The sequence below is a fragment of the Dysidea avara genome, chromosome 2, assembly GCF_963678975.1.
Source record: "Dysidea avara chromosome 2, odDysAvar1.4, whole genome shotgun sequence".
NCBI lineage: Eukaryota > Metazoa > Porifera > Demospongiae > Dictyoceratida > Dysideidae > Dysidea > Dysidea avara.
Genome location: NC_089273.1, coordinates 42,251,282 through 42,395,460, shown reverse-complemented (window position 1 = coordinate 42,395,460; position 144,179 = coordinate 42,251,282). Strand labels below are relative to the sequence as shown.

The window sequence follows — 144,179 nt, the reverse complement described above, 5'->3', positions numbered from 1 at the left end:
CGTAAAAGCTGAGCTCAAGTTGAAGATACAACACCAAGACTTCATAGTGAGAGTATCCAGCTTCCAATATAGCCTGTTCAAAATCACTGTGTTAAGCTCAGTCCAGTTTACCAATGATCAAACTAATACCTCTTCTGGCAATAGGGAACTGTTCATCGGTGCATGCTTATTAGCACTACTTTATTCTGTGAACAAGCTTAATGTGTTACTTGACTCAGTGATTTTCCTGGATGTATTCCAGTTAGATACTCTCTCTCCCCGTTAGCACTGGACGCCATGTTTGAATTTCATCTGTAGTATTGGTAGTGAACGTGGTTACACGCTACCTTGTCCATAGGATTCGATGAGCTCCTACTTGTATTATGAACTCTTGATGACAATCAATGTAGTGAAATGAGTCAATATGTTGGAGTGAAGTATCTAGTGTATCAGTCTGCGACCTGGCCATTTTATTTAAACAGTTAAACTACATGACAGAGGTCAGATATCTGTGCTATGTTAGTGGACAATGAATCAATAGAAACTGCTTTGGTAATCTCAAAAGAGCTACTTCAACTTTGTAATGAGATCAAAGACTTGATGCTTAGCAAAAAGTCTTGCCAAAAATTATAACAATCACAACACTGTTTTATAACTATTGTTCATTACGATTACTGATTTCCTTATATACATGTACATTCTACAACTGATTGTGGGTTTTGGTTATTCCCTAAATCAGTACGATAAACATAGCACACTTTACCTCTATATAGATTACTCTAAAACTACGAGAAGATCAAGTCATTTAAGACAAGAATACAAGTTACAACAACTGGTCAAAAATCTCACAGAACATTGTCAAGACCAATGGTTGTGATACAAAATTTCTGTCCAAGCTAAAAACAACAAAGCCTAACCTTCCACATATCACACAGTTCGTTACTAATGCTGTCTTGCAGATGGGATGAAGAGTGGCAAGCACAAAGGTCTGAATATGAAACAACACAGCATCTTGGAGACAATGACAAACACTGTCTATGCTTTAATTTTGTACACGTTGAGAATTAAACACATTATATAATGGCTTTGTGGCTACTACAAGTAGCCTGAATTATTGTACACGTTCATAAACTGATAACCCTTACATCTGTGCCTGTTAGGTTCCACTGTATACGCACATATTGTCAAGGAAAGTAGTTCTCATAGATTTCGCAGTTGCTTAGCTGTCTGCAAAATTTTCTTCCTCAAAAATTAACCACGGTAACATATCCTGAGTGAAAAATGAGGTAGCCTGAATTATTGTGCGTATTCATAAACTAATAGTCTCCACACCTGTACCTGTTAGATACTACGCATTGTAGCCTTACTGGTTCCAGTCTAGAAAAATGACAAGACGAACGTAAAAGCTGATCTTGAGTTGATGAACAATGCTCAATGCAGTGAGATGGTCCCATACATTGGAGCGGAACTCATCCAGTATGTCAGTCTATGACCTAATCCTGTTTTACTTAAACAGTTAAACTACAGGGGTCCTCTATCTGTTGCTATATTAGTGGACAATGAATCAATAGAAACTGCTAAGGTCAATCCATAATGACAGAGCCATCTTGATCTGAATCAACTTGGTAATGAGATCAAAGACTTGATGCTTACAGCAAAAAGTCTTGATGCTTACAGCAAAAAGTCTTGCCAAAAATTATATACAAAGAATGCACATTTCTGGAAAGCAACAATTCTACTTTATCGCTTCTGTTATTCTTATATACATGTACATTCTAAAACTGATTGTGGGTTTTGGTTATCCACCTAAATTAGTACAACAACCTGTAGCACCCATATTCAATTCCATTCCACCTAATTCCATAGTACAACAATTCCGTAGCAATAATTCCGTAGCACAAGTCTTGGCACCAAATACACCTGAATTGTGGTTACTAAAATTTTTACCATTAACCTATCATCACAGCCATTTCTTGGCCGCTATCTTGGATTTCACATCTTATTTTTCACCTTGGCTTTTCTGGGGGCTGCACTCCTTTTTACAGTTGGGCTGTTTTGGATTAGATCATTTTATTTGGACATTACGTACTACTCCGATCCAACTTGTTTCAGTGCTTTTTATTGCAGTATTATACATTGTCCCTAATCTAATTTAAAATTCCAATTTTTTTATTATACCTACTTGTACTATTCACCTGGATAAGCAATAAATTTGTTAGTGTGTCCATTCCATTAAATTTGTAAAGTCATCATAATTTTACATGTGTTGTGACTTTAGTTCACTTTGCATTTTAAAGTTACATAACACTTTGTAGCTAACATTGTGTAAACAATAATAACCCTGTAAACAAAATTCTTGTTCAACGATGAGAAAAACAATACGTAAGTTACCAAGTAATCATTCAAAATTTTGAATGACTACTGATACCTTTTCAGAAGTTCAAAAACTAGTCTAGCATCATAAAAAGTTTACAGTGAACATTAAGTCCTAGTGACATGGAGATACTGACCTTGACACAAAAATTTGAGGTGCGTAAGTAATTTTCAAGTATTAATAGAATTTTCATAGTTTTGTTGTTGTGGATCACTCGTTGTTCACTCAGGCTATCTTGTTATTTAGTATAGGGCCAGTCTTAATTTTAGGGGATGAGAGTAAAGCAATTGTAAAATCCGCAAAAAAAAAAAAATTATGTCTCTAAAATATATATGGTAAATTACGATCTCTAAAATTAAGTAGTGAAGAGACCAATCTTTCAGAGTTCAGGGAGACCTTAACGGATAGTTGTATACTGCAGTTTGAAAAGTACAAGGTCAAGGTTTACAATAAGCACATGCATTTAAAAGAGCAACAAGTCATACAAAACTAGCTTGCAGGTAGCCCATTATCATGACAACTTTTAACACTGAACAAATTCCCTTGACAACATATTAAACAAGTACACAAAAAAATTTGAAAAATTCATATAGATTATAGCACATCGATAAAAAGTACTGAAATAAGCTGGAGTAGTGCATGATATTAAATCACAGTAAAACATCAATACAGCCAAACATAAACCATTTTAAAGCAAATTTTCTTGTCTTAAGGCTTTCATCCAAAAATTGTACCCACAATCAAAAGTTAAAATAGATCTGCAAGTAGGTATATGCACACTATGACACTTAGCAAGGATCAAGTAATGAAACAATGGAGGTAATCTACATGTATAGCTTGACACCTTTGATGAGAATCAAAGGCTTGATGCTTACAGCAAAAGTCTTTCCAAAAAATTATAACTATAGATTTTGTGATGAAGACCTGAGATTTGCTGTTTAAAGATAACTGAGTTCCTTCCTTAACAGAGGAGGTTGGACACGCACACATGAGAACATACATTTTGTATTGAAAGTTTAACCAATCGTTCACCAAAGTTCTCACTAATACCATTCAAGAGTGCACTTCAAGTTTAGTCTATTCAGCCGATCTACCCCATTCAACCCCACTACTCCAGGCACGTAAATTGCTCTTGAAATCTATGGGGATCACGTGTGTAACCGTTTGCTGGGTGGAATCGATGTGTAATGCTATAGGGATGCCTTATGTACATATATTTTAGCATAATAATAGTCGAAGAAAGCAACGTACATGCAAAAAAGCCTCTCAGGATATACCGAAAAAGAATAGCGGACGCCACTAGCTTGGCCTCACAGAGAATTGAACAGTGAATTAGAAACTCGCACACTCGCCTTGCAATAAGAATTTGCTTTTCATCTTAAGAAACACAAGGTAACATGGTGTGGATATTGCTAAACATTTCTTCTATCACTTACTCCTCGTCACATATTAGAAATATGCAATTAACAGTAATAAATTTCAGAAGCGCTTATATCGTGTCCAACCTCCTCTGCTTCCTTATATACATGTACTTACATTCTACAACAGATTGTGGGTTTTGATTATGGCTCTAAAAATCAGCACAATAAACCTAGTTATTTTCTTGCGTAGATTACTCTTTAAATTGTCATCCTTCAAGACAAGAGTAGAGCTTATAATAGGTTACAAGAAGTGATCGATCAAAATCCAACAGAAACATTAACCCAATAACCGGGACTCTAAACTTAAACAACAAATATACATACAAACTTTCATACATGGTTGTAAATGGCTGTTATCTAATGCATTAGTCTGTGACTAAACTCCCTTATGGAAGGTGCAGCTATAAAAATTAGCTTGTTATTTGCTTAGAAAGTAATGAATAGGTTACAATAATTCAGCCAAACTATTTTATAATCAATTCTCTATGATTTAAAGAATGGAACATTTCCATCTAAGAATGACACAATCAAAAGTTGAAACCAGATATCACTCAGTAGGGAACATAAAAGCAATGACACAAGGGAGGTAGTTTATACCTTTAGCTATACCAATTAAGAGTTGATAATGGTGTAGGGAGAGTGTCGAACTAGGCTATACCTTGTGAAAAATGAGCCCGTAAAGTCCTATGGCATCGTTCAAACGACTCGGTGATTTGTGTTGATTGGTGACTAATTATAAGTGTAGTGGACATGCGCATACACGTTGAGAGACTGAAGCTACAGAGTGAATGAACAGCGTACCTAAGAAAGTGCACAATGTGCTGAGGAACTTAGTACAAAGAGAAAGACACAACCAACTAACCTGGAAAGCTATAGATATCAACTTCACGCTTGACATCTTAATACAAGATTTCATCATGGTCACCATTCTCAAAACTGATACTGAAAGTGACGCATATAGATGGGGTTTTAGCCATAGGGATTCAATGTGGACCACCCGACCAAACTAAGGTGTTAAATCTGGGAAATCAACAGCAGTCAGATCTACGAGAGGACACAAAGATTTGCAGGCTACTTTACGGGTTCATTTTTCATTGGGTATAGAGAAGTTCGATACTCTCTCTACACCACTATAAACTCTTGGCTATAGTAGTAGACACTTAATCAAACTTTACCCATATTCGGCTTGTAAATAGCCATGCCACAATGGTACACACAAGTTGTTCACAGTCATCTTCGATGAGAATTAACTTCGTAACGATATCAAAGACTTGATACTTACAGCAAAAAGTCTTGCCAAAAATTATAGGAGAACACCAACATTAGTGACGTAGCAGATATTGGTCAACATCACAGAGTTCTTTATATACATGTACATTCTACAACTGATTGTGGGTTTTAGTTATGAAGTCAGTACAGTTAAAATAAAATAACACACAAAAAAAAGTCATACAAAAACATATAACAGCTAGCCCATACATTAGGATACCTTTAATGTTGAAAAATATGCTCATTCGACAACATATTCTCAAAAGATTGTTATATAGCAAAATTTTATAGATAGCAAAGACAACAATAGTTTGATTTACTCTGAAATATAACACATTTGTAATGATAGATACCACACCTCTACCTGTCAGGTACTACAGCTTAGTAGACTGACATGATATTATAACATAAAACCTTAGCCCAAGTTGATGATGTGACGTTCTCTATAGTAAGAAGGTTTGCCATAGTGGAGTGGAATTATTTTGTACTGTTGTTCTACAACTAATATTTCTTGTGGAAGGGGCCATCAATAAGTAGTTTGTCACTGAATAGTAAATCGTTTCAAACTTAATTCTTGATCTATGCAGCCAATTTAAAGGAAATTTTCTTGACTAGGTTATCCAAAAATGGTACCCACAATCAAAAGTTACAAATAGATCTGTAAGTAGGTACACACTTACAAGCTATACATAGTAGGGATCATAGAAATAAAGACTCGATACTTACAGCAAAACATTTTTCCAAAAATTATGACAGTCATCTTGAAGAGCTTCTGAGATTTGTTGTTAAAGATTACTGAGTTTCTTATATACATGTACATTCTACAACTGATTGTGGGTTTTGGTTACAAACATAATACAGCACAATAAACACACTGTTTTTATACGACATACAGTACAATAGTATTGTATATTAGGGTCTTATATACAATACTATCACCTTAAAAATACCTTCATAGCACCTTGGCAGTATTGGCTAGGTATAACCACGCCTTAAGTGCAACCTAAACACTTCCAAAAGGTTCTACATTAAAAAAAAAAAAACATTTTGTGGAATTTTGACTGACTGACTGACTGACTGACTGACTGACTGACCAACTTATGCTGTTCAGACAAGCGTAACTCGATAACAACTAAGGATGTGGGCTTGATTTTTACACAGTTTGACATCACCACAGTGCACGCATCATGGCCTTACGTTTGTCCTCCTTTGTGTCCCATTTCTTTTTGCTGACAGCCCAAGGTGTCAATTTGCGGTAGCACAATGGCTTCCATATGTTTGCAAACGGCAATCTTTGTCCATACTTATCATAACACTGCACCAAAAATCAGTTGAATAATCAGTAATAGCTGATAATAGGTAACAAAGCAAAATAATTATCCAATTTTACAATCAGTAAAGACAGTAATAAACGTGTGACAGTAAAGAAAATGATGAACACAACAGTCAGTGGTGAAACATTTATTTGTTGTAACTGTTTAGGCTTGTTTGTTATGATTACAAGCCTATGGCAGGCTGTGTTATTTATCTGCAGCCTATACAATTAGTTGATTGTCCTTTGCAAAGTGTCTGGAATCCCACAAAAAAAAAACACAAGCTGGCTAAGCAGTTTTTATACAACTTGGCTTTCTTTTCCATGAATGAGGTCAGTGGCAAAGCTGTAGCAGGCCGATGCAGTTAATTACAATATTATTACAAATGAAATGTGCACACAAACTTTAGGTGATCTTCTACTCCTCCTCCCCTATGCTGAAGAATCAAATAATATCAGTTATACTATCAGCATATCAGTTAGAGGAATGAGCAAATAGTTGGTATCGATAAATGTGAAAATATGCATATTGGTGCAACACTAATTTTCCTGGATTACAGAGGCACTTCTCAAACTGTTCTTCATTAAGGGTGCTCGCTGATATTTGAAGCCATTTAAGTGCCAGCCCAGAAACCACATGCGGCTATTGTATCATAATTGGCATTACTACGCATACTTGTAGTATCCGTGTTAAGCGGACATGTTTTGCGCCAGAGAACACGAGGAAGAATAGCATGTTTTTTCGCTTTAGAATCGTCACTGAAGTGTTAGCAAATGATTGTCTGATGGATCAACAGTTATGAATTAATCTAAAAGTAAGTGTTATTTAAGGCAACAAGTGTGAACGCACTTTTCGCTTGTAGGGAACATGCGTTCGTGCCTTGTTTTCTCGAGTGATAGGGTATGCTGGTAGTTGGTATTGTAATTGTAAGTTGCTTATGTAGGGGACAATGTTACCAGCTGGAATCACAAGGCGTTACAAGCTGCTGATGATGGCGTGCCTAGCGTAACCTATCCAAGAGCGACTTGGAGACTCCAGGCGGAGCAAGAAGCTGTTCCTGTGTGTGAAGAAGAGAAAACAGAGTTTTTTTGTGTTTAGAACAGTGTTTATGACATGTTATTTTGAAAAGTTGGTGATTGCGGTCAATAGGAATTTGTGTGGTTATTGTATCAATAATGTTGGGCGCACGCAATCTTTGCACATGTTTACTAAAAATAAAACTAGTTTTTGAGTGATAGCCTTGAAGGCTTCAAATTTTGTAGGGAGATTCGCTGATAAATTCTCCAGAGGTCTATGTTTAGATTTTGTCCGTAGCGTTATGGCTTCATGAGTTACGGCACCGAGAACATGAGGTTTTGAATGGTGTAGCACACTTTTAGTACTAACTTAAGTTCTATGTACGCTGTGTACTAATACTAAACATAGAGTTGTGAGTTATAAGCTGAAGTTTGTTCAACGTGGTTTCCAGTGCGCTACTGTGAAAAATGGAGGACTAGTTTCGATTTAAGCGCTTCATAAAGAACTACGCATAGTTATAAAATGGTATAGGCTAGAAGAATTCTGTTTGGTTTGTTTTGAAGAGAAAGAGAAGCACTTCCAACGTAAGTAGCGTATGGATTCATTTTATACATTATGTGAGTATTAGCAACAATACAAAAATTGCATGTTGTATGGCTTCAAATAGCCGCGAGCACCCTTAATTTTATAGTGCTGTGTAATGGGCTGAACATAGTTGAAAGCAAAGCACAACAGCCACTCACTTCAAGTCAGAAATTGATAATTGGGGAGGCTAAACACAACTGAAAACAAAGGGTAATGACCACTTCACTTCCCAGTCAGTAACTGATAGTTGGGGTGCGCTTTCAGTGTTCAGACAAAAACATTAACTCCACTTTCAGTGTTCAGACAAAAACATTAACTCCACTTTCAGTGTTCAGACAAAAACATTAACTCAGGTACCATTCTTTCTTATGATGAAGTATGCAAGGGTTCACCAGTTTATAATGTTACCAAAAAAAAAAAAAACAAGTATACGTATAATAATTATAAGGAAAAATTAGGAATTGAAAGCGTGATTAGGGTTAGTCACCACTGCATCTTTCATCTTCAACCAACTTTTCGAACACCAGAGAGTTTAATTTTCGTCTATCACTTTAGGTCACTTAACCTCGCCAACAACAGAATCCATGCTGTTATTCGCAACTTAGTATTCCAGATATGCAAAAATAGAGTGAATTCCTTCCTTCCTTCCTCATGTTCTCCTGTTACCTGCTAAAATTTGGTTCACGAGGGTGTTGCATATAAATAGAAAGCACTGAAACTACTCGGATCATGTGATATCATCTGCTGATTTACAATGAAAATACGTATGGTGCTACCAAGGTGTGCACTACTTGTCTCTTGTTCATAATAGCAATAGCCAGTGGACACCGCTGTCCTAGGGAAATTTGAGTGGGCACCACCCAGGCCCATCCTTGGCTAGCTATGCCCTCGTGTCATAGTGTGCATCTACTGAGTGTATAGCTACATTTTAATCCCAAAATCAGTTATGGGTATAGACTGAGATTTGCCTTGTCACCGGAAGTAAGAAAATCTTTATTTTGTGTTAATACAGTGTAAGATGCATGAGATATGGGTGCTGATTTATGATGTGGTAGAAATAAAGTTTACCGTCAGCATTCCATTGTTGGAATGACCTACTTTTTTTGTCTGCACGGATGAAAACACTATTCCGTAATCAATTTGCCAATTCGTGGTGAACAGACTGAACCAAAACCCATTTTCGTAGCTTGTTTCAGTCATGAGTTATGATTGATTAAATAAGTGTCTGCAATATATTTGCCATATTGCTACTGTGTAAATCAAATTTATTGCTATTACAACTGTATAGCGCTATACCTCCAAAATATTCATCACAAAAGGTTACATTCACCCCTTTATGACTAAAAATAAAAGAAAAGTAATAAGTATTACACAAAAATGACCAGCTTTGTTCAGAGGGTCATATATATAACCACGCATGCACGCACACACACACACACACACACACACACACACACACACACACACACACAAGCACACACACAAGCACGCACGCACACACACACAAGCACACACACAAGCACACGCACGCACACACACACACACACACACACACACACACACACACACACACACACACACACACACACACACACACACACACACACACACACACACACACACACACACACACCTTGTTGCTCCGACAATCTCTGGTCATGAAACTTATATACAATGTCATACACCTTCTGCCTTTTATCATGTAACTGCTTCACAAAATCCCTCCGTCTTCTTTTGGATTCCTCAGACTACGTACTAATAAAAGATAATCCTCTTTGTAACTATCAATGTCTCTCCTCCTGCAGGCAATGTGAAGACATCACAGACTTGAACATCTTCTCCATCATCAGTCATCTGAATAGCATAGTACTACGTAGAAAGAAAGACAACAATAGTTCGAGGTACCCTGAAACATCACACATTTGTAATGATAGATACCACCTACCTGTCAGGTACTACAACCTAACATGATATTAATGTGATACCTCAGCCAAAGTTGATGACGTGACATTGTCTATGCTGAGAAGGTTTGCCGTAGTGGAGTGGAATTATTTTCTGTGTTGTTGTTCTACAACTAATATTTCTTGTGGAAGGTGCCATCGATAATTATCTAGTTTGTCACTGAATATAGTACGTTCATGTTGAGCTGAATCCTCAAAAACATTTAATAACTCATGGATGCAATTACACACGATCTTAAAATTTGGCTCATTTGTAGTACTGCTTGACCCACTAAAAATATTTTAAAATCTTTTTGTTCAAATGTTTGACATAATATTTCCAGCCAATCAAAATTTTCACAACACATTTCCTATGGGGAAGCCATATAAGTACAGTGTCCATTACAGCCCTTTCCCGAGCTTGTAATGAAGCCAAACCGTACGTGTCTGTTGTTGACACCTTTGCTGTTACCAATAGGGTCATTCCATGTCAAATCAACAAGGAATTTAGGGTCCCCTCTCGGATTTTGATGAAACTTGGTACGTTTGTAGTACCTGTGGTGCTTATCACTCATGCAAATTTTTAGCTCCATACATTCCATAGTTTCTGATTTATAACCACAAATATTTTGAATATTTCATGAAAATTTGGTCCATCTCTAGTTACAAAATCAACTGCAACTTTGTACTGTGTAAATATTTTTACACACAATTTTCACCGATGGAAGACTGTTGATTGACCTTTCCAGTGATCCCTAAATTATGGGATATTTAATTAATTAAGGTCCAATAGTACTTCATTGAAAACTTTAAACCTTTATATTTTGAAAAATGCTGCTTGAAATTTTTTGAATTCTTTTGTGAATAATGATTGGGTCATAGTCTATGTTTGATAAAATTTTTGTGGTGGGACCACAATGGGCTCAAGAGGTATAATGAATTATGTTGTGGTATGTGATGGAATTTGCAGTCTATTATTGCTGTATTGGAGTCTACACCTCCAATAACCACTCACAACAAGGCCATGCCAAGTTTATCTTACAGAGTGAAGGTGTCTAGGTACATTGCAACCTGTATTAATGACCACCTGTATTGGAAGACCATCCATAAGCTGCAGCTAATTTATACTTTAATTGGATCTTAGAGTATAGCACCAAAGCATCAATTTTTTCTAGTAAATCCAAAAATGGTCCTTATTAGACAGGTTGACTATAAATGAGATCATCATGCGTCCATAAACACATTAATGTTGTACCATCTCTTCAGTTATACCTTATTTATTTTATTAAGTAAAATCTCGCCGTTATGCACTTACATACATATCCCCACTCTACACTATTCAAGTTACGTACATGGCTGCATAGGTACAACAGACCTCCTCAAAAAGGATATCTGGGCACCTTGATAGCCTCATGATCTTACTTTATAATTGTACGTACATTTTGGACCCAAGATAAGTCTGTGGTTTCTCAAAAATGAACACTTCATCAATGGTCCAGGGAATAGAAGAGTTACACTATATACGGTAGATGCATTACTTGTACCAAGAGTTTTCATATTATTAACACTTGTTTGCACCTCAATGTGTGATTTGTAGTACTGTAATTACTAAAATTAATGGTTTTTAAAAGTATTTTGCGTTCACGTTTTGAAGATCTTTACAGGTAAATGTTAAATATGTGGTCATCACATTTAGTTCCTACGTGAGTATGTGTATGAATTTATGACTTGATCTTCAAAGTGGTCATGAATGTAAAGTAATTTAGTAGTTAATTTCACACATTGAGGTGTGTAGTGCATGTATACAGTAAAACCCCTCCATCCCTAGGACCATAATCAAGTGCTCATATTACAGAAGCCACAGAAGTATCTTGGTCTAAATGTACGTGCACTGCTAGAGTGGGAGTACAGTGTATAAACAGGTGTCCTGGTTATCAAGGTGTCCAGGTATCCCTTCTGAGGAGTTCTGTTGTTTGTACCTATGCAGCCACATACGGAACTTAATGTGGCTAAGTCCACTACAGTGGGATTCAACTTAATTAAGAAGGTACTTGTGAAGAGATGGTACAACATTTACATGATGCTTATGGACACATGGTGGTCAGATCTGTAATGTATAGTCAACCTGTCTAATAAGGACCATTTTTGGATTTGCTAGAAAGGGTTGATGCTTTGGTTCTATACATTAAAGAAGTATAACTTAACTGCAGCACATAGATGGCCTTTCAATACAGGTGGTCATTAATACAGGTTGCAATGTACCTAGACACCTTCACTCTGTAAAATAAACTTGGTATGGCCTTGTTGTGAGTGGTTATTGGAGGTGTAGACTCCCAATACAGCAATAATAGACTGAAAATTCCACCGCATACCACAACATAATTCATTATATTTCTTGAGCCCATTGTGGTCCCACCACAAAAATGTTATCAAACATAGACTATGAGCCAATCATTATTCACAAAAGAATTTGAAAAATTTCAAGCAGCATTTTTCAAAATATAAAGGATTAAAGTTTTCAATGAAGTACTACTGAACCTTAATTATGTAGATATCCCATAATTTAGGGATCACTGGAAAGGTCAATCAACAGTCTTCCATCAGTGAAAATTGTGTGTAAAAATATTTACACAGTGCAAAGTTGCAGTCAATTTTATAACTAGAGATGGACCAAATTTTCATGAAATATTCAAAATATTTGTGGCCATAAATCAGAAACTATGGAATGTATGGAGCTAAAAATTTGCATGAGTGATAAGCACCACAGGTACTACAAACATACCAAGTTTCATCAAAATCCGAGAGGTGACCCTAAATTCCTTGTTGATTTGACATGGAATGACCCAATAATCATTTGGTTGGCTGAAATGTTAACTCTGCTGAGAAAAAATCCACTTTTAATTTTTAGCTGTTTTTCAGGATTCAGCTCAACGTGAACATACTATAGTAAATTGTTAAAAATAATTCAAATTAATTCTTCACCGATACAGCCAATCATAAACCATTTTCTTGACTTACAGTATGGAAGGTTTCCATCAAATATAACCCACAATTAAAAGTTGAAAAATGGGAGTCTATAAGTAGCAAGAGTTTATAATGGTGTAGGGAGAGTATCGAACTACGCTATACGCTGTGAAAAATGAGCCTGTAAAGTGCTATGGCATCGTTCAAACAACTCGGTGATTTGTGCTGATTGGTGACTAATTATAAGTGCAGTGGGTGCATGCATACACGTTGAAAGAATGAAGCTACAGAGTGAAAGAATGGTGTACTCAAAAAAAGTATGGCACAATGTGCTGAGGAACTCAGTACAAAGAGAAAGACACAGCCAACTAACTTGGAAAGCCATAGATATCAACTTCGCGCGAGACGTTTTAATGCAAGATTTCATCATGGTCGCCATTCATGAAACCAATAATGAAAGTGACACTGGGGTTTTAGCCATAGGGATTCAATGCGGACCACCCGACCAAACTAAGAAGGTGTTAAATCTGGGAAATCAACAGTGGTAAGATTTACGAGAGGGCACAAAGATATGCGGGCTACTTTACGGGCTCATTTTTCATTGGGTATAGCGAAGTTCGATACTCTCCCTACATCAATATAAACTTTTGTAAGTAGGTACATACTTACTACATACACACTATGACACTTAGTAGAGATCAAGTAATGAAACAATGGAGGTCATATCTACACCTATAGCTAGACATCTTTGATGAGAATCAACTTTGTAATGAGATCAAAGACTTGATGCTTACAGCAAAAAGTCTTGCTAAAAATTATGAGTAAGAAGAGGTAAAAGCAGTTATTGAGAGCTGTTGTTTAAAGATTACTGAGTTCCTTATATACATGTACACTCTACAACTGATTGTGGGTTTTAGTTATAACAATACCTCTTTAATGAAGCACAATAACTGTATTGCTTTTATCATACAGTGCTCATGAAGGTTTAGGCTTTTCTGTCCAAAAATATCATCCTAAAACCAACCTCACAATACCTTCATGGTGCCTTGGCAGTATTGGTTACAAGCCCAAAAATGCCTTAAGTACAAACTGAAATACTTCCTAAAAGCTACTACGAAATTTTAAATGTATATATACTTAGTGAGATTTTGACTGATTGACTGACGGACTGACTGACTGACTGACTGACTGACTGACTGACTGACTGACTGACTGACTGACTGACTGACTGACTGACTGACTGACTGACTGACTGACTGACTGACTGACTGACTGACTGACTGACTGACTGACTGACTGACCAACTAATACATTCAGACAAGCATAACTTGAAGCACACTGGCTTGATTTATTCATGGTTTGATGTCGCTTCAGCCTGACAGGTACCTTTTGGCATACTGCAGTACGTACAATGCACACATCATGGACTTATGTTTGTCTCCTTTGCATTCCAATTTTTTTCCTGACAGCCCAAGGTGTCAATTTGCAGTAGAACAATGGCTTCCCTATGTTTGCAATTGATTTATTGCAGAGGTACTTCTTGTACTGTTCTCCATTTGCAGCACTGTGCAACGGGCTGAACATAGCTGAAAGCAAAGCATAAATGGTCACTTCACTTTCCAGTCAGTAATTGACGGTTGGGGCTAGCATTCAGACGAAAATGTTAATTCAGGCACCATTCTTTCTTATGATGAACTATGTGTGGACTCACCAGTTTACAATGCTCCAAAAAAGTAAACAAGGAAAATTAAGAATTTGCATTCAATCAGGGATCTTAGAATATCACAGTAGTGAAACAAGGGAGGTTGCTTACACCTACAGATATACTAGCGGACATTTATTCCCCAATTCTGTTTATACCCATGAGGGATTAAATACTCAGTAGATTTACACTATGACACAAAGGGCGTAGCTAGAAAATTTAAATATGTGAATTGGCCTTGCAACATTTATGGTGGATCATGAAATGATGCTTGCACTCTAGTGTGTGAAGCACACTTGCATGTGTAGTGTGCTCCAGCTAGAGAGGCTGGGGTATTCCCAATGGAAATGTTTTGAAAATTACGTGTGACAATTTTGAATCTTGAAGCAATACAGTTGTACGTAGTAATTGATGATAGCACCGAGGGCAGCACCTACATACATAGCATAATATATAGATAAGTTCACGCATTTCTATTAGCACAAGGCGGCGTTATTATTGATACGCAGTAGGCCGCATGGTCGGCAAGCTTGAAGTTGGCCTAGTGCAGAATTGTTATTAGTTGCTGAGCGTATAGGTGTAAGAACCGACATGGAAAGCGTAAAGGGCTTGGTTTCTTTAGGGTTCCTTCTAACAAATGGAAAGGGGACGGAAATGGGTAGTGGCGATGAAGAGGAAGGCGTGGCAGCCGAATGAGCATTTGCATATTTGTGGCGACCATTTTATATCAGGTACGTTTGCTCTGTTAAGAGTAGATATGTTTTGAATGGACAATGGACATGAACCTTATTTCAGTTATCAATAAGTAACAGGGTTGTTAGACTCGTGTGCATTGTATTAGGGTAGCTAGTGATTGTTTTATTAGAGTATTTCGAACATATCATTATTGCATGCATTTACATGTGCAGTGGTGCCCATTAGGTATGGAATTCAATGGTAGAGTTGTATAAATGAGTTGACCTTGGTATGAGCTTTTTGGCAGGTCATTAGAATATCAGCTGTACTATAATTCTATTTACCGATTTTAGCCTGGTAGAATATCTAGGTAAGCATGTTTTATTAGAAATTTTGTACCTTTTAGGTATGCCAGTGGACAACCCTCTTCATACTGACTATGTTCCAAGTATCTTTTCTCACAAACCTGTCCCCTTAATAGCACTGAAACAAATCAAGACCGTTTAGAAAGAGCAATGAAGAGAAGGCAATTGAAAGTTGACAAATAAGCTGCTAAAAATAATAATACGTCTAGACAATGAAAGCTGGAAAACTAGCTAAGTAGAAAGAGAGTGCTGCTGAACCATTAGTAATGTCTAGCACATGTACTAGTAGTACTGAAACACAGTGTGATTTAGATGAAGATGAACATAACACAGACAAACTAGAAACACAAGCATCCATTCATGCTCAGACTGAAGACAACACAACTGAAAGCTCCATTCAAACACCACCTAAAATTCATTTTGCAGATAAAGCAACTCAAACTGATTTACCACCATTTGGTACGTGTGATATTAAAGGAAACAACAACAAAACAAAGTTTACACAGGATTACCATCTTGGGAAATTTTAATACCTGTGTTTTCTCTTTTATACACCTTCATACTAAGACAAAATGGCAACACAAACTCAATCTCAAAGATGAATTTCTATTGGTAATGATGAGACTCCGGTTAGGCTTGTTATTTGAAGATCTGGCATACCGTTTTAATATTGCAAAGTCAACAGCTAGTTCAATATTCACTGATTGGATTAATGTCATGGCTGTCCATCAGAAGTTTCTAATCAAGTGGCTTCCTCGGGAGATAATACAATCCAACATGCCACAGCTATTTAAAGAAACTTACCCTAATGCTTGTTGTATAATCGACTGTTCTGTGATATTCATTGAAAGACCACCTTCATTTCAGGAACGAGCTCAAACTTACTCCAACTATAAAAAACACAACACAGTTAAATTTCTAATTGCTGTAACTCCTGCTGGAACGATTTCGTATGTGTCAGCTGTGTGGGGAGGACGTGTTTCAGACAAGTTCTTAACACAGCAGAGTGGATTTTTGAAACTTATAGATCCAGGTGACACCATACTTGCTGACAGAGGATTTGATATAGGTGATGAAGTTGGACTGCATGGAGCTAGGCTGATAACGCCAGTATTCACTAAAGGCAAAATGCAATTGTCACAGCAGGAGGTGGAAGTATCACAGAGAATAGTAAGAGTTTGCATTCATGTCAAACGAGTTAGAGGGGAAATGAAAAATAAGTACACGATACTTCAAGGCACTATATCTGTGAATTGTTTAAAACACAAAGCAGATATAGAATTAGCCAATGTAGATAAAATATTAATAACATGTGCAGCTCTCACCAATTTGCCGCCATCTGTTGTACCAACATAAAGTCACTGTACAGTTGTTATGTATCATACGTATACAATATTATTCATTAGTAGCAACACTTTTACATTGTTCACTACAATACCAGTTACCACGCGGTTTATGTGTTAATTGGACACACTTAAAATGAAACCACGCTCCATTGGGGCATGTACTATTGTCACAGGCAATCATTTTACCAAATTCATTGCATTTACACCAGCAGTACACAGAACTAATTTCATCTGAAGTAGAAGTTTTCCGCTCAGAAGCTGCTGAAGCTGTAAAATCCCCTTTCAACAGGAGTGGTAGGAGTACATCTCTGAAAAAAGATTCAAGTGATAGCTTTATCCTATCAAAAACATCTAGATCCACTTGACCCGTTCAATGTGCACACCAACAGGAGTCCAGCAAACAAAATTACAGTAATTTCTATTAGTAATATTCATTAGTCCTTGCATTTGTAGGTAATAATCATGAGTATGCGAGAGTTGCATTTTCCCCTCACCATCTATATATTCATTTGGATCTAGGAGCCTATGTGTATAAGGACAATTTATTTCTACCAAACCATCTCCACAACATTTGCATGACACCAATCCATCTGGTGAGGCTCCAAGATGTGGAAATGCTGGGTTGATGAATAGCCCAGCACGTTCAAACGTAAACTCATCATGGAGGGCCTATATCTTATGAACATAAGCTCCGCATGCAACTGGTTCATTTGTTATTCCCCAGTGTAATGCAGGTACTTTCATGGAATTGAACTGGCTGTGTGACAAAATTTCTCTCACTAGTGTCTGAGGTGGACACTTTATGTTTGCTCTGCTAACAGGACCAAACTTGGAAGCTGTTACACGACCAATACGATGCTTGTGCCATAAGAGACATTCAGACTGCAACTTTGTTAACTCCTCAAGGTGCTGAACTTCATGCTCATTAACAGTTAATCCTTGAAATATTCTGACACATTCCAGGCTTAAGTTTTCTTCATTAAGTTCCTTGTATTTCTTATCTTGCAAAGCAGCCACAGTGGAGGTAGTTTTCTTACTATACGTATGGTAGCATCAACTGTAGTGTGTTCCCTAGCTTCTACTGCAGTCAAAATTCCCAAATCGGGTAAAATTTCTTTCAGTTTCCCAAAAAAATGTCTTCACCATTCTGTGAGATAGTCTCGAGTTCCTTAGGTTGTCTTGAAGTAGCTGAAGTAATGGTGCCTTTTCATCAGATCGTTTTCGCTTGGGTCCATATGCCATTTCTTGGCCGCCACCTTGGATTTCACATCTTTTTTCACCATAGCCTTTCTGAGGGCCACACTTTTTTTTACAGTTTGACTGTTTTGGATTAGATTATCTAGCTTGTCACTGAATAGTAAATTGTTAAAAATAATTCAAATTAATTCTTCACCGATACAGCAGATCATAAACCATTTTTCTTGACTTACAGTATGGAAGGTTTTCATCAAAATGTAACCCACAATTAAAGGTTGGAGTCTATAAGTAGGTATGTAACACTTTCACACCTCAGATCAAAGGAGCCGCCCGGGCTACAACTAAGCACTGATTATATAGACGCAGATGCCGAAATCGATTGTGGGGATCGAATAATACTCACGTGAATAGGATGTACAACTTGGATTTTGCCATGAAAACCACACAGACGGAGAGTGTTTAGTTATCCTCAGCATCCTACGAGTTGAAAAACATTGAGATAAGGTGAAAACTAGTGCTATAGCTTATTCATTCGATTGTTTCCACACATTTTTGAATACAGACACACCCCCATCACGAAGCTACCACTCTGCACGGAGTAACCACTCTAAAAGTAAGCTTACCTGTCTGGGCCTTCAGTGAACTATGTAGTATTCCCATAAACGATTCAATCACTGATTAAAACATTAAACTCGCTTAACCGAAATTCTTGTAGGATATGTCCGGTTATCATAACCAAACGTAACCAGAACGTACTAGCTACTGACCCACAATCAAAAACTTTAGGTATATACATCCAGTGGTTGCACACATATTGCCACAATGGTACACATAGAATTTGTTCACAGTCACGAGAATTTACTTTGTAACAATATCAAAGACTTGATGCTTACAGCAAAAAGTCTTGCCAAAAATTATAGGTGCACTCACGTTTGTGCAATGGATGAATATATCTGTCAAAATCATGGAGTTCATTATATACATGTACATTCTATAACTGATTGTGGGTTTTGGTTATGATAATAATACAGTACAATAAACGTATTGCTTTTATATGTCATACAGTACAATGGTATTGCATAAACTTAAATCACCACATTGTATTTTGCGTGGGAGGATCAAAGCGATGTCGTGTATTGTATTGTCCATACAGTACTAATCAACTGCATAATTGTACTGTATGAGTCATACAGTACAGTTATGCTGCTAATTGGGCAAATACGATAGCGGACAAAAAAAGTTCCCGTTCCGTTGGCGTTCTGTTTCCGTTGTGTGCAACAGAATGCCAAGAAAACGCTTACAAAACAGAATAAAAATGCTAGCATCAGTCTTACCGTTTTCGAAATGTTTGTGAAATTTGCAAACAGTCGTACAAGCCATTGCCAAGTTATTTGAGATGATGAATAACACCAAGAGTTAATAATAGAGAGGAGAGTATTGAACTGCCGTATTGTCCATCAAAAATGATCCCGTGAAGTCCCTCCGTGTTTGTCAGTAAATTGTCGTGTATTGTCGTAAACTATCAAGGTGTCGATGAGAGGAATTCAACACATTTGTTGTGTCGGCCGCATCGCAGTGGAATGGACACCCCAAGACGCTTTTGTTTCAAGGACAGTTCCTTCTGATGTTTGCATCGATCGCGATGGCTGTGGTGCCTCAGTCAGCAGAGATGCGAGTGACGTCGAGCAGAGTGATGAATCGTGTGAGCAGTTGGAGACAAGGTTCGAGAGCGTCACCGGGGTGCAGAATGAAGAGAGGAACGAAGCATCGGTTGTTGTTTCTTCGTTGGTCTCCGTTAAGTTCAAGAGGCTTTTTTACAGAACATCTGTGATAACCTGAGTGGGCTTTTTCCAGAATTGTTGCTGTCAATGGCGCATGGTACGGTAGATAGCAGTCCAAGACGTGTTCCATTTTTGTTGATTACGCAGAGAACTTTGCATTATCATCCTCCTTACGGTATGGTGTCCCGCATACAATTAACCGTGCGGTATAAGACATACACTGTTTGTGTGACGATGAGAATATGGAGAAAGGAAGTGTTTGAAAGTATTGAAGACCTAGCTGACATTTGCAAGATGATTGGAAACGTTACAAATTTCAAGTTTTGCCCTGGAATTGAAGTGAATCACTACATGAGCGAATACCACCATTTTATTCGGTATCATATCAAGAGTGTTCGAAAGACTGAATTTCCTTTCCTTCGGGTTGATTCCAAGATATGCCAGTTGTTCTTTGAGGTAGCACATAATGCAACTGCAGCAGAGAAAGAGGTCAGTGAATTGAAATGTTATCCCTGCAAATGCCTAGTTAACAATTTAGAACACCAGAAAAGGCAAACTGCTAAAGAAACTCCAACAAGGAAGACAAAACGTCAGCGACCATCATCGAGAGCTAAATTGTCTTATATGAGTCATACCAGCCAGGCTAAGCGCAATAGGTTGGCTCAATATGAGAGAACAAACAGCAAAAGGAAACTGGCAGCATATGAAGATTGTGAAGTTGCATTAAATGATGACCAAAATGACGAGATGTATGATGTTGTGAGGAGCATAGGTGAGGATGAACTGGAAAAATTGTACTTGGAGGGGGAAAAGCATGGTGTTGGCAAGATAATGAAGGACATTTGGCTTTCAGACACTCAGCAAAGGAAAGGAGAATTTTTTGATGATCAGGCTAAGACTAGTAAGTTATTAATTTGTTAGCTCTGCAGTTATGTATTGTTTCATTGTAGCTTTTGGTGGACGTGGTAATCGTTGGAGCTCAATCACAATAAGAATGGGTATGTTCAATGCCTTCATGGCTTCAATGATGTTTAAATATTTTTTAACTTGCAGCTTTAGCAATCTGTACTCGTAGCCCTGCTGCTTATGAAGCTTTGAAAAATTTTAAAATTCTTAAACTTCCTTCAAAGGCCACTCTGCAATCTTACAAAGGAGCATTTATCCATGAGTCATACGTCAGTGCTGCGTGTATAGCAGATCAAGTGTCTCGCTATCTAGGATTTAAGGAAAAATCTAAACAGCTTGGGAACCAAGAGCCTCAAGGAGATGGAGCTTTAATATTTGACGAAGTCAAAGTTGCCTGCCAGCTCATGTGGAATTCACGGAGTCATCAATTAATGGGCTTGGCCATGACATCCAAGAATCTTGCATCACTACACGATGTGTATTCCATATTACAACCCTCCGAGTCCAGCAAGCAAACGTCTTATATCCTACAGTTCCTGTGGAGGGATCTTACCAGCGAGTTTGATATTGTCGGCCCCTACTTTACTTCCTCATCAAGTGTAGAAGCAAAGTTTGTGTTGGCGTTCGTCCTTGAAACAATTAAATTGTTCCAGTCACATGGTCTCAAGACTAGTTTGCTGGTGTGTGATGGTGGCTCTTCCAACATAGCGACCATTAAAGCCAGCCATGGTCATCATGGTGTCTATTCATTAAACAGTGATCAAGCAGATGACAAGTACCGAGTAGACCCATGGATGCTCAACCCTTTCAACCCACCCCACAAAATTTTCTGGCTCATTTGTCCATCCCACCAGGTATATATAATAATGCTGTAAGCACTTTCAATGGTTACATTGTACTGTCGTTACAGCTGAAGAACATGATCAATGCTTTGTTCTCTTCAAAACCAACTGGGTCAAAGCTTTTTCAGCGTCCTGGTAATAGTGTATTTGGATGGCAAACCATTGACCAACTGTATGAAAGAGAGCTGGCCAGAGTGAGCAGTAATCAGACAAGAATGGTGCCACGGCTTCGAGAGGCTCACTGCCTCCGAGATGCTTGGTCTAAGTTAAATGTCCACCCTGCTAAAATCATGCAAGTAAGGAATTTTACCATATATAATCTCAGTGTTGTTAGCAGTATAATTGCTTTTATTAAATTATTACATTTGTTATTACTACAACAAGAACAAGTGCTGGGAGAACTAGTTCACTTTGTCAACCAGGACCCTCCACCACACAATGTCGAGACAACCTGTGAAACTCTAGCATTCTTGGAAGCCTGAAATCTATTGTTTGAACAGGGATTTTTGAGCCATGATCGTATAAGGAGTACTGATTCTGATTTTATCAAGAATATCAACAAAGTATTTGAATATTTTTCTAAGTGGCTAGATTCTATTTTAGACAAACGTATGTACAACAGTAAATTGGGTGTGTATTAGAAGTAGCAATTTATACTGATCTACCATGTTGTGATAACTAAGTATTTAATGTGTGTGTGTGTTCCATTTACAGATCCAGCATATTCCCACACTTCTAGTACACAAAAATCCTTTTTGTCATGGTAAAGTAAGCTTTCAATTGTTAGAATATAGCTGCACTATAATTTATTTTATAGCTTGGGACCTCTTGCGGATAGATGTCTATGGCTTCAGAGGATTAACTGAATGGTTTTTTAAGACCTACCCAACTTATTTTATAGCCCCTCTGCGACTTTCAGGATCATCTGTGGAGAGCCCGTTTAGTCAGTACAAGCATAGCTCTGGGGGGAAGCTAGATGCGGTGAATTATTTTACATCCCGGGCAGCTCATCTGGTTAAGCAGTCAGTCACTACCCATTACAGTGGAAAGCAGTATCAAGATGAACCATTGAACATCATTGAATTCCATTACAAAAAAAAAAACATACAACAAACATGTAAATTCAAGCAATCACAAATAATTTTTATGTACACTAAACTACAATATCAACTGTTAACTTTGTCCTAATTTAGTTTCCATTTTAGCATGATGTGCTAGAAGTACTGGACGCAAGTTGACATCTACTGTAGAGGCTAAACCTTTCTTGGTAGCCATCTGTTGCTTCGCTGATGATACAATTTCTTGTATCACTGTATTAGATATTTTGCGGACAAATGTCTGGCAAACATTATTCACAGCATCTTCACTGAATGTATCCATGTCGGGCAACAACCCAGCTAAAATCTGCTTGAAATGAATCGGGAGATCAGCATTCTTCTTCACTTCTTCATGGGCAACCTTTAAAACAACAGTGCAAGTCAGAGTATATATGATGGTAACCATCGTACCTTGACTATATCCTGTTCCAATGAGTTTGTGCTCATGACTGCTCTGATTGCATCATTAATAGTCTGTATGAATGTCACAAAACCTGAATCTGGAAAGTACATAAAGTCTTGAAAACTTTCAACCCGTCCTAATAATAGTCCGTACACAGTTGATGACAGTGTCATCATCACTTTGCTGCTATCAGAAAATGGTACAGAGCTAGAATCACAAAAATCAAGCCAACGCATTCTGATTTCTGCTACTGACTGTTGGGCACATTCATCCAAGTTAATGACTGTCAACGAATATGTTCTGTCCAGGAGAAATGCAGCACAGCGTTGGTGCCACTGTAACTGAAACTGTAAAAAGGGGTCCACTTCCTGCTTGCACTGTATGTACAATTCTCCAAAACGAGCACGGTGATGCAGTAAAATATCATTCAAGAGTATTTCATCATCACACAAAGTATTAGCAAAACTTTGTAAGTGATCTGCCAAGCACTGTTCGCTTAGCTTTGTCCGAACAATTTCACTCAGCACTAATGTATCCACTTTATTTATATGATCTACTAAAGTTTGCATTTCCTTCTTGTTGAAAGTCTTACGAGTCCGCTTTTTTGCTGGTTTATCAAGGTGTTCATTGTGTTCAGGCTGACGCTCAGGTGCTTGTGATGAGGAAACATTCGTTTTCAAGCTTGAACAATTTGCTGACGACGATACATCAGCTGTTTTCCCACTTCTGCGTGTCCGTTTCTTTGTCGGTTCACAATCTTTAGGTGATGTTGACGAGGGAGTTTGCTGCTTCCGAGGCTGTTTCGCATTTGTACTACTGCGAGTAGCTTTTGTTTGCCCTGTGAGTGGCAACTTTTCCACAGATTTGCTTGGCTCCACTTTTCTTATTTTTCTACCCGCTGTAGTAGCGTGTTCAGATTTCCTTGCACCTCACGTTGTGCCTTCTTTAGATGCCATGCTTCAAGTATTGATCACATGGATTATAATTAGTCAGGCGGATGGCGCGTGCTAGACCCACATGGAGTTGACACATTCCACAAGAAGCCACAGGACTTCACAGGATCATTTTTGATGGACAATACGGTAGTTCGATACTCTCCTCTCTATTATTAACTCTTGATAATACTGTGCACCATTGGCCAGCAAAATCATTGCTATGATGCTCCAAGAGTCTGGGATGGAAACTAGTTGGCAGTTTAACATTCGTGTCAGCTTAAACAAGCCAATATAACACTAAGTGGAATAACAGAACTATGATATCCCTTACAGAAGGTTAGTACAATTATTAAACAATTAGTTTTATTGTTTTTTAATCATAGGTTTGTTGCTATGAAGCCATCATGTGCCAGAAAGCAAAGCCAGCCAGGATGCTGTTATCTCTATTAATGTGTCTCCTTTTCTAAAAGTTATATTTTTAATGTATGATACATTTCTATATACTATAACTCACTTTTGTTGATGGCACACTGTTAATAAAGTAACAAAATTTCCTTCTGTTCAGATAAATAGGTAGTGAGCATTAATTAGGGAGAAAGTATAATAGTGCACGTGTTAGTGTTTTAGGCAAAGTTCGCTAGAATATGTACTTGTTGCTATACACAAATATGATTTAATAAACAATAAAACAGTTGGTTATAAGTCTTCTTCAGCATTTGTCGCAGTCAGCTACTTTCCGTGAGCCTAACAGTAAGCAGTAGTGTTCTACGTAGAGAAAGACATGCAGTACAAATACATCAGTGTGTTAGCATTAGTTAGTATTCGCTTACTTATTAGCAACTCTTCATGCACTCCATTTCCTCCGCAAATTAAATACGCATTTCAGTAATAATTAAACGCTAGCAAAACGGAACGTTATGAAACGGAAACGCCTCACCAAAAACATAAACGGAATGGGAACTTTTTTTTTGTCTGCTACTGTACAGTACAGTTACATGCTTAATTGAGCAAATACAGTACAGTTATGTAGAGAATTTATTTAAGGAATGTTACATAAACAACACACTGTAAATCGCTAAAACCAGCAAAACTAATCCTACGAGTTCGTTCTACAGCTAGGAAAAGATTGTATAAACACTTATTGATCATCTGATCACGAAGCTTTTTAAACATGACTCCACTAAGACAGCATGACTGATCATGTGCATGACATTGCAAACCGCTAAAACTAGCCAAACTAATCTTATTAGTTTGTTCTACAACTAGAAATAGATTAGTTAAACACTTACTGATATCCTGATCACCGAAAATTGCAGTGGTTTGAGTACTATAGAAAGTCGCTTCGAGCCAGACGACTAGAAAGTACAATATAGCAGTTAAAGCACCATCTAGTGGCAAATACAGCACTTGGCTTTGCCTCATGCTGTATTAGCCTCTCAACACACACCCTCAGGCTGTATTTCTATACACACACGCGGCAGTGCTTTAACTATAATTTAAAACCAGCCTCACAATACCTTCATAGCAGTTGGCAGTTTGGCTAGGTATAACCAAGCTTTAAGTACAATCTAAAATGTTTCCAAAAAGTTGCTACAGTTTTTATTTTAAAAATTATTCAGTGGATTTTGACTGACTGACTGATCGACCAACTTATGCTGTTTACACAAGTGTAACTTGATAATGACTAAGGATGTGGGCTTGATTTTTTTTTCAATTTGACGCCACCACAGTGCAAACATCATGGCCTTACGTGAGTGGGCACCACCCAGGCCCACCCTTGGCTATGCCACTGATTCAGTCTATACCCATGACTGATTTTGGGATTAAAAAGTAGTTATACACTCAGTAGACGCACATTATGACATGAGGAGAATAGCTAGAAATTGTAAATACATGAACCAGACATTGCAATCTTTATGATGGACCATGAAATGTATGCACTGAAACAAAGTTCAAATCAATAAAACCTGCACAACATCAGATTTGCCTTGTCACTGGGAGTAAGAAAACTTTTGTTTCGTGTTTTTACAGTGTAAGATGCATGAGATATGGGTGCTTATTTGTGATGCAATAAGAATAAAGTTTACCCCATTGTTGGAATGGCCTACTTCTTTGTCTGTACAGAGACTTACAGGGAAATCACTATTCCTTGGTCAATTTGCCAGTTCACGGTGAACAGACTGAGCCAAACCCCATCTTTGTAGCTTGTTTCAGTCATGAATTATGATTGATTAAACAAGTGCCTGTAAGTTATTTGCAATATTGCTACTGTATAAATTGAATTTATTGCTATTCCAACTGTCTAGCACTATAGGTACCTCCAAGACTATTCATCACAAAATGTTGAAATTTTGGCTGTTAATTCACCCCTTTGTTACTAAAGATAATAGAAAAGTAATAAAGTTGGATTCAAGGAATGCACAAAAATGACGCAGTTTTTGCTCAGAAGGTCACATATAACCACGCACGCATGCGCACACTCCACACACACACACACACACACGCACACACCTACACGCACGCACATCAGGAAAACATTTCTGATAAGAGTCAACATTCGTAATGAGATCAAAGACTTGATGCTTACAGCAAAAAGTCTTGCCAAAAATTATGACTAATTTCGATTGAGATGTAGTGTTGGGCGATATATCGATATTATATGTGTCGTTTAAGTTTTTTGCTGATATGGAAAAGTACTGATATATTTTTTTCAGAATTCGGTATTTTCAATACGATACATCACGTGATCTAAAAATGTATATTCTAACATATTTAATAGTTAATTGTAGCTTTCCATTACCTTCAGCAATTTTCAAATCACTCTTGCGCATGTGGGCATGGGAAATCCCCATTGTGCATAGCCATAGCTACCCACTATCAAATTATGTAAGAAAACTAGCAATTTACATGCACAAGTAAATTAATGTTACAATATTGTATAGAAAAGTATCAATTTTAGTCAATATCATATTGATATAGTACCGTTCTGAAAATCCTTATATCGCATATCACTATTGAGATGTTAAGCTTGCCGTTTAAGATTACTAAGTTCTTTATATAAATGTATATTTTCCAACTGACTGTGGGTTTTGGTTATGACAAAACAACTAGACCATACATCCAGATAACATTAATGTAAATAAATATTCAGTAACATATTTTAAATATTGATGATGGTATACTGTAAGCGTATTAAATTTCATGAGTAAAATTTTTGTGGTTTGCCAAAAAGACATACAGGTTTGCAAGTGTATTAAATTTCGTGGGTATAATTTTCGTGGTTTAATCTCGACGAGCCAGTTAATTTTTTCAAGGATTCACGGGGAGTAAAATTCGTGCTTTAAGGTAGCATTTAAGGTTTACAACTTAACAGCTTTGGCTAGCTACTCCATTTACGCTGGCGTACTTATCTGGGACTAAGCAAACCATTTTGTGGAGTGACTCACTACGAATCTGGCCTGCTGGAATCAGAGGAAACGGACAAGGCCATCAGTACATAGCTATTCACGTGGTGAACAGGTGTACGTGTTGTTGTCAGCAAATCTATGGTAGCACATAAGGAAAGTGAATTGGTGGCAACGGTTAATAGGTCTACTCGAGCTGAGACGTGAGTTTCAAAATTAATTTTCGTGGATTAATTTTCGTGGATCAGCTGAAAACCACAAAATCCACGAAAATTTCTACACTTATGGTATTTACAATACCATACCACAGCAAGAAAGACAATAAATAGTTTGAGGTACACTGAAATATTACATACCTCTACCTGTCAAATACTACAGCCTAGTAGGCTTGACATGATATTAGCACAAAACCTAAGCCCAACTTGATATTTGCTATAGTGCTGAAGTGGAATTGTTTTGAATGTAGTTAATCTGCGACAATTTTTTATCCTCTGGAAGGTCCCAACAATAAATAGCTTGTAATTTGTTTAGTTAATAATAAATTGTTTAAATAATTCAATTGAATTTTTCATTGATACAGCCAATCACGACCATTTTAATGTGGTGCTGAACTGATTAGTGGCAGTCACACAAAGTTAACTGGACAGCATGTTGATGTAATGTGCAAACAAACACACAAATCCATAGACCATAGCCATACACAACAAGGCACCTTGCTGTTCAGATAATCTCTGGTCATTCACAATGTCATACATCTTCTGCCGTTTATCTTAATAAAATTCCTCTATCTTCTTTTGGATTCCTCCTCTGTCATGGACTACAAATAAAAGACAATCCTCTTTATAACAATCAATGTCTCTCCTCCTTCAGGCACAGCACAGACTTGAACATCTTCTCCATCATCAGTTGACCGTTTCCATAAATCCTATAGGAATAGAAACAATCACAAAATACATGTTGATGTTAAGCTAATTCAAATGAAAAATCATCAACTCAATAAAATAATGGCATCGTGTACCTGGCTACCTGCACAGAAAGGCAATTTCTCTAAAAAGGCAAATTTAAAGTTTCCCTATTAAGGCAATTTATAATAGCATATGTAGAAAGAAGACAACATTATTTTGAGGTACCCTGAAACATTATACATTTGTAATGATAAGATATAGTGAGGTTTGCCGTAGTGGAGTGGAATCGTTTTGTGTGTTGTTCCTCTACAACTAATATGTCTTGTGGAAGGTGCCATCAATAATTATCTAGCTTGTCACTGAATAGTAAATTGTTAAAAATAATTCAAATTAATTCTTCAGCGATACAGCCAATCATAAACCATTTTTCTTGACTTACACATGGAAGGTTTTCATCAAAGTGTAACCCACAATTAAAGGTTAAAAAATGGGGGCTTATAAGTAGGTATACACTTACTACATATACACTATGACACTTATAGGGATCAAGCAATGAAACAATGGAGGTCATATCTACATCTTTAGATAGACATCTTTGATGAGAATAAACTTTGTAATGAGATCAAAGACTTGATGCTTATAGCAAAAAGTCTTGCTAAAAGTTATGAGTAATAACAGGTAAGAGAAGTTCATTGACGACTGTTGTTTAAAGATTACCGAGTTCGTTATATACATGTACATTCTACAACTGATTGTGGGTTTTGGTTATGATAACAATACCTCTCTAATGCAGCACAATAAATGTACTGCTTTTGTCATACAGTGCATATTAGTGATCATGAAGATCTGGACTTTTCTGTCTAAAAATATCATCCTAAAACCAACCTCACAATACCTTCATGGTGCCTTGGCAGTATTGGTTAGGTATAACCAAGCACAAAAATGCCTTAAGTACAAACTGAAATACTTTCAAAAGTTACTACGAAATTTTAAATGTATATATACTTAGTGGAATTTTGACCGACTGACCGACTGACTGAACTAATGCATTCAGACAAGTGTAACTTGAAGAACACTGGCTTGATTTATTCATGGTTTGATGTCGCTTCAGCCTGACAGGTGCCTTTTGGCATACTGCAGTACGTACAATGCACGCATCATGGACTTATGTTTGTCTCCTTTGCATTCCAATTTTTTTCCTGACAGCCCAAGGTGTCAATTTGCAGTAGAACAATGTCTTCCCTATGTTTGATTGCAGAGGCACTTCTTCTACTGTTCTCCGCGTGTAATTTATTTGCCATATTGCTACTGTATAAATCAAAAATTTATCACTATTCAAACTGTCTAGCACTATAGGTACCTCCAAGACTATTCATCACAAAAGGTTGAAACTTTGGCTGTTAATTCACCCCTTTGTTACTAAAGATAATAGAAAGTGGGATTCAAAGAATGCACAAAAATGACCAGTTTTTGCTCAGAGGATCACATATAACCACGCATGCATGCACACACTCACACACACACAGCAGTGGCGTAACTAAACCTGGGCCTACCCGGGCCAAGGCCCGGGTGTCAGCAATCAAGTCACGCCCACGGAATTAGCAATAGAGTAGTAGAAAAGGGCTACTTTACTGAATAATCGATCGAGACCTTGACATTTTTGGCTGCAAAACAGTTATATTACCTTTCGTTATTGTGAAATCACTTCAAACTGCCAGGTTATCGGTATAAGCGCCTCTAGAAATAATTATCGCTTCGACAATTCCTCTACCTTAATAACTTTACTTGTGAATACGACTTCAACTTATTGCACTGGGCCCTAGTGTCAGTACAAGTCTAGTTATGCCACTGACACACACACACACACACACACACACACACACACACACACACACACACACACACACACACACACACACACACACACACACAACACACCTACACACACGCACATCAGGAAAACATCTCTGATAAAAATCAACATTTGTAATGAAATCAAAGATTTGATGCTTACAGCAAAAAGTCTTGCCAAAAATTATGACTAATTTCAATTGAGATGTAGTGTTGGGCGATATATCAATATTATACTGTGTCATTTGGTTTTTTTTTGCTGATATCAAAAAGTATTGCTATATTTTTTCTAGTGTTTTTCTAGTATACTAGAACTAGAACTAAAAGCAGTTTCAGTCTTTTAGTTCTAGGAACTAGAACTAAACTACAATTCCATTACAATCTATTTAAAAAAACTGGAACTATACTAGAAAAGTGTTGTTTTTAAGTTTTTTTAACAAGAACTAAACTAAAACTTTTAGTACTGCAATTACTACTACAACTGTTATTTGAGATTTAGCTGGAGCCTGATTGGTGAACTGACTATCTGGCACATCAAGTTAAAGCCTGACTTTGAAATACATATTAACATGATTAAGAACAAAAGCAACTTTCCATTACTATCTCGAGTGGCTTGTGACATTGTAGCAACCACTGCCCTGTAGTGGTGTGCGATATCAGGATTTTAATTTCGATATGTTATCGATACGATATTGGGGTAAATATCGAAATTTCAATACGATTTTCGATAATTTTTAATTGTGTGGGTGATATAATTGCGTGGGCGGCCGATATTTATAAATGTGCTTGAAATACAATTTACACACAAACTATTGCATAAAACTAATAATAAGCCTAGAAAACTGGTAGACAAGTTTTTAAAGTGGCTAGATAGTACAGAACCAACCTTCATTTCTAGCGTGATTGTGCAATCACACACTAAATGCTGTAGATTTATCGAAATATTCTTCGATATTTCGATAATTATCGCAAAATATTACCTTTTCGATAAATATCGAAATCTGCTAAAGCAGTATCGAAAATCGATACGATAACGATATCGACAAAATTATCGTGAAATCGATATTTTTTCGATATATTGCACATCACTACTGCCCTGCATGGTGGAAAGAATAATTTCTTCTGGTGGAGAGATGACAAGGGAGAAACAAAACTGGGCAACAGTTGAAAACTTGGAAAGAGAGATCTTCTTACGTAGAAACAAGTAGTGTATTGTTTAGGTAGGATGTTGTTTTCTTATATTTCTCAAAGTGGTATAGGATGATAATTCTATTATACCTAGTTAGCGATCATTTATTCGTAAAAACAATGAATAAGTATGACTAAGTATATATTCTTAGCATCAGTACCGTACTATAACTAATACTTACTAACTTTCAGTACTATAATACTAACTAAAATTGTTTCAGCCATGGATACTAGAACTAATACTAACTTAAAATATTTCTGGCTACTGAAATAGAACTAGAACTGTACTAGATAAATATACTTGTACTAGAAAAACACAATTTGTTTCAGAATTCGATATTTCGATACGATACATCACATGATCTGAATTAATTTTAAAATGTGTATTTTAGCATATTTAATAGTTAATTGTAGCTTTCCATTACCTTCAGCAATTTTCAAACCACATACTCTTGTGTATGTGGCCGGGGTAAATCCCCATTGTGCATAGCCATAGCTACCCACTATCAAGTTATGTAAGAAAACTAGCAATTTACACGAGTAAATTAATGTTACAATATCGTATAGAAAAGTATCGTCAAGATCGTATCGATATTGTACCATTCTGAAAATACTGATATTGCACATCACTATTGAGATATTGAGCTTTTGAGCTTGCCATTAAGCTTACTAAGTTCTTTATATAAATGTACATTTTACAATCGATTGTGGGTTTTGGTTATGACAAAACAGCTAGACCATACGTACATCTGGATAACATTAATGTAAATAAATATTCAGTACCATACTTTAAATAGTGATGATAATATATTTACAATACCACAGCAAAAAAGACAATAAATAGTTTGAGGTACACTGAAATATTACACATTTGTAATGATAGATACCACACCTCTACTTGTCAAGTACTACAGCCTAGTAGGCTCGACATGATATTAGCACAAAACCTAAGCCCGACTTGATATTTGCTACAGTGCTGAAGTGGAATTGTTTTGAATGTAGTTAATCTGCGACCATTTTTTTCCTCTGGAAGGTCCCATCAATAAGTAGCTTGTAATTTGTTCAGTTAATAATAAATTGCTTAAATAATTCAATTGAATTTTTCATCGATACAGCCAATTACGACCATTTTAATGTGGTACTGAACTGATTAGTGGCAGCCACACAAAGTTAACTGGACAGCATGTTTATGTAATGTGCAAACAAACACAGAAATCCATAGACCATAGCCATACACACACCACACACATGCAAATCCCACATGCACACACCTTGTTGCTCAGATAATCTCTGGTCATGAAGCTTATTCACAATGTCGTACATCTTCTGTCGTTTATCATGTAACTGCTTCACAAAATTCCTCCATCTTCTTTTGGATTCCTCCTCTGTCATGGACTACAAATAAAAGACAATCCTCTTTATAACAATCAATGTCTCTCCTCCTTCTGGCAACGTGGAGACATCACAGACTTGAACATCTTCTCCATCATCAGTTGACTGTTTCCATAAATCCTATAGGAATAGAAACAATCACAAAATACACGTTGATGTTAAGCTAATTCATTGACAAATGAAAAATCAGCTCAATAAGCTAATGGCATTGTGTACTTGGACACCTGCACAGAAAGTCAACCTTTCTAAAAGAGCCAATTTTAAGTTCCCCTATTGAGGCAATTTATAATAGCATACGTAGAAAGAAAGATAACAATAGTTTGAGGTACCCTGAAACATCACACATTTGTAATGATAGATACCACACCTCTACCTGTCAGGTACTACAGCGTAGTAGATTTGACATGACACTAACACATAAAACCTCAGCCCAAGTTGATGATGTGACGTTCTCTATAGTGAGGTTAGCCGTAGTGGAGTAGAATTGTTTTGTGTGTTGTTCCTCTACACCTAATAGTTCTTGTGGAAGGTGCCATCAGTAATTATCTAGCTTGTCACCGAATAGTAAATTGTTAAAAATAATTCAAATTAATTTTTCACCGATACAGCCAATCATAAACCATTTTTTCTTGACTTACACATGGAAGGTTTTATCAAAATGTAACCCACAATTAAAGGTTAAAAAATGGGGTTTTATAAGTAGGTATACACTTACTACATATACACTATGACACTTATAGGGATCAAGCAATGAAACAATGGAGGTCATATCTACATCTTTAGCTAGACATCTTTGATGAGAATAAACTTTGTAATGAGATCAAAGACTTGATGCTTACAGCAAAAAGTCTTGCTAAAAATCATGAGTAAGAAGAGGTAAAAGAACAATTGACAGCTGTTGTTTAAAGTCCTGTACATTCTACAACTGATTGTGGGTTTTGGTTATGATAACAATCCCTCTCTAATGCAGCACAATAAATGTACTGCTTTTATCATATTAGTGTTCACGAAGGTTTAGGCTTTTCTGTCCAAAAATATCATCCTAAAACCAACTTCACAATACCTTCATGGTGCCTTGGCAGTATTGGTTAGGTATAACCAAGCCCAAAAGTGCCTTAAGTACAAACTGAAATACTTCCAAAAAGTTACTATGAAATTTTAAATGTATATATACTTAGTGGAATTTTGACTGACTAACTGACTGACTAACTGACTGATTGACCAACTAATACATTCAGACAAGCATAACTTGAAGAACACTGGCTTGATTTATTTACGGTTTGGTGTCGCTTCAGCCTGATAGGTGCCTTTGGGTGTACTGTAGTACATACAATGCACGAATAATAGACTTACGTTTGTTCTCATATGCATTCCAATTTTTTTTCCTGATAGCCCAAGGTGTCAATTTGCAGTGAAACAATGGATTCCCTATGTTTGCAATCAACTTATTGCAGAGACACGTCTTCTACTGTTCTCCATTTGTAGCACTGAGTAACGGGCTGAACATAGCTGAAAGCAAAGCATAATGGCCACTTTACTTTCCAATCAGTAATCGACAGTTATGGCAAGCATTCAGACGAAAACGTTAACTCATGCACCAATCTTTCTTATGATGAGGTATGTGCGAGCTCACCAGTTTACAATGTTACAAAAAAAGTAAACAAAGAAAAATGAAGAATTTAAACTTCAATTAGGGATCTTAGAACATCACAGTAGTGAAACAAGAGAGGTTGCTTACACCTACAGATATACTAGTGGACATTCATTCTCTATAACCATGACTGAATTAAGGATTATATATTCACACTGGGAGTAGCTAGAAATTTTAAATGTGTGAATCAGACTTGCAACATTTATGATGGATCATGAAATGATGCATGCACTCTAGTGTGTGTCCAGTTAGAGAGGCCAGGGTATTCCTACTGGAAATGTTTTGAATATTAGGTGTTACAGTTGTACGTAGTAACTGATGATAGCACCGATGACAGCACCTACATACATAGCGTAATACAAAATGGCATACCATGGCAGTATAATCACACTATATAGCTAGCATCATAAGTTCTCTACTATCCATGATAACATGCAGATCATGTCAAACTAAGAGGCCTTGTGGTATACTCCCTAGGACACCATGTGAGGTTGAACAAACATGATTATAAATATTAAAATGTGCTTGACTGCTATAATATATTAAAGTGACTGCTCTATTACAGTTTCTTGCACACACTGGCACTAGTATCAACAAAGCAACTTGACAATTGTTGTGAAGCAAAATACCACGGTTATTGCAGATACCACAATATTGAACCATATACATACTATAGATCAATGAGTAAATGGCATAAGTGATCATACAGAGCACGTACCATAATATGTGACCATCTCAGCGAAAACCCGTCTAGTTTGCACAACTTCCAAATTTCTTTTTTATTTTCTCAACATTATCAAGGAATGGTTCACCAAAGTTTCAGTGAGTAGTTTTGGAATTACAGTGCTAGATAGTAGGAAGAGAAAGGAAATTGATTTGTACAGTGACTATACTAAGAACAAACGACAGGCGCTTACATTTACAGCCATAACTTCCATTTGGATTAGTCTACAGAGTTGGAATTTGGCTTACAATGCTCACCATGGATTGACAGACCAACTAAGGTTTAGTTTTTTTCCCAGAAGTTACTTGCACATAGGTGTATGAAGGCGGTTTTATTGAAGATATGGCAACAATTTTGTTTACGTCTACCACATATCATAAACAAATGCACGTGACACGCAAACCATTAGGGTTACAGAACTCCCCATGAGTAGGCGAATAAGATGGTGTATAGTTTTAATTGATTTGAGTCTTCTTTCTCTGAGTAATGGCTCAATTAAAACGTGGGTAAAATTTTCTTTGTAACGTACAATTTCACCATTTAAAATTTTTTTGTTTTATTCAAAACACATGCTTGTGTGAACTAGACGGATTTTTGCTGAGACAGTCACATATTACCATTACAGTAACACACCATATTTGTACCATATGTACTAATCTTACTTTCTGTACTATCACCTATAGATTGTACTTTGCGTGGGAGGATCAGATCAAAGAAATGCCACGTATTGTATTGTCCATACAGTACTAATCAACTGCATAACTGTACTGTATGAATCATACAGAACAGTTATACAGCAAATTAGGCAAATACAGTATAGTTATGTGCTTAATTGGGCAAATACAGTACAATTATGTGGATAAAATGTTTAAGGAATGTTGTGTAAACAACACATTGTAAATCGCTAAAACCAGCCATACTAATCCTACGAGTTCGTTCCATGGCTAGAAATAGACTGTATAAACACTTACCGATCGTCTGATCACGAAGCTTTTTAAACACGACTCCACAAAGACAGTGTGATTGATCATGTGTGTGACATTGCAAATCGCTTAAACTAGCCAAACTAATCCTGTTAGTTCATTCTACGACTAGAAATAAACACTTACTGATATCCTGATCACCAAAAATTGCAGCAGTTTGAGTACTAGAGAAAATCACTCCAAGCTAGACGAAGTACAATATAACAGTTAAAGCACCGCCCATGCTTGTGTGTATGAAAAATACAGCACTCGGGGGGTGTCTCAAGGCAAATACAGCACTCAGCTTTGCCTCGTGCTGTATTAGCCTCTCCACACACCCTATCGTACTGTATTTTCTATACACATGTTCGGCAGTGCTTTAACTATAACTTAAGAATGAAACTTGCATAGTCTAGTAAATAAAGTGGAATTATGATCAACTATCATCACTGAATGAAGACACAACAACTTACAGACAGAGTACACTGCAAAACGTATTTGTTTAGAAATGCACAACATGTTGTCTATAATCAAGGTTCACAATGGGTATAATATCAAAAAGTCTAGGACATGCCTTTAGATAAAAAGATTAACAATGTTTATGTTTTCTAGTAAAAGCCTGTTACTGAGTTTTCACAATATTTCCTCCCTCACTAAACAATGACTCTAATGGAACTCATACACAAATATTTGTGGGCCAAGTATTGCAAGGCTGAAAACTTGTTTCTCATGTTCCAACCACCGTATAATGGATCAGTGTCAATGTGTATTGGTGGATACTCCTCATATCTCCTTATTTTCTTCTACACTTTCTTTTCACAAGACAAGTCTTCTTCACCAATTGGCTCCACACAATGTTGTAAAATTGTGCTAAGTCCTTTAAGTTTCTTCTTCTTCACTGCTGGTTCTACTAGTTCTGTAGATTCTGTTTCTACGGCTAGATCTATTGGAGGAGGTCGTAGTGGCGACAAACTTTCCAACTTTGAAACTGCTTTTACTTTTATCTGGTGAAGTACTTCTTCTCTGTCTGAAACAAACTTGCAAGGAAATCTTGGATCAAGAAAACTGCATTTATCTAATAAAGTTCCTGCAAGTCTGCTGTAACAATCTGAGAGATCCTTACAATTTCCCTTCATCTGTTTCATGATTGGTCTACCACTGGGCTTCACATCCACAATTGTCTTCAAAATGTGATCAAGGAGAGGATGAACTGCTGAAATTGTGACATGTTTTTCTCCTGCTAATGCATCTGTAAATTTTGATAAAGGCTCTAAAACCTTTAGCATGTCTTCAAGATTTGCAAATTCATTCTCACTGGGCATCTTGTTCCAGTGCTTCCTATCTTCAGCAAGCACTGCACATATGGCCTGATGCTGTTCAACATCATTTGATATGTGGATCCTCACCTTGTACTCACATCTGCTATCAACTTGTGCTGGATAAGGCTAGGTCTTCTTGTTTCTGACATAAATCAAGGCTTTTCTTCCAACTGTGACTAAAAACTTCAATCAGGGAATGACACTTCTTCACAGCCTGTTGCACACGATCAATATTAACTGCTTTCGTCACAGCCAAATTAAGGCCAAAGCAACTGAGCCATTCACACTGAAGCATTGCAAATGCTGCCACAAAATTTGAGCCATTATCAGTGTTAGTAGCAACAACACAGCTTATCCTAAGGCTCCAGTTTCCCAGTACATCTTGAGATGCTTCAACAATATTTTTACCAGTATGATCCTGAAATATAGTCACAGGATCTAAGCAAAGAAATTGAAGGTGCCAGTTGGAATCAATAAAATTAACTGTGAAACTCAGAAATGGACTATTAGAATTGCAGTAGTTACTGTAAAATGACTGACGTATGCTAACTTTGGTACAACAATCTTTTCCTTACCTCCACTGTATAATTGAGGAAACTGATGTTCTACAAAGTATTTTCGTCCTGATAGCGCATTAAGCTTAGACACCAACGCTCTAAATCCTGGTTTTGGATTTCTCAACAGCAGTAAAACTCCCAGTATGTTAATACAGTTGTGCAGAATATATAATTTACTTTACACAATCAACCCACTCAGAGAGCACAGTTGATAATGTGTGCGACATCGTAAATCATTAAAACTAGCCATCACAATGAGAACTGTTAAATTTTAACTCATGTGTATGCAGACAGACAGACATATACACAACCACAGAACCATCTGTTATACAACTTCTCTAACACCTCTTACAAAACGGTATGCATAAAATCCTTTGATCTTTAGGGGATAATGAGGTCTTTAGCAGTTCTGTAAAATGGTTAGATGGAAAATAAAATACTAGAAGTATCGATACCACCAATGTTACAATTCAAAATGAGTATCAATACTCAATACCAAAAGAGTCGATACTGGCACAGGTAGCTCACATGATCAACTAACAATGCCAAGCATTAAATTGCTATCTAAAGATGTTTCAAATAGCAGTCACTTACCATTTACAATGACATCTTCTTAGTTATACTTATAGCAAAAAATGTATACAAAGATATATTCATTTCAGTAGCTTTTAAGCAACATTGGTATTGTATCAATTCTTTACAAGAAGTATTGAATATTGGATCGAATCAAAAATCTTAACATTGCCCATCCTTAATATACTTCAGTCATATACTACCCAGCTATAACCATAGATAATAGAGTACACAAAACGCAACAACGTGATGACACAAAATACATAAATTTCTATTGAAATTCTGTATATTACATCACGAACATACTTGTCGTGCTTGCTGCGCTTGTATCAAAAACAGAATTTTGTAACCAACGATTGTGAAACTTCACTACAATGAACTCAAGTAAATAATTAAGGGAACTAGGATGGTACCAACCCTCAAGGAAGTTATACGCAAAACAAAATGAGATTGAAAGTGAAAGTGAAAAAAAAAAAACAGCTGGAAAAGTACTTTAAACTCCACAACATTCTTTACAAATATAGTTTCTACTTTTAAATGTGATATGCCTTTTCCTTACCATTTAACAGAGAGAACCAGAACGAATATCAGAGCAAAACAGGAACAGTTGTTCAAAAAAATCCAGCAAATTATCTTCCATTTTTGTTGAAAGTTTAAACCCACTAGCAGTGCTACGCAAGGGCAAAATTCTGTGTTGATGAAATGCCTAGCTTACCACAAGACTCAAAGTGGAACCGGCTATACAACAAGTGGCATGGATAAGGCATGAAGGTACTATGAGCAAAGGTACTATGACGTGTAACAGTCACAGTTAATGCGATACGCTCACTTTGTGACAAAATCTACGGTTTGAATTCTCTTGCCAAAATCTCTCACAAAGGCCTAAACAATTGCTATGGTCTGTTGGATTACCTTTTACGCAGCTTAGAACACTAATTTCCATAGTTGAGCTCCAAGTCACACATAATGGAAATCAAACTGGAAATTGCCTGCGTTTCATATCCCTTTTAAGTACTCGATTATCGATACTATAACCATCCTACAGTTACTACTCCAGGAAGACCTCTTTGATGTGAATCAACTTTGTAATGAGACCAAAGACTTGATACAGAAAAAAGTCTTGCTAAAAATTATGACAAACTACATGCGAATGAAAATATGAAAGGTGATAGCTCACAGTGTTGCCAGATGATTTGCTCCAAATGTTCATGTGAAAAAATAAATTTGTTCATAAAAAGTTCATAAATCCATAGTCACTTTCCGAAAACTAGCCTACACATTATAAATAGGTGGATCTCTGCGTTAGTAGGGCACTGAAGAGCAAAAAAAAAAAAAAAAAAAGGTTACCACCTAAAATTGCCAAAAGTTCATAAAAAGTTCACAGATTACTCCAGGTTCATAAAAAAGTTCATAGATTATTTCAGGTTCACAAACAAGAAAAAAAGTTGATAAATCTATGAACTTTATTCACAGCATGGCAACACTGATAGCTTAAGATTACTGAGTTCCTTATATACATGCATGTTCTACAACTGATTGTGGGTTTTGGTTATGATAATAATAATAATACCTCTCTTATGCAGTACAATAAACATACTGCTTTTACTGTGATTAACTTGTTGGACTGGGACCAAAAAGACCTCTTGCATGTGAGCTACACTGTAGGATACGGTTTGCCTGAAATCGATGCTCCATGAGTAACTGCAGTGAATTCAAGAGCCTGTGAAGGTTATGCTGGGTAAAGTGTATACCCCAATTAATGCATCATGTTAGCAAGCATAATCCTGCTATTGTCTCAGGCTCTTGAGTTACTGGAAATAATCCCTTCCAATTATCTTAGCATTTTTGGGATAGCCCACCCATATAAGATGGGAAGTCCCATCAGTTTAGTAATTCTAACCCCAAAATGTACAGAGCAGTGGACAATACCCATAACCAACCCATATAAGCAGATAATATTTTACGATTATTATGTGCATTTTTAAAATGTAGTGAACAGAGGATACAAAATTCTAGGGCTAAAACGAATATATAGAATATTCGAATTCTTATTCGATTCAAATTCGTTCAAAACAATTATTGTAACTCAAAACATCGAAATTACAGTATAGATGGTGGACACTAGTGATGAGGAATCTTTGTCAGTCTCTATAACTGCAGATGCACTAGAGATGCACCAATAAGTACTGACAATCGGATCAGTGATCAGATCAGATCAGTTGCCAATATGCCTTCCATATTAATAAAGGGCACAAACACTCTGTGAACCACAATTAGTTGCCAATATGCCTTCCATATTAATAAAGGGCACAAACACTCTGTGAACCACAATTAGTTTGCATGGCAAATATGAGTACCAGCTATGAAAAGCCTTTTGCTTAATACAAACAGTAGAAAGCCTCTATATACTATTCCAGAAAACGCTAAGTTACGAGAAGCCATAAGACTACAAATGTACAGTAAGTATACTGCTATTAGTGTTAAAATATTCTTACCCAGAACAGTAGTAGCTGCTATACTTCAAGAACAAAAACTGCACCACAGGAAAACTAAACTGATCATCTGTGTATAACAGCCATCTTGGTAACTAATCAAAACACGGAGTAATCCAGACATGGGAGCATGCACTAAAATATTTGTGGTGCCTAATTGTCTTGGTTGTGTAATAGAGGCCATACCACTGTAGGTATTTGTGAAATATAGCAAAGTTACATCACGTCTGTTTTCTCAATGCTACAAATCATCAAGACACGCGGTAGTGTGTCATGTAGCCCAAGAAGCCGGCACACCACACCGTGGGTATATTGACAGGAAGAAAGAAAACATCATTTTCACACTTTTGTATCTCGGTGATCCCTTTTCCGATTGGAACCAAATTTGCTACAGAGTTGCCCACCAGCCAGGGGAGTCTATATTCTAAAGTTGAAGGAAATCGCTCCAGCCATTTCCGAGATATGAGCTGCCAAAGTTTCGATTTTTTTTCTTCATTTTCTTCTTCGTGTTTTCGCACACTTGCAAAAATTGCTATAAAATGCAAATGCGTACTCCGATCGCCTTGAAATTTGGCACACAGAAAGGGAATCCAAAGGCAAATCCTACTATCAAATTTGGTACAAATCTAATGAATGGTTCAAGATTTATGACCGATTATTCGCGTAAAACAAGATCGATTTGTTGTCACGCCTACAGGGTAAACCGCTTCATGGAATGAGTTGAAAATTGCTATGTAGATGGAGTAACTATCGTAGGAGTGCCTTTTGGTGGTTTGAAAGGAATCGAGATAAAGACCATGGAGATATGACACAAAACCCCACCTGTGTCACAATTACGCGATCAATTTTTATGAATAAAAAAAGTATTAGTTTTTACGCCTACTAGGCAAACTGCTTAGAGCAATGAGCTGAAAATCGGTGTATAGCTGGAATACTCTTCATAGAAAGTCCTTGCAGTAGTACAGAAGAATCGGATTACAAACCACTGAGTTATGATTCAAAAGCCAACTCCATATAGCAAATGCCATATCGAGATACTCTAATAGAACAGTCACCCTAATAGAGCATTCAGCTGATTTATTTACTCGATTATAGAATTCTATTACATTGCGAGTTATTCTGTAGGGAGTTCAGCTGTAAACAGTTAATCTTATAGATAGTTCAGCAAGAAGCAAGTCACCCTATAGAGAGTTCAGCTACAAATATATCGCTGTAGTGATTCAGAACATTGCAAGTCACACTGAAGAGAGTTCAGCTATCATGTGCTACAAATTAAAACTATTAAAGATTTACAAATCTGATATCGATGTTGTTCTCAATGACAAACACATTCAGAAGTTATTAAATCACACGCAATACCAATTATATATTTACAATCAGCAAACTTAAAGGAATTTTAAGTTTGATTAGGAATCATAGAATAAAAAGTAGGGAGGCCACCTACACCTGCAGATGAGGGATTAAATGTCCACTAGTATATCTGCTGGTGTAGGCAACTTGCCTTGTTTCCCTACTTTTTTATGATCCCTAATCGAACTTTACATTGGGTCGCTGTATTTGGCGGATCACGGATCGATGGATAACGTGATGAACATACTCCACTGCTCATTGGAGATGTTTATAAACATTGTGTCAGTATATAATCTATGATTAAATATATACTTGATATATAATAATTATTTTACAAAACGCTGCACACATCACTTCATCGCTAAAATGCCCACACACTGTTTCTGGATTTTGCTAGCTAAGTGATCACTGTAACACTTGAAGGTAAAGCTGCTGATATCACATTATTACATGTGTAGATTAGGTCTATTACCTTTGATCAAACTGAAGTATTAAAGGTGCGGCCTAATCCAGCCAGTATTTTTTCTTTGTCATTTAGTCGGGAAGGTGAGACTAATTACAGCCAGCCCATGCCGCAGCTGTAATCTTACAATCATTCTATACATTAAGTTCTTTTCTCATGGGAAGAGAGTGTGCCCTGGCCATCAGACCGCTGAATTGACCTGCTTTCCTGTTCAGAATCTTCGCTTCAACAAAGATCGTCAATAGCTAATCAGCTTGCCAAGTTAACTTACTCACAATTCAATAAAATCCATAGTCTACTCAAACACCTGCCTATCCATGGCTAATGATGTACACGTGCAGTGCCAGATAGTGGACTATATAGACGTACTATATACGTATGACTGTAAACGGCCGTAGTTAAATCTGTAAATCTGGAACAGTGCGTGGGCATTTTAGCGATGAAGTGAAGTGTGCAGCGTTTTGTTATCATTAGTAAAATAATTATACCAAGTATACTACAACACTGACACAATACTTATAAACTTCTCCAATGAGCAGTGGAATGTATTCATCACATGATCCATCGATCTGTAATCCGTCGATCCGTGATCCGCCAAATATCTTAAATTCCAAATTTTCCTTATATTTGTTTGTTTACTTTTTGCAACATTATGACTGGTGAGCCCATGCATATATATAGCATCAAAAGAAATGAGAGTGCCACAGTTAATGGTTTCATCTGAATGTGCACACCAGCTATCAAATAATGACTCGAAAGTGAAGTGGCGATTATGCTTTGTTTTCAGTTATATTCAGGACAATTAACGTGCCCCACATATCAATTACTGAATTGGAAGTGGCCATTACACTATGTTCAGCCCATTTCACAGTGTTACAAATGAAGAACAGTAGGAGAAGCACATCTGCAGCTACCATGGAAAATACGAGTTTACAAACATATGGAAGCCATCGCGCTATATAGCTACTGTGAATTGACACCCTTGGTTGTCAACAAAAGAAATGGGACATAAAGGAGAACAAAGGTAAGTCCTTGAAGGATGCATCTTACATACTGCAGTGTACCAAAAGGTGCAGCGCAGGACGAAGTGACATCAAACAGTGAAAAAATTAAGCCTGTATCCTTAGCTATTATCGGATTATGCTTGTCTGAAGGCATTCAGTTGATCAGTAGAAACTTCCACTAGATTTTTTTTTTTAATTGTAGCAACTTTTTGGAACATTTCAGGTCGTATTGTGTGTGTGTTTAGGGTGATATTTTTGGTCAAAAAAGCCCAAACCTTCACGATCCCTACTATACAGTACTACTTTACTGTATGATAAGTGCATTACTTAAATTTGCATGTGCTAATTTCCACAGGTGAATTGAATGGAATGTATCATATGATCATGATGTGTTGACAATTTTTAAGATTGTTGAATTTGGCTTGTGTAACAGTAAAAACTTTAATGAACTAACACTATACAGTGTCTTGTGAATATCCAACCTCATTCACCAGAAGACTTGTTGATATGACCAATTCATGGCAGCTGGCGCAGAACCAACAAATTACTCTGCTGTATAAAAGAAGGTAATTTTGCTTGTGCTAAATTAAAATCATTGTTGATACACTCAGTTATTAGCAAAATTAAATATGTTAGCCTTAAATTTGAATTCTAAAGTAGACACTAAAAATGAGACAATCAAAGCTCTTATGTTTGTAGTAAATTGAGGATGGGTGTCACAGGGGATTTACTGTTGAGCAGCTACTCTAGTATGAGATTACTAATTTTGCATTCTTTCTGGTTGACAAGGATGGTAACTTGAAGAAGAATGATAAATCTCAGCATAGCACTGGACTGTTAAAGTTATGCCCACAAAAGGACCAGAAACCTCCCCACTAACCAATGCCATGGTTATTTACTTTATGGCCTTAGTGAGAAAGCTTTCCTTAAGGAAGCTGGATCCACTTGTTGAGACATTTCGTGATTTTGCTGATGCACATGACGCCTATGGTTACCAAAGCTGGGCACATCTCGGATGAAATTTAAACTATGTTTATAGAGAGGACAGTATCAAGGATGCAGAAAAGAGTCAGAAGAAGAAAGGCCACAGAAATGATAAATGATATAGTTCTTGATAAGATATTTCCATATCAAAAATTCCAGTAGTATACTGGTCATCTTCTGTTAGCTAAACTGCCTTCCAGGCATTCTACGTATGTTGATTGGCTGATATCACCAAGGCAGTAAGCCTTTATACCTCGGTATATCACTATACGTATGGATGTTGTCAACTGAGTGTACTTTTGTATTTCTTTGGCTGAACTGCACTCACAAGGAAGCTGATGCAGGAATTTTTAAGTCACCAGTCTGGGCTTACTTCCATGTTCCATCACGTTGTTATCAGGTGGTAGAGATGTCTTTGTGTGTTTGCTATATCACATCACAGTTAATTGGAGATGTCTTGGTCTCCAAGAGCTCTAGCTGATTCGCATTTCAGGAACAACACTACCACTTCACAATATCTGCAGAGAGCTGGGAGATGAGCTGACATGGTGCCTTCCTATGCTCCATGCACTGACTGGGTTAGACACCACCAGAATATCAAACAAGCATGCAGCACTCAAAGCCATCCCAACCCAGAAAATTATTCTCTGGTTGTGAATTTTCACTATCCACCACTCAATAACAATTGCATTCAACCCGAAGATATTTTGAGTGGTCAAGCCATCCATGGACTGCAACAGAGGTCATAGTCATGCACACTATACCTTTTCTTGATCTGATGTGATGTTTAAGTCAGAGATTATCTCTTTCATGTGATACTCAACTGCATATGCTAAGCATGTCAAGCTAGGAAGTCAGGGGGCATGCTCCCTCAAGGAAAATTTTGAAAAGAAAATGGCATGTGGAGGCTATTTTTTTGATTGTAATTGCTAATGCATGATATGCATGATATGCATGATCAATTAGCTCAATGCAATACCATGCAGTTGACTCATTGGAACTTTTGAAAAGAAATGTAAAGACAATTAACATAAATGTAAATGATTTAGACCAAGCAGTATAATGAGAAGTGGCTATAATCCGTACTGAATGCTCTATTACAGTATATTACAATGACTGCTCTATTAAAGTATCTGGATCTTTTTACAATTCAAGTATAGCTGAGAAGTGGTCAGCACCGTGTCACTATGGGCCCTCAGTGCTTAGTACTACAGCTATAGATTCTATTATGTGTGGTACAGTAATGCTGTCTAGTAATGTTTGAGTAGAAAATCCGGGGTGCCATAACTCAGGTATGCTCAGCCTGTTGTTGAGCATTTTTTACTGAGGCAGCTGCCTCGGTTGCCTCAATGGTAGCTATGCCACTGGTTGCATGCCACATTTGTTTAATGCCACTTTTATTTAAAATGCATTCAACTCATGAACATAAAAAGATACAATCAATACTAACCAGCTGCTAATAACATACATAGTTATGAAACAAATTTTTAGTAGGGAAAAAGCCTAGTGGTTCACTAGATAAAAAACCCTCCGTGTACATGTATACTAATATAACTATTTTTAAGTGCAGTTATGATATAAGTCTGTGCAAGCTTAAAACAGCTTGTGTCTCAGTCACATTCGGCCAAGAACTTGGAATGATTTTATAACTATCATCACTGGCACCAACCCATTGTACTATATCATAGTAGTAATTCCAAATGAACCACTGCCAGTAGACTGGATCATCACTGCAGTAATCTATATGCCATCTTTTATAGCGTGCATTAACGGTTCGATAGTCACTGTACTGATGTAACTTCCAGTTGGTATCACTATTCTTGAATGAAATCGAAGAGCGTACAACTTCTGAGCAAGTACTGAAGTATAATTGATTTGTGATACTGTCCACATATGTTCCTAAACATTGATAACGGTGTAGTTTAATGGAATGATCATGAGAACTATCAGCATTTGTCATCTCGCATTGTTCCTGACAGAAGGGACACATTTCTGTACACCCAATTAGTTGACTGTATAGTATATCCTCTGGTGAGTTGCTGCGACTGCTCATTGTGGACAAAATCCTAGATGCATTGGAGAAAGTATTCTGGAGTTTTCCCTTTATTTTTGTAATTCCAGTGATTACATCCTCTGTAAATTCAGACACATTGCATTCATCAACCATTACATTAAGTTTGCTTTGATCAAGACGGACTTTGCCATCCACCTTTTTATTAAATTCAGCCAACCAAGTTTTAGTGTAGTGGATATCGCCACGATCCCTGAGAGACTTTACACCTTTATCTATTCCTTCTAACAATTTTGACAATGTATCTTGAGCAAGTGTTTGTATTCTGTATTTATAGTCATCAAGGTAATACCTTATCCAGTCACGAAAGCAACCATGCATATCAGTCAAATATGTTTTATACTTTGAGAAACTCCTCTCTGTGACCAGCTTTTCCAAAATAGCTATTTTAAATTCTCTTTTACTATTTAAACAACTATAACCTTTTTTTTTTTTAATTTGTAGTACAATCTTACCCTCAAGGTCACGTTTCACTGCTTCTTCAACTGAACTCCTAAGAAGATCACATAAGGTATTTGCTGCTGCCTTCTCAGCACTCACCTTGTTGCACAGATCTTTGAAATTCTTTAAGAAAGTGCTCTTTAATCCGTTTAATCTTGCTATAGGATCATTGTCATCCTTCACTTTCTTTGTTGTTTGTTTAAACACATGACAGGCACTAGTACATGCCACCAGAGCCAAGTCCACTTTATATTCTGGCGTGAAAACAAATCTGCTTTTCTTCTCTGGTGCACTCAATTCATCAACTGCTTTGAACAGGTTCTTTAACATTTCATATATATAGGATGAACTAAATGGCTTAGTGTCTTTTTTAACTGAGCTCAAGTACTGAGATATTCTATTAAGGTAACCCTCAGTTAATTGTGTTGCTAAACGGACATCATCATTGTCAAGGGATTTGATCCCCCACCATTTTGTTGAGCTGAGATGAGTTGTTTTTTGAATATCAAGTTTCAGAGAACGGCTCCTCTGTTTTAGAGGCGTATATGATAGCTTTCTAATCACCAAATGATCACTGGCTTTCAATGTTTCCCTTAATATTTTACCCAGTGATGTTTCTATGTCATAGTCTGATGGGTAATTTACTTTTTGTTCTTGCTCGGCAAAACCTTCCATCCATTTTTCCCATTCGATTTCAAACGTTTCTTTGATTTCTATATCACTAAGCTTTTTTCCTTCATTCTTATTTACAACTTCTCTAATATGGCCCCTGACTTCTGCTATTTTAGTTTTCTCCATTTTTTCAATCTCAACATGGTTTAGTTTATTTTTCAGCAATTCCATGTAGCATGACTCTGCTTCTTTTTCACTTTCAGCTTCAAGCTTCCTCAGGTTATCCTCAGTCTCCTGTTTCCATGTTGACAAAGTCCCTGAGTGCTCACTAGAGTTGAAAAATTTTGTCATCTCCTCTGCTAGTTCTGAATATATCTTTGCAATCTTTTCCTTTGCTTCATTATAGCAAGCCTTTGCAATTCCCTCAATGTGGCTATCTTTGGACTCACAATCCCAAGAAGAAATTTTATTTTCGGTAGCATGTTTCCACTGTAACATTTCATGCTGCATTTTCCAAGACCACTTGCCGAACTGAGTGTCAAGTTCACTGTAAGCACTGACCTCAAGAGTGTTCTTGAAACTGAAGAGAAAGTTTTCTTCAAGAACGGCCAGCCACAAGTTTTTAATACGAAGTTTGAAAGTCTCTAAAGAACACCGACATGTTTGCTTTCTTTTTGTCAACTCGATCAATGCCACCTTCAGCTTGTGAGCACTTTCACTGTAGCCTAGATTAACTGGTGCCATTGGGGGGTCTCCCTTCCACAAACCAGGGAAATAAAACACGTCTGTTAAGTCACTAAAATCGATGACATCACTAAATTTGCTATACTGTCCTACACAGTTTTCTACTAGTCCTGCAGCTTGTGTCATCTCATCCAGCTTTGCTTGGAATTTCTGCCTTCCTAGCAACCCTTTACTGGCTGCAAGAGCATCTGGAACATTTTGGTGTACAAACTGACAACTAGGGTTCATTTCAACTTTTCTCATTCGGATAAATGCATGGAGTGCTGTTTGCAGTATATCATCCAGATCTCCTGGTGCTTCACCAAATATGTTAATGATGGTGGCATCAGCAACACCAATAACAAATGTGGCCAGTTCATTATCATGTTTTAATCCATGTAGTTGTAATTCAGGAGCACGTAAACCTTCTGTATCAACAATCAAAACATAATCACAATCAATTTCTTCTCTAAGAGAATCATCAAGAGGAAGAAGTTGGATGTATGCACCTCTAGTGCATCGACCGGCACTGACATTAAAGTGAAGACCAAACATAGTGTTGAGTAGAGTTGACTTTCCTGTGCTCTGAATACCCAAAACAGAAAGAACAAACACTTTTCCACCATGTTTCTCTCTTGCATTCTTTCCACACACCATCTTCAACTTCTCAATCACAGCTAGTACCCATGTGACTGGCACGTGTGAGGCATCTCCATCCATCAATTCCAAGGCATGACCTTCACTCATGATCTCTGCCATGACTTGAGGAAGGTGTTTAGCTTCATCTCTTAATCTGTCTGGTATGTCACCTGTGCTGGGATCAATCCTAGCTTCATAAATTTGTCCCATTTCTCGGAAAAGATGCTCCAGGCCAAACGAGGCATGTATGAGTTCTTGATTTTGTTCCTTTAGCTGTTTAGTTAACTCTTGCGCTTTGGGGGTGTCACTCTTTTCCTTCAGACTTAGTAGTTGTTCCCTGGTATATTGATACTTAGCATGTAGTTTAGGCAAAACTTTCTTTGAATGATCATCAAGAAGTAACTTTAACCACTGAAAAAAAAAAAATTCTTACGTTTATGTCTTTTTCCATCAAAGCTTTCATAAAGTAATCCATCAGTGGTGTTAGGGTTGTTGAGAGTTTAATCTGAGATTTTCGAATAGTCATTTTTTCTTTATCTTTTTGTAAATTATATTCTGTGATGGTTGTGTCTTTTCTCTTGGTTTGACGATATCTTTCTTTGTCATGCATAGCCCATTGGTGCCACAGTTCTGGTCCTTGTAATGGTAACAATTTCTGTTTTACTGCACTATAATGGACTGAGTGAACTTGTTTCATTACCAAATCAGCCAGCCTTTTCCCAGCCTTAGAATATTTATTGTCTTCATCAACTGTAATGTTTGCTTCATAAGCAAAATGACAACAAGCAGAGAGAGGTTTGAAATTTTCTATGTAAACACTTTCAAGCTTTTCTACCACTTTTTGTTGGATTTTTGTTCCAATAGTTGCCATGTTCTTATTTTTCAGTTGTATTTTAGAACATTTATCTTCTGGAATTACTTTATGGAGCAGTTCAAGCCTTTTCTTTCGGCCTTCTTTACTCTCTTTCTTTCCCTTACCTTCATCAAGTAGGAGAACAATACCTCCTGGAGCTACTGAAAATTTTTGCAGTATTTTAATATTATCTCCATCTATGTTTCCTTCAGCAATCAACACAACAGAGAGAACACTGATCTTCCGTAGAAACTCCACTTGCTTCAGATATAGTTGGGCATCACCACGGAGGTTAAGAAAGATGATTGCGTCAGAGTAAAAGTCTGTTTCTTTTCCCGTTGGATAATAACAACACAGCTCTACTTGACCATCAACAAAATTTCTTTCACAAGTGCCTCCTTCGCAATCCCAATTGAAAAAACACTCTTGGCCACCAATAACATTGTTGAGAATTTTTGATTTTGATAATTGCAACTCTCCTAGTCTCAGGAAAGAAATGATGGGACCTTTATAGTCAACTATTCGGCACTCTTTACCACCATGTTTGTGACTTTTCCATCCTCTGAAGAGTGAACGTAATGCCCAGAGAAGAAATGTCAGTGACCCATCAACTGGGTTTGGTAGGAGCAGAGGAACAGCTAGTTGACATAGTGATAACTTTGTCATCACATCTTGACGGAGAATATCGTCACAACAATGTATAACAGCTAACAAACAATCAACAGGATGAATCCTACCATCATCATCATCATCAGAATCACTGTCTGCATCACTGCTGTGCTCTCTCTGGCTAGTGGTGCTCTGGTACAAACAAGATCTACATCTGATATCAGACATCATTATCTTTTGTAGGATGAGATAGGGTAATACAGGTAGCTGGTCAGTGGTCTTAGTGACATTTAGTGTTTTATGGCTAATTGTCATGGCATCTCTTAGTGATAACCGTTGAGGAAATTTGTCCATCAAGTTCATGTCCTTTAGAAAATCCAAAAACTTTTCTTCTTCATTCTTGCTGTTAGGACAAGTGTCGCCTTCACTATCATTGTTTATTGTTTCTGCCATATTACCTGCATAGTATACAGTGTAGTCATTCAACGATTTTAACTAGTAGAGGGTTAGGAGACATGCTAGGAGAACTTACATACATACGTGGCTTATCCTCACTGACTTCAATAGTATATGAACAGCAATGTAAGCAGGCAAAGTACGTGCTTTTCAATTCCGTTGAAAATGACTGTTTTGCCAGAGTTGCTTGCACTTATATAGCTACTATGTACAGCTGTTGTACACGTGATAATTGCTCCACTGGGAAACCAGATGTCATAACTTGACAATAATTTTAATAACTTTAAGACAGTAGCAACATACAACAACTGAACAAGTACAATTATACAACCATAAAACCACAGGTACAGAACAATGGATAATTAAACAGTACAAAACACACATGAGAAAATAAGTACAAGGGTAATTAATTACAAAACCAAAAGAGGAAAAACAGGTTACACAAAAACACATGAATATATTTAACTAAGTACAAAAACATGTGAATAAGATTAAGAAAGTCTGTACAAACAATGCATCTAATCACTAAGTAATAGTTAGAGACCTACCATGACGATCTTCGTGATTTTAAAAACCCGAGGCAAAGCCGAGGTTTTTTAAGCCCACAATTTTAAATGAATGCCTGGTAGATTTTTACATAAATTGTCTTGGATTTTTTTTACTAAAGAATAATGTGCATGTTGGTCCTTGTATATAGTAAAGCACATTATAATAGAAATGGTCACATCACAACCATTCAACAAATCAAACATTATAACTTGTAGTCATCTGTAAGTCTTGGTTAGGTTTTCTGAGAAATGTTGATATAATTTCAGTCCACCACACAAAAGATTTCTAACAATTCATACTAACAGGTGTTCAATAACCACATCGAGATGTGACACATCATTAAGCAGTTTAACAGCTGCATAGTTTGAAAATCTTTAATAGCTGTAAACAGGTGGATAGCAACCATAGTAACAACAACAACAATAGCAGATAAACAATACGATGAGACCTATGTATTGCTATCTACAAATTTACGTACTAATGTATATATTTTGTCTTTGTGTTGTACATGGAGAATAACACATGTGTATCTATATATAAGTACATGGAAGGAATGCACACACTCTTGTATCATAGTGTTTATGTACTGTATATTTTTAGCTACCTAAAGGTTAAAAAATGATTTGGCAAGGATCAATTTATATTTTTCTACTGTAATCTGACTGGAATGAGAGCATATCAGTAATGGCTTCTCACCTACTGAGCATCTGACTGTACGTTCTCCCTTCTTTGGATCTTTTTTCTTATTAAAGAGTAATGTGCGTGCACATTGGTCCTTGTATATAGTATAGCATATTATAAAAGAAATGGTCACATATCAACCATTCAGCAAATCAAGCATTATCATCTGTAGTCTTGATTAGGTTTTCAAAGAAATGTCAGGTATATATGTAATATATAAACCATGGCTACGAGGTGTATTGCACTTATATACACCCCAACTCCGAAGTCAGAGGAAGTTTACTGTTGATTAACGCCGAGGCGAAAGCCATGGTTCATATGATATATACCATGTTTCTAAATTAATCCGCACTACATTACTTACTAACAACCCATATGCACGCAAACCAACTTAAAGTATATACTTACACTTAATTCGCCATAGTTTGGCATGGTAGACACGCTGGAAACGTCCCTCTCGCAATTCAGCTCTCACAATGAAGAATGAAATTGATTGTGGGACTTAGTAAACATATCTCTGTATATCGCCAGGATTTGTCCGTTCATATCAACAAATGTAGGAGCAACGTTACTTGCTGCCACCCATCATCGAAGTCGCTAGGTATGGGTATAAAATGAGTCCAGTGGTTGAACTCGTACTGGCTGGGGTGATTGATCGTCTAGCGTGACGAAGGCTATTAGCCTGAGTCATCTGGGTGATTAGTCATGCTAGCGTGGGCGTCATTCGCCCACCTACGTCGGGCTATCAGCCCATAATCGTGACACAGTAATGTGTCACGTGACATCCCAGGTGTGTATATATATACTTACCTGGGTGAGTAAATATATACTCACCTCAGGTAGGTATATATATACTCACCTGAGGGTTGGGGTGTATATGCCCTATATGCAACCAGTGGCGCCTTTGAAGTTTCACGTGATCATGGTATATATGTAGTAGTTGTAACATGGGCATGAGTGATTTGCCTGAAATATACACACAAGCACGAGGGCGCATGGGCACGAGTGCTTTGCCTGAAATATACACACGAGCACGAGGGCGCAGCCCGAGTGCGAGTGTGTATATTTCAGGCAAATCACAAGTGCCCATGTTACAACTAATATATTCCACTTGGGTGAATCACCTGCAAGTGTACATGGAAACTGCAGGAATGCTTTGCGAGTGTATTTATATGGGACCATGTGACTTTCGATTGTGGGTAACGTCGTAAGAGCAACGACAAGGCGCTGCTGAGAGGCCGAACGTAAGTGTATCGTCACGAGCATGCAGATCGCTTCGATTGTGGGTACGCAATTAAACACAGGAAGCCCAAATACGAGCTGAACAGCTCATAATGAAGCTTAAGTGCACTATAAAGTACTTACTATGCTAGCCATGAATAAACTAAAGCAGTGAATACGTTTACAGCGCTATAATGGCCTAGCCAATTAAGCACCACGCCCAGTCACTACACGTGTGTGACATCGCGCCAGGTGTCAAAACAGCTATGTAAAGACGACTCAACTATACTAAAGTACTTACTTTACTAGCCATGAATAAACTAAAGTAGTGAATACTATTAACACTAATGGCCAAATCAATTAAGTACTACACCCAGTGTCTGAGGGACATCGCCACGTGACTATTGAATGTAACATGTTCAATATAAACTAACCTGTGACCTTCTTCATTCAGTAAAACAATGAACTATCTTCTTCCCCAAGTCCATGATCTATGCCTTGGTTCACTTTACAAAAACTAAAACCCACTATCGATCCTGTGAAGTGTCGCTATATTAAAGGAGAGGAGATCACACAGTTTCATCAAAGAAATCAAATAATTTCTGAGAATGCTTGGAATGCATTAATGAGAATAGGAGGCAGTATATACAAGTTATATCACTCCTAGGAGGGATATAACTTGTATATACTACCTCCTTTTCTTGTTACTGCATTCCTTAGCAGTGCTATTATACCACTTATACACCTTCTCTTCCCTTTGAAATGAGGTGTGAAAGTGGTATATATATATGTAGTAGTTGTAACACGGGCACGAGTGATTTGCCTGAAATATACACACGAGCACGAGGGTGCAGCCCGAGTGCGAGTGTGTATATTTCAGGCAAATCACAAGTGCCCATGTTACAACTAATATATTCCACTTGGGTGAATCACCTGCAAGTGTACATGGAAATTGCAGGAATGCTTTGCGAGTGTATTTATAAGGGACCATGTGACTTTCGATTGTGGGTAACGTCGTAAGAACAATGACAAGGCGCTGCTGAGAGGCCGAACATAAGTGTATCGTCACGAGCATGCAGATCGCTTTGATTGTGGGTACGCAATTAAACACAGGAAGCCCAAATACAAGCTGAACAGCTCATAATGAAGCTTAAGGTTACGGGATACCCACTACTTACCGAATATAACAATAACACGATGGAAAATATTTTTTACGTAATTTGTGCGCAAATCTATATTTAGAGACACCACGTTGGCACTGTTTCAGTTCGAGGGTTCTGAAGAAGTTGATATTGTACAAGTAATAGTAATAAATAAAGTGATAACAAATAGATATTCTACGTGAATTAGTATGATTACAAGATTATATACTATTATGAATTAGTTTGCAGTGGAATACCGGCACACAAAGCCAACTTTATCCCAATCTACGGCTACGCAACGAATCTACGCCGGCAACACGGGAGTCGACCAACAGTTAAGAAGGGATACCCTCGACCATGCCCATCCAGTTGTCTTCGTCGTCTATCCATTCCTTGGGCTCCCGTATTGGCTGGCAAGAAAGGGTCAGTTCAGGCAGAATGGCACAGAAGTAAAATCGCTTCAACTTCGGAATAACTTTGGAGCAGAACCCTTCGTCGTACTGGATCCTCTCACAGTGGCTGTCCTTGGCTCGAATGAAAATGTCACACCATTTCCTGCCCGTACAAAACATGGCGAACTGGACCTGGAAGTGATACTCGTGGCTGCGTTTCAGTGATAACGAGCCATCGGCCTTCTCCAAACAGTTACAACGTTTGCAGTCTAACGCTTCTTGCAAGAGCAAATCCTTATAACTATAGGGATTTTTAAACTCAACCAAGCCTTCTGGTGGTGAGGCGGATGGATCCTTGACCCATGCGTCTGGTGTTGCAGCTAGCCATGAGTGAGTAGCTGATATGACTAAACCACAATTGCGGTTGATTGTAGCCCCAGCAGATCCACTTTGTTTCAGCCATTCCAAGTACTTGATAGAGCTGACTCTTTCCTGTGCTAAACCATACCGGGTGGCTGTGTTCCCCTTGAAGTTGCTGTAAAGCAGTCGCTGGACAAGTGGAGCAGAAGCAGTAGTTGATCTGCGTTGGTCAATATTCTTAACGTTTGAAGAGGTGATGCGTAGCCTCCTTTCAGCTTTCCAAATTGCCCTTGCAGTGTCATCATCTCCCTGTTGTGAGGTAAGCAGTTCAACTCTCTTCATGGCATTGGTGTCAATGAGTATCTTGCTTCTGTAGAATGCCAATGACAGTTCCTGCAATTGGGAGCATGGGAGGTGGCTGGGAACATCATCCACTTCAGTTTCACCATCATGTCTAGATGGTAAAGGATGGTATAAAAGGATTTGTGTAATATTTATGAAAAGTATAGAGAAAATGGATACTACAGGGTGGACATATTTTTGAAGGACAACTTCTATGCTATAAAGTGGGTGGTGTGTACAGTGTGTAAGCTTCTACACAATTTACAGCATGTCAGTTGGCAAATTTCATTATGATTCTAATGCTATTCTGTATAATTTTAGTCACTATGCAGCAGAACCTCTATTTAATGGACACTTTGGGACCAACTGAAATTTTACTGCTATAAGGAGGTTGTTCTCTGTCCTCTTGATAAATTAAACATACAGTGCCCTCTACAGGGAGTATCCTTTAAGAGTGATTCTGCTGTAATGCAACCAAAATTGCTTGCTGGTATGAAACTTAGGTAAAATGTGTGTTCCCTTTAACTGGTATGCATATTCTGCAATAACTAAACTTTTGTATTACCTGGAGTATGCTCTTCGTGAGCTTATACTGTTATCAACAGATGCTGTACAGTATTTTGCCCGTTTCCTCCTTTCTTTAGACTCATCAGTAGCCTTCCGCTTCCTATCCTTCTCACAGCATTGTACAGCATTCTGTCCAGAAGCCACGAAGACATCAGGTGGAGCGCCAATAGCCTTCTCCCATGCCAGTGGTCCCCAAGATGGTCCCAAGTTGCAGCGTAGTCCAGCTCCAGCACAACGGCCTTGCCAGGAGCCGCTCTGGACTCTATTGATTTGCTTCCCACCGTCAAACTTCGACCTGATATGCATCCAGCTTTCTGCCAGGTTGGTCGTAAAATTACCTGTAGTGTGTGCATACTGAATATTAATTCTCACAACTCATTTTAGCTTACCAATTAGCTGTGGAGCCTTGCTCACCAGTCTACTAACAGCTTGCTGGATATCGCATATCATTCCCATGTCAATGTTTTGCAGATCTTCTTCTGGGATGTCTCTCACTTCGTCCAGACACTCATCACTTGTGGCATATATCCAGTGCTGTGCCTGTTCAGTCATCAGATCATCAAGGTCATCTGGACATTCATCAGGTGGATGGAGGCCAGAAGATGATGCTGAAGCTGACAATGTGGTAGGAAGCAAATCAAGTTGTGGAGTATTAGTACTGCTGTCTGATGGTGCTGGGCTAGTGGATGTAGTGGGCATATTAATAACTGGAGTAGGGGTTGATATTGTGGGCGTGTTAACAGCTACAATCAGGGGTGATACTGATGCAGCGGAAGTTGATGGTGAGTTGTTGGTGTTTGTGTTCTTATGCTTTTGTGCTGTTTTACAGAAATCTATGCTGCAGTTGGTGTGGCACCCAAAGCAGTGGAGAGGTCCATTCATGAGGTCTTGTTGCAGCTTGATAATGGCAGTTGTCCTGTCTGGCTCTTTGCTCCTCATCACGATTGCACAACGAGCTGCTCTGGTGAGTCATTTCCGCATTGCCTCCGTTAACTTTCCTCCTCTACCTTTGTAACTAGGATTGTTGGAAACTAAATTCTCCAGTTGTGTGCGAAAGCACTTGACTGAGTGATTTGCACATTCCACTTTCTCAATGGCGAAACCCCAGGGAACTGCAGAAACCAGAGTTGACCAAACAGAGCTGTCACCATCACCTATGAACTTGCTGTACTTCACCCCATGTTGCTGTATACACTTCTGAAAGCCTTCAGCAATGATGCTTGATTCCATGGCAGATGAAGAGCCATCCCAATTCTTGTAACAAGAATGTAGTGGAGGATCATCGGTATGACTACATATTGAGCAGTATTTGTTCCGGACACCCATGAACAATATCTTCTGTGTCTCTAATCCAATGATGACTCCCACCCCACTTTTCGCATTGTAAGAATGTTTATGGGCACGTTTACTCCACCCCCCATCTAAGATGACTGTGATGGCTGGGTCACCCAGACAAGTGCGATTCTTGGAAATTGCTATCTGCCGCTCTTCCTGGCCTGCCTGTCTCATAGAATCTTCAAGAAGAGTTGACCACCACTCTCCGATGCGTTTCTCAGCAGCAATAAAGGATCGCTTTGTCATGGTTGGGACTCCAAGAGTTACCATAGACTCCTGTAATGGGGCATGACCACCACCCGTTGACATCTGGCCCCATACTGCAGCTAAATTACTCTCCCAGTACTGACCACCAGTTGGTCCACTGACTCTAACAGATGTGGAGAAGGAGAACTCGGTATGGCAACCAGCACAACGGGTGGTAAGAATTGATGCTAGTCCTTGTCTGCGTTCTTCCCTTACAGATATTATGTGGTCCTGTGGAGACTTCTGTCCACAGAGTGAGCAAGTTGCTACATGGTGAGCTACAATCTGTAAATGTTCCTGTAGCTGTTGTAGTTTAATTATTCTACTATCATTAACTGTCTCTGCTGTGCTGTTGTTAACTGTTGTGTTATCTTCTTTTCTAGCAGATACTCTCCTCTTACGATATATGCCACGGGAAATGTGTCTGTCAAGTTTGTTCCTTTTGTTAGCCGTTGTTCACACTACAACTGTAATTTAGATTTTTCATTTTAAAAATGTACGTATGTATAATAATAATAATAATATTACCTTCAAACACACTACAAGATGTAGACAAACTTTCGCGTAACGAAAATTGCAACACCGACACGTGTAGAGGCAGCTGGCTACGTTATTAGTATAGTATCTATGCTTAGATATACCATAGATACACCACGAAACTCTTGTACGCATGCGTGTTATCAGTCCTAATTTACATTAAGGTGGCTTGTGTGCTCGCGAACCAAAATTCTAGACATTTGCCACTCTCTGCTTAGTAAAGTAGACACCAACGGGTTAACAGATAAATTTAGCAGTGCAACACGGAGAGTTTTGTTTCGAAAAGGATACATGGACCCGGTTGTGGGGCAAAATTTTCAACAATTGTCGATTGAAAACATCGTAGTGATCATAAATTTTGCCGTCAGTTTGTATTCCTTAACGCGACTACTTCCTTACTTTCTGGAGACCTAAATACTATGAAATACAATGATATTATGTAAAAAGTACGTTTAAAATAAGTGCATAAGATACAATATTTGGCGCGCCGATTGTCGCACTTTCAAGGTTAATAGTGCAGTGTCTTCTAGAGTATCCTCCTTCACCGTCGTTCCTGTAAAAGACAATTATATATGTGATATGTTGACACTATAATTTATATTCAACATGCGTAAATGGACGATTTTTTTGGCTTCAACCGTAGTAGTAGTATCCGGTATCCCGTAACCTTAAGTGCACTATAAAGTACTTACTATACTAGCCATGAATAAACTAAAGCAGTGAATATGTTTACAGCGCTATAATGGCCTAGCCAATTAAGCGCCACGCCCAGTCACTACGCGTGTGTGACATCGTGCCAGGTGTCAAAACAGCAATGTAAAGACGATTCAACTACACTAAAGTACTTACTTTACTAGCCATGAATAAACTAAAGTAGTGAATACTATTAACACTAATGGCCAAATCAATTAAGCGCTACACCCAGTGTCTGAGGGACATCGCCACGTGACTATTGAATGTAACATGTTTAATATAAACTAACCTGTGACCTTCTTCATTCAGTAAAACAATGAACTATATCTTCTTCCCCAAGTCCATGATCTATGCCTTGGTTCACTTTACAAAAACTAAAACCCACCATCGATCCTGTGAAGTGTCGCTATATTAAAGGAGAGGAGATCACACAGTTTCATCAAAGAAATCAAATGATTTCTGAGAATGCTTGGAATGCATTAATGAGAATAGGAGGTAGTATATACAAGTTATATATTCCTGAGCACTGCTAGCAGTGCTATTATACCACTTATACACCTTCTCTTCCCTTTGAAATGAGGTGTGAAAGTGGTATATATATATATATTAATACATCAATATCGTGTCCTGTACAAAAACTTCAATAGCAGCTTGTGGTATATTATTGATATACTACAGCAAACTAGCCAATAGAATCAGTATATCGCTTGTACATTTGATATACGCATCTGATTGGTTAAAATTTTTTGATAGTGTTTAATTGTTTTAGCAGTTAGGCATGTCCGACTTGACAACTAGTGGTACCTGTTACCTAGCAACAACAATGTTGCCTAGCAACCGTTGCTAGGCAACCACAACTAATTCTAAAAATATTTTTGACACCATAGTAACGGTTGCTAAGCAACTACCAAAATGCATATAACTAGGTCAGATTTAAAATTTGTTGCCTAGCAACAGTTGCTATGGATTGTTGGACCAATTTTCAAAAGAAGATTGTAGGCTGCAACACATGTGCATACTCCTTCAGCATGCTAATCACAAAGAATTACTTATCAATACCAATAATGGTATAAAAATATGAGAAATTGCTGTTACTGCTTCCAAGTAGGAGACGAGATGTCGTATTAACATATTATACTACAGATATCATGGTATACCAAAAGATATACATATTTAGGTAAGGGTGCTATAGTGCGAGGCTTCGCCTCGCACTATAACATCTTTTCTAAGTTTGTATATCTTTTGGTATATATTTCGAATACCATGATATCTGTAGTATAACATATACATATATATATATATATACCTATATGGCTATAGTTTACATCACACAAAAGATTTCTAAGAAGTCATATAAACAGGTGTTCAATATCCACACTGAGATATGACACATCATTAAGCAGTTTAAAAGTTGCATAGTTTGAAAGTCTTTAGTACATAGCTATAAACAGATGGATAGTAACCATAGCAATGACAACAACAATAGCAGATAAACAATATGATGAGACCTATGTATTACTATCTACAAATTTACATACTAATGTATACATTTGGTCTTTGTGTTGTACATGGAGAATAATTTATAGTTGTAAAATGGGCATGAGTGATTTGCCTGATATGTATGCTTAAAGCCTGAGGGCTGCAGGCATATGTACATATCAGGCAAATTACGAGTGCCCGTGTTACAGCTAACATGTAACACTTCTGGTCAGGCTGATGCCCTGATGCCAATACGAGTGTAACCACTGGATTCGTTTTATATGCATGCCTGAAAGATTCGATTATGATTAGGAAGCAAGTAACATTGTAGCTACGATTGTTATCATAAACGATGAATCCTACAAATATCACGGAAGTCGAGTAGGACAAATTTCAGGGAATTTACAAGTGTTTTAATGCTTTCACATTGTTTAAAGACTAATCACAACATATACTAAAGACCTAAAGGGGTAAGCTTCGTTGTACAGTGGTTAACTCGTGTCGTCCTTAATGTGGGCATGTCCACATTCAAAAATGTGCCAAAACGTTTGTGAATGCACTGTAAGACTAGTTCTCACCTTAAAAGTAACATTTCCCATCTTGTATAACAGCAAGGATACTGAAACACCTTCATTTGAGTGCTTCTTGTGATTTGTGGTAATCATCACGTGAGCATTAATTTATTCTCACAATCGGTTTCGGTCTGAGCTTGTATAAACAAATAGAGAGTGATACCACTACCTCATCCACATCAAGACCATGCTTGCTTTGATGAAAGTGGCTTGCTCTTGTAGAAGTGCAACCACTTTCCCGGGATACGCCGGTGTACATTTAGATGTCCCCCTGTAAAGAGGTATCTAATCCAAAACAGCCAAGCTTTAAAAAGAGTGCAGCCCCCAAAAAGGCCAGGATGAAAAAGATGTGAAATCAAAGGTGGCGGCCAAGAAATGGCTGCGATGGTAGGTCAATGGCAAAAATTTTAATAATGACAGATCAGGTGAATTTGCTCAGTACCAAATTCACTTGAATTGTCGTTATTAAAATCCTTGCCATTAGCCTACCACCACAGCCACTTCTTGGCTGCCACCTTTGATTTCATCTTTTTTCACCCTTGCCTTTTTGGGGGCCGCACTCTTTTTTTACAGCTTGGCTGTTTTGGATTAGATTAGAATATGCATCATGCAGTAGCTACACCTGTAGTTCTATTTGATTTACACTTTACAGAATATACAATAATTTAATTGGCATAATTATAATCAGTATCAGCTCTTTTAGGACAGATTCATCAGATATCGATGCAACTGAAAAATCCTTATTGGTACACCTCTAGTAGCTACATCATCAGACACTTCTACTTCATTTCAAAAGCCTCCTACTGAAATTTTAATATATCAAATTTAAAGATCTTTTACAATTAAATACAAATAATAAGAAATAACACATATACACTGTATTTCAGTATTACACTAAATATAGAATATTTCGATTATTCATTCTTAACTGAAAACAGTCATTCTCTTTCATTTAGAATATTCGTTTTAGCCCTAAAAATAACCATGTTCACATCACATGGAAAGTTACAACAGAACAGTGCTGGATACCATATTATGCACTTCAACAGAGTGGTTGAGAGACCTGAGCTAGCTTGAGTGGATATAGCTTGATGCAGAGCAGATAAGATGAGCTCTCCATCTTCCCAGGGTCTGGATGGTGGAATCTTGTATGCCTGCCATAGCTGCTGTGGTTGCTGCCCCCCTCCTGAAGCTGTGGCCTGTAAACTGGTAAGCTGGCAGGTTTGCTGCTGACAGGGCAGCTCTTACTTCTTACAAACTTGAGTTTGGCTAGGGGAGCACCCTATTCCTATTTAAACAGGAGGCCTGGACTGTTGCCCCACAAAGTAAGAGAGCTTCTACGGGACGTAAATCATTATCTGTCCTCCCAATGACTACTATAATTCTCCTTTATGCTCTTGATCTGTTTTCGAGTGCTTGATGTGTAGAGAAATTGAGCTTGGATGGGAGGAGTGATCTGCTCAGAGATCCTCCAATGACAGGTGTGACCCTGTGTTATATGTCATTTTCAGAAGGGGCCGTATCTTGCCTGACCTGCAAAATAAGAAAAAGTTGGTGGTTGAGGCTGCCCACAGCATAACTGATTTGTAAGACTTTCCACATTGAAACCATACTACCTTCATTTTTCTAAGAATGATTGGGGTTATTGGAAGCTGGCCTTGCCCTGTTTGCCAGTATTCCTTTGAGGGTTTGACATAAACTAGGCATATGACTAAAGCCAGGATGCCCAAAGCCCATTGCTACCTGTAGCAGGCGGACCCCTGACAAATAGGTTTTAATGGTGTTAGTAGCATAGAGTACTTTCTGTCACTGGAAGGGGGTGATGACAAAGTCCTTGCAGAATTGGGAGTAAGGCGGTCTGCTGCTTTGTAAGTCTTCTGTGTTGAAGCAATCAAAGCTGAAATAAAGTAGCCTTATCCAGGCTATGAATGTCCAGGTGATGTTTAGAGATGTGATTGTTAGCAATGACTGGGGGACTATTGCTGGAGTGAGGGTTTTTTTTGTGAGACCTGTGAGAAGAAAAGATGAAGGTTATGACGTGATAAAGCATCTGCCAGTATGTTGTCATGCCCCTCAATGTGAGAGGCATAGAAAGAAAAGTTGTGGCATGAAGCAAAGAAAACCAGTAGTCTAACCAAGTGCATTAAATGACTGCCTGAACAGAATGTGGCAGTGATCATCTGTACAGCTAAGTTGTCGGAACTGAACTATCTTGTGAGACCACTGCTTCGCTGCTGCAACTATTATGGGAAACATTGGGCTGCTACAGTTTGCAGCAAAAGTAGTGTGCCAAGGATGTTGCTTTTCAAGACACCTCTATTCTATGCAGAGAGCATTGGCTCAAAACCCAACCACCATGTCCAACTAATTCATCCAGCCATGGCAGATTAAAGGCTGGTAAAATGCGTAAGTAAGTATGATGTAATGATGGTTACAGCTAAGTATATCACCACACACACATCCTGTAGTATGACAATTACGGAAGACAATATATTCAATTACGAGAATTTGATCTACAATATCTCAGCCAATGACAAACCAATTTTATAGCAGCGAATTCACTATGATCAACCTGCAGCCATTTAAAAAAAAATGAAAACACTGACAAAGCATTGTCCAGTAAACTGGCATGTCTTTTAAAACAAACTCCCATAGTACAAAACTGTCTATGCTGTCTAATAAAACTACAAGTACCACAGTTAAAATTTGTTTTAAAATGGTCCTATCCCAGAGCTTACGCTATAACTGTGCCTTAAAAGTACAAAGGAAGTATCTCTTCGCCTTTTGTCTTCACATAACAATGGATAAAAGACCATAACTTGACCATATTGTAATTTGTCCTATAAATTTAATGCCATGGTGCTCCGTACATGATCACGATTCAGTTGTTATATAGATGTCACGTGATATTTTAAATGGCCGACAATGGTATGAAGGTGAAAGGAAATGGAATAATTTAACACTCTGTAGCAGGTGAGCTCCTCATCGCATGTTTAAACTTTATATACAGTCAGTTAGCTTGCAATTAATAAAATCTGTAAGGGATAAACACTTCATGAAATATGCCTGTTTGAATGCACATATGTAAATTAGCAAAGTTTTGTGCATTGTTAGGTTTAAGGGTTAAAAAATAGAAGGTTTCCACTTAAAATGTAACCCACAATCAAAACTTCAAAAAAAAAATCTACCAAGTAGCTATACACTCAGTAGATGCACACTAAGACAGTCACACTCAGTAGGAATCATAAAAGCAATGAAGGAGGTTGATTACACCTTCAGCACAGTCAATCAACACTTTACTCGTATTCAGCTTGTAGCTATAGTCACCACATCACGATGGGGCATACTAGAGCTGTGCAATACTATCGATACTACCCGGTATCATGATACCAAGTGGCAATACTCTACTCCAAGATTTGGTATCGTAGGTATTAATTTTGCAATATAACTAGATGGTTGGTAATTTTGGGTCACATTTTCAATTAATTTGAGTGAAACTTTTTCATAGGATCCTATTAATATGACACATAGTTTGCATCTTCGTATACTAAATTATGAAAAAGCCAAATTTAATGCACACATTAGCTTGGTTATCTTGTGTAGGTCATATCATGTGTAGTATTGATACCTAAAGTACAGTGCCTGAAATTACAGTCAGACGTCAGACAATTTCTGACCATTTTTAGCATTAAATGTTATATGTTAATCTGACATACAGTAATGTCAGCACCAGCTAAACTGTATCAAAATATGTGTGTGTGTGTCTGTACAGTTGGTTATGTAGCCATAGATTATAGAGGGGGGGGATAGAAAACTTGGGTGCACTCCTCACCTACAGTTCCATTTACATTTTTGTAAACTCTCTTATAAATATTTGTAGAGAAAAGTTGTTTACTGCAGGGTGTATGGTAGCACAAAGGGACTTCTTATCTCAAAGCAGAGCCATCTAATCATTGTTATCGAGGAGTAAGCCAGTGCCACAAATTCGTACATCAAAGGACATAAATCGTTTTGAAGTTGAACACGTTTTGCAACTTTCAGTCATAATGACCAGAGGACTTTATCATCAATGCTTTAATACGTTTAGGGGTGTATAGCATTCATCAGTGAAGGATTAGATCTATCAAGAATTATCCAATTCCACTCCTGTCGATTGTAAGGTGCACCACAAGTTTGTGGGCTGCTGTAGGTGAGGAGTGCGCACAGGAATAAAACTCAACCAGGCAGTGAATAGTTGATGGAGTGCCTAGATTCACGAGTAAACATTACCAGAGAGTACTATAAACCATTCTGTGGTACTAGTTTGTGATAAAGAATCGCGTAAGGCTGATTGTCACAATAAATTTTAATAAATCACGTGATAGTTTTCTATCCCCTCTCTCAATAACCTATGATGTAGCTAGTTTTCAATATCCAATGCTTTGTAGCTTTTGTATACAACAGTTATCATTAACACTTTGCATTTCATAAAATGACAGTACTCTAAATGTCTGACAATTTTTGAATTTGTTCTGACATTTTGTCATGACATTGTAAAGTCGTAATTTAAGACTCTGAGAGCACATTGTGATGGTATCATGATACGGAAACTTAAGGTGGCATCGCACAGCTCTCTCTAACACACATACAAGTTGTCCACAGTTTGGTGAGACATCTTTGATGAGAATCTGAAATCAGACTTGATGCTTGCAGCAAAAAGTCTTCCAAAAAATGTTTAACATATGTTGTAGTATTAGCTAACAATTACATGGTCAAGTTACCAAGTTTGTTATATACATGTACATTTTACAACTGATTGTGGGTTTTGGTTATGAAGCCAGTACAGTTATATAATAACAATACAAAACTGCCTAACAGCTACCTAATACACCAGGAGCAAAAAAAATTCCCTTTCAACGACATACTGTATTCTCAACAGATTATCATACAGCAGGATTAGTGATGATGAATCAAACAGTACGGAAGTCTGCTTAAGTAAGGAACCCCAATATTGAGTGGCGCCTGCAAAAAAAGCCTTTTTTAAATTGCTTAAACCCGATTTTTGGCCTGCCAGCTTCACCACCGTCACAAAGCTAGACGCTAAACGACGCTTTTTGGGGTTTCGATGAGTGCTTGCTCTCTGCGCCTTGCGTTTCTTTTTATCTTCAATCTGCTTGCAGTCTTCTTCTTCATGCTAGGAACCATATCAAGGCGTTAATTTTTCGTATCAAGACTTACATGCCACAAATTTATTTAAAACACTCGCGCTGCCGGATACATTACCGGTAGACTGTTGGTAGACACTGTACCTGCACAATAGGACAAAGTACTTTTACAAACCAGCTGGTCCAATAACAATCAAGGGACACGCCTCTTGATGCTCTAGCTGTACTGATAGTGATTGAACATTACATACATGTTTTTTTATTGGTAGCACGGTGATAAATACTGTATTTTATGACCATGCCCCTTAAGTACTGCTTATACTGTACGTTGGCTGAAGCCCACTCAAGGTACTCTAATATAGCAGTCACCCTAAATACAACAGCCATGTTCCATATTTTAATGAAACAGTCACGTGTGCATAATTATCATAGCTGTAACCATAATAACAAACCAGTACATTAAAAATTATAAATTCAAAAATAAAGTAGGGATCCAAGCAATAAAAAGTAGTGAAACAAGAGATGAACAATGGTATTACAATGTAGCCTTGTACTTTGGTATTGAACAAAATAATTGTCATGACATGCCAAAGTAGGGATTTTCCCACTGAGTTATGCTGTAATACCATCATTAATCTCTTGTTTCACTACATTTTAATGCATAGATCCCTACTTCATTAATAAATTCATAATTTTTTCATTATAGCGTAGTGCCATTACAGACATGCACCATGTGATAAACTAACAAACTTTTTATTATTATTATTATTACGCGAGGAATGTTGCAATGCTTTTATACATAACTGTAATACCATAGCACTATTTCCCATGCACACAACCAAATACATAGGAGGCACACATGTGTATGCAAATACATAAACACACTACACGCTACAGTTCACACACGCACGCATGCACGCACACACACAAACACACACACAAGCACACAGACGCATGCACACACTACACACGCACACACTACACACGCACACACTACACACACACACAGACACACACACACGCGCACTACAAATGCATGCACAAACACACACACACGCGCACGCACGCACGCACGCACGCACGCACACACACCTTGTTGTTCAGACAATCTCTGGTCATGAAGCTTATTTTCCATATCATACACCTTCCGTTGTTTATTTGCTTCACAAAATCCCTCCATCATCTTTTATATTCCTCTCCTTTCACACACCACCAATAAACGACAATTCTCTTTGTAATGATCAGTGTCTATCCTCCAGTAGTGAAGCAGGTAACATCGGAGACTTGAAAATCTTCTCCATCATCGGTTGCTTGGAAATTGACTGTTTCCTATAGGAATAGAAACAGTCACAAAATACACGTTAATGTTAAGCTACTTTTAAATAAAATTACTGTCCAGTAAGCAAAATAGCGTTGGTTTGCTCTGTAATACAGTGGAGCCTGTCTTAGCGGCCACCTGTATAGAAAGGTAACCTTTCTAAATAGGACGACTTTTAAGTTCCCTCATCAATGCATTCAAACACTAATCCAACTCTAAAAGCAAAACTAGCACTTCTCTGTGTTTCAAAATTATTGCCACGTGTTTAATTTTGATTGTGGATTTACTTACATGAGCCTGATAGAGAATTTAACGGCGAATCCAATGGAAGTTGTTACAAGGTAATAGGAACAACTACCATCACGTTATCAACCATTTTTTATGTAAAGTGTTTCCTTACTGAAAAGTTATTTTCAGGACTAGTTTTGGCCTCACCATTTAGCAGTTACAGTGCTTTGTGCAAGGCATGCGTATTTACTAAGTTAAAATCCAGTTTTCTGGATGATGCAGGTTTAAGGGTTAAAGATGAATGTTTAAATTTTAGAACCTTTGTCCCAGCCTACGGCAGGTATAGACAGGTTCCATACATACAGTATATTGCGAATTAACAGTATTTCAAGTATTTTGTAATTGAACAATTATTCTGTAGTATATCAATTACTAATTAATCACACAAATTCATGTTGCGGTAAATAACCAAAATATAAGTAAGCAAGCAATATTGTTAAAATTCCCATAGAGTCCCTTTGAAAAGATTTTTCCTTATGCTTAACCAAAATTTGAAGAAAAAAAAACTACTCAGTGAACACCAGAAAGTATAATATTGAACTTTGCGGGAGAAGATCAAAGTGTTAAAGTGAGTGCAATTACTACTGTTTTACTGTATGTCCACTGAAAAGTTATGTGTTCAAAACACAAAGTGTAATTTTCGACCCAACACAAAAAAATATGCGCACACACACACACACACACAGTGAGATAAGTACAGTGGCCCCTCCATTATCCGAACTCACTTGAATGGGTCTGTGTGCATTCAATAATTGAGCCCATTTGTTTACATACAGAGCCCTGTTCAACTATTCTAATAGAACACACACCTTAGACAAAATACTGTCTATACATTGATAATGGAGGGATCATTGTGATTTGGGATTTCTCAACAGGGGTGAAACCAGGTGGGTGGAAGATAGTACAGCTGGGTAAATTTATATTTTATGCAATCAACCCACTCAGAGAGGTGTGTGTGACATTGTAAATCATTAAAACTAGCCCTCACAATGACAACCGCTTAGCTTTAGCAGATGCATATGAAGAAGTACATTTAGACACGACCACAAAACCACTTGTTTTTCCCACACAAGCCATCACTTGGCCAAGGGATTCTTGAGTAACTGATTAGAAGCTTTGAAGTGTTCAAGCAAGATTAAACAGTCTTCAGAACGGCAGCAAGGCTTGGATAATAATGAAGGCCTAAGCCAACAATATGGTCTGGCTACGTACATCCTACAGATGTTGTTTACCTAACAATAAAATTTTACTGCTGCTATTAATTAACCATCACCATATGTTTTCGTATATTATGTTTGATCACCTTTATAATTTGTCATAGAGTTGTCATGTTTGTGTCCATGTTTTAGGCTTTTCTGTCCAAAAATATCATCCTAAAACCAGACTCACGATACCTTCATGGCACCTTGGAAGTATTGGTTAGGTATAATCAAGCCCAAAAGTGTCTTAAGTGCAAACTAAAATACTTCCAAAAAGTTGCTACAAAATTTTAAATACATATTTAGTGGAATTTGACTGACTGACTGACTGACCAACCGATGCATTCAGACAAGCATACATTGATAATGACTAAGAATTATGAGCTTGATTTATTTACTGTTTGATGTCGCTTCAGCCTGACACGTACCTTATGGCGTACTGCAGTACGTATAATGCATGCATCATGAAATTACGTTTGTCCTCCCTTGCATTCCAATTGTTTGCTGACAGCCCAAGGTATCAATTCGCAGTAGCACAATGGCTTCCTTATGTTTGTAATCGACTTATTGCAGAGGCGCTTCTTCTACTGTTCTCCATTTGTAGCACTGAGTAACGGGCTGAACATAGCTGAAAGCAAAGCATAATGGCCACTTTACTTTCCAATCAGTAATCAACAGTTACGGCAAGCATTCAGACGAAAATGTTAACTCAGGCACCATTCATTCTTATGATGAGGTATGTGCGAGTTCACCAGTTTACAATGTTACAAAAATTAAACAAGAAAAAATTAAGAATTTTAAGTTCAATTAGGGATCTTAGGACATCACAGTAGTGAAACAAGGGAGGTTGCTTACACCTACAGATATACTAGTGGACATTTATTCTCTATACCCATGACTGAATCAAGGATTATATACTCACACTATGACACCAGGGGGAGTAGCTTGAAATTTTAAAATGTGAATCAAACTTGCAATGTTCATGATGGACCATGAAATGATGCATGCACTCTAGTGTGTGTCCAGTTAGATAGGCCAGGGTATTCCCACAGAATTATTTTTGAAAATTACGTGTGACAATTTTGAATCTTGAAGCAATACTGTTGTGACAGCAGCACCGAGGACAGACATAGCATATTATATACAAAATGGCACACCATGGCAGTGCAATCACACTACATAGCTAGCATCATAGGCTCTCTATTATCTATGACATGTAAAACTAAGGGGGCCGGGTGGTAGGCTCCTCCAGGGAACTTTTTGAATGTTAGCTAAACCATGTGAGGTTGAACAAACATCATCAAAATTATTAAAATGTGCTTGACCGCTAATAAATCAGGGTGAGTGTTCTATTAAAGTGACTGCTCTATTAGAGTATCTTGAACTTGCTAGACCAGTTTCTGTAAACCTCAGAAACCCTGCCAGAGCTGTTCCTAGATGGACTCTTACTATTGTACAAAATAAGTTGAACTACACAACACATAAATTGCTATAAGCTTTGTTAATGCGAGCTATCAATGCATTAAAAAGGTCTAATTTTACTCTTAGTTTCTCAGTTCAATTTCCAAGTATCAAAGCAACTGTCTCACCTGCCTACATTGTAACTACGCCCCTAGGCACATAGTAGGGATCATAAAAGCAATGACACAATGGAGGTTGTTCACACCTTTAGCTATACTAGAAGACGTTTAGTCAATAATTTAGTAATATCCAGCATGCTAATAGTGTAGCTACAGCCATCCAACAATGGTTCACATACAAGTTATCCACAATTATCTCTGAAGAGAATCAACTTTGTAATGAGATCAAAGACTTGATGCTTATAGCAAAAAGTCTTCCCAAAAATTATTTATATCAGATCCACCTCATCATCTGTTTAAAACATTGGTCAAGATTACTGAGTTCCTTATATACCAGTACATCTTACAACTGATTGTGGGTTTTGGTTAACAAGTCAATACAACTAAAATAACAAAGAAAAAAACTCATACAAAACCATCTAGCAGCTAGACCATACATCAAGATAATCTTAAAATTTTAAAAATATTCCACTTCGACAACATATTCTCAACAGATTGTTATACAGCCGATAGTAAATTTAAAAACAAGCTGATGTTGTCTGCTTCTAAACACCAGGCGCCATGCAGCAAACAAACCTAACTGGAATTAATTAACAGTAATTTATATTGGGTTTTGTTTTGTTGCTACATACACAATTGAAGTTGCATTTCATAATTGATGAAATATTTTGTAATTCTGTAATTACGTTGCTAAGCACTGCTAAGGAGGCATACCTCAAACAAAACACTTTAGCCCACTAATAATGCACAGAAGTATCTTCTTAACTGTTTTATAGTTCGCCTATAACATTTTCTTGCGCAAATTCTCCAGGCAAAGCCCCAAAACTGCTCTTCATTTTCATTTGCGTATGTACAGATACGCCCCTTTTCAACTTGAAGGAATTCGTTATACCTGGTAGCCTAGGAGGCCAGCTGTGTTGTTTTTCAGCTGTTTGACATCAGTAGAGCCCTTTGGGTAAGGCCTTCATCGCGTCATTATAAACTCGTTTCACCCGTATTTCGAACCGGCACGTATTAACCATCTTAAACCAATGCCCAGAAGTTTAATACAGGCTCTATATGGCCTTTATTTATCACATAACGGTTGTTTTTAGCAAACAAACTTTTGCTCACATGGGTGTGGAAAGACAAACAAATATACAAACAAACATACAAACACACACTTTTTGGAAAATAATTTCAGTAAACCAGGTGTGCGCCTGGTTAATAATAGCGCAGCAAGAAAGACAACAATAGTTTGATGTACCATGAAATATTCATACATTTGTAATGAGAGATACCACACCTCTACCTGTCAGGTACTACAGCCTAGTAGACTTCACATGACATTAACATAAAAGATCAGTCCAACTAGATGTTCCTTATAGTGTTGAGTGTCGTTGGTCTAATTTTTTCGTGTGGAAGGTGCCATCAATACATAGTGTAGATAGTAATTTGTTCAGTTAATAATAAATTGTTAAAATAATTTAATGTTTCATCAATATGAACTGATTAGTGGCAGCCATACAAAGTTAGTTGGACAGCATTTTTGTGCAATGTGGGAACAAGCACAAAAATCCATAGACCACACACACACGCACACACACTACACACACACGTACACACTCACTCACTCACTCACACACACACACACACACACACACACACACACACACACACACACACTACACAAACGACACACAAACACACACACGCACACTACACACACACTCACTCACACACACTACACAAACGACACACACACACGCGCACACATGACACACACACGTGCACACACACTACACTACACTACACACACACTACACTACATGCAGACACGCACACATACATGCACACAAACGCACACGCACTCACCACACACACACTACACACACACGCACAGACACGACACACACCTTGTTGTTCAGACAATCTCTGGCCATGAAGCATATTCACCAAATCACACACTTTCCATTGTTTATCATGTATCTGCTTTGCAAAATCCTCTTTAGATCCCTCTTTCGCAGACCACCAATAAACTACAATCCACTTTGTAATGATCAATCTCTATCCTCCGGCAGTGAAGCAGGCAACATTACAGATTTGAACATCTTTTCCACCATCGATCATTTGGCAATCGACTGTTTCCATAAATCCTATAGGAATAAAAACAGTCACAAAATACATGTTAATGTTAAGCTACTTCAAATGAATATCTGCTTAGTTAGCTAATGGCATTGGTTTGCTCTGTAATACAGTGGAGCCTAGTCACCTGTGCAACCTCTCTAAAAGGCCAATTTTAAGTTCTCCTATCAAGGAATTTAACAACTCTAAAAGCAAAACTAGCAACGTACGTATTAAGACCAAGCCCAAATTAGGGGAAATGTGCTTTTTATATATCTAAGTTTAAACAAGTGATGTAGTGCTACTTCTAAAAACCAGCTGTCATGTAGCTAGCTAACTCATTTAGAATTAACCAACTGCGTATTACTATTTTAATCAATAATAATTTATCCAACTATCTTAACCAAAGGGAAGGTATATAACAAAGAGTCACCACGCCCCGTATTTCAGACACACACACACACACACACACACACACACACACACACACACACACACACACACACACACACACACACACACACACACACACACACACACACACACACACACACACACAAACTTACATGAACAAATACAGTAAACCAGACACGTGCCCAGTTTAAAAACAAATATTTCAAATACATAGCTTGTTTCTAACATTTAATTGATAAGCATGAACGTACTGCATAGAACTACACTGAGATACATAGCATATAAAAGTTTAATTCAAAGGATTTTCTGAAATCATGATTAGTAAGTTTATATCTGTAGTAACCATGGTTATGAATGTTTGGTGGGGAAATAACATTATTTTGTTGAATGTCTATTTTAAAGATGAATGTTTAAATTTTAGAACCTTTGTCTCAACTATGACAGCAGGACTAGACAGGTTCTATACAAACATTATAACAGTATTTCAAGTATTTTGTAATTGAACAATTATTCTGTAGTTTATCAATTACTAATTAATTCATGCTACGGTAAATAACCAAAATGTAAGCAAGCAAGCAATTGTCAAAATTCCCATAGAGTCCCTTTGAAAAATTTTTTTCCTTATGCTTAATCACATAATTTGAAAAAAAAACCTACTCAGTGAACACAAGATAGTATAATATTGAAGTTTGTCTGGGAGAAGATCAAAGTGTTAAAGCGAGCATGGGTAGATAAAAAATGCAATTACTATTGTCGATTTCATGCCCAACTGAAAAGTTACATATCACAAAGTATAATTTTTGACCCAATACAAAAAAATATTCACACAATAAGATAAGCACAGTGGCACCTTGCATGGCTCTGTATGCGTTCAATAATTGAGCCCATTACACAATCCTGCTCAATTACTCTAATAGAACATAAGACCTTGGAGAAAATACTGTCGATGGCTGGATAATTGAGGAATCACGGTAATCACTGTAATATGGGGTTTCTCAACAGGGGTGAAATAACATACTGAAATAACATACTAATAATTATCTCCCATGCACCAGGTGTTTGTAAGATACAGTACAGTTGGGAAAATTTATATTTTACACAAAAAACCCACTCAGAGAGCACGGTTGATCATGTGTGTGACAGTATAAATCATTACAACTAACCGTCACAATGACAACTGTCAAGCTTTAACTCGTGTGTATGCAGACAGATGTACATAGACACAACCACAGAGCCATCTGTTATACAACTTCTCAAACTCCCCATGGAAGCCATCTAATCACTTGGCCAAGGGACTCTGAGATGCTTTAATTAAGGCAAGATCGAACAGCCCTCAGAAGGGCAGCAAGGCCTGGACTGACCCAACAATGTGGTCGCTATGTACATCCTACACGTGTTGTTTACCTAACAATAAATTTACTGCTGCTATTAATTTCAACCATCACTCTAGTTTTTTTTTCATGTAATTTGTTTGATAATCTTTGTAATTACACAATATACGGTTGTAGTCTGGAGTCGGTTGCTTCTTTCGCTAATACTAAGGGTCTGGTGAAATACAGAGTGCACATAATTGCTGGTTATAGCAGATGATTACCCTTTAATTGGAAAAAAGTATTGCATTGCCAAGGTGATTTGCGTGTGAACGTCATTGGCATGAATTAATTAGCTACCGCCAAATTTGTGAGTTAGAAATGATTTAGGTATTTCACTAGACCCATACTAGGGCCGGGCACCAAAGTAATATAGTTAGTCGTATTATCTGTCTTACCTCAATTGCTCCAACAATCTGTACAGTTGCCAGGGGCAACTAGGATGTTGGGTAGGATGTTGGGTAGCAAGTTGCTGGCATCCTTGAACCATTGGTACAGTGTCTCCTGGCAACAACATCAAAAACAGGTTAAGTCTATCACAACACACACGTAGTTTATGATTTATTTAGTGTAGTTTCTATACACCACTGAAGATCAACCTTCAAAATAAGTGGTGTCCTATAATGCTGTGCTAAAACAATTATTCAGATATTTAAATATTTAAGACTTAAAAGAATAATCGCTCATTAAGCTGTTGTCTTGTTTACAACTACTCAAACAGTAAAAATTTGTGCGTACACATGCACTTGCAATCATATAACAATAAACATTTTAATAACTAAAAGAAAGCATTGTGGGACAAGCCTGGTCTAGAAGACTTGCTAGACACACATGCACATATGGTAGGATCAGTGGTTAACTCTTGAATTGGGTGCTATTCACTATATAAACTTTAAAAGCTGGAGTGTGCTGAGCCCTTGGACAGTGACAAACAGTGGTATTTGTGCTAGTGTTTTGTATGGGACACAGTGCCAACAGTAGTTACCCAATTTTTAGTATCCTGCATACAACAATCACTGTGGTTAGTTCAGTGGCAGTTTTGATCAAATAATAACACCTAGCTACTTCTCTACTGGTGATAGAGAAGTGTTGATTGGTGTTGATAAACTGAGCGTTTAGCTGAATGCATTCCAGTTAGATACTTACTCCATTATGCAACTACTAATAAATTCTGTTTCCCACCCACCGCCCACATCTGATTACTGTCTGCTGTAAATAGTTCGTATTCTTCTATTGTTTTCCAGTTATTCTTGTATTCTGTACAGGCTCATCTTGTAACAGTGTCAGGCTCACGTATCAGTAGTGCTATCAAGTCACCACAAATTTGTTTGTTATTTTTGCAACTTAAAAGGAAGGTACAAGCTTAAGCATGCTTTTATACAGCTTTTTATGGTTGTACCAGACAACAATGGCTTGAAAAGTTTCCAATCTTATAATGGAAATGGAACGCCCACCCGCACGCAAATTTGCCTGAGTCCAGGACGGGAAACACAGAATTTATTTGGAGCAGCCTTGTGTGGCTTTCCCTTGTACTATTAGTTGAAATGTGGTTTTCCGTTCTTCGTTAATCATTGCAGCATGTCTAGCTGTCACTCACTCTCTATGCCTAGGCAATTATATATATATATATATTGCCATTATGCAGCTATCAATGTTAAGCCCCACTCCCTCCAGCACGGGCAATGTCGGGGATTTGAAGTTGAAAATGTACCCAAGGGTGGGGAATTTGAATGAAGCACTAAGAAGCTCCGCACATTTATCCAACCCCAAGGTGTGCAACAAGAAAGAATTTGTGATAAGAAAAAAACTTGACAAAGAGCTTTGGTTTTATCACGTGTCACAAGTCAGAGCAATTTATCCCCAGGTTGGGCAATTTGGCTTTCTTTCAGGTCAAATCCCCACCCTCCCTGTAGTATTGAGGGGAGTGGGGCTTAACATTGCTGATTTTGTGCTGAACCTTGTTTGTGGGCCCTCTATTCTCCATATTGATCCACGTGTTCTTCAGGAAATTTCCGTGCGTACCTGATCTGGCTTTATACAAACAAAAATTGTAGCAACTTCACGAAAGTGTTTCGGGTCGACCTGAAGGAACTTATGGCCTTGATTTTACCCAAACAATACTGTCACGGGCAATACTGGGGCTCGTTCAAGCTTGCCTTTGGCAAAGACACATCTCAAGCACGTTAAACAAACATCACGGATACCTGTGGGGAAGTCGTACGCCATTGATGGTAGCTGCATCCCTGTGTCCACCGAGAACTCCCTTAACAAGTTCGCGTCTTCTTCGGTCAAGAGAACTTTTCGAGACTTTTCTTGCATTACAACATAATCTCAGAGCCGGCGCCTCTAATCTTGCGGTCTACTAATTAAGCACCACCCTGCGCTACCATCGTAGATTAGCAGGGAACCAAGGGCGCAAGACAAGCGAATTCCACGAGGAGGGCTATGATATTCTGGCAAGCAACCCTGCAGTGTACGACGACTGGTACGTACGTCCATATTATATGTGTGCAGTAGATTCGTGTCTGCGCTCGCTGTGGTTATGATCTGGTGGGATTGAGGTTACACCATCGATGTGTTTCCCCACCCCATCGGTGGAACTTTACAGAGAAATTGACACGAAAAGTAACTCAATCATGGGGCATTTGACAAGCACCCAAGAGTCAAGTTGTAAATAGCTGTATGTATACAATGTCAAATCCCTGTGTTGCACCTGGTGTTTGTGGTGGGAATTGGACATGCAAGATTTGCCCTCCTATGGGGCATTTGACATTTGGATGTCAAATCACTATCATAGCTCCATGTACGCCTGAGGGATAGGGGGCTAAACATTGATAGGTGTATCAGCCAGGGTCTGGTCACCCTAGCGGGTAGTTGGAAAAAGCGGATATGGGCACACACGTACACTTCAAAACACACTTTTACGTCTACACAACAGTACCTAACGTCTTTCTGTATAGTAGTCTTCCCCAGACACGGTCTTCGCATAGAGCTTATCCATTTATAAGCACATGTGTGGAGGATTGGTTAGTACACTACAAGTATTATAGACAATGTACTGCTGTATTAGTTCTCTAGAAATCTAATATAGTTGTAGATATCCACTGTCGTAGGCCAGATCCAGGAGTTCTCAGCTTTCAGTATAAGGCACAGGCGCTTATACCTACTAAGGTCCTGGCCTGCGAGGCTAAGTTGGGGCGTGCCAGCTGAATCTCTGTGAGTGTGCATTAGATTTCTATAGCATGTGTACAACAATATATGGTGTATGGTACTCTGTAGCGTGCTAGCCTATCCTCTGCACATATGCTTATAAATAGATAAGCGTTACTCGAAGTTGATCTCTGTGTCTGAAAGCAAAGACTACAGCATAGAATAACATTAGATATGAAAAATAACTGTTGTATAAATGTAAAAGTGTATTTTAAAAACGTCCGTGTCTGACCATATCCGCCTTTTCCTACTACCTCACTCTAGCATTACAGGCGGAATGTAAGTAAACAGTAACGGCAGCAAGAATTAGGCTTCCACCGATACAGAAAAATACCTACCGATCCGATCGATACCTAGTAGTAAATTTTCACCAATACAGATACCAATAATTGCCACACAATTTACATACCTCTCAAGTTAGCTTATGTGACTATACTCTATTAGAATATTTTATTGTGCAGTGACTGTTCTATTAGAGTATTTCGATCAAACATAGTAAGTAAGTAACAGTTACTCAATGTTTAACAAAGCAATTCCTGCACCTTTTGTGCTAGAATAATGCTCAACACTATTTCCAGCCTGTTATACCTCACGTTTTGCTAGTATAGCATTTACGATGATAGTTACGATGATGACGATTGGTGTGAGTGGCTATTAATCGGTATTGGAATACCTAAATAACCGATACCAATTGATACCAAAAGCCCAATATCGGCTCCGATACGATACCGATCCGATTATCGGTGGAGCACTAGCAAGAATATCACATCAGACAACCATATGTGACCCGCTGAACACTTTAAAAACCAGCTGTTTTCGCACATCCCTCAAATTCCATTTTAGTACTTCTCTGTTAGCTATAAAAACAAAGGAGTAGATAGCCAACGTTTCAGCTTTTTGTGATGAATAGTCTTGGAGTTATAGCGCTAGACATTTGGAACAGCAATAAAATCAATTTATACTGCAACACTACGGCAAACAAAATACAGACACTTATTTAATTGATCATAACTCATGATTATGAAGATGGGGTTTAGCTCAATCTGTACACCATGACCTGGTACATCGACCAAGGTTTAGTGTTTTCCATGTATGTCTAACATGTGGACAAAGAAGAAGGCCATTTCAACGATTAAATGACGACGATAAACTTTATTCCCACATTGTAAATAAGTGCCCATTATTGACGTCTATGTGCTGTATGAACACAAAACAATTGAAGGGGTTAGCGGAAAAAAGGGGCATGTGCCAGTTTAAAGTTTCCATTTTCTAAAAATTAGAATTGTCTGAGCCATGTGAATAATCTTGTTACTAAGTAAACAACAGAATTTAAGTATCAGATTAGTTTTTAGCAAATACCACAATAATTCAATTATGTCCCTAACGTCTGTTTAATGCCCACTATGTGGTCACCTAAATTTTCAAATGGCACTTGTCCCCTTTTGCCACTGACCCCTTCAAATATTTTCTTACTCCCAATAAACAGTGTGGAAATATTGATTTTATTGATTTGAGCCTTGTTTCAGTACATGTTAAAGTGATTAGACGTGCATAAAAATTTATGTAGCACACTTATTTTTATTTCAATACATTTTATAGAGAAACAGAATTTTTTTTTTTTTTTGCGATAACAGCCTGTTTTCACTCAGCGGGTCATACACAAGGTTAACAAACAATTGCTAACATAACCAAACCCTATTTCCATGTTGATTAGACAGCGTTACATATAGCTACAGTAGGTCAGCTCTAACTAGAGTACAATACTCTAAACAACACCATATTGGTGACTACAAGCAGCCTCAATCATCTCACATCTTCACAATACTTCATGACAAACTTTTATACACATTACATAATTCTATAGTATCTACGATAACTCCTAAACAGACTTCACAATAATTTAGTAATTACCAGTAACACAATCTGAATGTTTTGATGCTAGAGTGTAACGTGTTTTATGCATCGCAAGAACTTGGAAAACGCCAATACATTGTATCATAGTTTTCCAAGTTCTTGCAATATGTGCTAATATTGTTTCAGTATGCTAAATGTACATAACCACACTTGTGATGTTCTGTGGCTGTTTAGCTGTATGTATTGGCATGCTAAAGTCCGGTGAGTCAGTAGTCAGCACTGAAACCTGCTGTTGAGCAACTGTACACGCACATGCTTGTACAGTGGGAAATTGGAAACAGTGGAAATGGAAAAACTGGAAACGGAAAGCAGAAATGGTCAAATCGTCATATAAATGTACCCTAGAGTAAAACCCTTGTGTAGTGGCCACCTCTTAAAGATCACCTTCTTATAAAGACCACCTTCTTATAAAGACCACCTCCATACAAAGACCACTTTGTAATTAGTCATGAAATACATGTTTGAAGCTTATCAAATATTACCATGTACAGAGGTAGTCTTTATAAAAGGTGGCCTTACTTATCTTTAGAACCTAATTACAATGTAGTCTTTGTATAGAAGTGGTCTTTGTACAGAGGTGGTCTTAATAATGACACTAAGTGAGGTTCTACCCTAGGACCGTAAGAGCCTAGCTGTTTTGATAAAGTCATGGAATAGATGCTTGAAATCTTAACAATGTGAGGGGTAGTCTTTGTAAAGAGGTGTTGTACAGAGCATGATGCTTTGCATTGCAAGAACTTGGAAAACTGCACTATACAGTTGAGACAAGTGGCTGGCACTTCATACAAACCTTAAAACCTCACAGTTTACTTTGGGGTTGGCATGTGTCCACCACTAAACCATCAATACATAACTTGATTAAATACTAAATATTAATACCTTATGTCTGGCCTCTCCCACATCAATATACTGTATCATGAAAACATCACTACTAACTGATTGGCTATATCATCACCTTGTCACTGTATGTCCCTTAGTCCAAAACCTAAAAGGTACTATACCAGTAGCATGCCTTTAGCTACTTGCAGCAATGTGAGGTAATACTCAAACAAGGCTATACCGGCTGCCAGATTAACCCTCTGGTCCACTTTTAATCAAGCAACAAAAGTACCTAAACTCCAGTCTGTTAATGTTGCTTAATGTACAATAGCTTATCTATGCCATTGTGACTCATATATTGGCTAAGTTTATTACATATTTTCATCAAGGTCTTCTTCGGCACCTGCATGTGTGTTTATCCTTATTGCACCTTTCATTAGCCAGAAACTATTGATACATCTGCTAGGCACTTCTTTATTCAATCTAAATTGTGTTTTCTTTGAGTTCTGTCTATTGGTTTCTTTTTTTGCTTTTATGATATCCTGTTACTTTGTATTTTGAACTATCATGAATGTTACCTCCATGTTTGATCATGTTAATCAAACTTGATCAACATGTTTGATCAAACTCATTACAATGTTTGATCAAACTCATTCACCTTTTTGTAACTTATTTTGTTATTGCTGTCATCATTTAGGATTTCTTTATTATTACTCCAGATAGAGTCACAATTACATTACAAAAAGATTCATGGACACATATCAAGATACTATTACTTGGTTAAACGCCGCGGTGCTTATTACCTTAGTTAGCAAAATTGATGTGGCGACTAATCGAATTTGAATGCCACTCAATCCTTGAAAATGATGTTGAAGCTATTATTTTCAAAACGATTGTGGCACTAGTGTTGTTTTAGTTCTAAGGAACTAGAACTAAATCTAGTTTTAGTACAGCAATTTAATTCTAGTTCTAGTACACTAGAACTAAACTAAAATTGTGGTCTATTTTAGTTCTAAAACTAAAACTAAACTAAAATTCTTTCAAGTTATGGTTCAAAAACTAGAACTAAACCAAAACCTTTAAAACTTTTAGTTCAAGAACTAGAGCTAACTAAAAGGTTTCTCAAGCAATCCTACATAAAAGGGTGTTGTACACTATAACCACTTAACACTTTTCTTTGAAGATGGTGATGCCTGAAAATGCCTGCAAATGCCTGCAAATGCTACCATAAACATTGTCAGAGGAGGTTGGACATGCACACATGAGTGCATACATTTTGTATTGAAAGTTTAACCAAGCGTCCACGAAAGTTTTCACAAATACCATTCGAGAGTGCACTTCAAGTTTAGTCTATTCAGCCGGTCAACCCCATTCAACCTCACTACTCCAGGCACGTAAATTTCTCTTGAAATCTACAGGATCATGTGTGTAAGCATTCGCTGGGTGGAATCCATGTGTAGTACTATAGGAACGCCTTATGTACGTGTATTTAAACACAATGATTGTCGAAGAAAGCAATGTGCATGCTAACAAAGCCTCTCAGAGTATTGAAAAAGAAGAGCGGACGCCACTAGTTTGGCCTTACAGAGAATTGAAAAGAGAATTAGAAACTCACACACCCGCCTTGCAATAAGAATTTGCTGTTCATCTTAAGAAGCACAAGGTAACATGATGTGGATATTGCTAAACATTTCTTAATTCTATCACTTACTCCTTGTCATATATAAGAATTATGCAATTAACAGAAATAAATTTCAGAAGTGCTTGTATCGTGTCCAACCTCCTCTGAAACATTGCTTAATTCTGCCTATTTAGGTTATTTAAGCTCAGTTCTCATTTGTGCACAATGGTAAGTGGAAATAGTGCTGAACATCAAAACACCAAATCTAAAGTTTCTGTAAGTTTAGGGGGTGCTACCAAGGTTAGTATATGTGAAGATATCTAACACTAAAACTAACACTAACTAAAATGAAACTAATACTAACTAAATTACAGAAATATGGGGTACCAGAACTAATACTAACTAAAACTTTAGTGGAATTGGGATACTAGAACTAATACTAACTAAAACTATAGTAGAATTGGAGTACTAGAACTAAAACTAACTAAAACTATGACAGAATTGGAGTACTAGAACTAGAACTAAACTAAAATGAATCTGCTGTACTAAAACAACACTATGTGGCACTACGTGGCTACTATTGAAAATATGGTATGCAGTTTTGCCTGTATATGAGTATTATAGATGGTAGTTTAGTAATATGCAATTAATACATGATAAACCCAATCCCACAATGTATTGTAATTAGTGACAGTATATAAGAAGTGATAGTCTGTAATGTAAGGTGAAATTCTTTGTATTTTTTAAGGAGGTCAGAATGCTTTTGAACAATTTTTGGAAGGTCATATAATTGATATGACTTGAAATCTAAATACGTAGCTTATAGTTGAGGGGTGGGGAATCTCACAGACTGCTAATCCACAAAGTTCACGGAATATTTCCACTAAAATACGACAATTAATTTTCAGTGATATTGAGTTTCTTACAGTTAGATATGCTGTGTGGTGCATAGTCTAACTGGAAGGTTGTTTGTAGTCTTCTACCATGTGGGCACCCGTCATGAGATATGGAAGCATTAATAAGAAAAATACTTTTATGCATTGAAAATAAATGAAGAAAAGTTGTTAAATTTAAATTGCTACAAATGTGATAAATAAATTGGTTACTATCCTATAATGAGTCTTAGTGAACTACATACACACGTACAACCAACCCTAAATGATAAGCCAGTTTCTACATACTTCACTGAGTACAAACTATGCAGACATTTACTAACAAATTTGATATCATTTTTGTAGTTCTTCCTGTGGTGATTCCAGCAAGCACTGTATGAGCCAATCAAAGGGTTAGCTAAACTACGTATATACCTCATGTGACCGGGCCTGCAAAAATTTGTCTAGTTTTTCAAACTTTCATGACTCATAACTTTATAAGCCATTATGCTATGACCATGCAATTTGGAGCCCTAATTCATAATTTACTTGCCATTGTAATACAAATTACAGAATGCAAATATTCTAATCCACTACTGAGGTATGACTAGTTGTATGAATACCTGTAGTGTGTACCAACATGCCCTATTTTCGCAGGCCCGATCACATATACAGTAATACAATAGTGCGTTATAGTATATAAGGTTTGGTTCGAGATTATCCCAGCGTGACCTCGAACCTATCTTGAAGTTACAGCTATATACCAGGTGTCCAGTTACAGTAGTGTAAGGGCTTTAAATAGTTTTGTAATGTCTAGAATATGCTAAAGCATTGATGCAGAAAATTAGCACCTTGGTTTCAAAGACACCAGCTTCATTGAAGATAAACAGAAAGACAAGGTGTGGATATCGAAACTCCAAAAGGCACATGCTAGTACTGATTTTTTTTTTTTTTTTTATGGCATAAAAATATGGTAGTCATATGATGTGCCATTCAACCTCTAGCCCTTCAACTGTGGTCAGGAAGGCAGGTGTGTAGGTAGGCAGGCAGACAGACAGACAGACAGACAAACAGACCAAAATTTGGATTTCAGCATTTTTAAGAATTCAATATTTGTGCTTCTATGATACTAGTGTTTTAATGGTATATTTGGCATTAGCTTTCCTTCATAAGAAGCTTTTTGTTGCATAAGATGTTTCTATAACTAATTTTTAAGGACAGCATTATGGGGTGATCCCTACTAAACAGTACTATGACATATGTAATTCAGGTCAATGACCTTCCAAAATTATTGACTACCCTATATTTTACAGTCTGTGATGACATGATCTCTTCAAAATCATCCACCATTTTCTTACTCAAGCCAATCACTTACTACTAGGGCTGAAACAAATATATATGGCAAATGCTCAGGTACTCGTTAAATATCTCAAGTACTCATTAGCAGCTTGTGTGTGTGTGGTGTGTGTGTGTGTGTTGTTAACAAGAAGAGACACTGTAAATGCTGCACAGATTGAAGTTGTGGAAGCTTGCACACTCAGGAATATTTGCACGGACGCTGTAGTACAGTATGTGTATCGTTGTTGCTATATAAAATAGCTACTCTACAGCAAAGCTTACTCCTCTAGATGTTTAGTAAACTTGTAAACAGTCTTTAAACACCACAGAAGTTTTAAAACAGTTGTAAAAAAATCCTTAATTGATCTTTTCCATGCTACCCAAAGGATTTGTCCCAACCCTAATCTCAACACCACAGAACACTCCCACATGGCTCCATACATATCAAGCTGAGAAAAGCAGACTGAGGACAAAGTTATTAGAAGTGCAGTAGAGTAATAACCATAGATCCTAGTTACTAGATTCATATTATTGCTATAGCACTTTAATATATACATTTGTATACACTTCAAAGTCTTCACGATGATTTAGTTACGTCCTATCGTACATGTTGAATACCTCATCACCGGACACTTTACAATTTAAAATTTTGGCCCAAGTTTGTTTTCTTTTATTAGAGGAATCCATGGAGATACCGCCCTTGGTGTTAGTGTGTAGTACTTGATAACTAAAACCCACAATCACCTTTTCCATAGTATTGTATAAAAGAATCAAGCAACTCTACAAACGTACACGTTCATGAAATTCTCTATTTTCAATCTTGAAAAATTTTTGGACAGACTCTTTGCAAAAAGCAAGGAATCTGAAATAAATGAATTTGTTTACTTTGGTAAAAAGTCACTTAAATCATAGTGGAACTTTGTCTACATCATTGATTGGCATGCAGAGAATGCTTTGATGTTGAAAAAATGTGGAGTTTTTAAAGCCTAAAGGACTGTATGTCTTACTGTATACTCAGTTCTATATACGTATGTTATAGTTAAAGCACCACCACGCGTCTACGTAAAATACAGTACGAGGGGGTGTGTCGAGAGGCTAATACAGCACGAGGTGAAGCCGAATGCTGTATTTACCTCGAGACACCCCCAAGTGCTCTATTTTACATACACGCAAGCATAGGCGGTGCTTAAACTGTTATATTGTACTTTCTGGTCATCTGGCTCGGAGGGATCTCTAGTACTCAAATCGCTGCAATTTTCAGGAATCAGGATATCAGTAAGTGTTTTTATAATCTATTTCTAGTCATAGAACAAACTAATAGGATTAGTTTGGCTAGTTTTAGCGATATACAATGTCTCACACGTGATCAATTGTGCTGTCTTAGTAGCCGTGTTTAAATATATTCTTGATCAGGCGACCAGTAAGTGTTTATGCAATCTATTTCTAGCCGTAAAATGAAGTGGTAGGATTATTTTGGCTGGTTTTAGCGGTCTACAGGTGTCACACACGTGTCACACACATGGGGTTGTTTTCATAACATTCCTTAAATATATTCTCCGCAAAACTGTACTGTATTTGCCCAATTAGCTGCATGACTGTTCTGTATGACTCATCAGTACAGTTATGCAGCTAATTAGTACTGTATGGACAATATGATATGCAGCATCGCTTTGATCCTCCCATGCAAAGTACAATAGGTGACCGAATTTTGGAAAACCACCCATATGTGGACATTTTACACCTAAAGTGTTTAATAATCAAATCGCAAACTTTATAGTGCAAATCTACTTGTTGATGGTTTTAAGCCAATAAAATTACAAGAAAATTCTTGAAATATTTCAAAACTGTGCCCTGCTGTTATTAGCAACCCACTAGACATGTTCACATGTACCTATATGGGTGATTTTCCAAAATTCAGTCACAAATATGATATTTGAGCACTGAGATATAGTGTATCCAGATAAAAATTCGATGCGTACAGTCTTCATGCTTGTAATATTTTCCAGCTGTTAACTGCATGTCGTTACCGCACACAGGTATATTACATGTTAAATGATTACTGAACAAAACTTCAACTCTTGTAAGTGAGAGAACAATTTCAAAGAAATACATGTGGTAGCTTAATTGTGTGTTATCTATTTAAATAATTGTCTACTTTTACTGTACTTCATTTCAACATGCTAACACATTTATTTCAGTTATGAAATAATCTTTCTTTTGTAATTACATATGTATTGCCGTATGTATAAAATAGTTAGACATCGAAACACAGGGTTCTATGGAATTTAGAAATCTGCAAGGCCCTGTTTTGTGGCGCCCAAGCAAAGCGAGGGCACTACTTTAGGGCCTAAGGGTTTCAAGAATTCATGTTTGATGTTTAACTTATTTTGACCAAAGCTCGTTTGTAATGGCAGTTACTATCCAATTAAATGCATCCCCATGCGTTGTCAATGTTACAGGAGCATAATTGCTGTGTTTTGTATAGTCCCAGAGGTAGGGATCTATTGAGACATAAACAAGATATGTAAACAAGGGTGGAGGAGACACCATTATTTAGAGGGAAGGGCTGGGGGTGTAGCCAGGGGATGACATGCAGGGGCAGATCTTGACTTTCTAACTGGGGGATTCCACTCTGGAATTGCAACCACAAAAAAAGGTAACTACCTGCTGAAAATAGCTGCCCTCCACCAACTACTTATTTATAACTACATACATAGCTTGCTACATTGGTCCTCTGAAGAATACTGTGACTGCTCTATTAGAGTATCTCAAATTATTGGGCTCTCAATGAAAGTTATAGATAATCTTATCCCCTCCATAATCTTTTTGACAGCCCCCTTCTCCCCTCCTGTCTGGAAGTAGCCAAGTATTTTACCACTTTGGTCTAAGTATTACTATACACATATTGTATTTCGTTGATTAATTGCCACACCTTCAGTAATAGCTGCACTTGAATGATGCCACGATCAATTTTGAAAATAATGGCATAAACATCTCTCAAGTACATGTACGTATAAGGAATCAAGTGGTGACCAAGTTCGAAATTTTTTAACTATCAAGTTAATAAGCACCACAGCATTTAACCAAGTCAACACGGTACTGATTTCTAGCACTGATGTTGTGATTATTTTTATTGCTTACTCTACTTATATCCCACACGTGTTGCCTACTGCTCATCAGCTAACATATTACAAGAACATAAAAATTTAATTTGAAACTGACTTAAATTCTGTTGTATTTTTTTGAAAATATTATTCACAAATGTGAGCGGGAAAATTTCCAAGTTTTAGTACACACAAAAACTTCAGAACTTCTTCCAGTTTTAGTTCGGGTACATACAGTAACTGCCCAAGAGTGACAATTGGCAGTCACCTTTGCAGAAAGATGTATTTTATGACCAAAACTCTTTGCAAAATGTGAAGTGTGGGTTGTCTCCTTTTTATCTGACCACTTCAGTTAGAAGAAACGATTTGATACATAGGTACGAATAAGTTTACAAGTTATCGGATTGCTATTCAGTATTTCTTTAAAATGATACCTAGGTACTGGCCCTTTATAGTATTCCATTTTATTTGTTTAAATCACAAGCATTTTGGTTATCAAAACATGGTGATCTTATAAGATATGTATATTTATGTATATGCCTGGAAAATTAAATTTTCTGATATACATGATGATCTAAGCTAATGTCTAACAGTTCTTTGTGTATTGCAGCATGAGACTGCAAAATAGACAGCATTGATCAAAATTATAAATTGGTGCTCACTAACTACCCATACTGTCAAGAGACTAGTTATTTTGATGCCTCGACATCTTAATTCTTTGTCTACTACCTGATATGATAATTTTATATTTGGTATTTTGGTATTACGTTTCAAGGCACCATATATAGTAATATGTCTTTTTAGTATGTACTTCAGTATGCCTAAATATAGAAGTTGTACCACACCAATTGAGCATGATCCTGGAAGCACTAAACTGTCTAAGTGTATATTATTAGAAATTGAGCAGTCCAAAATTGACACCCACAATCAATTGTTTTACAGCATGGTATATAATGGCAACATCTACAGTCAATAGTTTGGATGGTGAGGTTATTAATAAGGAAGATTAAAAATTTTTGGACAGACTTTTTGCAAATAGCAAGGAGTCTGAAATAGGTAAACTGCTATTTTCTACCAGCTATCTAAAATTTTTTTAAAGAGAAGTAGGGATTGGTATAATATACATGTAAGGACACAAGCTCAAAATTGTTAGCTACAGCTGAAATGAGAAATGATCCAGCAGTAGGCTCCAGCCTATTATACCCAAAATTTTACCTATTATGCTTTTTGAACATTGCTTAAAAATTAAGCCTATTATGCTCATAATTATGCTAGATTATGCTCTAGAACTGACTGTTTTATTAGAGTATATCAGCCTTTCCTGACTGCTGTATTAGAGTAAATAACTGCTCTATTAGAATATCTCGATCTTAAGTGTGAATAACCAAAAAAGAAACGGTTTAATAAGCTATATTACATGTTTTAAATATGAAATGGACTAATAATACTATTGGCAGTGAATGTTTGCTTTCTTTCAGGCACGCGTATTGCACATTTTAATTAAATTTTCAAATTACGTCCCAGCATTATGCTTGATGCTTTTAGTCACCTATTATGCTTTGAATAATACTGGCATAATCAGCTGGTGCCTATCCAGCAGTAAAAAGTAAGGAAACAAGATTAGACAACTACTTGCTAAAATGAGACAAACTTTAATCCCTACTTTTGGCTAATTTGATGCTAGCCAAAAGTAAGGATTAAAGTGTGTCTCATTTTAGCATGTAGTTGTCTAATCTTATTTCCTTACCTTTTACTGCTGGATCATTTCTCATTTCAGCTGTAGCTAGCATTTTTGAGCTCGTTTCCTTACTTTTTGTAGCATGTATATGATACCAATCCCTACTTCCTTTTAAACTGTTAATTTTTTTAAATAGCTAATTTGTTTACTTTTTTTGTCTAGCTAGCTAGTTAGCTATATTATACTGTTTTTCTTTTCCACACAGTATGAATATGTGACCGGATCTGCAAAAATCTGACACAATGGTGCATTTTTCAAATTCCTATTTATTAAATGTTTATAATCTGTTCAGCCAAGTGCACCTTCTGGCAAAGTTTCAGCCTCATAAACCAATAACTTTCAGAGCTACAGTCCTACAAAGTAGCAACAACAGAAAAATCGATTTGTACAGCAAGTATAGGGAAAATAAATTATAGGCACTTTTAAAAACAGTTGTAACTTACGAACTGATTGATGTACTGGGCTGCAATTTTCACCATCGTGTTCGCCATGGATAGGGGAATCATTTACTGGGTAAGTTTGTTCTTTTATCATTTTTCTTCACTGCATACAAAGGCAAAAATCGCAAAGCAAAATCGATCGCATACGATCGCATACGATCGCTTCGACGTGACATTAACAAATGTTCATAACTTGCATATCCTTGGGTCTACTGCAACGAAACAAAGATTTCCAACTCCTCTTGAGTAGGCGAGTAAGATGATATCCAGGTTTGTATTGTTAGTCCCTTCCTTCACTAAGGAGGCGTTCAAAAATTTTATGAATTTTTTCAATAATATGCAATTATTTCACCCATTGATTTCAATGCTTTATACTGAAAATTTAGGCTTGCGCTATTGTGTCGGGTTTTCGCAAATCTGGTCACATATCACTTGAAGCAGCTATCTTTTGCCTTTGTATGCAATAAGCACCTCGTCTTGCCTTTTAAAGCTATTACAGCAACTGTTAAAGGTTTCAGCTGCATCTCTAATGGCCTAAATGTTAATTATTTTACAGTAAAACATCGCTAGAGAGTCCACCAGTAAGAGTGGAACCCTCGCTTTTAGAAGTCTGGATTCTGAGGTGGATCCGCCCCTCAAAGACATTATTAGCTAACTGCCTCGCAAAAAAGCTAAACTGGTAATTGAGACTATATAAAATGACTACCCAACATTAATAAATGCTAGAGACAACTCCTTGGGTACTACTTACACACATCTACTTACACTTCATTAAAATCATGTGTTTGGGTTGTGGCGTGCACCGCAACTATTAAGCGCTACAATTATTAATTATCTTCAAGAAGATCAAAGAAGCGAATGAATGATGAAAGCAAACAGCATGGTGCAGTGGACAGAACGTAATCGGAACAACAGATTTGTGAATCTGCTGTCATTACCTTAGCTGTCTGAAATTTCTGGAGCTGTGCACCTAACGCAATTGGGTCTTACAGCAGGCAGGTAGGCAGGCAGATGAAATTCTTCGAAATTTTTAAACTCACTGAACATTGAAATACTCGACTTTTCGCTTCAAGGTACAGCATCATTACAGCAGTACTAATGTATTCCAGGTGGTTTTTTTGGATGAAACGTATTGCAAGGCTGTTTTTAAAGTGTGAAAATCCATGAAATCATATGATTTCTTACCAACCCCCACCATACAGTAGTATAGTACCATGGCATTGTAGATAATATATCCCCCTGGATTGGAAACTGCGCCGCGCACCCATAGACTTTGTACAAGAACCAATCTCCTTAGGCTGGTTTCGTGCCTCACAAATTTAATCCTATTACAGCTGAACCATAGCATTAATGACTTTATTTTGTAATGAAAATGACTTGTAGTATTGTTATGATAATTGTTTTGGTCAGTTTGACCATTTCATGTCACTTTTGGTTAGAAGTCTTACAATGGCGGATTACATGCTTCGGGGGAAGCACTTTCTTGGCTAAACTAAGTGTTGTAGGTAGAAAAAGAAAGTATTACAAGGTTAACTATGTTATAAAAAATGGCCTCGGCTAAATAATACACCTTCCCATAACTTCTTTGCAGGTTTTTGAGTTGGTTTTTTGGGCTAAATGGTAAGCACATTCTCTCTGTGATTCTAAACAGTATTGCTACACAATTTATACTACGAAGTCATCAAATAATGCTCTGTGGACAGCATGGTCTGGGTGCAAATGGCATAGTGTACAGGATTTCGGTGTTTTCTTTTAATGTGTCCAAACCATCACATCTCGTGTTCAGTTTCACTTCTACCATTCCCACAATAAAGAGACAATTTGCCTTGAAACTCGCTGTTGGCTTCCAAAACATCTCGAGAAAGAACCCTTTACCAATGGTGAGTCTTGTTTTGCCCAGAGAATCTTGCTTGTTATTGAGACGAAGCGCAAAACCAGCCTGTGACCGGTGGCGCTTACTGGTCTCCATTCCAGGGTATATTATATATGATGGCATACAGGCTGTAGGGCCAGGTGTCCTATAGACCTTCAGCACTGTGCTGTAAAGGCTTAGTAAATATAATAAAAATATAGATCAATTAATGTATGATTGAAGTAGTGTTCACCAATAATCAAATTGGTATCAAATCAGAGCTGATATTGGGCATTTTGGTGTTGATCGGTATCGGTTATTTAGGTATTCCAATAAAAATTAATAGCCACTCGCTCCTATCATCGTCATAACTATCATCATAAATGCTGTGCTAGCAAAAATGTAGAGTATAAAAGGCTGGAAATAGTATTCTAGCATAAAAGGTGCAGGAATTGCTTTGTTAAACATTGAGCAATAGCTACTTACTATTTTTGTGTTAAAATCAAAATACTCTAATAGAACAGTCACTGCACCATAAAATATTCTAATAGAACAGTCACTGCACTATAAATATTCTAATAGAGCAGTCACACATAGCTAATTTGATAGATGTATAAATTGTATGGCAATTATTGGCATCGGTATCTGTATCGGTGAATATTTGTGACTGGATTTTGGAAAAACGATCCAAATCGTGCATTAGAAGTTTCAAGATAAACGATTTTAAAGAATTCAAGCCAGCATAACTCTCCAAGGATAGCAAGCATGCGTATGAAATTTACACAAAAGATGTATCAATCTATTACCTTTCAGGCCACTTCCAGTACTTGTAGCTGCTTGTAGAGTTTCCCACCAAATAAGATAGAAAACCTGAGCAGTCAGACGAACGAAGTAGTATCACGAGTGCTCACAAAGGGGTGGAGGGTGGGGGTGGCAGGGTGGGCAAGGGCTAGACCTCAAAATGGAGACAGACCACGATTGGAGTCCAGAGGCGAGATTACCAGGCTGTGCTGACTCCTTAGTGGCTGATATGTAGCAAAATCCACAGAAAAACGTCTGGCCAACATTATCAGGCTGTCCACCAGTAAACCACTGATTCTTGCCAAACCAGGTCCTTCACAAGGCCTAAAACCGCTACTCGAGCTCTACACACCAACCAGAAAAGACGTCTGTTGAAACCAGCCTCGAGTAGTTTGAGAGGTACTGAGTTAGTAGTACAATAATGTAGATCGCTACTGTGCATCATTTCATTGGAGTACAGTAGGGATATAACACTTCTTATTGTTTTACTGTGATTTAATATATATTGTGCACTACTCCAGCTTGTTTCAGTACTTTTTATCGATGTGCTATGGTCCCTACTCTAGTTTGAAAATTCAATTTTTGTGTACTTGTTTGTTAACATTTTTGTAATGTTTTTGTAAATAGTTATTATGACTGGTGAACCCACACATACTGCATCTGAAATGGCATCGCCTGCCCCAGCTTTATCAATCATTGTCTGAAAAGTGAAGTATCCATTATGCTTCATTGTCAGCTATGTTCAACCTGTTACACAACAGTACGCATCAAGAACTTTTCAAAAAGCACCTCCCCAATCATAATAGCCACTATGAAAAATACGGATGATTTCTGTTATGAAGGGAAGCCATCACATGGTACTGCCAAATCAACACTTTTGCTGTCAGGAAAGGTGAATAGGACACAAAGGAGGACACTGGTAAGTCCATGAAAAATGCATTGTACATACTGTGGATATGCCAAAAGGCACCTCTCGGCCAGAAGCGACGTCGAACAGTGAAAAAATCAAGCTCGTAGCCTTAGCCGTTATCGAGTTACACTTGTCTGAACACATCAGGCAGTCAGTCAGTCAGTCAGTAGAAAATTCCGCTAAATAAATAATTTTTAAAATTCCGTAGCAACTTGTTGAAAGCATTTTGAGTCGACTTGAAAGCTTGGGCCTAACCAATACTGCCTCATTGTGATCAGGGAAAATTGAGGCTGTATTTTGGGTGATGTAATTTTGTCGACCACGCCTACTTCCACGCCTACTCCTTTGTGGTCCCTACTATACACTACTATCTTAGTGTATAACAAACTGTATTGAAAAGCACTTACTTATCACCTTAAGAGTAGTAAAATGACTGTCAATTTGCAGCCATGTCAACTCATATAACTTAAAAGTGGATTGCATCTCACAAAAATTCTAGTGGCTAGCATGCAATGTCTAGGAAAGAATACTCTTAAATAGTCAGTTCTCAAATGTAATCTTAAAGTTGAGTTTGAAAACATAATTTTGAGCATAACAGGCTTTAGTTTTGTATTGCTTTTTCTGATGTTTGGTAATGTTCTATAGCTTTGAAGTCAAGTCATTTAGGACTGCATCGCTAAGGAAGAGTCATCAAACCAGTAGATTTCCCCGGTAAGAACCAGATGCATATCTAAAAATATAGTGGGAAATTCTAACTATGGATTCTTGAACGCTGGATACATACATACATACTTTAAAAACGTGAAATTGTTATAATGTGCGGCGTTAATAATCCATATCAAGCCACATACAATTCGTAACTCTAAACTGTAAACTGTACTACAGAACAGGTTTTGTTAAAAGTGCATCATTGTAGTGGCTGCTACAGTGAAGTGTTTTGTGTTTCTGGATAGTGCTGGGCTAACATTTAGAGCATCTTTTCTATAAACCAAAACCCACAATTTATTGCTACAAGTAACATTATATAAATCTTCTATTACACAATGTGAAGTGATGATATGGAACTACTCTTTGCCTTTATTGCTTGCATAGTGTGAAGTGTTGAAATTTTTAGACAGTCATATATGTAATAGTTATAACACACTCATGAGGTTTGTATCTGAATTGTAAACATGACACCCGAGGGTGGAGTGTTTACAAATCAGATAGAAACCAAATGGGTGTGTTCTAACTGATTTGTGGTATGGGGCATGCGCAGATCAAAGGCGCCCATTTGTAACGCGGAAGGAGCATGAACACAAGGCTAATATTGGCTACCGCTGAGCACTGTGTACAAGGAATGATTCATTAATTACTGTCTTGATGGTTAGTTAATTCATTGTTAGCTAGTTATTCATTGGTAGCGCGTTTGTTATGCACGAGCGCGAGGTGCCATCATTGATGCCAATCACTCCAGCCATTGTACAGCTTCCGAATCATTTAGACGGGTGTAGCTGAAGTGTTTGATATTCATTGTTGAGTGGTGCAGTGCTATAATAGTCTTGGCTAGCTTAACTTATTGGCGAACGAGTGTGTGGTAGATTACCGGGCTCAGCCCAGTGGTTGTACTGCTTCCCATTCATTCAGACGAGTGCAGTGTTGTGTGTTCATTTGTTCCAGAGCGATTTACCTCCTTGTCAGTCCTGGACATTATTAGCCTTGCATTGTGACTTCCTGTGTTGGTCTGGTGTTTGGTTTCGTTTGAAGTCTTTGCACTAATTAGTAGCCAGACTGTGTGGCCAAAAGGAGGTACTTAGCCATGTTACAATTATTTGTAAACTGGTTTATAACTGATTTGTAACACTGGCAGCAGCCTTTGATCTGCCCACGCACCATACTACATTTATTGTTAATGTATGTGACTTGACTTTAATGTACAATTGTAATGAAAGATAAGATAAAGTTGAGTTATTATGATCTTTTGCATGAGCTTTTGCATAATAAGCCAGTAATATCAAGGTGAAAGTGTGTCATTGATTTTGTATTGGAAGAACAATGTTTCAGTTAAACAGTACAACTTGTATCACGATAGATCATACAAGTGGTTCTATCTCACAGGCAGTAGGGTAGGGCTGGAAGATTGTATCGTTTATGGGATTAATCGTGATTATTTCCTTACAATCGTGAAGGTAACAGCATTTCATAATCATTCGGCTATAACAGGCAGTCATGACCCTATCTATCAAACAATACAGTGGTACTGTATATTAAGGATTATGAAAGTTTGAAGCTTCTGGCCAAAAATATCACCCTAATACCAGCCTCATAGTGCCTTGGCAGTATTGGTTAGGTATAACCAAGCCCAAAAGTTCCTTCGGTATACATACTGTAGTATGCCAAAATGCATGTCTCTAAACAAAGCAACATCAAACAGTGAAAGCCGTAGCCTTAGCTGATATAGAATTATGCTTGTCTGAAGGCATTAGTCAGTCAGCCAGTCAGTCAGTAGAAAATTTAGAAAATTCCGCTAAATTTTGTAGCAACTTTTTGAAAGCATTTCAGGTCACAATGCACATCATGGACTTACCTTTGTTCTCCTTATGGTCATTCGGTAATTGATAGCTGAGGCATGCATTCAGATGAAAACATTAATTCTGGCACCATCCTTTCTTTTGATGCGGTATGTGCAGGTTTATTAGTCATAATGTTATAAAAAAAAAGTAAAGAAGCAAGTATAAGGGAAAATTAGGGATATAGTAATCACCAGCTACAGCTTATTTGTTGAATTTATATGTGAGTAAAAATGTATCACAAGCACAGTACTATGGTTTTGCATGTATGCATTATTTTGCAGTTGGCAAATCAAAGTGATGGCTGGTGGAAATAAGTTTGTACATTTCCACTCAGTAGAACTCTCTTAAAGGACTCTCCATATATAGTATACACTCTACATTTAACCTCCTTATCAAGGACATGCATGTTTCTTTTAGTTTCTGTCGACCTCTACCAATACTCTAAAAAGAAATAACAGTATAAGGTTCAATCCCTTGTTCCCTCTGGCTTTTCTTTTGTCCATAAAGTGGGAAATGAATATTCAGTAGCTGTAGGTTGGCTTTATTATTGTCTGGGTTTCTCATTGCTTTGATCAGATATCCACTGTATTTGTGGGGCACATTCTTCCATTGGTGCCTACACTAGGGTTCTAACGCTAATGGATTGAGTGAGAGTGGAGTCCCTTGTCTTAATAATGTTTGGGTGTTGTCTCTTTGATAGTCCTTTGTTCAGTTATCCAGTAGGAATGTATGTGATAGAAAAGAGAAGTACACACGAAACATCAAACTGATTAAAAGTACAAAGTACAGCATCACAATAACATCCATTTCATTTATGATGATGATATACATTGTGCATATTAATAGTTATACCATGGCTGTGAGGGATTTTGCTGATATATACACCCAAAGCCCAAGGGCTGCAAGCCCGAGGGATGTGGGTGTATATTTCAGCAAAATCTCAAGCAGCCATGGTATAAGTGATATATATCACTTAGGGCACACTCACCAGATAAGTGAAAGAACTACAGAGCATTCACCCCATTTGTTTTATACACTAACATCTGATGATCGATTGTGGTTTCAATTGCGTAGACAAATAGCTCTCACAACGTTATTCCTATGTCGCTATGTTTCAACACAGGCCGGGAACTTTTGTTTGTTGGCTTGACTTTGGGATGTAAAGTTTTTAATACTAGAATAAACCTTCGCTATTGTGGCAGTAAATAAGTTCATACATTAAGATAAGTACTTAAGACTATAAGCTACTCACCTAGTTGTCCTAATCTTCTTGTTTCGTGGTTGCTCAATGGCTGACATGCCCCTTGTGCAGTAGGTAAAATTTGCATCCACACATCGTCCCAGCACTTGTTTTACAGATCATTTGTCTTAGAATATAGTTTAGTTACTGTCTAATAATCTAAACTTAGCAACTACATTGACTTTTAAACCGAAACCCATAATTAAATCCTCCGTGTCGCTCAAAATAATGAGTCAAAGTGTATTGTATCTTTGAACTGGTTGTGCATCAAAGCCATGAGCAAACTGCGTTCCCATGATATTGCCCTGGCAATATGCCAGTTTAACCCTGAGCAGCACCTTTGAACACCCACGCTAAAGTGGTATATTTATGTCATGGAGACTGGAGTTTAGATTCTTCTACTATGCATTTTCTATTATGTCAGCTCGGAAAACTACATACTCATAATATTTTGCAGGCCTTGAAAACTTTGAAACATCGTACATGTGCAGGCAATTCAACATTTTGAATGTTTTCTCTTTTTTTACACATGATAGTGTACACATGCACTCAAACATGCATGCTCACATACACAAAGACATACCACATACTACACAAATACATCACAAACACACACACACACACACACATACACACACACACACACATACACTCACACAACACAAACATACACGCAAAACAAACAACGCACACATGCAAGCAAGCATGCACATATGTACACACACACACACGATATGCACCATAGTGTACACACATGGGAACACTCTTACAACTATATACATATCTTCATGGTCTTGATTTAAACTCTTCACTTCACCATTCAGCAAAGTTGGATCACTCTTAGGTGGACACACTTCAAATATGTCTCCAAATTGCTTGCCATCTCATCCTTGACACGTTCCAGAGACGTAAAGTACTCAATCTCATAGAAAAAAGCCTGTACAATGTTGTACCCTCTATGTTTATATTTAAAAAGCAATGAAACAAGGAAAGTCACTTTAACACAAAATATATATTGCTGAATATTAATAATAGCATATCTCATCAATAAAATCTGTCAAGTTTTATATAGTGTTACGCTTTTGTAAAATTCAACACCACTATCATTTGAAACGCTGAAGAATAATTTTTTCCTTGTGTAGTGATGTGCAATATGCCTGAAAGAGCCTATCTGTATCTAACAGCTGTGTAGTCACCAATGCTGTTATACAAGTTTTAAAAGAGTTCAGGAAACAACCCAGCTACATTTTTATAGTGTAGAAATCCAGAACTTCATATCAAAGTTAATTAAATGTGTGGGCGACCGATAATTTCCCAATGTTTAGTACCAGCCATTATACTCTACTGCACTATTTTATAACAAATTTTAAAAGTGGTGAAAGCAGGTAAGCTACACTGTTAAATTGCTCAAAACCAGACCTTCACATTTCTGTGATTGCACAATCAGAATATCAATACGTAAGCATGATATTAATATCGTGATATAGCTAGAGTACACCGTAATATTCCAATATATCAATATGTACCACTCTGCTTGGACAGTTCAAAGGTGCCGCGAGTGCTATAATTCGTGTATAGCACTTCTGCACTAACCAGAGTGAGTGCATTATAACTTATAATGCACTGACCGCAGTGCAATATAATTATTATTTATATTGCACTGGCTGCGGTTTTGTGCTACATTGCACAAGTGCCGGCGGCTAAGACAGCCACAACACCTCAACTAATAGGTGGCAAGATGCTACACTGTTTACTGGAATTCTTATATAGCGTAACATGTGTAATTCGATTGTGGGGCCATACAGGGAACGTCACTACTACGTTATACATGCAATCTAAAAGCAGCCAATGGCGATCAAAGAGGCAAGCACAGCAGATAAAACTCTATTTACATTTATAAGCGTAGTTACATACCTTACTAGTTTGATCAAAGCTTCCACCTTGACAAATTTCTTTTTTAATAATATTATTCTAATTGAAATTCATCATAAAAATTGATTGTGGCATTGCCATGTGATTGTATGGTCAAGGCCATGCTTGATACGTAATAATGTCATTAGTTTTAGAGCGCCACAATCGATATCGGCATTCTACCTTATAAAAGAAATGTAGCTGCAGTGTTGGATGTTTCCACCTATTAGGTGAGAGGTACATAACAGTTATACAACGTGAACTTGTAAAGAGTTAAAGTGGGGCCCTTCACCCAAGTTGTAAGGTGAAGACCAAAAAAAAAAAAAAAAAAAAAAAAAAAAAGGTCACAACCTGCTGGCAATGACAATAACTACCCAACACCAACCATATCTCCTTATCTATAAGCTTGCTACACTGCTCCTCTGAAGAATACTCTGACTGCTCTATTAGAGTATATCGATCTTTTAAACAGGTATTCAGGGGGCCCTTCATGGGGCCTCCTGGGACCCCTTTCAGGCTGGGGCCCGGGGCAAAATGCCCCAGTTGCCCCCCCCCCCCCCCACCCTGTGGGCGGCCCTGTGTATAACTATATAATATATCACATACCACTAACACTGAAACTGTATTACTGCACCATAGATACATAAATGAACATTGGCTTTATTCTTCACATGTCACTTTTTGTAAAACTCAAACCCACAATCAGTTGTAGCAAGTGCACCTATAAAAGACTTGTAATGATGCATCGTATTCAACTTGAAACATGTATTCCATTTATTCATTTTTTGTGAAAGGTCCTACACTTTTTTTTGGAGGCCTTTGTAGCAATACTCAGGTTGTAAATATGTTTATCATTAGAGCTAATTCAAATGTAATGTATGTAAACCATTTGTGACCAGATCTGCAAAGACCCAACACAATCACACAAGACAGCATAAAGTATTGAACACAGTGAGTAAAATATTTTTCAAGCATATTATTGCCGTAGATTTTTTGAGCAACTTTTTCTTGGTGAAGGAAGGGACTACCAAGAAAGACCTGGATATCATGTTATTCACCTCTCAAAAGGAATTAGAAAATCTTTGCCTCATTGCAATAGACGCAAGTTATGGGCATTTGTTTACATCACATTGAAGCGATTGTAAGTGATCGATTTTTCTTCACGGTTTTGCCTTTGTATGCAGTAAACAAAAGCATAACTTACCAAATAACTGATTCCCCTATTCATGGCGAACCACGATGGTGCAAATCTAAATCCTGTACGTCATTTTGTTCTCAAGTTACTATTGTTATAGTAATTTAGTTATTAATTTATTTGTACTTTATTTAATATCACTGTATTTGCAAAACTCTAACCCACAATCATTTGTAGCATATGCACCTATAAATTATTATTACTAACAACACATTTACTGGAAACCCATCATTATGTGTATCATATATGTAGTATGGTAGTACTGTATAATAGGGATCATGCAGAACTGGGCTTTTTCCAACCAAAAATATCACCTTGAAACCAGCCTCAATTTACCTTCAAGACGGTATTGGTTAGGCACAGCCAAGCCCAAAAATGTCTTCAGATTAACTCCAAACCCTTTCAAAAAGTTTCTATGGACTTTTTAAAACATTCTATGCAACAGAGTTTCTAACTATCTGATGCCTTCAGCTAAGCATAACTCGACAATGGATATAGCTACGGACATGACTTTTCACTGTTTGATGTCGCTTCATCCTGAGATGTGCCTTTTCACTAACTGCAGTACATACAATACACACATCATGGACTTTCCTTTGTACCCAGTTCTTTTCACTGACAATGCCAAGCTGTTCTTTTATTCATGACCATGCATCAGTGGCTTCCTCTGCTAACAATTTATTTAGTACATATTGCTCAACTTTCTGTGCTGGTCGGTACTGTATGTTTGTTTGTCATGTGTTTGAGTTCAACCGATTGATCCAGATGATTGGTGTAGGGTAAGAACTCATTTATAGCAAAGTAGAACAGGCACGTGCTGATTAGTTGGCACGGTTTAATCACTTGCTTTTCTTAGCTACAGGTTTTGGCAATTGAATTAGTCACTTTGGCAAATAAAACTTGAATTCATCATTTTGGAATTAGAATTTGTCGCATTGGCACAAGAATTCGGAGGTTACATCCACTAAGGATGGTTGACGATAGCAACAAACAAACAGTAAGGAGTGAGTAGTAATAGCGACTAGTTCCGCTTTCTCAGTAGTCGAAAATGCAGTTGGGTTGATCTCCTCAAACAATATATGTTCCTGTATTAAAATAAATATGCCACCACCATCTTATACCTATCTCGTCTAGCCATCACAACGTAACCAGGAGGGCAAAAACTATCAGAAGCATCATCATAAGGTGAGTCTCTGACAAACAACTGAGCAAGTGAAATGTCAAACAGACTCTACTAAGTTCTCCACTTGCCTGACACAAACCACAAACGTTGGAATACAATAGTGTTGAAAGTGAGGTCTTCTCCAGGTTTTGGTTCTTTTTCGGGAGAGAATTCACTGAAGTCGACTCAAAACAAAATGGGAGAATTGGGCACAACCCCGCCAGTTTTTTAATAGTACCTGATGGTATTATTGGCTGTAAAACCAGTCAAAAATCTTATGTCTGTGTGTCTGTCCATTCATCCACAAGAGCAAAAATTTTAACCCAGCAAAAAGATTCTGAGATTGTATGTATGAAGCATGTAAATTTGTTAGATTGCATTAACATTCATGAAAGTAGTCTTGTAAGCCATTTCACCATGTTGCTTGAAGAAGGTGTATTCCATGTAGAAAGTGTGATGAAATAGCTGCAGCCCCATTTGAAAAATGTAAACCCACAATCAGTTGTAACTGACACATCTATAGATTGTCCACAACTTGTTTGTACATATTGTAGTGACTCATGTGTTTTTATTGAAAGGGGTCATGCTTGTTTGGAGGTTTTTGAGACATCAAGATATGGAATGCTGATGTGCTCAACTAAGCTTAAACATGAAGATGGCCAGTACCTGGAGATCACAAACATCTACAATACTCATAGTCACAAAATCAGCAGGTACAGTATGCTATAAATTGAAGGGGTCAGTGGAAAAAGGACATGTGCCATTTTAGATTTTCCATTTTTTTATAAAATAGAATGGCTTGTTTTAGTCACATGAATAATGTTGTAGCAACAAAATTTAAAAGTTCGTGGCAGTCTCAAATTAATTATTAGCAAATATTACAATAATTCAACTATCTCCCAAAATTCTGTTTAATGCCCACTATGTGATCACCTGAATTTTCGAATGGCACTTGTCTCCTTTTGCTGCTGACCCCTTCAATTGTAACATGCATTAACTTAAGGTAGCGCTGAACTGATTAAGGGCAGCCGCACAAAGTTAACTGTACAGCATGTTTGTGGTAATGCGCGAACAAACGTGGAAATTCATAGACCACAGCGAAGCATCTCAGATGACTAACAGAACAAGCTCTGTCAGACCGCCCAGCTACTTTTGTTGATATAACTAACGTTATTCATGCTTTAAAACTATCAGCTTGTCACAACTCCGGTTACTGCACTGGCGAACGGCACCAGTTGCCATCGCGTGATTACTGTTATATGGACCGCACCCTGATTAGCTACATCGTCTCCTTTCTCGTTAAATAACTTCAAATTTATGCACCACAGACCATCAAAATTTGGTATAGGCATTGGATAAGCGATACTCTACAATAGTACGCTTCGTATTTTCACGATTCGAGTTTGATGGCATTGTTAACCAATGTTGTAGCCCACGGGTGTGCGTTTCACTCCTTTCCATGTTGTTATCAGTGAAAAGGAAAGCGTAGAATAGTTCTACAAGGTAAGAAATGGTTGGAACCGAAGTGGCTAAACGCTAGGTTGTTCATTGGCCAAGTTATTTAAAAAATCGGGTTAAAACGTGAGGGTCTTATTGGCAAAAAATAAAGGCATGTTATTGCATGAAACTTTGTATGCTAAACTAAAGTATCACACGCTATCACACCAACTTTTAAAGGCATAGATTAAGTTGTACACTAGCGAAGGTTTGGGCCACCGTAAAATAGCTCATTAAGCACGTGGGCTGAAACAAATTGTTTTGTGCGGCTGGACTTAATTGGTTCAGTACCACCTCAATTGAGCTACAGTATTTCTATTACATGTGTACGTGTATTTTTTCTAAGAGTCTATTATTGTATGATCACTTACCCCGACAATGAAAGTTGACATCATCTGAACGGTGTGAAGCTGCTGAGTTGTTAAAATTGAGGGTAAACAATAATGCACCGCTCGTGCTTTGGAAGAATCTGCTGACCAATAGGTAGAGCAAGCATATTTCACAAAGTAGTCAAACAGTTATTACTCTTTAAAAATTCTTCTTTTCTGTACTGTTATAATTCAAATGATCAATGGATTTTAACAGTATACCATAAAAGGTGCAGCCAGTAATGACAACTAAAATAATCAGTTGCCTAAAATATAGACATGTACAGAACAAAATTGTGTGTGCATAGATGTTTGTGTGTGTATACAGTAGAACCTCTGTATGATGGACACTTTTCAGAATTGGGATGTTTAAAATGTTGACCTTTTTACTACAGAGGAACTTGAGCAGTACTTGAATTTTTTCCATGTTGGAGAGCTGCAATTTGGTGTTATGTAGATATAATACTAAGTGTGGTATTTAGCTACTGATCATGAGTTGCTACTCATGTCAAATTATTATCTATTCCTTACTCTAGAGTGCCATCAACACTGATAGAGATAATGCAGTGCTGTAGTAATTTACAACATCAAAGTCTACCATCAACCAATTTATACCCAGAGCAACTAAGGAAGGTAATACATCACATGGGACGTCTACAAACACTGGAGCTTAAGGTGGGTGACAAAAACAACATCACAGAACTATTTTCTGACACAGTTTGGCCAGATTTAACTGCCACTCAAGATACTGTACCACTGCTAACTTAAATGTTCAATATATGTGACAAATTACGTTTAAACTTTTCTTGTGCATTTCCACAGTTTACTACTGATCGAGAGTTTTGGACAAGTGACTACTTCATCTTGAAGCTTATTGACTTTGGTATACTCAGAGTGAACAAATATTTAGTGCTGATGACCAATTGTTAGTATGGTGGGAGGATAGTGTATGGGGTTACGTTGACCGAGAGCATTAGACCACGTATTGCTAAACCATACAACCTTAATTATGCAACATCATTTTGATCTTGCTCATTGCCTCCAACTTTAATCTGTTCACTAGCTATTGTTTTTCCCAATCTTCACAATCTCAATCTGAGGTTTTGTTTAAATTGTGTGAAAACCTTAGAAGGTCTGAGGCAATTGCTGGTTACTGTGATAACTGGTTAATGTGATAACCTAAAAGGACTCAATTTACTTCAAATATGTATTCCTGTAATCAAGAATGATGTCTTATTGTGGAAAATACTGGGCCGAATGCAGTTGACACACTTACTGTAGGAGTAAATTATTGCATTTTAGGGCCCACCAAGAAGTATCATTGGCTTGCTTGAGAAATGTTCTGCTATAAAAGGACTTATATGTGAATATGCAGAAACACTCAATTTTCAATGAAAGAAATTGAATACATCCATGATATCTTTTTTAACATCACTAAACTACTGTTCATTAAAACCTATACAACAATTATTTATCCAAATATTGCAAATAAGGAACTCAAGTGTATAAGAGTCCTTGTATACAATTTGTTATTTTCCCATAACTACATTAACCAGACAAAATTATTCATTGCGAAAGCCTCCAAAGATGTACCTGACAACTTTATGATGTCAGTTTCAGCTCATGGTGGACTGGTACATGTAGTTATGGATGAAGCATCTTTGACAACTGAAGGTAACACATCTCCTGTGATGAACTCTGCCAAACTGATAACATTATACTTGTGTGCTATTAGACTAGACAGAAATATAAACACTGACTACACTAAAAAAACGTTACCCAAAAGAAAATTATTTACAGATGGTCATTAATGTAAGTGAGATTGGCAGTTCTCCATGGCCACATAACTCTGTGTTGTGGGAGCAAGGAACAGATCTGCAACTACTCTGGACGGAATTACATGTATTTGTAATCACTTAGTAAATCATTGTATTTTTGTATAGTTTATTATATGGTATGGTCTTTCTATATTTAGCTATCAGTTGAGCATACATTTCATGATCACTTGTAATAATATTGCAATAACAATACATAATTATGACCAAAACAGTAGCATTGCCAGACTTTTCGCCATGCCAAGACATTGGGCGGGCAAGCCATTCAACTGTACAACACACACATGCCCATCTTCATATGGACATCAATACAGCATTTAACCATTATGTGTTACAGTATGCATCACTAGGCTTACCTACACAAGATGACTACTGCATGTACTGTTAACCTTACTCTAAGTGAACGCTAGCTAGCTATTCGCCTTCTTATTCCTTACTACATCTCTGTATTTTTTAATACCAAACTAGCTAGAAACCTGAAATTAAAACATAAGGCGCTTTTAGTGGAAAATGGCTGACTGTTATTTTTTAATTAGGCCATCATTATTGCTTGTTTCCTGTCACCCATTAGAACAAAAAGTGATGCGGGTGGGAGCTCGAGGATATTATTATTATACACTTGGCTATAGAGTGGTACACCTGACGTCACAGTCGTTACATAATCACTTCCGCAGGGCAGAAAATGTACCACTGTGAAAAAAGCTCAGAATAATAAGATCTATAACAGTCTTATTATGTTAGTATTGGAATGAAATAGTACAGCATATATTATTAGATTAGGACTTTACTATAACAAGCTTATTAAATACATTTAAGACAGTCATATATTAGAGATTAAATCACTAGTATAGTGCAGTGTATTATCAGACAATAGTCACTATACTAAGCATATTTCAACCATGTATTGGCTACTATACTACTGTACTTTTTTACTTTCCCATAATCTGTGGCTACCTTAATTAAATAGTTTTATAATTACATTTGTAATGAATTTAATTATGTAAATATGTTAAAACCACAATAGGTACAGCTAGTAAAATCAATGTCTCCTTGGCCAGCCATGACAGTATCAAATCAATTTCGTCATTTATTAGTCTTAATCTAACTGCAGCAGGTAAGACAGTAAATACAATTCACAAGTTCCATTACAAATTACCTGTATTATCATCACCATGTAGAACTCTGTGACAATCTGTTAGTCGTCTGGTAGAACAGTCCCACAGCTTTAATACAAAGATGGTAAATGTAATATGTATCTGGATAATCGTTGGACTTACAGTTAGTAACAATAAGAATCTCATAAAACCAAGACCTTGTCTGGAAACCTAGCATTACCATGTAGAACAGCGGCTAGGTCCCATAACTCTATTAAGGATGGTAAATATAATGCATATACTGAACAATCATTGTACTTACAGTTGTAGCAATCTTTTAAAACTGAGTCTGAGACTGACAATCCATGTAGAACTAAGACAAGTCTGATAAGACCAGGTCTCACAACCCTAAATGGAGGCAATCATAATTCATATTCTGGATTAATTGGTGTACTTACAGTTGTTATCAGTGAGTCTAACCAGACATAAAACAGTCACTTAGTATGTGACTTTGTTGGACTAATATCAGACGAAGATTTTCGAATGGTCATTTTTAGCCAAAAACAATGATATCAAGCTGTAACTAGTAGGTATGGTTATCAAGTGTTAAAATAAGCATTGATTTATGTTAAATCCCTATTCTTTGGCTAGCATACCTACTAGTTAGAGTTTGATATATTCACTCTTGGCTGAGATATAATCATTCAAAAATCTTCGTCTGACATTTGCCCATACCCAAAACTCACAAAAATACTCGTACCACATGGCCATTTTTATGTCTGTTACATAAGCTCACAAGAAGCATCTGATACACTGATAACCAAGTCCAAGAATCTTGTAATCACTAAGTACAACTAAAACAAGCCTAAATAAACTATAATTTGCATACTATCAGTGAACTTACTTTTGTTAGCAATACGAGCATGGTCAGTGAAATGAGGACAAACAAGATGGAACAGGTTCTTGAAAGCACTCAACTCATTCACAATGCCAGATGTAGAGCCGTCAGCTGTTGATAAAAAGTAGCAGAAAACATGAATAAGACCGGTTCCCAGAAGAAATGAGACCAGTTTCCACAAACCTAAACGAAGGTAAATATGTATAAACTATATACTGGACGCTCTCAATGTACTTACTTGCAGATATTAGCAATAAGAAGAATCTCCTAAAGCTGAGACTAAGTCTGTAATTCCTGCCCTTTTGAAAAGAAAATGAATAAAAACACAATCAGACTTAATGCACTTACAGCTATAAGTAATTACACAAGGTTAAACAAGTCCGTGAAAAAAACACAACTGTCCACATATGGTCGCTACCAGAATCTGTAAAGGAAGCAGCTGCCATTGAAGGAAATTAACACTGCAGATGTCATACACTGACAACCTGGAGAACTAAGAGGTCCGAAAAGAAAATGTACGCATGAAGAGATAACATACAAAATCGTAACAGCAGACCATGCATACTCTTACCGTTGATGGCTGATGAACTGTGTCCACTCGTCATCTACCATAAGCTGAGATAACAGGTTATAAAACATGTAATACATACACAGCAACACCAAAGTTGAATCATTTGCCGCTAGGCCATTGTCATACAATACAAAATAAACAATTTAATACAGCTAAACCTATCGTACAAGCTATCATTTCAGTCTAATACTTACTCACCTAGAGATGTTTTGATCACTGCCATCGTAGGTTGTCCACCACGCCACTTCACCACTACAGCCAGCAGGGATGTACAGTTGTGGTCCATAACTATCACCGTGCGGAGCATGGCTCATTGGACGATGGCACCGATCGCACACACTCTCTCCGCGAGATACACCATCATTATCTCTCACATCTACAAAAGGCGTGTTTGATCATGTTCGAGCTCCCAGAAACTCCTCTTCGCAACCCTCGACTCGAGCTGCGTTTGACTGGCCTGTAATTGATGAAGAACTGTTTTCGTTAATGTCACCAGTACGAGAAGCACTGAACTGTGGTGCCATATCAACTAATGAAGCAGCTTCGACTTTTCCGAATTCAGCAAGCAGCTCGTGTTGCAATCTCCTGTTCATACAGGATCTTTAATTCCCTAGCTTCCATTACTTAGGCTGTTTACCTGTTGAGAAGCCATGTATAGTTGTTTAGTTTATTTATTTTATTTTTTTGGTCTTGCCAGGGCTCCATACTTTTTAGTAATAACTTGGTAACCCTGAGACTGGACTCCTGACCCTTTGTAATTAATTATTTGTTCATGTAATTGTGACGTTTATCTCCCTCTGATACTAGTCTCGCGTGGCCAGACCGCTTTTTTCTCTTTGTCATTGGGTAGGGAGAAAAAAGGGTCTGGTCCGGTTCGAACCCCACACTCGTCTTGACACTTCCCCGGATAATTGGGTAGTTTTAACCAAAGAAACGTGATACATCAAAGACGCGAGCGGCTACTATTTAAAGATGCATCACGTTTGTTTGGTTAACACTACCCAATTATCCCGGTAGTGTCAAGACGAGTGTGGGATTCGAACTGGACCAGACCCTTTTTTCTCCCTACTCAATAACAGAGAAAAAAAGCGGTCTGGCCACGCGAGACTACTCTGATACAACAATAGCGACAAAGATGGCGATTTAGTTGCATCTGATACGCATGCACACACCACTGACCCCTTCAATTTTAAACAAGCATTACTACGAACCTTTGCAGGTGTGCTAACTGTGCAAGAGAATCTGGATTTGCATGACTCTTAGAAAGAATTGATTGAATAATTAATTTTTTGGTATTATATGCTTTGCTGTATGAAAATGTGTGCGTATGAAATCATCACAACAAAGCTAGCTAGTTATACAGAAGTGCACTTATTGTAAAATCATCATGTCTTTGTTTTGATACAGTAAAAAAATCTTAAGCCACGTGCTCTCTGTATAAACAAAAGTCCATGAATAATGAGATGGTGAAGCTAAAAAGTTAACACATTTAGTTAAGTAAACAAAGCCATACAAAGAATGTGTATTAAACTAAAGTATAATCTGTTTTCCATAATATAAGATGGTGTTTATACTAAAGTATAAGATAGTCAGTATAATGCAAGACTATACTGAGATTATTTGTATAGTTTAAGCCATTAGATACAACATCTTATATTCCTCTTTTTTCACAGTGTACGCCGGCATGCCATCAGCTTCTAGTTTGCACCAATCATTGTCTGCTGATCTACAGAGAATCATGGCACTGTCTAGTGAGAAGGGGGCTTTATCTTGGCTTTCAGCTTTGCCTGTTGATGAGCACGGCTTTGCTTTGCATAAGGGCACTTTTCGTGATGCACTTTGCTTGCGCTATGGGTGGCTTCCATCTGGTTTGCCTACACAGTGCGTTTGTGGTAAGGGATTCTCTGTCGATCATGCTATGAATTGTCCCACTGGTGGTTATCCCACCCTTAGGCATAATGAATTAATGGACTTTACTGCTGATGCCCTATCAGAAGTGTGTTCTGGTGTGTGTGTGGAACCTTCCTTACAGACCCTTTCAGGTGAAACACTCACATACTCAACGGCAATTGCTGAGGATGGGGCACATCTCAGCTGATGGGTTCTGGGGTGGCCAACACCAGAAGACTTTTTTGATGTCAAGGTTTTCAACCCAACTGCTTCATTATACTGCACCACTACAGTGTCTTCACTGTATCGGCGATTTGAGAAGGAAAAATGCAGAAAATATGAGCTAAGGATCAGAGAAGTTGAGATGGGCTCTTTTGTACCGTTAGTGTTTTCCACATTTGGTGGAATGAGTGGGTGTACTAATGTTGTTTACAAAAGTCTGGCCTATTTGCTGTCGTTGAAAAGGGGTGTTCCTTACAGTAGTGTTATGGCCTGGCTACGCTGTTGCCTTAGTTTTTTCACTGCTGCGTTCAGCAATTGTTTGTCTCAGGGGAGCACGCTCCCACAGTGGCTGTCCAGCCAGCCATAGGGCTCTTGACCTTGCTCTGATAGGTCAGGTGCCTTTCCCTTAATCCAATAAATATTTAGTCTTTCTTTTGGCTAGCACTTCAACATCTAGTGCTAGGGGTGGTGGCAAGTGGTGCTGGATGCCCTGGGAAAAAAGATTGGAGTACGAGTTTACTTCGTCTCAGCTTTGTTGAGACTGTCATTCTAAAATGAAACCCAGGGCCGCCCAGAGAAATTAAGGGGCCCAGGGCAAAGAGTTAAAGTGGGGCCCTTGACCCAAGTTGTAAGGTGAAGACCAAAAAAAAAAAAAAGGTCACAACCTCCTGGCAATGACAATAACTACCCATCACCAACCATATCTCTTTATCTATAAGCTTGCTACACTGCTCCTCTGAAGAATACTGTGACTGCTCTATTAGAGTATTTAGATCTGACTGCTCTATTAGAGTATATCGATCTTTTAAACAGGTATTCAGGGGGCCCCTTTCAGGCTGGGACCCGGGGAAAAATTCCCCAGTTGCCCCCCCCCCCCCCTGTGGGCGGCCCTGATGAAACCACGTTGTCAGGAGCAAATACGAGAGTAGTGTAACAGATTGTTAAGTAGTGCAGGTTAGCGCGTTCTGGGCGAGTTATGGCTGATAATTGGTAAAAATGCATGGGCACAAGAATTTTGACACTTTGAAAAGTACGACAGAAGAGTCCCACAACGTTTACATCGACAAATCGACATACAAGTATTTAATATATCTAACATTGTATTTAATATATTTAACATTTTCACACCTTATTTCCACATGATTCACTGTTGTTCATTTGAAGTGTTTTTTTATTATGATTATGATTATGATTAAATACGGGTAAAGGCAAAGCCTGTATACCCTATCAATGCGTTATACAAAAGTAAATCTAAAATCTAAAAAATAATTATCTAACAGCGATTTTAAAATGTTAATTGAAGAACTTTCTACAACAGAGGTAGGTAAACTGTTCCACTCATTAATCACTCTGTTCATAACATAATTAGATCTGCATAACAATCTGTTGATTGAATAATTTGAACTGGTGTCCCCTGATAGTAGTAGTAGTAGTGGAGTAGGTGTATAGATTGGTAAAGTCAGAGCTGAAGTAGTTGTTAAGAATTTTGTTTAGAAAAATTAAATCACCCCTCTGGCGTCTATACAACAGTGATGGTAAGGATAGTGTTGTTTAGTGACAATGGCTTTCTCGAGTTGAGCCCAAAACAGCCGTTTTATTCTTATAATCCGGGTAAAACCAACCTGATTCCCAAGACTATATAGCAACCATATCAGGTTATATAGAGTCAGCTATCAATCGGGAACTATGGTTTTCGAACAGCTGCCACTCACTTCAGGAAAATCCATCAGCTTAAGCTATTACACCACAAAGTAGCCTACACTAAGCAGCAATTATCCTCCAATAATCAGGTGTGTAGGATTAATAGCGTGAGAGCTGCAGGTAATAGTATGCAAGGTCCGATAAATTCCAGGTTCGAACAAAATCATCCATTTACGAACATTGCGTTCACTCCCAGAAAATAATGCCCATTTTTTTTCAAATTTATGTGTAATATACCTGTGTTCATTAGCTACCAATGACCAGAAAATGGTTTCGATATTTGTAGCATAGAGGGAGTAAGAGCCTTACGATATTTGGCGGTATTTTCGAACGCTATTCATTTTTTATTTTGCTATGCCCACCAGTAGATTTTATGCTTCTGCACCAGTGCTAAAGTACAGAAACCGATAAATGAACACCTTGTATGTATAGAACTGTACTGTGAAGTTGATATCAAGGATATTTTCGTTGTTGCACTGCATTTTAGCTCCTACATGAAAGAGATGCAAAAGAGTGAAAAATGAAGTAAAGAGAAGCAACTTCCTGACCATCCCTATATGTTAGCCTAGGTGGCCCACCACAAATACAACCATAAAATTTAAAGGGCATTCACTATGAAAAAAGAGGGATATAAGATGGTATTTCCAGTGGCTTATTGAATACAAAAAAGCTTGATATAACCTGTAGTATACTAACAATCACATGTAAGGCTTTAGTTAATGTTTAAACCCATATGTGTGATGGTATAGTGTGGGCATTATATTTGATATAAGCTATTTTAGGTATTGTGGTAAATAAACTGAAACCATATATGTAATAGTATAGTATGCATTATACTAAAGTATAACATGAGTATAATACAGGGCTTATATTAAGGCTTATTTGTATTCAATAAGCCACTGGAAATACCATCTTATATCCCACCTTTTTCACAGTGATTGCTTTATCTACCTTATATGGGTGCATAAAGTAGCGAAATTTCAACAAAGCATGCATCTTTTTGCGCCCATATAAAGTAGAAAAAGGAAAGCCCCTCATTTTTATGATGATATTTGTAGTGGGCCACCTAGACTAACATATAGAGATGGTCAGGAGGTTGCTTTCCCTTACTTTATTTTTTCACTTTTTTGCATCTCCTTCATGTAGGAGCTGAAAATGCAGTGCAACAACGAAAATATCCTTGATATCAACTTCACATTACAGTTCTATACATGCAAGGTGTTTAATTACCGGTTTCTGTACTTTAGCACTGGTGCAATTCTTGCAGAAGTATAAAACTCTACTGGTGGGCATGACTAAATAAAAAAATTAATGGCGTTCGAAAATACCGCCAAATATCGTAAGGCTCTTACTCCCTCGATCTCTTCACAGCTATGTTACAGCATCTTTCTTGGCCAAGCCTTCAGCTGAGACGTAATATATCCAAATTACAAGCACTTTTAAAATTTTACATCAAGATTATTCAGTCAATTCCTCCTCACTTTATTTCAATGACAAGATCCACCAGACTATATCACCCACATCGTTTTATTCTACCAAACTCATTCTCCTATTCATACCAACAGAGCTTTTTCTCAAGATCAGTTAAGGATTGGAACGACTTACCATCTTCCATCATTGAGAGCATTAGCTAATATTTTTTTTTTTTTTTTTTTTTTTTAGATTAGGTATATATATTTTTTTTTCAGCTAATATTGACTCTTTTTCAGCGGAACTGCAAACCAGCGGCGGAGGAAGTAGTTGATACGAGGGGGGCTCCGTTGAGCTGACCCAGACTTATTTCTATAGTTTGGTAAAGTGAGGCCAAAAAAAAAAAAAAAAAAAAAGGTTACAACCAACTCACAAGAGCTTTCCACCTCACCAGCTACCATTTCTAGCTGATAAACTACATAAAAATCCTTACATAGCTCGCTACACACTGACTACTTTATTAGAGTGACTGTTCTATTAGAGTATCTCGATCTTTATCACGGTTTTCAGCCCCACTCCAAGAAAGATAATTTAGGTGTGATATCATTCTGAGGGGGGGCTAAGCCCCCCTCAGCAGACCTAGGGGGGCTTTAGCCCCCTAGCCCCCCCTTTCCGCCGCCTATGCTGCAAACATTGTATGGAACTCAATAACTGTAATCTTTGTAACTACTTAGCTAAATTCATTTATGATTGCTTTTTTTCCTGAGCATATCAGCTGTGCTGTCTGCTCAGTAACAATAATAATAATAATAATAATGCTACAGGTATCGAAACTATTTTCTGGTCATTGGTAGCTAATGAACACAGATACATTATACATAAATTTGAAAAAATTGGACATTGTTTTCTGGTAGTAAAACGCAATGTTCATAAATGGATGGTTTTGTTCGAACCTAGCTGGAATTTATTGGACATTATTTATTTATTGTTAATCAGCAGGACCCTCCAGGGGTATAATGCTGATGTGCAATTACATGTGTACAATTTCAATTAGTTACTTAACTATATAAGTATGTACAATTACGACAAGTTACTTAATTATATACATATGTACAATTACAATAATAAACTATAAAAATATATACATTTACGATAAGTTACTTAACCATATACATAAAAGGGGCTAATTTTTGCTTAAATTCTTCAACACAGTCAGTCTCAATAATCTCAGCATCTAATCTATTCCATTCTGGTACAGTTCTTGGGAGGAAGGAATATTTATATACATCAATTCTTGGTTGGTAAGGTACTAGTTTAAAGTTATGTGAGTGTCGGGTCCGTAATACAGTAGATTTAAATGGGAGATAACAGTTCGGTATAATTAATAAATCATGTAGTACTTTATATAGTAAAACTAGTCTAGCTGATTTGCGACGTTCTTGTAGTGTAGGCCATTGCAAGTTTTCAAGGATGTTAGTGATGCTGTCTCTATTATTTCGTCTCCATGGTTGACCTGTGACAAAACGAGCAGCTCTATGTTGGACCATCTCTACTTGATTTATGTTGGTTTGGTGATATGGATCCCATATTGGGGAACAATACTCTAAAATAGGCAAGACAAATTGTTTATATGCTAGCTCACGTAGATGGCTAGGACAATGCTGTAGATTTCGTCGCAAAAAACCAACAGCTCTGTTTGCCTTATTGCAGATGTAATCTATATGTGGCTTCCATGAAAGTCTGTGATGTAACTTTACTCCAAGATACAAATGTTGTTCTGTAACTGCCAGTGAGGTGCCATTCATTACATACGAAAATAAACTTTTGTTATGGTGATTAGAAATTTGCATTATCTTACATTTGCTGATGTTAAAAGCCATTTGCCATTTATCTGCCCACTTTGACAGTATTGTAAGGTCTTGTTGGAGTGTTTGATGGTCTGTTGAACTGTGAATAACTTTGTATATTAAGCAATCATCTGCAAAGAGTTTCATTTGGCTACTAATACCATTGCATACTATTAGCTGCAGCTCTCACGCTAATAATCTTACATACCTGATTATTGGAGGATAATTGCTGCTTAGTGTAGACTACTTTGTGGTATAATAACCTAAGCTGTTGGATTTCTATAAAGTGAGTGGCAGCTGTTCGAAAACCATAGTGCCCGTTAATTGATAGTTGACTCTTGTAGCCGGAAATAGTGAGCGTGTGCGAAAATTGGGTGGGCAAGTTCCCATAAGGCCAACCGTGTTTATCGCACAGAAATGACCAAAGGCTTTCAGTTTTGGGAGCATCGTACATACTCTGCAAGACTCAGCGATTATGCTACCAACTATTTCAGTTTGGCATTGTTTCGCCACTTTCGGTTTTAACCACGCTTTAGTTTTTTCGATTTCAATTTAACACGTATGCAGTTAGCTACATACGTAGCCGTATATGGCAAGATTCTACGATGTTTCATCAATCTTCTATATTTCATTTTCATCCAATGAATGAGAAAGTTATTATAGAAAGAAGCTACCGAGGTTGATGGCACAAGGAGACGGGACATGTAGTTTTCAACATAGTGCAAACGCTACAAATTTAAGAACAGTGAGTCACTATAGCTAGCTATAATCAACCAAGTTGTGGATAGCTATAGACGTGTTGCGGCCTAAGGCGTGATCGGACAAAAGTAGCTACAAGTTGCTACGGCTTCGGATTTCCGGGCAAAGCATCGAGCGCTCTATTGCGAAAACTCTCCTAGAATTCATGTAATTAATTTTGGCATTACAAAGTGAGCTAGATATGGACGTACGAAACATACTTGTTCTATTGCGAGGAGTCGTACTACTTAGTCAAGTCACTAGGTCTAAGTCCTTGAAATTAGGTTAGGTAATCCTAAGGCTGCAGCACATGTTGCTGTCAGACCTCCAGTGCTGGTCACTGTAAAGTGCTAATAATAATAATAAATAATGAATGTCGTTCAGTATGATTTTCCGGGCTTCGCAATAGCATATTAAAAATTTTCCTAGCATAGAGTGAATTATTTTTTAGCATAGAGTATAGATCCTTTACACCTCGGGATAGGAATCTCCGCATACTTGCTGTACTTACGTGCTGGACTATCCGAACCGTTAATTAATTGGTGTTGACTGGAAGGAGAAAACACTAATCCATCGCCGGCTTGCTGAGCTCCTTTCCAAACGTAGTGCTTTATCGTACAGTAGTACTTTGGCGTGGATTCGCTGTACCCTGTCTTTCTCCCTGTTGAGGTCAGCGACGATGTGCATCCGTGGAAGCCGCTCCATCTCGTTTAGATCACCAGATGCTTCCCCGGAAATGGGCCTAACAAATGGCCCTAGGGACTTTTAGATGTCCCGATTTTCAGTTCTTGTCCAGCACGTTTGCCTCTTGTGCTGGGGGGTGGTAGGAAAGGGCATTACATCCAGCCCGGGAAAAATCCATTGTTCTGTAGTGAATTTCGTGTTGTTTGATACAGTAATCTTGTTCTTTACTTCGAATAAGACGGAAAGGTGGTTGTGGACGCAAAAACAGTGACAAAACTCGCTGACAGACCCAAGCGATTAGAACTTTAGCTAGCTGTAACTCTGGAACTGTTCTCTCTATGAGCGTAAAATTCATTCCGTAAGTATAACTTAGGATAAGGAATCGAACCAGCGAAGTCATTAGTCCATATCTCCGTGTTCAAATCTTGCTGTTTGAATGGCGGCGACAGATTTTGGCTAGCTCTACCCTCCCGAAACAACGTCTTCTTAACTTACAATTTGTTTTGTGTACTTATCCATCCTTTGTTGATCGAACTGAAGTAAACCCATTGCCCGTACTGTCCACTTAACAGAGAATTAATACGCTAAAGTCGAGTTACTGATGCATCAATTCGTAGATCTCTTTGTAGAAAGGTGTCGATGGAGGTGCGGATGGAAGTGTTAAAAACAGAGGATTCCAATCCCCGGTGTGTAAAGGACCTATACATAGAGTGAATGCGTTACAACTACTAACCACAGGTACTGCATTTTTTGCCCTAAAATTCCTCCAAAATAATTTCATAGATTTTCACACTATAGATCGCAACACGTATATAGGATGAGGCCCCCTAAAGTCATAAAATACTAGAGGCTTGCAATTATGTTAATGTCAACTATCGCGAGGCTATTATTATTATTATTATTATTTATTTACAATTAATTCAGTTACATACAATACCGGCAAACATAATGAATTGTCACAGTTCCAAGTTCGGAGTTCTACCAGAACTCTGGGAAACTCAGACTTCTCCTTAACAGATGAGCGGTACCCAACAATGCAGAAGACTAACTTTGTGTGTTACAAGATCATCCTGCAAGTACATGTCCTATTCATATTAAATGTAATTGTTACAAGATTATGGTTCTTCCAATCATAGAATATGATGCATCTGTTTTAGTGTTGTTTTAGTTCTAAGGAACTAGAACTAAATCTAGTTTTAGTACAGCAATTTAACTTTAGTTCTAGTACACTAGAACTAAACTAAAATTGTGGTCTATTTTAGTTTTAAAATTAAAACTAAACTAAGATTCTTTCAGGTTTTGGTTAAAAAACTAGAACTAAACCGAAAAACTTTTAGTTCAAGAACTAGAACTAACTAAAAGGTTTCTCAAGCAATCCTACATAAAAGGGTGTTGTACACTATAACCACTTAACACTTTTCTTTGAAGATGGTGATGCCTGAAAATGCCTGCAAATGCCTGCAAATGCTACCATAAACATTGTCAGAGGAGGTTGGACATGCACACATGAGTGCATACATTTTGTATTGAAAGTTTAACCAAGCGTCCACGAAAGTTTTCACAAATACCATTCGAAAGTGCACTTCAAGTTTAGTCTATTCAGCCGGTCAACTCCACTACTCCAGGCACGTAAATTTCTCTTGAAATCTACAGGATCATGTGTGTAAGCATTCGCTGGGTGGAATCCATGTGTAATACTATAGGAACGCCTTATGTACGTGTATTTAAACACAATGATTGTCGAAAGAAGCAATTTGCATGCTAACAAAGCCTCTCAGAGTATTGAAAAAGAAGAGCGGACGCCACTAGTTTGGCCTTACAGAGAATCGAAAAGAGAATTAGAAACTCACACACCCGCCTTGAAATAAGAATTTGCTGTTCATCTTAAGAAGCACAAGGTAACATGATGTGGATATTACTAAACATTTCTTCTATTACTTACTCCTTGTCATATATAAGAATTATGCAATTAACGGAAATAAATTTCTTGTATCGTATCCAACCTCCTCTGAAACATTGCTATTCAACATTAATTCTGCCTATTTAGGTTATTTAAGCTCAGTTCTATTAGAGCATTTGTTCATTTGTGCACAATGGTAAGTGGAAATAGTGCTGAACATCAAAACACCAAATCTAAAGTTTCTGTAAGTCTAGGGGGTGCTACCAAGGTTAGTATATGTGAAGATATCTAACACTAAAACTAACACTAACTAAAATGAAACTAATACTAACTAAATTACAGAAATATGGGGTACCAGAACTAATACTAACTAAAACTTTGGTGGAATTGGGATACTAGAACTAAAACTAACTAAAACTATGACAGAATTGGAGTACTAGAACTAGAACTAAACTAAAATGAATTTGCTGTACTAAAACAACACTAATCTGTTTGGGACCCCCATATTTTGTTGAATATAAACGAGCTAGAATCGACCCAGAGAACAGCTGCTAGATTTTGCTTTAATGTGTTTTCAAGATATTTAAGTGTTACTAACATGTTGTCTTGTCTTTTCTTGATATACCGTTGTTACTCTAGTAGAGGTCTGCACAGTATTACCAATAATAATAATAACCAAGTATTAAGAATAATACGAAACGCGGTTAAAATTACGTCATTAATAATGAATGAAATAAACAAATTAATAATTAATAAATAATGTTTGAGAAAACTACAAGGCTAAGGCTTCGCGCTCACCGGGAATAGAATCTATTTTGTATGAACAGATAATCGTATAATGGGTGAATGTTTCCGTGGAGGTAATAGAAACGTACGACAATTTTATTTAATGCCGATCAAAACAGCACGTGATATACCCACTACTAATCGAGCATATTCCTCGATTCAAATGGTTATTTAGACGAGCGAACTACTGTTCAATTGTGTTTGAAAGTGTTGACATCTGGCACACTAAGTCTCAAGTCGCCATGCCAGCTGCCAGTGGATGCGCTCCGTGTATCTATGGCTGCAGGACACCTGAATAGGTTTGACATGCCAGCTGCACAAGAACAGGTTTGTTTGTTTGTATGGTAATGTACATATGTCCTGTATTTTACTATATTTTCTGGCTTGCTAGGCTCTGGTTGGTTTGGTTGTCTGTTTGTACTAATGTATTGTAAGAGCGTGGTATGTTTTAAATGTTTTCTTGTATTATTATACATTTTGCCTTTACCTAGCTTACTAGGCTCTGGCTGGCTTGGCTGTCTTCCTTTATCTGGTTCACCTAGCTTGTGTACTCTTACAGTATTGTGCATCTCCTGTGGGTTGTGTATGCACATACTGTATACACATCACCGTGCCATTACCACACCAATAGGCGGCGGAAAGGGGCGGCTAGGGGGCTAAAGCCCCCCTCGGTCTGCTGAAGCCCCCCCCTCAGAATGATATCACACCGAAATTATCTTTCTTGGAGTGGGGCTGAAAACCGTGATAAAGATCGAGATACTCTAATAGAGCAGTCACTCTAATAAAGTAGTCAGTGTGTAGCGAGCTATGTAAGGATTTTTATGTAGTTTATCAGCTAGAAATGGTAACTGGTGAGGTGGAAAGCTTTTGTCAGTTGGTTGTGACCTTTCTTTTTTTGGTCTCACCTTACCAAACTATAGAAATAAGTCTGGGTCAGCTCAGCGGAGCCCCCCCTCATATCAACTACTTCCTCCGCCGCTGACCACTCCAATGATGTACTGGCACTTAGCTACTGGTGGCCTTTAGTTGCGATGCCACTATTGTGTTGTATCTGTCACTACTGTGACATATTGAGTTGATTTGGGGATCGTGACTTCACCACCTAATAGCCTCACCAGGAGGCCGTCACGTTGGTGTATGTACTTGGTTGTATGTGACGCGGTCCTAGTAATAATAATAATAATAATAATAATAATTTTGAACATTTCAAAAGACTGTGTTATATTCTACCACATTACTGTTACGGGGTTATTTAACAATTTGACTGATGTTTTGTTTATTGTACTTTGTGTGTCTCATAGCTAGCTGGCAACTTTTTACATTAACCTACACTCTTGGTTAGAGTCAGGTTCTTTTGTATACCAGCAATGTATTTGCACGTATATTTTGCTGTGATAAAATTTAAATAATAATAATAATACTATGGAACAAACAAGATAACTCTGCTTCCCTTATTGATGTAAGTATTCCAAGTGATAGCAACCTTCACTCAAAGTTTTGTGAAAAGATTGCAAAATATAGTGACTTGGCCATGCTGATAAAACTTACTATCTTGAATGTGTTGTCATACTACCAATAGTCATATCAATCACTGGCCTGATCTCATCAAAATTAAAAGCTACCCTTCAGAGTATAGTTGAAGATGCTGATATTATGAAGATCATGTCTAAATTACAGAAAGCGGCACTTTTGGGCTCGTGCAGGATCATGAAAAGTGTTCTACTAAGGGACCAACTAGCCTTCTACCCCTACAAATAATATCTACAAGTAATATCTACCATTAACATTGATACTTGCTTAGTTAATTAATGTAACCGCATGTATCTCTAATACTTTTTTCAGCTATGTATATGTATGGTTTGGTTAATTCAATAATAATAATAATACAATTTACAAACAAAAAAACCCAATCTAAATTAAGCACTTTTATAAGTGACCGGATCTGCGAAAACCCGACATAATGGCGCATTTTTCAAATTCTTTATTGTTGAATAATTATAATCTACTTAGCCAAGTGTGTGCTCTGGCCAAGTTTCAGCCTTGTATGGCAACAACTCATGGAGTTACAGCCCTACAAAGTAGCAACAACAGAAGATCGATTTATACAGCAAGTATTGAGAATATAAATTACATGCGCTTACAAAAACGCCTGTAACTTACAAAATACAAAGCAGTACAGAGTTGCAACTTGCACCATTGTGTTCGCCATGAATAGGGGAACCCATTACTGGGAAAGTTGTCTCTTCTATTACCATTCTTCACTGCATACAGAGACGAAATCAGTGAAGAAAAATCGATCGCGTACGATCGTTTCGACTGACGTACCATAACTTACTTATCCTTTAGTCTACTGCAACTAAACAATGATTTTTGAGCTCCAATTGAGTAGGCGAATAAGATGATATCCGGGTTTTTATCATAGGACCCTTCCTTCACAAAGAACAATATATTTAAAAAATTAACGAATTTTTTCGATTACGCAAATATTTTACCATTGCAAATCAATGGCTTATACTGAAAATTTAGACTTGCGCCATTATGTCGGGTTTTCGCAGATCCGGTCACATAAATTAATGGATACTTGATTGTTCCAACTGTAACTCCGCGCGACTACGACCTTCAAGTTGATTTAGCAATCATGAATTAAAGCAAAAGTATAGCGAATAATAAATACAAAACTAGAGAGAGCGAACCACACTCAACTTAGCCTTATATACTAAAAGATTACATCATAACTATTATTGAATCCTATAAGTCACATCAGATATCTTCTTAAGAATCTTGAAGGGTCCACTCCATTGGCGATGTAGTTTCTTTAAATATCCACGAGGAACAACAGATGTATACAAAATAACCAAATCCCCAACATTGAAGGGCTTTCCATGCCTTTTACGATCGAACAATTCTTTTTGCTTATCTTGCTGTAGTCCCATTCTGCTCTGCACCGGACAGCAGGCCTCTTGCATAATCCTATCCTGCTGAGATACAAAATCATTAGCATTCTCTGCAATCTTATCAACTTCACACAACAGGTCTACAGGTATCCTTGCCTTTCTCCCAAGCATAAGGAAGAAAGGAGAATATCCAGTGGTAGACTGAATACTGGCATTATATGCCATACAGGTAGCTCTGAGGTGTGATTCCCAATCTTTATGATTTTCAACTACAGATGCAAGCATGCTCAAAATTGTACGGTTTGCTCTTTCCAGTAATCTGTCCCCTTGTGAATTGGTAAGGAGGTTTCCGAATCTGTAATAGTTTACACAACTCTTTAATGATTTTACTTTCGAATTGCCTGCCCTGGTCTGAATGAAGTCTATCTGGCAAAGAGAACCTATAAAACATCTCATTTAACAATTTACAAGCAACTGTCTTGGCTTCCTGATTAGGTAAGACCCATGCTTCCAACCATTTGGTAAAGTAGTTCTCAGCTACCAAAATATAACAGTTTCCGTGTTCGTTCTGAGGAAAAGGGCCCATAATGTCTACAGCAATCATTTCCATAGGGTACTGAACCTTAACAGGCTGCAAAGGAGCCCTACATGTGGTGGTGTAGTTTTCTGAGCAATACACTTGCTACAAGTAGCACACCAACTCTGAACATTATTAAAATGTCCCGGCCAGTAAATCTTTCTTTCAACTTTGCTGTTTTCTCCACTCCAAAGTGCCCACCACCAACATCTTCATGTATTCCCTGTAATATCTCTTTCTTAAGACTATTAGGAACAATCAATTGGGCCACTGCATTGGTATCTGCCACATTCTCAAAAAGTCGACACAAGATCCCATCCTTAACCAACAGCTGATTCCAAAACTGCACCATTTTTCTCCATTTCGGTCCTCCATGAGCAGATGGAGGCAAGTTATCAGCTTCCTTAGCTCTCAGAAAGAGTCCCACAAGGCTCGAAGTGATGGCTATGGAGGTACTCTAATTGGTATAAAAAGGCAGTACCAATCGGAACTTATTGACTGTGACAACCACTGTGAAATATGTGCAGTAAAAGTGAAAGCATCTTCAAACTCTAGTGACATAATGATACTTATAAGTGTATACAGACCCCCTAATAGAGATGTATCTAATTACCACTCACTTTGTAATGCTATCTATAGCATTGTGTTAGCCTATCCAAGGGCAGTGATTGTTTGTGCAGGTGACCTAAACTTACCTTTGGAGCACCAGCTCCGTTTGTGGATATAGATATCCTCTGGAGATCAATAATATAACATTGGACTTAGTTTCTGATTGTGGGTTTACTCAAATGGTTGAGCTCCCAACTCGAGGATCAAACCTATTGGACATACTTTTTACAAACAGGCCAACCCTAATACATCGATCTGGTCCAGTTCCTGGAATTAGTGACCATGACATCATTCTCACAACATTTCAAATGAAGGCATCCTACCAAGAAAATACAGCTCGTAAAATATTCCTTTGGAATTCCTTGAATCATAATGACATAAAAACTAAGTTACTGGCACTTAAGAACTACTACACATCTGTGTTTACTGAAGATACCCCCGTTGAGCTTCTCTGGAATGTTTTACATTATAACTTACTGGATATTATGGACAATTACATCCCATCTAAAACCGTCCGTATAAACCACAAACAACGCTGGATTAGTCGCAACATCAAACAGCTAAGGAGGCGTAAGCAGAGGTACTACAACAAAGCAAGATCCTCAAATTCAATTTCTGACTGGAATAGGTTTAAAGATATTAAGAGAACTATGCAAAGGGAAACTAGACGTGCTTTCAATCAGTATATGTATAAGACTATCCACAATCCTTATGTGTATGGTAAGCGGAAAATGTTCTATAAGTACATCAAATCTTTAAGATCTGATCACACTGGTATACCCTCCTTAGAAAGAAATGGGCAATCCTATACAACAAGTCAAGAAAAAGCGAGGATCTTGAACGAGTACTTCTGTACTGTTTTTACACCAGACAGAAATGATGAAGACCTGCCAAGCATTGGGGACTCTCCTTTCTCAAGTATTTCTAAAATCAATTTACAGGCCTCTGGAATAACTAAGCTTCTAAAAGATCTTGATCCATCAAAAGCTGCAGGACCCGAACACATCCCTGCTAAATTTCTGAAGATGTTTGCTGAAGATTTGACTCCATGTTTGTTCATTTTGTTTTCAGCTTCCCTTAAACAAGGCATAATCCCTACAGATTGGAAAAAAGCAACAGTATCACCTATTTTCAAGAAAGGATCACGATCCGACCCAGCTAACTACAGACCCATTTCACTCACTTCTTTATTATGTAAAACTTTAGAGCACATTATTTACTCGCATGTGATGGGTCATTTAGAACGTAACAATATCCTCTCAACCAATCAGTTTGGCTTCCGCCAAAAATGCTCTGCTGATCTTCAACTACTATTAACCGTCCATGACTTAGCATCCAGTTTAAATGACAATGCACAAACTGATTGCATACTGCTGGATTTCAGCAAGGCTTTCGACAAAGTTTCCCATAAACTCTTACTGTTAAAGTTAAGGTACTACGGAATTACCGGAGAGACAATTAACTGGATTCAGTCTTTTTTAACCAACCGTAAACAGCAAGTTGTTTGTGATGGTTCTATTTCAGAAGTTGTCAATGTTACCAGTGGAGTACCTCAGGGCTCTGTATTGGGCCCCTTACTGTTCCTTGTTTTTATAAATGACTTACCCAGCTGTATCAAATCTACTTGTCGCCTATTTGCAGATGACTGTCTATTGTATCACCAAGTTCACTCTAAGCATGACTCTGATGTCCTACAGAATGATTTACATTGTCTGGAACATTGGGCAAACAAATGGTTTATGCAATTTAACCCAATTAAATGTGTTGTTTTAACAATTACTCACAAAGTGCATCCAACTGTCACACACTACACACTGTATGATCAAATGCTTGCCCATGTACAGGAAGCTAAATACTTAGGACTTACATTAGACAGTAAACTTACTTTCAACAAGCATATTGAGTGTATCTGTAAAAGAGCTAACTCTGCCCTAGCATTCATAAGAAGAAACACTCATTTCTGTCAGAGGATTATTAGAGTTGATGCTTATTGTACATATGTCAGACCAATTTTGGAGTACGCAGCTTTTGTTTGGTCCCCCTATACCAACATTAACATTAACAAATTAGAATCTGTTCAAAGGAGAGCTGCTAGATATGTGATGTCTGATTTTAACAGATACAGCAGTGTTAGTGAAATGTTATCAACTTTACAGTGGGACAGCTTGAAGAAAAGACGAGATATTCAGTCTCTATGTGTCCTTTATAAAATCTTAAATGGTTTAATAGATGTTTCACTCCCAGAATGTATGATTAAAAACTCTCTTATCACTAGAGGTCACAACAAAAGATTTGTTACAATATCTTCAACAGTTAATAGCTATAAGTACAGTTTTTTTCCACGAGTAGTCCCTCAGTGGAATGCTTTACCAAGTGTCACTGTCAATGCACCAACTCTACAACAATTCTCTACACTTGTACACTAGTGATCTCTTCAATTACTTAATTACTTATCCTTAATTAATTTACTTACTTAATTACTTATACTTAATTAATTTACTTACTTATTTACTTACATTCTAATTTAATTTGTAACTAATCATTGTACTATGCTCATGCATATGAGTCTTACAATTATAAAATATATAATAATAAAAGGCTGTCCTCCAAATGCTGGTTTCTCAGGTCTTGAAAGGTGTAAGTAGATGACAGGGATGTAGTGGCTACCATCTGATCAACCAAAGCATCCGCATCCTGATCACAAGGGAGACGAGATAATGCATCCGCATTATTATGCAACCTTCTCCATACGACGGGAATCGCGATTGTTTTATGCTGGAAATCGTGAAAAATTGCGCGCTTTCCGGATGAAGCATAAGTACCTTCTCTTACGAGACATATATAGTCCAGATCTATACCTGATTATAACCCACAGCAGAAATAAATCGATTTGCTACTGTGGATTTGATACGGAGCTACTCTTTGCCGAAAATCGGCCGAAAATCACGTATTTTTAGATTCGGAGCAACCCAGCAATCAACAAAAGGAAAGCCCACAAACCTTCACTATATAGCAATATAGTTTAGTTATCATTTCATGCACAGCGCAAGTTTCATATGGATCTGAGCTTTCCTTCCATCAAACTAAGCGGCATGAAATTTCTTCCTAGCACGTCTGAGACTAAAATGGGAGGCGTGGCTGCAATAACTCCAAGTTTTAGTTTCTCCAGCAAATGATTTAGGCTTCAATATTATGTTGTGACCACCTAATGTATTAGTTTCCAACCAGAAATGGATCACGTGATTATGGATTGATTTTCGTTTGTATTATAGCTATACATGGGTAGCTATGTAGTAGTATAATCCAGGTAAAATTTCACTAGACAATAGTATTTTTATCAACATTTGACTGAGACACCACTGATGAAGCATATAGAGTTAGGCATAGTAAAGTTTGGGTCCTACCAAGTTTTAGTTCTACTTGGGTCCTATATATATATATTTTAGAGCTAACAAAAATCATTTACATCAGTGGTATATAATATAAGTTTAGCTAGTTTGTACTTAATTTCTTCTTAAAAGTTCGGGAGGCATGTCCTCAATCTTATTTTTCACAGCAGGCTGCAGGTAGTTATATTATATTATATATATATATATATATGAGCCTTTAACAAGCAAGAAGTTTAAGGTTTTCACCCATAGCTGAAGGGTATTACTTATTTTTGGCTTTATCGTGAGAAACTGCACCAAAGGCCTATTGGATAACTGTTATACCAACAGCTCACTGTTGAATACGGCATTAGTCCACTGCACCAGCCGTTAATATATAAATAACTCCATGCATACACTTCTTTATTCTTTATTAATTACTAGACAGGCAGCACAGCTGGTTTGCCTAGGATGTAAATCACAGAACACGTTACAATCAATAAGTTAAAGTATGTATGCTACATTGTGTATTTATTTATTTATTATTATTGATTAGCAAAACCCATTGGGTAAATCGCTAATGTACAAAAACAAAATTTTAGTGTCTATGCATTTTGCAAACTGTATGCTACAGTTACTAAGAATAAACAGTGCATGTGTTGATTACAATTACTATTCATAAATAATAAGTTACAGCATACAGTACATACATATAATTGCTAGTTATAATCAATCAGTGAGTTATAGTGCATATATTACAATAAAAAGAAAAGTTACGATAATATAGTTACACAATTAATAACTTACGTAGTTGATTAGTAAAATTATCTAGAGTAGCAGCTTCGATAACAGAAATGGGTAGTAAGTTCCAATCACGAAAGGATTTTAGAAAGTAACTATTATGATAAAAATTAGTTCTAGCAGTAGGTATATTGAAGTGAAAATAATGTTGGAATCTACTTCAGTTATCTTTGCAGAATATACCCTCCTTGCGGTCTGCCAAAATATTTGCTCCTCACACACTGCACAAAATTCTTCGAGTTTTAATTCAGCTGGCTCTTTCCTGTTACCAGTATCTTCCTGCTTGTTATTTGCACATTGATTTACGACTTGAAAGGCCGGTCCAGACTGTTTTCTAAAGTCTAAATAAGAAAAACAGTTCACATAAAGTGCCCTTCTTGATATATCCGTAGGTGAACCATGAATGAACATCACTGATACACAATTAATATTTCGTTACTAATGTCAACCAACAAGAACCCACAATCGATCCTTTAATTCTTTTTATCTTAGGCCACTCCAATTGGTAATTATGTTTCTGGTCCACCGCCCGCGTCCTTTTTGGAGAATTCGAAATTTCAGAAATACATGGGTAAAATGCCCGCATCAGCTTTTTGAAAACCTGGATTTCAGAAACAAATATTGGGTTGCAACAATCTAACTATCTAAGTGTCATGATTTGTATTTTATCAGTGAAAACCTGCAAGAAATGGGCAGAGTGCATAGTACGGATCGATGTACTCTAATAGAACAGTCAGTAAATCACAAAATACTCTAATTAATCAGTCACTTCATTGTTGCTTTGCTGCTGAATTACGCCCGCCCGCACCTAAAACTGATTTTCAAAGGACCAGAAACATAATTACCAATTGGAGTGGCCTTATGTTTAATCACCCACTGGAGGTGCCACTGCTAACTTATAAGGGCAGTTTCAGCAATGGTAAGTTGCAAGTTTCAATTTGAGAAAGCGTTCCGTTCCGTGGTTTAGTCCATTATTCCGTTCCGTTCCGTTCCGTAGAATAAGACCCCATCTTCTAAGACAGCAAATAGGCCAGACGTATGTAAACAACATTAGTACACCCACTCATTCCACCAAATGTGGAAAACACTAAGGGTACAAAAGAGCCCATCTCAACTTCTCTGATCCTTTGTTCATATTTTTTGCGTTTCTCCTTCTCAAATCGCCGATACAGTGAAGACACTGGAGTGGTGCGGTACGATGAAGCAGTTAGGTTGAAAACCTTGACATCAAAAAAGCTCTCTGGTGTTGGCCACCCCAGAACCCATCAGCTGAGACGTCCAAACGAGCCCCATCCTCAGCAATTGCCGTTGAGTATGTGAGTGTTTCACCTGAAAGGATCTGTAATGAAGGTTCCACACACACACCAGCATTGTTTTGCAAGTTACTTTGTAAAAGTAACTAGTTACATATTACATATTACTTGCAGCTGAACTATTTAGTTACAGTTATATATTACCCATAAAATAAAGTAACTGTAATAATATTACATATTATATTACTTTGTGTCCACAGCCTTAAGCTGTCACGTGTGAAACTACCACCTTATCATGTGACACGATTGCGTCGTTGAACAATGTGCAAATCTTGATTATAAGTAAGAAGCTGGTGAATAAGCCTCATTCAGTAGGCTTCATTACTTCGTTGTAGCTAGGCGTTACTCAGTGGACAACTAACGAGATTAGTAATTTCGTTACTTGTAGTAATAATATTACGTAATATTAGATTCGTTACAGTAACTATATTACTTAGGTAACGCGTTACATTTGTAAGTAAGGTAACTTGAGTTATATTACTTGTTTTTATAGCGTATTTCGTTATATTACTTAGTTACCACAAAAGTAATAATATTACGTAACGCGTTACTTTTGTAACGCGTTACTCCCAACACTGCACACCAGAACACACTTCTGATAGGGCATCAGCAGTAAAATCCCTTAATTCATTATGTCTAAGGGTGGGATAACCACCAGTGGGACAATTCATAGCATGGTCCACAGAGAATCCCTTACCACAAACGCACTGTGTAGGCAAACCAGATGGAAGCCACCCATAGCGCAAGCAAATTGCATCACGAAAAGCGCCCTTATGCAAAGCAAAGCCGTGCTCGTCAACAGGCAAAGCTGAAAGCCAAGATGAAGCCCCCTTCTCACTAGACAGTGCCATGATTCTCTGTAGAACAGTACAAATGCAAGCATGAAGAAGCTAACAGGCGTAAAAGTTTCACGTCAATACTGGATTATGCATTTTCAGTGCTTGCATTTTATAAAACAGCTGCAGATTTAAAGGTTAATACTGACAGCGGTCCTCTGACACTCTGTTCATATAACAGTTCAAATGGTGAGAACCCTGTAGATGTTTGGGGAACTTCTCTGTAAGCAAAAAGAACATATGGCAGTAACTTGTCCCAATCTTTTCCTTCCTTTTCCTCAACATCAGCTTGAGGGTTTGGTTGAATCATTCTACCAGCCCATCAGTCTGTGGGTGGTATGGACTAGTTCATATTCCCTGCACTCTCAACAATCTGTAGAGCTCCATTAGGAGTTTAGATGTGAAGTTGCTACCTTGGTCTGTCAAGATGCTCTGAGGAATGCCAACGAGAGCAAACAACTTAAACAGTTCTTCAGCAATGCTCTCAGCATCTATACTCTGAACTGATATGGCCTCTGGATAACATGTGGCATAGTCACATATCACTAACACATAGTGATTTCCACTGGGTAATGGGCCAACTATGTCCATGGCTATTTTCTGGAATGGAGTTGGAACAATTGGAGTGGCACCAGAACTTTGGAAACTTTCTTGTGACCAGCCTTCTGGCACTTTGGACAACAATGACAAAACTCCTCCATATTTTTGCCCAAAAAAATGCTCTGCCACTCTATGTCTAGTTTTACACTTTTGAACGACATTGTACAGGTAAGACTAATTGTTCTATCACAAGTTCTGGTGCTTTCCTGGATGGCTTCCACTGATGGTATAGCAGCCCATCATTCAAATAGAACTAACCTACAGAGAGAGAATCAGGGTTAGTTGCAAACTTACATGCTCCAGCCAAATTAGTATCTTCTCGCTGTAGTCTCCTCAACTCATCTGTAGATACACTCAGTGGGGGTGTTGGTGCCTGCTGTGCTAATGTCTCATGATGTTGACAGTCTGCACGCTTCTGGCTTCTGGTCTTCGGTTTATCTCTGGTTAACAAAAATAGTTCTTCATCAAATTCACTGCCAACAAGAGGCACACTTGGCTTCACCCCACACTGTTGTTCACTCTCTTCCATAGCCAAATCTTCTTGTGTTTGTCTGAGAGACTGAGCCCTAGTCACTACCATTAAACTCTATTCTGGAGGGTTACATGGCTGGACATAAGCTATTCCCAACAATTTGTCCAATTCTGGCACATCAGTGCCTAACAATACTGACACTGGGGAGTGTTTTGGATACTGCTGCTTCCACACTGAGAAGTAGTCCGTCTACCTCCATCTCCAATTTAGTCACCGGATACAGTACAGTGTCACCATGGGCACATCTAATGGTGATAGCATCTCCTTCAAGGTACTGTCCTTCATGGACCAGGTTCTCTCTCACCATAGTTCTGCTACAACCTGTATCTAACACAATGTTATTAACAGTATTGTCATCAATTTGGCCACTCCGACACACAGAGGAAGCCTTACTAACTGATAATTGCTGCTGCTCACCCCTACAGAACATATTTGTGACTGAATTTAGGAAAATCACCCATATGGGCGCATGTGAAATATTTAGAATTTTCAAGTTTGGTGAGTTGCTAATAAGAGCAGGGCACAGTTTTGAAAATATTTCAAAATTTTTCTTGTAATTAAAGGTATTAAGAATGGCTTGAAACCGTCAGCAAGTAGATTTGCATTATGAAGTTCGTGATTTGATCATTAAATATTTTAGGTGTCAAATGTGCCCATATGGGTGATTTTCCAAAATTCGGTTACATTTGCCTTCGTCGGATTTGCCGGACAAGTTGTTGCAATGTGGCCCCTATCTCCACAATTTTAGCACTTCACATGGCTTAGTTCTGTAGACTCCCCCTTAGAGTCAGCTGCACTAATACTACTCTTATTCTTTGGTTCCTTCAGTACGTCCATTCACACCCCAGAATTGGCTTCTGTCTTTCTATTCTCACTCCTGTTCCCCGGACAGTCTTTAGCAAAGTGTCCTGTCCGATCACAACTATAGCATTACTTCTGACTAACAACAGGCAGCTTGTGGTCACAACCTCCTACAGCATCTACTGTTTGCCTGGTCTGTACATATTCATCAGCGAGTTCACCAACTTCCTGACAGGTTTTGACTTCTTATCTCGCACCCATGCTCGCATGTCCGGTGATAGAGAACTTCCAGCAGTTGTTCAAGGCCAACTATCTCCTTCATTTGAGCCATTGTAGTACATTCTCGAAGCCACTTGTTCTGTAAGTCCATCAATCTTGTAGACGGTTCACGGAAAGACTCTTCACGGCCTCGAGTAGCAGTGCGAAATCGTCGGCGATAAGCTTCTGTATTAATGTCATATCGAGCTAAGATAGCTGCCTTAAGTACACTGTAATTTCCCACATCAGCTGGCGAACTAGCTACATACACCAGTTGAGCTTTACCAGTTAGTTGTGAAGCGAGGTGAACTCGGAGGTGAATTATTATTATTATTATTATTTACCTATAGCTACTGTACAACTTCAGAAATGAAGAAAAATGTACAGACATATCACAAAAAATAATTCAATACAATAAGTAAATTATAATTTAATTATAGATTTAAATACTTCAAGTGAATTAGAGTCTTTAGCTAGGTTAAGTAAATCATTCCAAAGTGAAATTGTTGCTGGAAAAAATTGCCCATCGTTTTTCTGGGATCTCGTGAGCTTGCATGACGCATTCAAAAGCCACTAATTATAAGTACGCTTCAATGTCATCCTTAGCTGAGAGGGCCACAAACTTAACTTCTAATGAATTGCGGGGTGGTGAAGCTTTCTCATTACTTGTTGCCACGTTTATGATTATGATTACTGAAAACACAGTTACAAACTGATATGTTCAGGTAAGGCCCCTATTCGGTGATTATTAGTTTCTCATCCAGCCTTTCTAATTATTATGATGCGGGCGGGAGGGTATTACCATTATGCCATTATTTTATAATATTAACACACTGATGTACAGACCTTGTCCAAATTGTCTTTCTTTCTTACTACAAACATTTCCTTTACCAGCTGATTCTACTTTTCGTGATCACCAACTGTTTTTCGACAGTCAACTGAAAGCCTGCTTTGATGAAGTCGACAGAGCACGATTGCAACTGGCACTGCAGCAATTTGCTAAGGAAAACAACAGTTCTCCTGGTGATATATAGCGCATTGTAGTGTTCATCAACAAAAATTGTAACAGTTTGGTATCACGTGTTCTTCTGAGCATGCGCAGAGTAAATAATGGCTTACCATGCGGTAGCTTAAGAAGGATGCGGGCGGTGGATGAGAAACTAATAATCACCAAATAGGGGCCTAAGGAAAAAACATTACAAATCACATAGATAAGAGTCAGTTATAATTTATCTAAAAATACTTGTAGAGATTGGGATTCTGTTGTGTCAGTTGGTAAATTGTTCCAATCGCGGATAGATTTGGGGTAATAGCTGAATTTATAATGATCTGTTCTAGCAAACGGAATCTCAAAATGGAAGGGGTGGTGGTGGCGGGTGGGATATGTGGTGTTAGTGAAATAATTTGGGACTGTTAAGACTGATGAGGAGTAAACAATGTTGTAGAATACTTTTAATCTAGTCACATATCGTCAGTGTTGAAGTGATGGCCATTGTAGATCTGCTAACATAGATGTAACACTACTGTTATATCGGTAGTCTGACTTGACCCAACGAGCAGCACGTCGTTGTACCATTTCTATACTTTGTATCTCCTTCTGCAAGTAGAGGTCCCATACTGCCGATCCATACTCCAACAGTGGTCTCACTATACTGGTGTAGGCTAAACATTTAGTTTCTGCAGAACATCTATAAAGGTTACGTTTAACAAAGTTTAGCATCCTTGTTGCTTTAGAGATAACTTGATTGATATGAGGTGTAAATGACATTTTTGAGTCTAAGAGAATTCCTAAATAAGGGTGTTGGGTAACTCGCTGCAAAAAGTAATTTCTGATAGTATAGTTGAAAGTAGAGGAGGATGTTACTCTACTACAGGTAAGTACCACACACTTGGAAGTGTTTAATTCCATTAACCAAGTTTCAGTCCACTTTAATATAATGTTGAGGTCATGTTGTAATAATAACTGATCTTGCTGACTATTGATAGTTCGATATAATATGCAATCATCTGCAAAAAGTTTCAAATGGGATGAGATGCCACACTTGATGTCATTAATGTAGAGCAAAAACATCAATGGGCCAAGAACAGTTCCTTGGGGAACTGTCACGCTGCAGGTGGTCCCCCGCCGCAAGTGGTCCGGCCGGACCAACTACCGCGCCTCAAGTAGTCCGGCCGGACCATGTAAAGTTGCTGCAGATGGTCCGCCCTGCTGCAACTGGTCCCCCCAATGAAACCTCCACTATCAGCTTCCCAGTCAGTAGTAGCTCAACGTCTTGAACAAAACGCACTGCCCTCCACGAAATACGAGTCCCGAAGCAGTGAAGCGAAATTTGAGCGGTCAGAATGCACGACCTATTCTTAATTCTGAACATTGCATTTGCACGTGGTTCTTATTCGTGTAACGCATTATGGGCACTGGTGTCCCTTTCGATTCCCTTTTCAAAAATAGTAACAAAACATACTTTAATAGAACAGTCAGTCAGACTGATAGAATAGCCACCACTGACATGGCTTAGTGTCATGTTGTCATCCACATGCAGTTGCCAGAAGTATGTGACACGATAACACTAAGATGCATCCCTGGAAGAGGCTATATACAAATAAAGCTTCTGGGAACCTCCATCACTTTGGTGTACCTTGTAATGCTCCATTTACCATCTCCATCCATGACACGTACACCAACTGAGAAGTATATACTCTGGTTTAGGCTGGAGTATGGGGTAGACAGCTGTTCTACCAATGGTGAAAACTATCAATTCACTTGGATAGATAGGCTTGGACAATGATCAGGAACTACTAGCTGCATGTTTCGTGCCCCATACACAGCTTCAATAGCTATAGACAATAATTTTTTGAACATGCCGGCATGTTCTAAAATGCATGTCAGTTTCATATATATATATATATATATATATTATACAGGCAGGCTATAGCTGAAGGGTTCAATTCTAGTCTTAGTGCGTAAACTTTACACTCTCCATTAATGAAACTAGAACTACTGCAGTATGGTGACATTAAGTGATTCTTACAAGCCAATAGGTTAGTAAACTAAAGTGTGACACATAATAGTTTATTAATAATTGAATCACCGCACACAATGGTTTTATTGTTCTATACCAGCTATATCTTATACCTTATATTTACTTGGTTAAACATTGCAGCATTTATTACCTAAGTTTCAAAAATCGATGTGGTGGTTATTCAAATTTGACACCTCTCTATGTTCAAAAACAATTTTTTGAATTTTGAGCATAATTGGCTGGACTTTTGAGCACTGCTCAAAAGCATAATAGGCTATTTTTAGTGCATAATTAGCTCAAGTCCAGCAGAGAATAACCAAAGGTAAAGCTGTCTTTCTGGCAATGAGCCTAAGCAGCATGCATGTATAAACACAACTTGGCTAGTTGAAAATAAGAAATCATTTGTTCAATTATGTAGATTCTCCATTTTAAAATCTGTTATTAACTTTAATTTAACTTGATGTGCTTTTCAGTCACTTGGAGTAACTGGTTGTGACAATCAGCAAGGATTAACATTATTTTAGGACTTGCTTATGTAGAAAATCAGGTACATTTACAGCAGATACTGTACATACTCAGTAATGTTACTAAGCAGTTGTCAGCAGGCTTGTGTGTGTGTGGAGTCAGTAGAGGTCACTAATAAAGACAAGCTGAATGAGTTGCACAAGAAATTTTTGGGATGAAAGGTGGAATTTTATTTTATTTCCAACTATTGTGAAAATGAGCCAGTGCTATGTAGTTTCACGCTTTCCATTTCTTGAATTGTGCATGTAGTTGAGATTCATACTGTACCAGCATTGGAAAAATTTGCATCTAGTGGATTCTCTATAATATCCACTGTCTTACCATAAATGTGTGAAAGCATCAGTGTTATGACCAGACCACCCTCACTGTTGGTCAGTGCTATATATGGTAGGTTAGGATGATTACCAATCAAGTTAAATAATTGCCAAATCTGAAAGCTCCACTTGGTGTCCATGCAACTATTTAAGTACATATATTTCACCATTTTACACAGGATCATGCATGGGTGTCACATGGTTATATACTTTAGGAAAGGTTTCACCATATTCACAACAACACTTCACAAAAGCACTGACACACATGCAATTCATCGTGAAGATTGTACTGGCCACTCAAAATTGCAGGACTCTAAAGAATATACATGCAATATAAAATAATATTATTAATTAAGTGTGAGTATAAGTTAGTTATTGATCACATGATCATTACAAACAATTACCCTTGAAAACGATATCTGGTACCTCTATTACTTGATATTATGACATTCTCTTCTTGTGCATTATACTCCTTGACTGTGCAGCATAATAGCTGTAAAGAGCTCAAGTACTTTAATTATAGATGGTGAAATTGCAGTTACAGTTAACAACTGCTACATATAGCTATTGATTCAGATGGTACTGACCATCCTGGTGACTTGATGACTACAATATCAGCTCATGGTGGACTGCATTATAGTGTTGTGCAGTAGATCATGCAGTGGTGTTACTTTACTTGTATGAAATTGGCTCTTAATTTAATCATGCTTCATGTCAACGACATAACATTACCTTTCCAAGAACCTCTAATAATTGCATCTATGTGATGTGTATTAAGCCATTATACTTTTCATCATCATTAATAGATAGCACTGTAGCTGTGATACATGGATGTGGGTACATTATATGCTCAGGCTTCACAGCCAATAAAACTTCCAGTAGCCTCTTACTACATGTGCCAGTGGATTGTGCCAGTCTTCAGTACTGTGCACACTACTAATAATAGTATCAGCTAATTATGTCATTTATATGTAATTTATCTTGTCAGCATTAGCTGCATGCAAGTTTAATTGTAAAGTGGAACCTCCCTATTATGGACATTGTGGGACCCAGACTTTTTGGCCACTTTTTGCTGTAATAATAGAGATTTTCCTTTTTAAAGGATTGACTAGACCAGTTGGCCCGGGACCAAAGAATTTGTCCTTATTATGGAGGTTATTTCCCTTGATTCGGGGAGTTTGTTAAGAGAGGTTCCACTGTATGTGCTAGCTAGCAATGGTGTTTTAACTCCTAATGTTTACAGCAGCTAATCCCGTCAGGGTTTATCAAAGGGGGTGCACCAGTATTATCGAGTAGGGATCTGTGCCCCCCAGAAGCTATAGCTTTTTGCAGGACAAAATATCTTGATTGGTTTAGATCATATTGCTTTTTATGTGGACTACATCAATCAAGAGATGTATAGTGACAATCATGCCAACAGATTATTATAGACCTAAAGAATGGCATACATAAGATCGCAATCATCGCATGCATTCCATTTACAATATATCCTTAGCAGGCTAAGGTCACTCCAAGAAAATTCATTGTTTCCCATATCCCGCCCTCATGCAGATTCTCTTCCCGCATGGACATTCATTATTGCTGTCAACTGAACATTTTATTCATTATTTATCCTGTGATTACATAGCAGTAACCAGTTTAGCATTCATAAAGCCCATTTAGCTAGTTTTTCACTGTTCAGGTTCTTAGTTTAAATATTTCTACTGTATTCTTACCTGTAAGTTAGTTATGAATTTCCGAAAATTAGTGGAAATATCTATAATGGATAATGGACAATGAACCACCCACCCGCATGTATTTTTGAGGTCAATGAAATGGAAACAAGGAATTTTCTTGGAGTGGCCTAAATGTACCAATGAAACTGTAGACTAATTAGGTGATTGTTCTATTAGAGTATTGACTGACTGCTCTATTAGAGTATCTCGATTTTGTAAAACACGTACGCATACTATAGTAATTATAATGCCACAGTAGAACGGGAAACTAGGTCGGCACAGTGGGGCGGCACCTTGTGCCTAGCCCTACGCCTTCTCAAATATCTATGATCGAGTCTATGATAAATCCAGTGGGGGACCACTTATGGCAGAGGGGGACCAACTGTGGCGGCGTAAGTTGTCCGGGGGGGACAAGTTGCAGTGCTGCAAGTAGTCCGGGGGGACCAAGTATGGTTGCTGCAACTGGTCCGGGGGGACCGGTTGTAGCATGACAGAACACCTGACTGAACTTGCACAAAATTTGAATCATGTCCATTCACAACAACACGCTGTGTTCGCTGAGTCAGCCAAATTTTTATCCAGTCATAAGTTGTACCTTGAATCCCATAGTGAGAAAGCTTGTTTAAGAGTCTACAATGCGGAACTGTATCAAATGCTTTCCTAAAGTCAATGAAAATCATATCTACTTACGTTCATTAGGGCTTGCACGTGGTCCCGAATACTCCTTTTTGCATCTGTACTGTAACTAGTTTCTCCCATTGTTCCATTTCAGCTTGACGGAGTGTTCCCTTAGTCACAATCTCTTCCTCGCGAGAAGCACGCTCTTCTGCTAACATTCGAACCATGTCCTCTAGGATTGTAGTGTTTGACATCTAGGCGGCTGGTTTCCAGCATTACTTTGGCATACAGTCACGAACCCAGCTAGCTGGGTAGCTATAGAAACACCCCTGTCACCAAATGTCACAGCAGGGCTAGCTCTGTCATGCCGGACTTTACTCGTAAATAGTTCAATGAGCTTTGACTAACAAAAACTAAACTATTATTCATTGATTCAAAGTACTAATTTATAGGTACAAAACTATGCACAAAATTCTATCCTATATTACAAAACATGCAGAAAAGCAAACAAAAACTCCTATAACCTTACAGTACACAACAACAAAATCAAAATTCTTAAAGTAGCATTACAACACCTACAAAATGTGCCTACTCTACAAGTTATGCAACTACAAAAATCACCATTACAAAAATCACACTAGCAAGTAAAACAGTTCAATCTCTTACAATGAATTACATTTTTAAAGTAACTGTCGCGACACCGTATCACCATCAGATAGGGTATGTACCATATCTATGCAATTTGGGTCTCGATAGAGGTCTCTGTGTGACAATTTTAAGTGTTAGGGTTAAAAAGTTTATATGTAATTATGTTTTTCAGCAATCTCTCTATTTCTCTTACATTTCTACACCATGCAGTGTACTGCATGTGCACTTGATTGTGAGTGCAGAGTATGTGAGTGCATGCAGAAAATGGATGATGCATACTGTATGTACATATAATGTTTCAGTATAAATATGTGCTATGATTAATAATGTCTATTTTAACTTAGGATGCGCCTCCAATAATACCAGCACTGATCAGTGGCAAGTACCATGTAAAATGGACTAAACTGGAAAACCTTCCTGCTCCAATGTATGGTGTTCGTACCGCTGTACAGGATAAAAGAATCTATGTTGCCGGTGGTAAAAGCCCACAGGATAATGCTATTAACCAGACATATGTATATGATGTCAACACAAACCAATGGAGTAAGCTACCTCCTTCAGGTCAGTGTAAAGGTATACCCTGCATTATTGGAGGACAATTAACAATCATTGGTGGAGTTCTTTCTGATACTGAAGCAATTACCAACAAGGTGTCCACATTCAATGAAAGTGGTAAAAACTGGATATCTTTTTATCCTGACCTTATCTCAGTTAGAAAAAGGCCTGGGGTAATTACTCACAAGGAGTATGTTATAGTTGCTGGGGGAATTAAGTGCAGTGAAACTGACAATATACCAGTAGTACAAAATGACATTGAAATTCTTAACTGGACAGAGAATTTACGGTGGAGGAAGCTTTCTGCTTATCTTCCTGTACCGATGTCTTCTTTTGCTCCTATTATTGCTGATTGTCAGTTATACATAGTGGGTTATTGGGGAACAGATATGAAACATAATAGTGATGCCTACACAATACCAATTAAAGACATAGTAAGATCACGTGAGAAGGACCAAACCGGTGAGCAGGATCAAGCCGGTGAGCAGGATCAAGCCGGTGAGCAGGATCAAGCCAGCATTCCTTCCATACAGTGGATAGAAATAACTGCTGCCGATCATCATTGGACATCTTTAATTCCCTGTTCATCCCCACCTGTGATAGTTGGTGGACGCAACAAAAATGGTATGGCAACAGATACTATAAGTGTTTATAATGATTCTAGCAACTCATGGATGAAAGTTGCATCATTATCATCTGTGAGATCACAAGTGGCTGTAGCTGCCATTAATGACAATGCCATTATAACTTTTGGAGGATACACTGTAGGGGGGTCAACAGATTTTGCCAAGTCATCCAGTGTGGCTACAGTGGAACTAGGACAAGCTAAGATCACCAAGCCTGTAATAATAGAATTCTGAAGCATGGATCAATCTTGACCATCCCAGATCTTTTTTATTATAATTATTTTAAAATAATAGGTAGATTGACAGTCTGACCATGTAAGTAAAATTTTGCTTTGTATGTTATGCCATTAGTAAAGTAAAAAGCTATATTATTAATTTGCTAAATGCATAATGATTATAGTATGTATATTTTAACTAATAACATTTATTTTCACATACCTGATCTTGCCAAATTGAACAACTATATCAGGAACTTAGACAAATTTCTGCTAATAGGCAATTCGTTACTTTGTGTCTGTCACTGCTTGAAGTATCTTAGCTTACTACAGTGGTATATCCCCAGTATATGGAACAGATAATTGTTTGTTATTTTAGTAGTTTTTCAGTAAACCCACATTCACTGATGTTTTACTGAGAGTTTAAACCTTAGTAAAATAATTATGTTCCATATACTTACGTTTACTGACACTTTACTATCAGTATAACTACAGTAAGGCATTATAACCAATTAGTAAACTAGGAACCTTCAAGATTTTAGAAAGTGGATCCAAATTGTACACCAGGGGAAATTGAACGACCACCTCTAGTGGGTAGCTACACTATCAAACTATCAATTATGATGCTCAAACCCATCCAGGGCTGGTTTCCTGAGGTTGTGTTTCCTGGGTGCCCTGGCAGGCTCTAGTCACCTTTCTGGCTTTGACGCGAGGACCTTGCTTCATGAGAATCAGTGGTGGATGGCCTTCAACAGCCAGCCAAAGATTTTGGTATTGATTCTGCTGTATTTCAGCCACTTAAGGAGCTAGTTTTCAAGAATAGTGTCAACCTGCTACTATTAGGCCTAATGTATTTCGTGGAGTGGACTCATACTAAACTAGCAACAGCTTCTTAACAATTATCCAGGCATTTTCTAGTTCTTGTACCGCTATAGACACTAATATCAAGCTAAAAGTGCTATCAAGCTAAAACTGCTGAAGCTGCTCTTCCTACAAAGTCATATATATCGCATGTGTACTAATTTATTAGAATATTTACAAGACATTATAATAGTGCATAAATAGTTTAGATATAGGCTGCTACACACAGCCTTTTCTACACAGTCTATATAGTGACAACATATTTGCAGATCGGTGTAAACTAGCTTAGCAGGCAGCATTAAGCGGACGGCGCAATACTAACTACATCGCTAAGTATTTACTTCTGGCCATTAACAGTAGCCTATCCGCTAGTACTAAGTAGGGCTGCACCGAATCTAGTATCGGTATCGGTATCGGGCCGATACTGATGTTTTCATGAAGTATCGGAATCGGCCATTATATTGTTGCAAATACCGATTCTTATCACATGCGTGAATAAATAACATTTGTACTTGCTTATTTTACTAGCACAGTGGACGCCTAAAAGCATCAAGTGTAACACTAATAACCAGGGGCGGATCCAGGGGGGGCTTTGGGAGCTGAAGCCCCCCCCCTTCATATTTAGGCTTTACTTGATCAATATGCTGAGTATTATAATGAAATGTTGTCTTAGCATAATTATATGATCACTAATAATACAAATACTCATAAAACCACCTTATAAACATCATTCCAAGGTATAATCAGTGGATTTATGCTAAAGTTTATGCAACAAGGACCTGGATCAGCATTGGAGGTGTACAAGATCGAGATACTCTAATAGAGCAGTCAACTAACTACTCTAATAGAACATTCACTGGAAACATGTAGTTGGTTCTGTTATGGAATGTTTCCAAATCTGCCTGTGTCTATACATACAATGAAGTGCATTGGTCTGTTTAAAGGGCTTCACTCATCTACTTGTGTAGTTAATATGCATGGCAATACTTAATTCAGGTACACAATTACCATTGAAAATGCTCTCAGATTCAATCTTGTATTGCTCAAATTTCAAAATTTTCCACTTTCAACATTATTATTCTTACATGCACATATTCAGTGTTGTGCAATTGTGAGAGGGGTGCATCATGTACTTGGTTGTCTGTACCTACCCAAACTTTTCCATTAGCAAAAATGCTTCAGAGAGCCATACCTATAATCTAAAGGTAGTATATAAAATATCTACAGGCAGAAAATATTATGAATTTTATGTGGAATTGTCTCCAAGTTGCAGTATTTTAGCATTTATTTTTCAAAATTTTCCTGGGGGGCATGCCCCCAGACCCCCCCCCCCCCCCCCCCTATTTATAAATCCTAGATCCGCCCCTGAATAACTATCAGTAAAATTACCGATCTATGCTGAAACCTACGTGTGAAAACGTTTTACTGAAAAAATCGATATACTCTAATAGAACAGTCAATAACTCTAATAGAGCAATCAGGTAGATAGAAGTGATTAGAATATTTTGTGATTTTGTAAGCACCGTTATGATATTATCTACACTTCTCCAGAAGAATACTGGAATATCCACTGGTTTGCATTTCAGTGACTTCCTTCTTTGTAAATCTTGATAGGCCATTTCATTATAAACATGGACCATACTGAAAACGCGTACAAGAATACCATAAAATGCACTATATAATAAATGTGTGACCTATGAAGGAGCTACTTTAAGGTACTTGGTATTGGTATTTGTACTTGCAGATACTTCCCAGCTGAGTACTTGGTATTTGAAGTATCGGTAAAAAATGGAATCAGTGCAGCCCTAGTACTAAGCAGTAAAGCAGCAAAGGAATTAATCTATGCAACTACAATAGCCTCTACCACTGCTAGTATGCACAAGTACAAGTGTTTTGTAAATATTCTAATAAATTAGTGCATTCGCGAACTCTGTGACTTTGTAGGAAGAGCAGCTTCAGCAGTTTTAGCTCGATAATGGTGTCTCCAGTGGTACAGGAGCTAGAAAATTCCTGGATAACTGTTAAAAATCTGTTTCAGCTCAGTGCATGCATCCAGTCTGCGAGTCCAGTCCGCGAAATACATTAGGTCCTAATATTAATGTGTTTTCTATGCATATAGTATTAATGTATTCAGTTTTTCATATTTTTTGGCCCTGACCACAAATATTGTAGTGTAGGTTGCATTTTTTGTTAATGTGTATTAAACCATGCATTCAATTACATTATACAATTTGCAGAAACTTCAATGAAGTGGAGCAGCTGTAGCAAAAGTGAAATATGCTAAACTTAAGGGCAAGGTGGAAATGGCTATCAATCAAGAAGATATTAAGTGACATCGATACACCAAGAGAGCAGAGAGACATCTAGCAAGGAGTGACATGATGAGCTAATGAAGGTTAAAACTCAAGCTTATAATGATGGTAGTCAATTAAACAGGTTCAGCCCAGGTGATCACACTTTGTCCCAAGCAAACGAAATTTTTGTGATGGGTCACAAAATCTGATATATGGTACTGTACTATGTGACTAACTTGTAGCTATACTATACCCTTGTAACTGTGTACATGTATATAATGTAATACCATGTAGATATTATTGTTTACAGTTTTTACCACATGTAGAAGTTTCATTGATACTGTAAAAGAAATGTATTTGAAATTTCAGTAATACTGTATAGGAGAAATCTGTTGGAAATTTCATAGATATTGTATAAGGGAAATCTATAGGAAATTTCATAGATATTGTATAGGGGAAATCTACAGGAAATTTCATAGATATTGTATAAATGTATTGGAAATTTCATAAATACCTTATAGAAGAAATCTGTAGGAAATTTCATAAATTCTGCATAGAGAAAATTGATTGGAAATTTCATATGTCCAGTGCCAGAAATCTGCTGGAAATTGTACCCTATCATGTAGTAGGAAATGTACACGAAATTTGCAAATTTCCTGTACATTTCCATCTCCCAGATATGTGCTGGAAATGTCACCTGTCCTGCAAATTTCCTGCACATATCCTACTACAGGAAATGCCACTTTTTTTTCCTGTGGTAGGGAGTTCAGCAGCAACCAGGGAGTTCAGCAGCAACCAGTTATTATTATAGACAGTTCAGGTCACCCTGTAGAGAGTTCAGCTACAAATTATATTGCTTCAAGTCACACTGAAGAGAGTTCAGCTATCAACAAGTCATGCACCCTGTAGAGAGTTCAGCTACAAACAATTCACTCTGTAGAGAATTCTGCTACAAACAAGTCTTCGTGCAGATAGTTTAACAATCAACTGCTTCAGCTTTACTAACAAGTTACTCTGTAGTGAGATCAGCTAGAAACAAAAGAGAGCTCAGCTAGAAAACGTCACCTTGTAGAGAGTTCAGCTACAAACAAATCACCCGCAGAGAGTTCAGCTACAAACAAATCACACTGTAGAGAGATCAGCTAGAAGAAACCACCTTGTAGAGGGTTCAGCTGTGAACTGATCACCTTGTAGAGAGTTCAGCTAGAAACAA

The 144,179-nt window shown here is 37.6% G+C and overlaps 5 protein-coding genes and 1 long non-coding RNA gene across 30 annotated transcripts; 3 read left to right on the top strand and 3 right to left on the bottom strand.

Moving 5' to 3' along the window:
* Window positions 1–22,775: 22,775 nt before the first annotated feature.
* LOC136245383 (uncharacterized) lies at window positions 22,776–24,854 on the bottom strand. Its single transcript, XM_066036904.1, has 2 exons — window positions 23,185–24,854; window positions 22,776–23,134 (listed from the first exon to the last, which is right to left on the bottom strand). Exons 1-2 carry the CDS (start codon window positions 23,743–23,745, stop codon window positions 22,850–22,852), a joined length of 846 nt encoding a protein of 281 aa, XP_065892976.1. The 5' UTR covers window positions 23,746–24,854; the 3' UTR covers window positions 22,776–22,849.
* A 21,646-nt stretch (window positions 24,855–46,500) lies between these two features.
* LOC136248116 (interferon-induced very large GTPase 1-like) lies at window positions 46,501–51,193 on the bottom strand. The gene is made up of 2 exons (XM_066039930.1): window positions 49,850–51,193; window positions 46,501–49,794 (listed from the first exon to the last, which is right to left on the bottom strand). Exons 1-2 carry the CDS (start codon window positions 51,191–51,193, stop codon window positions 46,501–46,503), a joined length of 4,638 nt encoding a protein of 1,545 aa, XP_065896002.1.
* Window positions 51,194–55,018: 3,825 nt separating this feature from the next.
* LOC136247370 (uncharacterized) lies at window positions 55,019–58,727 on the top strand. Of its 12 annotated transcripts, none has more exons than XM_066039034.1 (9): window positions 55,935–55,998; window positions 56,056–56,245; window positions 56,343–56,411; window positions 56,460–56,511; window positions 56,666–56,909; window positions 56,973–57,370; window positions 57,418–57,552; window positions 57,608–58,442; window positions 58,553–58,726. In XM_066039034.1, the coding sequence occupies exons 4-8, from the start codon at window positions 56,490–56,492 to the stop codon at window positions 57,658–57,660; spliced, it is 852 nt and encodes a 283-aa protein (XP_065895106.1). In that variant the 5' UTR covers window positions 55,935–55,998; window positions 56,056–56,245; window positions 56,343–56,411; window positions 56,460–56,489; the 3' UTR covers window positions 57,661–58,442; window positions 58,553–58,726. The 12 variants fall into 12 exon arrangements, with proteins under 12 accessions (XP_065895098.1, XP_065895097.1, XP_065895096.1 ...); XM_066039033.1 differs by having other exon boundaries at window positions 56,056–56,291; XM_066039031.1 differs by having other exon boundaries at window positions 55,944–55,998; window positions 56,056–56,140; window positions 56,184–56,245; window positions 56,460–56,909.
* An 18,494-nt stretch (window positions 58,728–77,221) lies between these two features.
* On the top strand, window positions 77,222–105,452 carry LOC136247378 (uncharacterized). Of its 9 annotated transcripts, XR_010697447.1 has the most exons (8): window positions 77,228–77,351; window positions 83,669–83,715; window positions 84,616–84,715; window positions 86,677–86,720; window positions 102,124–102,258; window positions 103,389–103,525; window positions 103,947–104,085; window positions 104,233–105,452. XR_010697447.1 is itself a non-coding variant. In XM_066039056.1 (7 exons), exons 5-7 carry the CDS (start codon window positions 102,167–102,169, stop codon window positions 104,338–104,340), a joined length of 339 nt encoding a protein of 112 aa, XP_065895128.1. In that variant the 5' UTR covers window positions 77,228–77,351; window positions 83,669–83,715; window positions 84,616–84,715; window positions 86,677–86,720; window positions 102,124–102,166; the 3' UTR covers window positions 104,341–105,452. The 9 variants fall into 9 exon arrangements, 8 of the variants coding, with proteins under 8 accessions (XP_065895130.1, XP_065895125.1, XP_065895127.1 ...); XM_066039056.1 differs by lacking the exon at window positions 103,389–103,525; XM_066039052.1 differs by lacking the exon at window positions 103,389–103,525 and having other exon boundaries at window positions 86,677–86,724.
* Window positions 105,453–106,245: 793 nt separating this feature from the next.
* LOC136245380 (uncharacterized) lies at window positions 106,246–108,432 on the bottom strand. Of its 3 annotated transcripts, XR_010695824.1 has the most exons (9): window positions 108,007–108,432; window positions 107,586–107,852; window positions 107,476–107,536; window positions 107,244–107,420; window positions 106,798–107,193; window positions 106,662–106,747; window positions 106,523–106,610; window positions 106,402–106,468; window positions 106,246–106,350 (listed from the first exon to the last, which is right to left on the bottom strand). It is a non-coding gene; the product is annotated as an uncharacterized lncRNA (long non-coding RNA). The 3 variants fall into 3 exon arrangements; XR_010695823.1 differs by having other exon boundaries at window positions 107,586–108,432; XR_010695825.1 differs by having other exon boundaries at window positions 106,798–107,183; window positions 107,586–108,432.
* Window positions 108,433–114,010: 5,578 nt separating this feature from the next.
* LOC136247377 (kelch domain-containing protein 8A-like) lies at window positions 114,011–143,345 on the top strand. Of its 4 annotated transcripts, none has more exons than XM_066039051.1 (3): window positions 115,437–115,623; window positions 138,760–139,594; window positions 142,910–143,345. In XM_066039051.1, exons 1-3 carry the CDS (start codon window positions 115,561–115,563, stop codon window positions 142,954–142,956), a joined length of 945 nt encoding a protein of 314 aa, XP_065895123.1. In that variant the 5' UTR covers window positions 115,437–115,560; the 3' UTR covers window positions 142,957–143,345. The 4 variants fall into 4 exon arrangements, 3 of the variants coding, with proteins under 3 accessions (XP_065895122.1, XP_065895123.1, XP_065895121.1); XR_010697446.1 differs by having other exon boundaries at window positions 115,439–115,623; window positions 138,760–139,911; XM_066039050.1 differs by lacking the exons at window positions 115,437–115,623; window positions 142,910–143,345 and adding an exon at window positions 114,011–114,332 and having other exon boundaries at window positions 138,760–140,038.
* Window positions 143,346–144,179: the final 834 nt, after the last annotated feature.

Excerpts from the sequence above, each read along its gene's own strand:
- LOC136247377 (XM_066039049.1), top strand. The coding sequence starts at position 115,561 with ATGGCACAAGGAGACGGGACATGTAGTTTTCAACATAGTGCAAACGCT. Across the intron at positions 115,624-138,759 it reads ACGCTACAAATTTAAGAACA|GATGCGCCTCCAATAATACC; the intron begins GTGAGTCACTAT and ends ATTTTAACTTAG.
- LOC136248116 (XM_066039930.1), bottom strand. The coding sequence starts at position 51,193 with ATGACAATTAGCCATAAAACACTAAATGTCACTAAGACCACTGACCAG. Across the intron at positions 49,795-49,849 it reads TGATGGAAAAAGACATAAAC|AAAGTTTTGCCTAAACTACA; the intron begins GTAAGAATTTTT and ends GATCATTCAAAG.
- LOC136247378 (XM_066039053.1), top strand. The coding sequence starts at position 86,693 with ATGATTACTGAACAAAACTTCAACTCTTGTAA. Across the intron at positions 102,259-103,946 it reads CATAGTCACAAAATCAGCAG|AGTGCCATCAACACTGATAG; the intron begins GTACAGTATGCT and ends TCCTTACTCTAG. Across the intron at positions 104,086-104,232 it reads TACAAACACTGGAGCTTAAG|TTTACTACTGATCGAGAGTT; the intron begins GTGGGTGACAAA and ends GCATTTCCACAG.
- LOC136245383 (XM_066036904.1), bottom strand. The coding sequence starts at position 23,745 with ATGCAAACTTTAGTAGATCATATAAATAAAGTGGATACATTAGTGCTG. Across the intron at positions 23,135-23,184 it reads TGGAACAGGATATAGTCAAG|GTTGCCCATGAAGAAGTGAA; the intron begins GTACGATGGTTA and ends GTTGTTTTAAAG.
- LOC136247370 (XM_066039026.1), top strand. The coding sequence starts at position 55,936 with ATGCGTAGCCTCCTTTCAGCTTTCCAAATTGCCCTTGCAGTGTCATCA. Across the intron at positions 56,910-56,972 it reads TGCATCCAGCTTTCTGCCAG|CTTACCAATTAGCTGTGGAG; the intron begins GTTGGTCGTAAA and ends AACTCATTTTAG. Across the intron at positions 57,371-57,417 it reads TGATGCAGCGGAAGTTGATG|AAATCTATGCTGCAGTTGGT; the intron begins GTGAGTTGTTGG and ends GCTGTTTTACAG.